The sequence below is a fragment of the Eulemur rufifrons genome, chromosome 30, assembly GCF_041146395.1.
Source record: "Eulemur rufifrons isolate Redbay chromosome 30, OSU_ERuf_1, whole genome shotgun sequence".
NCBI classification, from domain to species: domain Eukaryota; kingdom Metazoa; phylum Chordata; class Mammalia; order Primates; family Lemuridae; genus Eulemur; species Eulemur rufifrons.
Genome location: NC_091012.1, coordinates 28,187,120 through 28,331,298, shown reverse-complemented (window position 1 = coordinate 28,331,298; position 144,179 = coordinate 28,187,120). Strand labels below are relative to the sequence as shown.

The following is a 144,179-nucleotide window of genomic DNA, read 5'->3' as shown; positions in this document are numbered from 1 at the left end:
AAAGTTTCCTGACATTTAAAGTATAAGATTATGTTGCTAAAGTAAATTTGAGAACTACTGAAGTGAAGGAACTGTAATCATTGCAAAAATATAACAAAAAAAATTTCCAAAATTTTGCATAAAACCAGTGAGACCAAGATTTCCAAATATCTGTTATTAAAGGATTTTGACCTCAAATTAATTCTAGCTTTCTTCTAATCTTAGGTATAACCATCATGTCCTACAAATATTATCTTACTTGCATTTATCCACAAGCTGCTAATCTGAGAGGTGTATAAACTAAAGCAGGATGGACATTTGGGTGATAAAGTGTCGATTTTTATTGATAGATGGCAAGGAGATCGATATAGATGATTTTCTTTTTTGACAGCCATTTTAAAAGGACTACTTACAAATGACTCATTCCTTGTCAAACTTGAGGAAATTTGCTTAAACTATAATTTGGAAGTAAATACAGCTTTTTATACTAAAATAATTTCAGAAAAAAAAACATTTAATGTTTTGCCTGTCATGGATGAATGGGGAATCAGTCACAACAGGAATTCATTTGAGCAATTTTTTATTCTGTAAAAGTTTCCTCTAAATATTTATTTTCTCTTTTACTAAAGTCTTAAATAATGCAAAACTTCTAAGTTTATTTGCCATTATAAGTACATATCCTTTCTCTTTTTGGAAAATAGTCCTGATCACCTTGAATGATAATATTTGACTATAGTTAATCATTTATCCTTTTGTAGATAAAACATTTAAAATTATTTTCAGTTCATTAAAAAGTTTGTACACTTTTCAATTTACCTTTCATATCTAAATGTCTGTACACCCCATTAAAAATACATGGGATACTGATCATCACCTAAATACAAATCTGGGAACGACACCAATTGGACATCAGACTGAGGTGGGGGGTGGGGGAGGGGATGGGGGTATGCCTACACAATGAGTGCATTGCGCACCGTTTGGGGAGTGGTAACACTTGAAGGTGCTGACTCGGGAAAGGGGGGGTGGGGAAAAAATATGAAACTATTGTTTTTAACTTGCACTGTTCACTTAATAATTTATCATGAATATTTCCCATATTATTTCATATCATTGTACAAGAAATAATGTATACATTATGAGGACATACTGTATCTAACAAGATATACTGTTAGACTCTTTGATTCTGTAAAATTAAATTGAAAAAAAAAGAAAAAAAAAGATTTATAATTAAAAAAAAATACATGGGATAGTCCAAGTTAGTTTTTTTTTTTTTTTTTTCATCTTATTGTTATGGGGGATACAGACAGAATTGCAGGTTACATACGTTGCCCATGTACCACCTTTCCCCCAAGTCAGAGCTCCAGGCGTGTCTGATCCCCAGATAGTGCACGTTGCACCCATCATGTAGGTATATATCCCTCCCTTCCCCACCCCCCCTTCCTGAGTCAGCACCTTCAAGCGTGACCATTCCCCAAACAGTGCGCAATGCACTCATTGTGTAGGCATACACCCATCCCCTCCCCCACCCCCCACCTCAGTCTGATATCCGATTGGTGTCGTTCCCAGATGTACTGGTATATTTAAATTTTTATTATGAACTACTATAACCATATAAAAATTTATTTAAATATATAAGAAACTCCTGTGTACCCACCACCTAGCTGAAGAAATAAAACATCACAAATGTAGTGGAAGGACTTCATGTAGTTCTGTCCAGTCACATTCCTCTACATATGCAATTTGTCACTCATGTATTTTAATAAATAATTTATACTATTTTTTCCTGCATCTGTATAGTAGTTCCTTTTGCTCTGCCACCTTTTCAACATTTGGTATTGTAAGACTTTAAATTTGGCCAATACAATATGTATGAAATGATATATTGTTTTATTTTTTATTTCAGCATATTATGGGGGTACAAACGCTTTTGTTACATAAATTGCCTTTGCACCACCCGAGGAGTCAAAGCTTCAAGCATGCCCATACTCCAGACAGCACGCACTCTACCCATTCCATGTGAATTGACCTACCCCCTCCTCTCCCTTCTCACCTGCCTGACACCTGATGAATGTTACTTTTGTATGTGCATGTATGTTGATTGATTATTGTTGTTTGATTTATAATTTATTGTTTACTAGTGTGATTGAGCAGGTTTTCATGTTTATTGGCTCCTCAAGCTTATACTTGAGTGAATTGTCAATTTTGCAGTTGGGTTGTATGCCTTTCATTATTGATTTGGAAATGGTTTTTATATATTGTGGATGTTACCTCTCAATGAGTCCAGTAGATTGAAAATATTTTCTCCCCATTGGTAGATAATCCTTTCACATGCTTTGTAGTGTCTTCAGACACATATTTTTTATTTTAATCTAGTCAATTTTTTCTGTATTGTTTATGATTTTGCAGTTTATATTAAAATTATTTATTAAACTGTAATCATAATGATATTTTCTATTTTCTATTGAAAATGTTTTTTTTTTGGTTTGTTTTTTATTTTTATTTTATTTTTTTTTGTTTGTTTTTTTATTTTATTTTTTTTTTATTCATGATAAATTATTAAGTGAACAGTGCAAGTTAAAAACAATAGTTTCATATTTTTTCCCCACCCCCCCTTTCCCGAGTCAGCACCTTCAAGTGTTACCACTCCCCAAACGGTGCGCAATGCACTCATTGTGTAGGCATACCCCCATCCTCTCCCCCACCCCCCACCTCAGTCTGATGTCCAATTGGTGTCGTTCCCAGATTTGTATTTAGGTGATGATCAGGGAAACCAATTTTCTGGTGAGTACATGTGATGCATGTTTTTCCATTCTTGGGATACTTCACTTAATAGAATGGGTTCCAACTCTCTCCAGGAGAACCATAGAGATGTCGTATCTTCATCATTCCTTATAGCTGAGTAATATTCCATGGTATACATATACCACAGTTTACTAATCCAATCATGTATTGATGGGCATTTGGGTTGTTTCCACATCTTTGCTATTGTGAATTGTGCTGCTATAAACATTTGGGTACATGTGCCTTTGTTACAGAATGACCTATTTTCCTTTGGGTATATGCCCAGTAATGGGATTGCTGGGTCAAATGGCAGGTCTACTTGAATCTGTTTAAGATACCTCCATAATGCTTTCCACAGGGGTTGCACTAGTTTGCAGTCCCACCAGCAGTGTATTAGTGTTCCTGTCTCTCCACACCCACGCCAACATGTGTTGTTTTGGGTTTTTTTGATAAAGGCCATTCTCACTGGGGTTAAGTGATATCTCATTGTGGTTTTGATTTGCATTTCCCTGATGATTAGAGATGTTGAACACTTTTTCATATGTTTGTTAGCCATTTTTATATCTTCTTTTGGAAAATTTCTATTCATGTCCTTTGCCCACTTTTTGATAGGGTTGCTTGATTTTTTCTTGCTGATTTTCCTGAGTTCTAAATAGATTCTTGTTATCAGTCCTTTATCTGATGTGTAGTATGCAAAAATTTTTTCCCATTCTGTAGGTGGTCTGTTTATTCTCTGGACTGTTTCTTTGGCTGTGCAGAAGCTTTTTAATTTAATCATGTCCCATTCATTTATTTTTGTTGCTGCTGTGATTGCCTTGGGGGTCTTCTTCATAAATTCTTTGCCTAGGCCAATGTCTGTAAGAGTCTTTCCTACATTTTCTTCTAGAATTCTGATTGTATCACGCCTAAGGTTTAAGTCTGTTATCCACCGTGATTTGATTTTTGTGAGAGGTGAAAGCTGTGGGTCCTGTTTCAGTCTTCTACAAGTGGCTAACCAATTCTCCCAGCACCATTTGTTGAATAGGGATTCTTGTCCCCAGGGTATATTCTTTCCCGCTTTGTCAAAAATTAGGTGACTATATGAGGATGGTTCTATGTTTGGATTTTCTGTTGTGTTCCACTGGTCTGTGTCCCTGCACTTGTGCCAATACCAGGCTGTTTTAAGAACCACGGCCTTGTAGTATTGTTTGAAGTCTGGCAAATTAATACCTCCCATTTTGTTTTTGTTGCTTAAAATTGCTTTTGCTATATGGGGTCTTCTTTGATTCCATACAAAGTGTATAATTATTTTCTCTATGTCTGTAAATAATAATGTTGGTAATTTAATAGGGATTGCATTGAATCTGTAGATCACTTTGGGTAGTATAGACATTTTAACAATGTTGATTCTTCCGATCCACGAGCATGGTATATTTTTCCATCTATTTGCAAGTTCTGCTATTTCTTTTCTCAGTGTTTCATAGTTTTCCTTATAGAGGTCCTTTACCTCTTTAGTTAGATATATACCTAGATATTTTATTTTCTTTGTTGCTATTTTGAAGGGTATTGAGTCTTTAATTTGGTTTTCCGATTGACTGTTATTGGCATATATAAATGCCTCTGATTTGTGTATATTAATTTTGTAGCCTGAGACTTTGCTGTATTCGTTAATCAATTCCAGGAGTCTCTTGGTTGAATCCTGGGGGTTTTCCAGATATAACATCATATCATCAGCAAAAAGTGAGAGTTTGATCTCTTCCTTCCCTATTTGGACTCCCTTGATTCTGCTCTCTTGCCTGATAGCTCTCGCAAGGACTTCCAATACTATGTTGAAAAGTAATGGGGACAGTGGGCAGCCCTGTCTGGTTCCAGTTCTAAGTGGGAGTGCTTTCAATTTTTCCCCATTTAGAATGATGTTGGCTGTGGGTTTTTCATATATGGCTCGTATCATTTTTAGGTATGTTCCATCTATGCCTATTTTGTTAAGTGTTTTTATCATAAAAGGGTGTTGAATTTTGTCAAGTTCTTTTTCTGCATCTAATGAGAGTATCATATGGTTTTTGGTTTTGCTTCTATTTATGTGGTGAATTACATTTATAGATTTACGTATGTTGAACCACCCCTGCATCTCTGGGATGAAGCCCACTTGGTCGTGGTGGATTATTTTTTTCATAAATACTTGGATTCGATTTGCTAGTATTTTATTTAAAATTTTTGCATCTATATTCATGAGAGAAATTGGTCTATCGTTCTCTATTTTTGTTGGGTCCTTTCCTGGTTTTGGTATCAATGTTATATTGGCTTGGTAGAACGTGTTGGGGAGAATTCCATCTTTCTCAATATTGGAGAATAGTTTATGTAGGATGGGCACCAGTTCTTCTTTGTATGTATGGTAAAACTCAGGTGTGAACCCATCTGGACCAGGGTTTTTCTTTTTGGGAAGGTTTTTTATTGCTGTTTCTATTTCAGTTCTTGATATTGGTCTGTTCAGGTACTCTATTTCTTCCTGGTTGAGCCCGGGAAGACTATGTGTTTCTAAAAATTTGTCCATTTCCTCTGCATTCTCCAGTTTGTGTGCATAAAGATTTTTATAGAATTCATAGATGATATCTTGTATCTCTGTAGCATCGGTTGTGATTTCTCCTTTCATGTTCCTAATGGAGGTTATTAGAGATTTTACTTTTGTGCTCTTGATTAGTCTAGCCAGAGGTGTGTCTGTTTTGTTTATCTTTTCAAAGAACCAACTTTTTGTTTTATTAATTTCCCTTATAGATTCTTTGTTGTCCTTTTCATTTAATTGTGATTTGATCTTTGTAATTTCTCGCCTTCTGCTGGGTTTGGGGTCGTTCTGTTCTTCTTTCTCCAGCTCTTTGAGTCTATTCATTAGGTTGTCTATTTGCAAGTTTTCTGTCTTTTTCATATAGTCATTTATGGATATGAATTTTCCTCTCAGGACTGCTTTAGCTGCGTCCCATAGATTTTGATAAGTTGTATCTCCATTGTCATTTAATTCAAAGAAACTTTTGATTTCCATCTTGATTTCTTCATTTATAGAATAATTATTCAGGAGAAAGTTATTTAGCTTCCATGACTTTGAGTAAGAGTGAGGGTTTCTGTTTGTGTTCATTGTTACTTTTATTCCGCTGTGATCTGAGAAGATGCATGGTATAATTTCTATTTTTTTGAAATATTTAAGACATGCTTTATGTCCTAGGACATGGTCAATCTTAGAGAATGTCCTGTGAGCTGATGAGAAGAATGTATATTCTGTGGACTTTGGGTAGAATGTCCTATAGATGTCAGCCATGCCCATTTGTTCTAGCATTGTATTTAGGTCCATTATGTCTTTGTTTGTTTTCTGGTTAGAGGATCTGTCCTGTACTGTCAGTGGGATGTTAAAGTCTCCAGCTATTACAGTATTGTTATCTATCATTTGGTTCAGATCTAGTAGGGTTTGCTTTATGAATCTAGGTGCACCTAGGTTGGGTGCATATATATTGAGTATAGTCATGGTTTCTTGTTGAATTGTGCCTTTAACCAGTATGTAGTAGCCATCTTTGTCTTTTATTATTTTTGTTGGTTTGAAAGCTAAGTTATTGGAAATTAAGTTTGCCACACCAGCTTTCTTTTGGTTACCATTTGCTTGAAATATCGATTTCCATCCTTTTATTTTCAGTCTAAATGCATCTTTGCAGGTTAGGTGAGTTTCTTGAAGACAGCAGACACTTGGATTGTGTTTTTTTATCCATTGGGCCAGTCTATGTCTCTTGAGTGGGGAATTCAAGCCATTCACATTTATTGAGAAAACTGATATGTGAGACAGGTTATTGTTCAGCTTTTGGGTAGAACTTCATTGCGATGTTTTCTCTCTTGAGCCATTGTGGTATCTGGAATTTGATCTTTAGCTCTTGAGTAGTTTTACATTCATGGATCTTTCTTGTGCTGATCCTTGTGTAATTCTCTTTTGAGTACTTCTTGGAGGGCTGGTCTTGTCTTGGTGAATTCCCTCAACCTTTGTTTATCAGAGAATGTCTTAATTTCTCCTTCGTATAGAAAACTTAGCTTAGCTGGGTACAAGATTCTAGGCTGGGCATTATTCTGTTTCAGAAGCGTGAAAATGGGGCCCCAACCTCTTCTTGCTTGTAAGGTTTCAGCTGAGAAATCTGGCGTAATTCTGATGGGTTTTCCTTTGTATGTCACTTGATTCTTTCTCCTTACAGCTGGGAGAAGGGACTCTTTAGTGGATATTTTGGTCAGCCTGATGACTACGTGGCGTGGTGTTTTCCTATTTGCTATGAATCTCCCAGGGGTCCTTTGAGCTTCTTGAATCTGTATGTCTAGAGTATTAGCAAGGCCTGGAAAATTTTCCTTGATTATGTCTTCAAATAGCTTGTCCAACCCTTGCTTATTATCTTCTTCACCCTCAGGAATGCCAATAACTCTCAAGTTAGGTTTCTTCACATAATCCCACATTTCTTGAAGACTCTGATCATTTCTCTTACTTCTTTGATCTATCTCTGTGACTGACTTATTTAGTTGGAAAGAGTTATCTTCAATTTCTGAGATTCTTTCCTCTGTTTGATCTACCCTGCTCTTGAGACTTTCCACAGTGTTTTGTAGCTCTCTGAGTGAATTCTTCATTTCTATGAGTTAAGTTTGGTTTTTCTTCAATATTTCAATTTCTTTAGTGAATTTTTCTTCCAAATCCTGTATTTTTTTTTTGTGGTTTCTTTGTGTTGGTTATCCATTGTTTCTTGTATATTTTTCAGCTTGTTTATAATCCATAATTGGAATTCTTCCTGTAACATGTTGGTGTTTTGAGTCTGGTTTGTGTCAAATGGTTGAGAGCCAGTATTTCTCTTTGGGGGTGAGCTTTCCGTTTTATTCTTTGTGCTCCCCATGTTTTCTCGCTGGGCCCTTCCTGTCTAGATTTATCATTGGATCTTTTCTTATAGATTTAGTCTGGTTAACAGCACTCTTTGTACTCTGTTCTTAGGCTGTGAAGCAGTCTAGGTATGTTGCTTCCTTTGGCAAGAGGGGGAGACTGTTGTGTATTATTTAGAGTTTTTTCTATTTTGTTTGGGGGACTGCTTCTGGTGGGTCCAACCCTAGAGGATTGGAGTGATCCAAGACCGCTTTGTCGAATTAGGACACTGTGTTGTGGTCTTTCAGTAGGCAGGCAGGTTCCACACTAGTAGTAGACCGAAATTCTCTTTGTTTGTTTGTTTCCCTTTTGTTCTTCCTCTATAGGGGTGGGTTCTGTCTCTATCCGCAGGAAAGATACTAGCTATGAGGAGTGGACGGTGCCCTCGCTCGCTCAGCGCCCCAGTTGCTGCAGCTCCCACGGGCAAAAGTCTGCCTTGGCTCAATGTCCCCAGAGACCAGGCTCCACACTCTCACTTCTGGAGAAGTATTCAGTGTTTACACATGGGTGGGGCCCCTATATAAGGTCCATGGACCAGGGGAGGGAGCCGTCCAGGGAGCCTCTTGGTACCCTATTGCTCCGCAGTGACTTGGCTGTGGGCTCCCAGCTGGCGATTGCGTGCCCGCAGATCACCAGCGCTGGGGGTGACTACTCAGCTTCCGGTATGTACCAAAGCCAGGGGCTGGCCCGTTCCGAAGCTCACCGTGGCTCCCCAGCTCACTCGCTCTGTTTGTCTCACGTTGATTTTCCGTGGATTCACACTGCTGTTCTTGTGTGGGAGTGGTCCCCTAGCATTGTGGTAGGTCCGGATCCATGTCTTCCTCACCGGGAGCACGAATCCCGGCAGTCACCACCACTCCGCCATCATGTCTCTCTCCCTCCCCCATCACTTTAAACTGCACTTTGTCTCCATCTCAATTATTTCTCCATCTATATTATTTTTCTATTCCTATTATTTCCAAATCTCTTGTGACAATCCTGCCTTTGGACCTGTTTTGCTGGGAGAGCAGCTAACTCTTGGCATTAATGGGTGTGAAAATAGAGGGTTAAATAGAATGAGCAGCATTTCCTAGCACACCAAAATGATCATAATCAAGAATAAGTTAGGATGTACTTTAAAATAACTAGAAGAGTGGAATTGGAATGTTCCTAAGACAAAGAAATGATCAATGTCTGAGGTGATGGATACCCCAAATACCCTGATTTGAGTAACTCACATTGTATGCCTGTATCAAAATATCACATGTACCCTATGAATATAAACAACTATTATTACCTATAATAATTATAAATAAAAAATAGAAAAAAAAACATAAAAGAATAAAAAAAGAACAAAGTTGAATGACTAACATTTCTTGGTTTCTAAAACTTATGGCAAATCTCTAGCAATTGGGACTGTATAGTACTGGGATAAGGATAGACATGTAGGTTAATAGAATATAATTGAGTCAAAAAATAAACACTTAATTTTATAGTAAGTTAATTTTTGTCAATGGTGCCAAGAATATTCAATGGGGGAAATATGGTATTTTCATAAAATGGTGCTGAGATTACTGAACATGGGAGAGAATGAGAATGGAACCCTACCTCACACCATATACAAAAATGAACACAAAAATGAACGAGATTCCTAAGTAGGATATGTAAAACTGTAAAAATCTTAGGAAAAAACATAGAAGTAAGCCTTTGTGACCTTGAGTTAGGCAATGATTTTATAGATATAACATCAAAAACAGTAATGACAAAAATAAAAAAACTAGACAAGTTGGATTTCATAAAAATATAAAAAACTTATCATTCACATTGTATCATCAAGATAACCCACAAAATGGTAGAAAACATTTTCAAATCATATATGTGATAAAGAATTTGCATCTGGAATATATAAAGAGCTACAACTCCATAACCAAAAGACAACATAATTTTAAAATGAGTAAAGGATTTGAATAGATATTTCTTCAAAGAAGATTAAACAAATGAACAAGATGTGCATGAAAAGATGATCAAAATGATTAGTTATCAAGGAAATACAAATAAAAATCACAATAAGATACATCACACCCACTAGGCTGGCTATAATAAAAAGATGTAAAATAACAAGTATTATCTATGCTGTAGACAAATTGGAATTCTCATACATTGCTGGTGGGAATGTAAAATGGTGTAGCCACTGTGGAAAACAACCTGGAAGTTTCTCAAAATATTAATGTGAAGTTTTCACATGACTAGCAATTCTATTCCTAGATATGCAACCAAAAGAAATGAAAACTTACATGAGCACAAAGACATACATATGAATGTTCATAGCAGTAATATTAACAATATCCAGAAATTGGAAACAACCAAATGTCCATCAACTGGTAAATGGATAAATCAAATGCGTGTATCAATACAATGGAATGCTATTTAGCAATAAAAAGAACAAAGTACTGATACATGCTATAACATGGATGAACTTTGAAATCATTATGCTAAGTGAAAGAATGCAGACATGAATACCACATATTGTATGATTCCATGTATATGAAGTGTCCAGAATGGGCAAATTTACAGAGAATAAATGTAAGATTATTGATTTTCCAGGGTTGGGGTGGTGGCAGCATGGGGAATGAATGCTAATATTGTGGGATTTCTTTTCGAAGTGATGAAAATTTTCAAAAATTGCTTGTAGTGATGATTTTGCAACTCTGCAAATATATAAAAAATATTTAAATCATTCAATTTAAATGTGTGAATTGTATACTATGTAATTAATATCTCAATAAATACAAAATGTATTGAGACTTAAGTTTTTATATCTCTATTTTTTTTATTTCAGCATATTATGGGGGTACAAATGTTTAGGTTACGTATATTGCCCCTGTCCCCCTCCCCCCCAAGTCAGAGCTTCAAGGGTGCCCATCCCCCAGAAGGTGCGCATCACACTCATTATTTATGTATATACCCATCCCCTCATCCCCCCTCCCATCTGCCTGACTCCAGATAAATGTTATTTCTATATGTGCACTTAGGTGTTGATCAATGAAACCAATTTGATGGTGAGTATATGTGGTGCTTATTTTTCCATTCTTGGGATACTTCCCTTAGTAGATTGGGTTCAAGCTCTATCTAGGAAAATACAAGAGGTGCTAGATCACCATTGTTTCTTATAGCTGAGTAGAACTCTATGGTATACACATACCACATTTTCTTAATCCACTCATTTATTGATGGGCACTTGGGTTGTTTCCACATCTTTGCAATTGTGAATTGTGCTGCTATAAACGGTATAGTTCGGATGTCTTTTTTTTTTTCCTTTGTGTAGATGCCCAGTAATGGGATTGCTGGATCAAATGGTAGTTCAGCTTGTAGCTCTTTGAGGTATCTCCATATGCTTTCCACAGAGGTTGCACTAGTTTGCAGTCCCACTAGCAGTGTATGAGTGTTCCTATCTCTCCATATCCACACCAACATTTATTGTTTTGGGACTTTTTGATAAAGGACATTCTCACTGGAGATAAGTGATATCTCATTGTAGTTTTCATGTGCATTTCCATGATGATTAGAGATATTGAACATTTTTTCATATGGTTGTTGGCCATTCTTCTGTCTTCTTTTGAAAAGTTTCTGTTCATGTCCTTTGCCCACTTTTTTATAGGGTTGTTTGATTTTTTCTTGCTGATTTTCCTGAGTTCTAAATAGATTCTAGTTATCAGCCTTTTATCGAATATGTAGCATGGGGAAATTTTCTCCCATTCTGTAGGTTGTCTGTTTTCTCTCATGACAGTTTCTTTGGCTGTGCAGAAGCTTTTTAATTTGATCATGTCCCAATTATTTATTTGTATTGTTGCTATGATTGCCTTTGGGGTCTTCTTCATGAATTCTTTGCCTAGGGCAATGTCTATAAGTGTTTTTCCCACATTTTCTAGAATTCTAATAGTTTCACACCTTAGGTTTAAGTCTGTTACCCACCATGAGTTGAATTTTGTGAGAGGTGAAAGGTGAAGATCCTGTTTCAGTCTTCTACATGTGGCTATCCAGTTTTCCCAGCACCATTTATTGAATGAGGAATCTTTTCCTGGGTGTATGTTTTTGTCTGCTTTGTCAAAGACTAGATGGCTATATGAGCATAATTTTATATCTGGTTTCTCAGTTCTGTTCCACTGGTCAATGTCTGTTCTTGTGCCAATACCAAGCTGTTTTAAAAACATTAAATAGTGATTAAGAAAAGACATAGAATATACCTTGCTATGAGAAAGCCAGAGGCATACTACATAATACCCGATGTCCTGTAACTACTCATATTAAATATGCTTTATTTAGAAATTATATGCATCATAATTTCATGAAATAAATCCACATGACAATTAGGGACACTAACCTGATTTTGAAGTACACATTTCATATTTCATTGGGCATGCTGATTTTGATATAAAAATGAAATTATGAAATGTCTGAAATAAGTCCTGTTAATGTTTTGAATTTTGAATTTTCTCTCTATTAAAAAAGGAGGGAGAAATACATAATAACCTTATGGTGAGGCTGAATCAAGATGACTGGATCAAGATAGAGTTGAATTAGTAAGGGAAAACTGAAAAAATTTATCCATTATCAAGGGATTTCTAGATGTATGAGTAAATTTTAAAATCTAATGTCTAGATAATTAATGAAACTTTCCAGTTTTCCTGAGTCTCCTCAATATATTGTAGACTAGGCTCTGTCTCGCAGTCCAGCATACATAAGAGGTGATCATCACATATTGGGGACTGGGGGAGGAGTTTGTAGAAATGGTATACCTAGCCAAGATATCTATTAATTTGCTGTGTCTAATAGAATTTCTTTAGCCACAAACTTTAACGAGGTGAAAAAAAAAATCCCAGCTCAAAACAGAACAAATTGATTAAGATAATTTTATCTGTCTGTTAATAAGGGTAGAGGTCCCTAGCAATTCTAATCACCATTATGTCTTTAGTTCCTGAAGACAACTGGATGAATGGGAGGTCAAACTGAAAAAAAAAAATATTTATCATTTTTGTTGATGTTGGACCTATGCAGAGCTCAGAGAGTATCACAAAGCTATTTAGATGCATTTTCCTAAGAAGAAACTACATCACTAAGGATTCTAGGCTAAGAACAGAGTAAAAGTGGAAATCATGTTGTTTCAGCTGGAGAATTTCAAAGGTAATTTAATCTCCAAAGGAAATCTCAGTCTGAATTCACAGCATCACTTAGCAAATGCAGTCATGTTGTGCTGCTACTGTATCAATAGGATTTCTTGTGCTAATTGAAAAGGAGGAAAAATATAGCACTGAATAAAAGGATGGAATATCTCCCCTGTGTTTCTACCATTTGCCTAAGTAACCTGTCTTCTTATGTGTTGACAATCACTAATGATGCCAAATGGAGCTAATAAAAGTTACTTATATGTTGAAATATGAGAATATATAATAGGAAATTTTATTTAACTTTCAAACAATTTTATTTAACTTCAAATGAAGAATACTTTAGGACTTACTGAAATAAGCCAATTATATTTTAAACAACAATTTAGTTTGGAAAATAATGTTAAAAGAAACAGCATGTAATTAAAGAACATTTCAACACTCTTATCTGACATGCTTTAAACTAGTTTAGAACAGCAATATATGATAGGAATATAATGTGAGCCTCATATGTAATTCTAAATTTTCTGGAAGGCCCATTAAAAGGTAACAGCCTAGGGAAAGAATTTATGAAGAAGATCCCAAAGATAATCACAGCAACAACAAAAATAAATAAATGAGTGTGGTGCTCACCGTCTGGGGCATGGACCTGCTTGTAGCTCTGATTCGGGTGGGGCAAAGGCAATATATGTAACCTAAACATTCGTACCACCATAATATTATAAAATAGAATTAAGAAAAATGATTTTTAAAAAGATAAAAGGAAATGAGTAGAATTATTTAATATTTATCTAACCCAATATATCTGAAATATTAACATTTAAAATTTGTACCCAACATAAAAATATTAGTTAAATATCTATCTGCATAATATATCTTCAAAATGTGCTGTTAATTTTACATTTACCACACATTTCAATATGGACTGGCCACATTTTAAGTGTTTAATAGCCACATGTCACCACCAGTGGCTCATGTAGTGCAAAGCACAGTCTAGATTGTGTTAGAAGCTATACAATAGGGCATCTTCCCATTTTGCATCAATAATTCTATATAGATCTTTGGTAAGCATTTTATTTGGCTATGGTATGGTATTGTATGGTATGGTAAAGCACAAATAGAGGGCAAGCGAGAAATAATGTGGTTTACTATATAGTCCTCTTTTACCATGAACTGCTGGGTAGAAGATTTGCACATAAACATTACATTAGTTTTTTTGGCCGGGCGCGGTGGCTCACACCTGTAATCCTAGCACTCTGGGAGGCCGAGGAGGGAGGATTACTCGAGGTCAGGAGTCCAAGACTAGCCTGAGCAAGAGCGAGACCCTATCTCTACTAAAAATAGAAAGAAATTAGCTGGACAACTAAAAATATATAGAAAATATTAGCCAGACATGGTGGCGCATGCCTATAGTCCCAGCTACTCGGGAGGCTGAGGCAGGAGGATTGCTTGAGCCCAGGAGTTTGAGGTTGCTGTGAGCTAGGCTTATGCCATGGCACTCACTCTAGCCTGGGCAACAAAGTGAGAATCTGTCTCAAAAAAAAAAAAAGTTTTTTTGAGGCTCAACACAAGTAATGTTCCTCTGTCCTGTTTACTGATAGTTGGAATGACAAAAGACATAACTTACATTTTTTGTTATGTTTATTTTTTTTAATTTGATGATTACACTGAGACCTATTGGTAGTCAAGGTATCATGAAGTCAGAGGTTCTGGATATGTCATTGCTTTCTGTTTGCTTGTTTATTATTGTTTTTCCTCTTTCTTGTTTTCTGAGATTGGTCATTGACATCAAAGTACTGACTACTTCATTTCAAGGCGCCTTATGGTTGACCAGAGAATAATTAAGCCTTAAATGAGGGACATCTTCAGAAACATAGGGCTAGAGACCAGGAAAATTATTGGCATGGTTAAATTTAAGCACTTGCATATGGGGGATTGCACTTTGTTATCAAGCAGATTGAGACATGAACTGCAGCAGGGATCTCACTAGATTACTTAGCCAACACAGACAGACACTAGACTGTGGAAAATCAGAATTTTGGGTTTGACAGGCATGCTGGGCATAACTGGATTTGGAAATTATTTGGAAATTGAGAGATAACAGTCCCTAGTACACCTCATGACACAAGACAGAAATCTAGATATTACCTTTAATTCTTCCTTCTTTTTTACTCCTCACATGGAAATCACCTCCACTCTCAAGCCTGTCAGTTCTTCTACTGAAAGAGTGGAACGATCCTTCTAGAATTTCTCATGCCTCCCACTTTCATTTTGTTGCTCATAAACTATCTAGGATATATATTATTATTCTTTGCTCAAAGACCAGGCTGGGTGTGGTGGCTCAAGCTTGAAATCCTAGCACTTTGGGAGACTGAGGAAGGAGGATTACTTGAGGCCAGGAGTTTGAAACCAGCCTGGGCAACATAGCAGGGCCTGCATCTTTACAAAAAATTAATTTAGCTGGGTATGGTGGCATCCACCTGTAGTCTTAGCTACTTGGGAAGCTGAGTCAGGAGGATCACTTGAGCCCAGGAGTTTGAGGTTACAGTGAACTATGATCACACCCCTGCACTCTAGCCCCAGTGAAAGAACAAGACCCCATTTCAAAAGAAAAAAAGACCAGTGAATAAGTCTATGTCTTTTCTCATAACTCTTATTAGAAATATACTGTATCTGAATTTTAGGAAGGAGTTTACTCAAGTTTTTTGTGTTGTTATGAAAATGATGACTAAAATTAGGCTGTATTATAGAATACAGTTATGTGGATTGGTTAATAAATACACTGAATGACTAATTAATGTTATTGATGTATAGTATAGTCTATACTGCCTAATCCTAGTCCCTATCTATAGTATTGAGCAGAAGGGAAAATTATTTTACTGAAAATGGAAAATATATTGGTTCAGTAATTATATTTAATATATGCAGTTAAAAGATTTTGTTGGCATATGCTTGAATATGGTTTGTGTGTTACTAGAAAAATATACCAGATCAGTGAAATTAGACAGCTAGGACTTTATGAATAAATCACATCTTGGTAAGTAGGGCATGAAGATACAGGCAAGACAAAGAAGAAGATATTCTATACTTCCACATTTATGTGATCACAAAAGTAAAGTCAGCAAGGAATACAGAAACTAAGTAAAAAAGAGGTTTTGATCATGGGTGACTTTTAATGTGCCCCCTACCCCCACAGGTTGCCCTGGTTACTGCTTTCCTTCATGCTCATGACATGATAATGGACAAAGCTGTGGGCCAGTGACATAAGTAGTAATGTGGTATGAAACCACACATATTTCTTACAAGCTTGAATCAAGAAAAGCACTAGGGTGAAGTTCAAGTGAAGTTTGGTTTTTGTTTCCCTTACTGCCATAATCTGTATCATCTAACTTCTAGCCACAACAAATTCTATTCATGGCAGATCGTTTAGATTATGAAAAAATAGAACAACTGTTTGTCATCATTATGATCAGTTGGACTATCTTGCTGCTGTTTTTGATAGTCTACTGCCTAAAAATCTGTTGGTCTCTCTTTCTAGCTTTCACAAATAGAATGTGACCACATTGGTAAATGCCAAATATAAACAATGTTGGATGGAATCTTTCCAAGAGGCAAGACTAATAGGTCAGTATTTATTTGTCTTATTAAGGAGCCAAGGAAGTATTATATTTAGCAGTGGTTACAGGGAAGCAGTATCTAGACAGATAGAGGTGGGATTACCTTTATGAAAGAAATAAGGAAATAGATTTTCATACCTAGCTCTAGTTGAATTATGGGGCAAGTCAGAATATGAGAAAGAAATTTGACTGAGTACAGAGTTGGAGGAAGTGCCAGGTAATTAAAGATTTGTATTTAAAGTCACATGGAAAATTTAGGATATCTAGAAATGCATCCTGGCCCTATTACAAGCAATTCCACCCTCAACGGGATGTGGGAAAAATTGGGAGGATTTTTATTGTTCCAGGAACTGTCAAGTTTAAAAGGCAAATTCTGACAATATTTTTAAGTTGTACTATTAGTCACCCATTAGAAAAAATGTTGACACCAAATGTTTTGAATGTGGAAGAGGGCAGCAATGGGTAGGGGAATTTTTCATTGACTATGCCCTGAAAAGTGGTTAAAGATAAGAATAAGATTAAGGTTAAATATTAGAAAACATTTAATAAAGTTAGGCCCTATATTGGTAACATTGTTTTTAGTTTGAGTAACTGTTTTGAAAAATGTTATATTTAATCTTTCTTTGCAGGCAAACAACTATGGAATCAAAATAAAATGATCTGACCATCAAACTGTAACTTGGACTAATTTACTGAATGCTAATTTGTTTTAAAATGTGTTTAGAACTTTCAGATTTTCAAAAATAATTACCAGCTTGGGAAGTGTCATTTCAACAAACAATTAAAGCTATTTAATTGGGAGCATAAAATAAAGTTTTAAGAAATTGCTTTTGAAACATAGTTTTTGGCACATATATGAATGTCCTGCCCAAGTTAAATGCATGGATTCTGTGTGAGAAGAGTTAGATGGCTACATATTCCACCAGTTTGAGGACACACTGTGATCCACAAGTATTCTAAAAGAGACTAGGACTAGGGTACTCAACCTGTCATTTAAGTCACTAATCTTTGCACTCAAGTTATGTAAAGCCTTGGCCATATGAAAAAGAGTACAATAATATTTCTGAAATCCTGGCCTGCATTTCCATTAACCTGCTTAATATCTTCATTTTAGTATCTGTATAAAAACCAAGCTCCTCTTATTGCTCTGTAAGTCACCTCATCCTAAAGTCATCCCCATCTTAATTAATGGAAACTCTGCCCTTTCAGTCCTCAGGCCAAAATACCTTGCTATCATCTTGACCTCTTTCTCACATCCCATATATTGTCTGTCCTTAAATGTTATCAACTCTACACTTGATATATATTCCAAATTTGACCACTCTATTTCCAATACCATTACTTGGGTCCAAACCACCACCATCTCTTCCTAGATTACTGTGGTAATCTCTTAACTGGTCCCTTCAACTCTGCCCTTGCCCCCTTTAGTCTAATCACAACACAAAGCCAGATGATCCTCTCAAAATATAAATCAGATTATGTCACTGTGTGTAAAACCCTCCATAAACTTCCCAGCTCATTTAGAGTAAAAGTCAAAAGTCCTCACTATGACTTAAAAGGCCCTGAGTCATCTGGTTCCCTTCTTTCTTTCCCCCACCTCTCTGACTTCACTGGCTTTGACACTCTCCTTTTGTTGTGACCCGATTACAGAATGGGGGATGAACACAGAAAGAAACACACAGACACACAAAGACGGTACAAGACTGCAGTGTCAACCGCACCAGTCGTTTTATTTTTATACTTTCTGCCCCGCAGCTACTTCCTGGTACGTGACTTTCTTTGATGCCTTGAGGTAACCTGTTCCATTCGTTCTGGGCGATTGCTCAAGGGAGGTAGATGTTTGCATCTTAACCTCTTGATCTCATCACCGGGTGCAGACAATGAGACACCTTGGCTTGCATGCAAGACCCCAGGCCCTTGGCTATCACCATAGGGAAAGGTTTTTTTGTTCAACAGGCCGTGTTTGGACCTATTGATCTCTGGCCTCAAGAAGTACGTCCAGCTTTGCTGACTCTGGGCAAAAACCAATTTCCTGCCCAGGGGCGGCCCCTACACCTTTCTCTTCCCTTCAGCCATACTGACCTCCTGGTTACTTTCTATTTCAGGTGTTTGTCTTTGTGTTTTTTAAATTTCTCTTATTTTTCTTTATTTAAATGTATTATATTTTTATTTTTATGACTTCTTAAGCTTATTAATTCTCACTATTATCTTTAATAAAAGAGCCACTTTAGCTGAATCTAACAGGTTTTGTTATTTTATATTTGGTGTCGTCATTATTATCTACTTTTACATATTTTTGAATTTCCATCATTTGTTTTCTGACATGAATATGTTTTAAAATCCCAAAATGTATATTTTAACATCATCTGTTTATAACTTATGTCTAATTGAGTGCATCTGGCCAGAAAATATAATCTGGGTAACACTCAATTCTTTAAAATTTGTTGAAGAGGTTGATAGCCTAATATGATGTTAACTTTTATAAATTTTTCACATATGTTTAAAAAGAATGTTATTTTTTTAAGGTATAGGAGTAAGCTTGTTAATTTTCTTGCTTGAATCATTACCAATCCATTTGTACTTATGATTACTAATATATTTGGATTTTCTTTCTATTTTATTTTCTATTCTATTTTAATTTCTATTGCATCATCTTGCAATTTTTCCTTGATTGCTTTCCTGTCTTTCTGGCTGTTATTTGATTTGGTGTTTCATTTCTCTTGTTTCACTTTTTCTCCCTGTCTACTGCTTCAGAAAATATACAATATATTTCTACAAATGGTTATACTTGTAATTTTTAACATACCCTACTCAATTTAAGGTCCAAAGTTAGCCATTACCTTTACTATCCTTCTGGACAATACAATATAAGGAATTTAAATACTTTAACTTTGTTCATTACTCATCATGACTTGCTGCACTAAAAGAATAATAAAGACTCTGAGACATAGTGAATTTTAAGCTGAGTTGACTGCTGAGCAAGGCATAGAAAATCTGATTCAATACAGAGGGGTTGGCTCTGGGATGGGGTCTTCTGATTAATTTTCCAAGAACATCTCCAAGACAGTTCAAGCACTAGGGATTTACATCTAACCATAAAGAGGGAAGAGAAGCCTTTATAAATACTATCTATCAGAACAAAGTCAAGGGCATAGCCTAGAAAGACAAAGGCAAAATCTAATAGTCCTAGAGGCTCCTGGGGAAATAGTTCAGCTGGATTCAGCCAGTTTCCAGAAAGGGAGAATGGTACTTGGCTGATGTCAGCATTCTCAGCTGCAAAGCTGTTTCCAGGGCCCCATGGTAAATATGCAGAATTTGGTTTTGGATATGCATATTACCTTGCCTTGTTCCTGGGCTTGGACACACCTTGGTGTATTTCTTGTTGATTAGAGAAAGTAAGTGTTTCCTAGCCTCTCTTTGGCCAACCTACAATTATGTAACACAGTGGGGGTGAGGTTTCTCTTTGTCTTGCAGTACACTTGGTTGCTATCCAGCCTGCTGGCCAAGGTAAGCAACTCTCTGTGGGAACTTTGGACATGGTGTAAACAGAACATCTATGCTCCATTTAGCTGTGAAATAATGAGCATTTGGGGGAACTGCATGCTGTCTTCTAATTGTCTACTTATATATTTTTCCCTGTAAACTCTTATTTCTGTACCAAGTGATGATAACGTTGTACATATGTGAATGTCTTGCATGACAAAAGGGAAAAAACATAATTTCACAAAGCAAAATGTTTAGATGGAATAAATGTTTATCTTGTTAAGAACTGGCTGGTTGTAGAGGATCTCAGACACAAACCCATTGGTGAGCCCTAAATCCTTTTGTTGGGTCTAGTTACTTGTTTGCTCTTTGACTGTTTTTCAGCTGACTCTGACTAGTTTTCTGTAAGCACTTGCTTTGATTTTTTTTTCTAAGACCTAACTGTTGGCTATTTTACAGCCCAGGCTCAAGGTCATACAGAAATCAAGTCCATATGTACATGCTCAAGGTTCAGAGAAAATTTCCTTTTTTAACAATTTTTTTAAATTTTAAAAATATTTTAGCTCCACCATTTTTATGTTCCCTCAAATAGGACATTTTTGTTTTATACCAACAATTTTTGTTTAGTTTCATCCACATGGTTAACATTTTCTGTGATCACTATTCCTCTTGCCTCTTAGACTTAAATTCTGAAATCATATTTTTTATTCTAGAAGTACATCTTTTAGACATTTCTTCAATGAATCTTTTGATGATAAACTCAGTTGATTGAAAATCCTTGCAGGATTTTTAGCTGGGATAGTGTTATGTCCACTGATCAAGTGGGTAAGAAACAAATCTTTCCAATATTGAGTATTCTAAACCATAATATCCTATCTTCATTTCTGACGTTTATTTGTACCTTTTCTCTTTTTCTCAATAGATCTTTCCAGAGGTTGTTCATTTTAGTAATTTAAAAAAAGTAATCTTTTGGTTTGATCCTCTCTATTTTAAGTTTGCTCTCTCTGTCATTAATATCTGCTCCTTTATTATATCTCTTCTGTTCTCATTGGATTTATTTGGCTGTTGTTTTTCTAATTTCCTGAGATGAATATTTAGATCGTATCACTGATTTTAAGCCTTTTGTTTCTAATATAAGCATGTAAAGCTCTAAGTTTCCCTCTGATTACTGCTCTAGCTGTATTCCACGTGTTCTGATGTGTCAGACTTGCATTGTTATTTAAGGTAAAATATGATTTAAATGAATGCAATTATTATTCCTTTTTTGTCAATGAGTTATTTGGATATATACTACTTAAATTTTAGGAAATATGGGAATTTTATACTTATCTTTTTGTTATTAATTTCAAGCCTGATTGCATTTTCATTATAGAATATGGATCTACATGATTTCATTCTCTATAAATTTGTTGAGCTTTACTTTAAGGCTCAATATATATTTAATTTATATTTACAATTTTGTTTTGGTCTTAGTCTCTTTTATTTAATATTAATATCATCAAGTTTGTTTTCGTTGGAATTTATTCTATATCATACCCGAATATCATATTCTATCCATTTTTATTCAACATTTCTTTTTTCTCATATATGTATATTTAAAATGCATACAGTAATATGATTTTTGGTGTATAGTTTTATGAATTTCAACAAATGTATACACTCCTGTAACCACTACCACATTCATGATAGAGAACAGTTCCATCACCCCCTAATATTTCCCCGTGCTGCTTTTTGGTAGGTAACCCATCCCTACATTCCAAAGACCACTAATCTTTTTTACATATCTATAATTTTGTCTTTTCTAGAATGTCATATATTAATAAATGGAATCATACATTATATATCATTTTGAATGTGGCATCTTTCACTTATAATCTATTTGATATGTATCCATATGGTTGCATGTATTAATAGATTATTCTTGTTTATTTCTGAGTAATATTCATCATAAGGATGTACCACAGTTCTCTTATCTAGTCACCTATTATGAGATATTTGGGTTTTTTACAGTTTTTGATAATTATGCATAAATCTACCATAAACTTTTACTTATGGTTTTAAGTGACCCTAAATTTTCATTATCTTGTGCAATGTCTAGTATTGAGATTGCTGTTTTATCTGGTAAGTGTATGTTTAACTTCATAAGAAACTGCCAAACTATTTCCAAAGTCGTCGTGCAATTTTGCATTTTCACCCACAATGTAGGAGTTTACAAGATTCTATACATCCTTCTCATCATTTGGCATTTTCAATATTTTTAGAAAAGTGAATTTTTAAAATTTTAGAATGATTTTATATTTACAGAAAAGTTGCATATATGGTACAAAGAGTTCCTATAAACCTCATATCTAGATTCCTCTTTTGTTAAAATCTTACATTATCATGGTACATTTGTCAAAAAAGACACTGACATTTGTACATTTCTATTAACCAACTTTATTTGGATTTCACCAGTTTGTCCATTTCTGTCTTCTTTCTGTTCCAGGATCCAATGCAAGGAATTGATATAAAAAATAAAAAAATGTACACCTGTAAAGTACACTTACCATGAATGGAGCTTGCAGGACTGGAAGTTGCACTGGGTGAGTCAGTGAGTAAGTGGTAAGAGAATGTGAAATCTTAGGACATTATTTCACTCTACTGTAGATTTACAAACACTATAGCCATTCAAATTATCAAATGGTTATAATTTCTGCAGTTGCAGCTTTCTGAATTTTTTTTGTTTTGGTTTTAAAAAGTCCTGGGCTGTACTGAAAATATCTGTGAATTACATATTATAATATTTGGGAGAGCTATATCTAAATATAATGTGAATATGAGGTTTAACTACAATGCACTGAATTTCAACTGAGTATGTGTGTTTTATGAATTGGTTCTTAGTAGCCATGATTGGATCATAGAAATAATTTTACATGTGGCTTCTGGTCTGGAGTTATAAAATGGTATGCTTTTGCTAGTGATTCTTGTTATATATTTAATTAAATTTTCTGACAACATAAGCTAGTTTTGTGGATTTAGGGGGGTTTAAAATTTAGGTAATGGATATATGCATATATAAAATTACCTGTAAAATTGATTGTTTGGGCATTATCCTGAAACAAAGGAATCTCTTAGTGGAACCACTGAAGGCAATATTTTAATTAGAAACCCCATTGAAATAGTATATGGACTTTTGTATGCTAGGTACCTTAAAACTTTTAATTTTCTGGGATTCTGCTCTAAGTTTAAATGGGAGAGATCAGTGGTTGTTGGAATATATTTATCTTTTTCAACAGTGGATGCTGTGTTATGATTGTATTGCCAGGGAAGATTATCCAGATCAGCACGTTTTGAAACAATTCCGATTTCAGAGTACTAAATGTCAATTTTGAATATGGCATATTAAAATTAGTGAAATAATGTAGTAAATCAAATAACATAAAAGGGGATATATGCATATCTCAGAAAGATACTTAAATTTTTATTTAAAGTGCTCACATTAGAATAAAAATAACTTAGTAAAGTTAAATTAGAACTCAGTACATAAACATGTGGCTTTCTTGTCAGTAAAATGATATAAGCTGTCTCCATTCTGTTTTGTAGTCTTTAAAACAAAACTAATATACACTTTAACCAGGTAATATCATGCAACTTGAAGAAAAAAGTGTCCAGGTGAAAAAGTGAAAAACGTGAGAAAATACAGAAACAAGCCCTTTTTTATAGGGAAATAAAAAATTGTGAAAGACAAATGTAATTGATGGGAAAATGTTGAATCATATTTACCTGAAGGAAAACATTATGATGATATAGGAAATTCCATTGGGTTAAGTAAAAGTTTATGCACTATATTTGTTTGTTATGTAAAATAAACAGAAATGTAAAAGGTATCCTCATATGTTTATACATTTGGAAATCTTTTTTGAATTAATATATAGAAATAAATTAAAAGGATAAGCAAAGACTCAATGTGGTTTATGAAGATAAAGAAATAAAACTCATGAAAAATGAAAAAAAGATAGGTACTGAATTAGTGAGATTAGGTAAACATGACTTGGTAAAAAGAAGACTCAATCTTGGTTACCAAGATTTATGAAGATACAGGCAACATAAACAGGAAGAGACTGCATAGATTTTGCATTTTGGGGACCCAAAAAGTGAGATAAAAACCTTTGTGGAAAAATCAGTAGGAATCTGATTAAGTTGAGCAGAGATCTTAGTTTAAAAGAGACTGCAAATACTACTCTTGTTTACTCTGTTTCCTGGGATTCTTCCTCATGCTATGACATTATAATCTTATTATAAGCTCACTTATGTAATTCAATTTAAAATTTGTCCAGCATTTCTATGTGTTCATTTTGGGAGTGAGAGGGAGACTTTTTACATAAGCCTTTTCTACCATATTATTGAGAATTTTTGAATTTAAATAGTTTATGAAAGTTTTTTTAAATTAAATGGGGAAAATACAATGATATATGTTGTAACAGAAGTGGAGAATCTAATGTCCTATGATTTTTTGATATATCTCATGCTCATAATTTGAAGTTGGTAATTTGTCTCCTGTTAAATTAGGTTATTTTGTATGTTTTTCTTCCTTAAGAGTAATTGTGTTATATCATCATGGTGACTGTGCAGTTTCCACAGAGGATATGGTACCTACATGGCATATTTTACTCTGTGTAAAATTTTATTAGCATTATAATGGAAAAATCACATGTTAATAAAGTAAATAGCATTTAATGATAGGGTCACAAAATGCAGTAGCTTGGTCTGCCCAAGAGGAAGAAGCATGGTAGAGTTCTGGAAGACATTCTACTAATTATATGGGTGGAAAGGATTCAGTTCTGTAAGCTCAAGAATATTTTTTTCCTACCTTCTATTTTGTTACTTTTCTCTCTTATGTGAATGTGAGCTGTGTTAACCTATTCCCTTTATTTGTTGGCATCATTATAGGGAGGCAACTATGAAATGAGAGGCTGAAGAGTTCACTCTTTAGAGGGGCTTTTACAAAAAGGCTTGAGTTTCTAAGCCTGCTGCTGCAGTAGCCCTCTCTGAGATTTTTGCTGTTATTAAAGGTAGCTGAGTTTACCCAAAACTTGGTACAATATGGAATTTAACAAATGCCTTGACTGATTTCATAGGACAGGTAAAACTGAGAAGAGAGGTTATATTATTCAGGTTAGACTGTGACCAAGTACTCATAATTATAGCTTGCTTAACCATTGACTTGACCGAACTTTGGTCAGGCTTCTCTCCTCCACACAGGCCCCTGAACTTTCACTTTTCCCTGCTTAAGCAAGCATTAAGATACAGAAATCCTCCTTTATGGCTCATTCCAATAATTGGCTGATTGGAGAAAATTTTGTTGGCCAAGTATCCAGATTTTGCCACTTTCTCACCCCTGCAACTTGCTTCCCTTCCCCACAAAGTTCCTGCTAGCCCTTTACCCCTCCCTATAGGAAAAAAGCATTTTGCTGTTTGATTGAGATGCTTGAATATACTGAGGTCAGAGTGCTCTCTCTATTGCAATAGTCTTTTTGAATAAAGTTTCTCCTTTACTTAAATCCAGATTTGTTATTTGACAGCTGTTACATACAACCCCTAAATCTCAATGGCTTAATACAGAAAAGGTTATTTTTCTCACACATCATAGACTAATGATCTATTTCATGTAGTCTTTTGAGGACATAAGTGATGTCAATCTATTTGTTTCAATGTTTTTTGGGCTTTGAAGTCCTTCAATAGATTATTTTTATCTGACTAGGAGATAAGGAAAGAGAGTATGGAGGATTACAAAAGTTTTATTGGTCAGGCCTACAAGTGACACATTACATGTTCACACACATTCAATTGGCCACAACTTAACCTCCTAACTGAAAGATCCCCAAGAAAAGTTGTCCAGAAGCAGTTTTAGATAGATGAGGAGACCATAGTTATTACTGAGGACTAGCATTCTCTGTCATATTTTATGTCTCTATCAAAACTAAAGATGACTTTAATAGTCTAGAATGATGAATTAAATCCAAAAATAAATAATAACAGAAGATAAAATATAAAATATTAGGGTTCTAAAATTTAGCTACACAGTGTCAGATCAAAAGGCAGTTACAATAAAGAGGACTTTATTTAGTACAATAACGGGATGAAATGACTAGGCCAATAGCTGGTACCATGTGGTATGATGTCGATATATGCTTAAGAGAAAGAATAATGATTCAAATACTATTTCACTTCCCTTTACCCGAACAAAGTAAAAATATTCTAGCAGTGACAAGGGAATAACAAGGTTCTTTTAGTGGCAACCAGAGGAAACTAATTTTGGTGTTTTAGCAAAATGTCAAGTACACTGAAAGGTACTGTTGTGTCTCACAGTTTTGAAGAAAGATTTTAATAGCCAAGACTCAGGAAAGGCTAGGATTGTGGTGAATGTAGGACTTTAGCAGCAGAAAATTGTTGATTTTATCCCTAACATTCTGACATTGACATGATTTGGCTCTGGAGACTCCCAGTCTCTGTTCCAGTGTTTTTAAATACCCTGAAGATAGAATTTCATTTGGTCTATGGATCAGTCAGCTATGGTTACAGAGTTAAAATGCATTTAATTATTAGTACTGGTTTTCTTTCTGTATTGAGGTTGTTCCCAAGGAAGGCAGAATTATTATGAATCCAATAGTTACCCCAAGAAGAATTTACTGTAGGTTGAAAGTAAAAGAAAAAGATTTAAGTGAAGTCCAAGAAAAATGGGAGATGATAAGAAGTAATTTCAACCACACTCATTGGGTCTCGATTTTTTAAAATGCCCTATGCTAAGAGTAAGTGATACAAAGAAAAGTTAAACACACAAAGCCCAATCTGCCCTTCTGCTGTTCCTTGCCACCAAGGCTCAGGTTATATTTCTATATTTCTGTGCAACATCCAGAAGGCAGAGTTCCACAGTGCCTGCTTTTAATAATCATCAAATTTAGGCACACCAGTATCTGCAGTTCAGGTAGAGAAAGGTGTGTTTTATGAAAGGTGTGGTGATTCATACAAAAGAGAAAGGGAATTAAGAGCTCATGAATGAAGTAATACTGTAGCATCTTGACAGGTTGTGTACAGAAACTACTAGCTGTTTATTGTAATTCATTTTTGTCTTCCTCCTAGACACATAGCTAAACCACATTTCTCAGCCTCCCTGCTAGTTTCATATGGCCATTTAATAGGGTTAGAGCAAATGGAACATGAGACAAAATGTCGTCCTGGGCCATTAACATTTTTTATGTGAGCTCCTTTCTTATCATTTTTCTCATCTAACAAACTCTTATGGCAATCACCCAGATTCAACTGGAAGCCATATTTTGAATTACAGTAGAGCTGCTGTCACCCTGGGTCCTTGAATGACTATGGAGCAGAGTTCTCCAACAATCCAGAACCAACCTGAATTGTTAAATGCATGGGAAATAAGCTTTTAATATGTTGTGGGTTTTTATATGCTTTGGTCTATTTGTTAACACATACTACCTTACCCTAATATAGAAATTAATACCAGAAAAAAAGAATTATTTTAGCAAAAATCTAAAGTATGAGTCATTGGCTTATGGGTGGGAAAAGATATCAGAGACTGGGAAAATAGACTGCCAGATTATATATGGTCAAAATATTTGGAAAAACTATCTTTCAGTATTTTTTAAGCTAAAACAAAGGTATATGAGCCTATAGCTCTAAGGGAAGTGATTATTAAGAGACAAAACATCAGTGCCAGTGTGTCAACTGTGAGTTGACAATTACTTACTACCTTTATCAAGAAGGATTCCAGGTACTGAATGATTTTGCAGAACAGAGCTGTGAGCCAATCTGGTTCACTCAGGCCAGCACTGATATGCAACATGGAAAAACTTTTCCTCTCATGTAAACTGCTATAGTTTGGAGTCTGTTAGATACATTAGCATAGCCTTTACTCTAATCAAGGGTTGTGGTGGAGAGCATGAACAAAAGCACAGAAATAACTTAGGTATACTGCCAAAATGTCAAGGTATTTTGTTTATCTAGACTATAGGTTGGCGAACTGTGGCTCCCAGGCCAAATCAAGCAGGTTTTTTTTTTTTTTTTTTTTTTGAGACAGAGTCTCGCTGTGTTGCCTGGGCTAGAGTGAGTGCCATGGTGTCAGCCTAGCTCACAGCAACCCCAAACTCCTGGGCTCAAGCGATCCTCCTGCCTCAGCCTCCCGAGTAGCTGGGACTACAGGCATGCACCACCATGCCCAGCTAATTTTTTCTATATATATTTTTAGTTGGCCAGATAATTTCTTTCTATTTTTAGTAGAGATGGGTCTTGCTCTTGCTCAGGCTGTTCTCGAACTCCTGACCTTGAGCGATCCACCCTCCTTGGCCTCCCAGAGTATTACAGGTGGGAGCCACTGCGACCGGCCTGGGCTTTTTTTAAAAATACTGTTTTATTGGGATCAGCCACAGGTATTCATTACTTTATTTCCTTTTTAAATAGATATTGTCTATTTTATTATTTATAACATATTGAGTAGTTACAACAGAGTCTACATAGCCTGCAAAGCCAAACATATTTACTATCTGGTCCTTTACCAAAAATATTTGCTGACCCCCATTCTAGACTGTGTATTATCAATATGGGAGGGAAAGGGAGATAATGCCTAAGAATATTTGCTAAACTGAGAGTTGAAGGCTCTAAAAGTTAGATTGAATAGGGCAATAGGGAATTATTACAAATATTTGGAAAGGTGAGTAGTATTCTTAAATATTTCCAGAAATCACATTATAAGATGACATTGACAAACTAGAGTGGTCAAGGTCAATAAGGATGCTAGTTAAGGGTCTAAAAGTAGGTCATAAGTGAAAATTGCTGGAGAATCTATAAATATTTAGTCTATAGAAGAGAAGATTTAAGGAGTACAATATGAAGATATTCAAATATTTAAAAACTTGACTGGTGTGAAAAATATCCAATTTATTTTCAAATATTCAATTCATCACAAGGCAATTATCCTCTAAAACAGGAACTTGGTGGTGCTAAATTGAGATTCTTTAAATGGTCAAATCAGATAAGTAGAAATATACTCTAAAAATGTCCAACACAAAACCATGCCATATATTTTTATGTTGAAACTCCATGATATATTTTTTTCTTTAATCCACTGGGGTATTACTTTCATCATCACTGCCACTCCACTGAATTTGCTTCAGCCAAGGTCACCAATAGCATCTATGTTAAAAATATTCAATGAATACTTTTCAGGCATTTATACTATTCATGACCTACTTTTAAAAATCTTCCTGTTACTTTGATTTTGTAACACTAACCTTGCTCGGTTTTTTTTTTTCACTGGATATTTCATGTTAATCTCCTTGAAAGCATCCTATTTTGTGGGCCTTCCATTACGTTAGTGTTGTTCAAACTTCTGCCTTGGATCCTCTCTTCATTCTATCTCATCTTATTGGTTACTACAGCATATTCTAGCAAGTATAAGCTAAAGCCATATTGCATCATGTTTTAAAAGTCTTTTTAATAATTCATGAGTTTAAAAGGTTTAAGATTAAGTTTTAAGAAAAATTTGTCTCTCTCAATGATTTTAAATTTATTCCTTTACAACTGAGTGCCCAATTGGCTCTGTTCTTTTTGCTGAAAACCTAGTAGTGGGGAAAAAAAAGATATATGAGTTTCTGGCTTTTATAGAATTTTCATTCCATTTGGAGGGAAAGAACAGAAGTAAACAAAAATAAGGCTAAATAGAAAAATTTCACAAAGGGATAAGTGAAGAAAGTAGGCCATGGTAATTAAAAAGGGGCAGCTAGGAAAACAACAAATTTAGATAGGGTGATCAGGTGTGATTTCTCTGAGACCTACATAATGAGAACCTGAGACTTTGACGTGAGATCTGAGTATTGAAAAAAAGCTAGTCATGTTAAGAACTGGGTGAATAGAATTGTAAGGGGATTGGATAGTGAGTCCAAAGACCTGAAGGTAGGAGTGAGATTGGAATGTTGGTGGAACAGACAGAAAGATCAGAGTGTAGTTCAGAGTGGGGAAACATAATAGTTGATGAGGATAGAAAAATTATGTGAACTAAAAGATTATGTTGGGTCTTGTAGGCCAGAATGTGAAGTTTGAAGTATCTGTAAATGCAATGGAAAGGGCCATTGGGAAAGCTTTTAGCATGGTCGTGATATGATATCACATTATCTTATTTTTTTTCTATTTGTCAGAAGATACAAATGATTCAACTCTTTTTGACTTTGTTGCAGTGAAACTTAGATCTATAAGAAATTCTTGAGCACAGGATATATAGATTAGTTTGTGACTTCATACATATTTATTATCTTATTCTTATTTATTTCTATAATAATGATTTTTGTTTATATGTAGCTTCTGTTGTAAAGTGCCTCAAAGTATTTTTAATAACCAATAATGTGACTCATATAATATATTATTATTGGACATAAGAGCACTGAATTTGGATTAGGTAATCTGCATGCTATGCTTAAGTTTCCAACATTGAATTGTTCATATAAATTTAAGATAATCATTCAAACTCTTTGGGCTTTAAACCCCTCATCTAAAAATGAGGAAATTAACAATTGTTATTTCTTCATCTCTCAGGAATATTGTGTGGAGAAAACAAATATATATGTATGTGGGCAAATATTTATAATTCATAAAATTATAAATATTCTAGTACATATTTCTTGAGATTCTTTTATGGGGCAAAACTTAGATATCAAGGTTTTGAGATTCAAGATGTACTTTTATAATAATGATCTGGATATGTTTTTTTTAAAAATATGCTACCAAACAATTTCAATCCATGCATATTTCATACAGAGAAGAAAATACTGGATATCTTCTCAAATATATGAATCTTCCTAAGATTTTTTTTAATGAGGTGGCTGAATTGCCTGACAAACATGAAATTTGAATAGTGAAGAGTTCAAGTTCAATGCTAAAATTAGCAGCAAAGTTTGAACCAAGTTCTCTGTATGCATCCTCATCAGAATTACTGCTAATGGCTATGTGCAATTTTAATGAATTATTCAGTTTGATATCAATCTTGTCTGTTGCCATAGACTTTTGAAACAAAGAATGCTTTGCAACTCTTAAGAATATACCTTTAGGCAACAATGGAAAAATTGCTAGACATCTACAGTCTTCATGCTTTTAAAAATCATTTAAAGTTTAGGTATATTGCATAAGAAGCTTTCAATTCCTATAACTTTTCCATGATTTATCTTACTTTCTATCAAGCTCTTGTGCGTGTTTTTCTAAGAAACACTGTGTCAGCTCCATGAGTACATTATTTTAACTCTAGATGGGATGATTTTTGTAAATATTAACATTGCAGGAGTGGCCAAGTGAGAGGCCTTTAGAACCCAAGTGCTCTCTAAAACACATTTTGGAAACCACTGAATTATAGAAAATGACTATACACTGATCCCAGTCTTCAGAACTGAAATGTGTGCATTGATTAATGTATTTCCGTTTAGTGTATTTCAAAATTTAAGTGGGTTTTCATGCCATTCAAGAATTTAAGAAATCTTATCATAACTCTTTATGCTTTATGCATTCCTTTGGTCTTTCTACATATAATTCCCTTCCCACCAATAACCATTTCTTGCCAATTTTAATACTACTTGTCTTTGAAGGCTTGGCCTTTTCTACATAGTGCAGCCACAGTATTGTCCTGTTCAAGAATTGTTCTATTTCTATTACTGTAAACTCTTGAAGATATAAACTACATCATTTTATTCACATTTCATGTTTGCTGCATATGAGATAGAAATGAGGCCTTACTACATATATGTTGAAATGAATTGTAATGGAATTCCAAGACATTGTATACTATGTGTTTTCATGGTTTTCATAACATCACTGCTTATCTTTTTTTCATAGAAAGAGAACAAAAAAGCTTTCTAGGTAGGTTGTAAGCTTCTTAAGTGCATGAATCAAAGATTGGTCTCCCTAGAAATCAGACTCTAAGATGGATACTTGTATGCAATAAGTTTATTAGAGGATGTTCTCACACCTGTGAAAAAGTGTAAGAAGTAGGTTTGGTTGGAGGAAGAAGTTTAGTTGCCATGAAGTTGCAATGAAAGCTTCAGCGCATCATAAAAGGAACTCTAGAACTGGGATGACCACTTATTTGCCCAAAGTTAGGACAAGATAGTCACATATTTATACTCCATCAACAATTAGGTTTTGGGTGCAAGCTACCTCTGGGAAGGGGGTATGACCTATGACCTTGGGCAAAGTAGTTCTCTTCAGCTGAGAAAAGTTTCCAGAGAGCATCTCAGCAGAGGGATAATGGCTGCCAATTCTTCTAGCAGCTAGATCAATGAGGTTTTCAGTTCTGAAGTTGGGCTTGAACTCTGGGATATATACCACAAAATTCATTACAACAGGGTTAAATGACTGATTCATCTCTGTAACTCCATATAACTTGGTAAATTGCTGGCACATTATGGGAACTCAAATCATCATAGAATGAGTAAATTAATATAATAGTGTGATGACAAAAATGAAATAAAATATATGAGCACATACTAAGTAGATGATAAATGATCATTATTACATAACTAGTAGTTTTATAAAAATTTGTATGAGAAAACAAACAAAAAAGAAAATTATTTTTTTTTCTTTATTTCTAAGTATATTTATATTCAGGTCCAAATCTAATAAACCATTTATTATTATTTAATATCTTATTTTTATGTTAGGGTCTGGACAGGAAACAGGTAACACACTGAAACAGGGAAATGAAGAAATTTAAAGGCAACCAATTTAATATAATGAAACACCATGGGGATTGAAACAGCAGAGAGCCATTACTACCCCTAGGCCTGAAGGGCAATGAGAAAGACTAATTATCAGAAAGCAGAGAAAGCAGCAACTGGATTTCTAAGAGAGGCCTGTGGCCCTTTGTAGAGGAGCAGTCATTATCAATACAAAGCCCATCAGGGAGGGAACCTAGAAAATAAATCCCCCAAAGCTCATTCTATATCTACTCTTGATCTTTTTCTGGTGATTCTTATTGGCTAAACTCAAATGAGAGACTACATGGGAGTCCAATTGATGCCATCCATGATGGTCACCTTCTGGAGCAAAGAACAGGGTAGAGAAAGGTAGAGAGTAATCTTGAGGGGTCAAACATGAATATTCTACACACTATTTATACATTCTATTTGGGAAAAAATAACTTTTATCATTCCTATCAAGGTCCTAATAGAGACCATAGTATACCATAGTATCACCAAAATAGTCCAGATCCACAGTGGAAGTAAAACAGTATTTCTCAAATTGTGGTCTTGGGAACCTGGGAGGGTCCTAAAACCCTTTAACATATCCACAAAGTAAAAAAAAAAATTGCAGAATTCTAAAGCAGTTAACCTTTTAATTCTATTTCTCTTGTAGCTATACAAAAGATTTTAACAATATCCTAAGTCACAAAAGGATGAACATAGAAATATGAATATTCAGCTCTCTTCTATAAACCTAGACATTAAAAATATTTGCAAACAGGTGAAACAAGTACATTCTTCTCAATTTTTTTCTTATAGAATTTGTTTATTTTTATAAAATGTATTCTTTGTTAATATATGAGTTTATTTTAAAAATGGATTGGTAAACATTTTAGAGATTCTAATATTAGTTTCTAATGTAATATATATTAATAAGGAGCTCTTTGCAGTCCACAATATGAATGGTTTAAAAAGGTTCTAAGAATAAATATTTTGAGAATTGCTGATGTACAATCTTTGAGAATTCTGGTTTCTGACTTACAAAGTACACTAAATAATCTAGTAAAATGCTTTACTTCTTTAAAAGCTTCTGAAAAAGCACAGAAAAGCATTTAAGTATTACAGTAGAGATGCATTGTCAAAACTAGGCAACAAATTGAGTTATTCCTATTCTTTGGATGGTTTCCATCTATATGTTTGGCTTCTTCTGGCTAGCTTTTTATTTTAGTCCATTTGTGCTGCTATAACAAAATACCTGAGACTGGGTAGCTTGTAAACAGAAATTTATTTCTTTTAGTTCTGTAGGTTGGGAAGTACAAGACTGAGGCACTGGCACTGGTGTCTGAGGGCTGCTCTCTGCTTCCAATTTGGTGCCTTGTTGCTGCATCCTCCAGAGGGAAGATCCGTACATGGCAGTGCACCCTCACATTGCAGAAGGGATGGAAGGATAAGAGAGCACTCCCTTCAACCTCAAAGCCCTTTTATAAGGGTGCTTATCTCCTTAATGATATCATAGCCTTCATGATTTAATCACCTTCCAAAGGCCACAACTCTTAATACTGTTGCATTGGGGATTGAATTTCAACATGAACTTTGGATAGGGCAATATCATTCAAACAGTAGCATTTCCTTAGGCATCCATTAAATTTAACAATTCACAGTACCTGTTGTTTACAGGGGAAGTCATTAAATATATCAACTTTGCAATGCCTTACCACTCCTTAAGGGCCTTGTTTTTCACCTGGCAGTTAAGGAAGGGGTAAATCTTGGGAGACCCAGAAAGTAAATGTGTTAGAGAATGATCAACCACTAGGACTGAAGAGAGGAGTGATTATAGTTAAGGTTGTCAAGGTCCAGCTTCAGAAGCTCCAAAGACTCAACATGAAGGGAGATTGAAGAAACTTCGTCTCAACTTTCTGGTAACAAATAAGGCTTTGCTTGTGTTGTCTAAATGCTCTAAAAGAAGCCTTTAGATGCCACTTCTGATGTCTTATAAAGCAGGGTATGACTGAGAAAGACCTGGGGAAGGGAACGTCTTGGGGAAGTGATGCATCACTATTCTGGAGGCAACTCACTTGCCATTGTGACTACTTTGAATTAATTACTGCAGTAATATTAATAATAATAATGAAGAAAAGAAGAAGAAAGAGAAGGAGAAGGAGGAGGAGGATAAAGGGAGAGAAGAGAAAGGAGAGGAGGAAAAATTTAAATGGATATTGAGCTTAAATTCATCAAGTGAGATTATGTCAGTGGGAAACTGTGCTGTCTCACTCTGTGGTTAATGAAGGCTTGGAAAAACATTCCCTTGTTAAGAATGCTGAGGGGTTTGAATTCTGTTCTTTAGTTCCCACCATAGAATGATCAAGTCTAATTTGGCTTACTATTGTATGGGAGCCAGAATTAAATTTTTTCCATGTTCGTGGAAAGTCATCTCAAAGACTAGAGGGGATGTATACTATTGTAGGAATATAATACAGAAATTAGGCCACCTGAAATTTGGCATGTAAATACCCCAAGCTGAAAAGGAAACCCTAATGGAATTAAACATAATTAGAATAAGATAAGAAACAATTTTATTTTTCATGACTCAATTGCAGGTTTAAAATATTGATAGAAATTTGTCTTTGCTCTCGAACTCCTGACCTCAAGCAATCCACCTGCCTCGGCCTCCCAGAGTGCTAGGATTACAGGCATGAGCCAGCACGCCCAGCCTAAATTGTGGTATATGGATACCATGGAGTATTACTCAGCTATAAGAAATAATGGTGATATGGAGTCCCTTTTGTTCTCCTGGATAGAGTTGGAACCCCTTCTATGAAGTGAAGTATCCCAAGAATGGAAAAACAAGCACCACATGTACTCACCAGCAAATTGGTTTCCCTGATCATCACCTAAGTGCACATTTGGGAGTAACAGCAATTGGGTATCGGACTGAGGTTGGGGGTGGGGAGAGGGTATGGGTGTATAACTACATGATGAGTGCGTTGCACACCGTCTGGGGAATGGTCACGCTTGAATGCTCTGACTTGGGGCGGGGGGAGAGGATGGGGTTATAACTACATGATGAGTGCAATGCACACTGTCTGGGGAGTGGACACGCTTGAAGTTCTGACTCGGAGGGATGGGCGGGACATGGGCAGTATATGTGGCCTGAACTTTTGTACCCCCATGATGATAAGCTGAAAAAAAAATAACTAACATTCAGTTAAAAGCTGGAATTACTTCATTAGCTTAGCCAAATTATCTTTTTATGCTGGTGATAAATAAGCAGCTATTAGCAGTGATTCACATTAGTTCCATGGTTTAAAACAGCTAATTTCCTCCTGGATGCTTTGCAGCATGCACACCGATACTTTTGCTGAACGTGTTCTTATTATGGTACTTGTGCTAACAGGTCACTCTCTTCTCTGGAACGGGGCTATAAATTTGTCTTCTCTATAGGGCTAGACTTGGTAGAACCCACTTTATTAGAGGCAAGTATTTCCATTTAGATCTCTAGGTTGGTTCCAAGGGCTAGGGTGAGATATGGAAGACAGACTAGCTGTTTCAAATGCTGGATGACTTTTCTCAAGGACAAATTGTGCCTGCAGGAGAAGGTCCTCACAATGGGGAGAAAGCAGCTGAAGGCCCAAAGTCTTGTTCACTCTCCCTGTCACCTTTTCTCTTGTCCTTTGCCTTATCCTTCCACTTTGTTTCAGAAATACCTCGAGTAGCCTCAAAATGACTTCAGACAGTTTCTTTTTAAGGTTTAATGTGTCATCTTTGTAATGTAATCATCTTGCTTTTGGTGCTTAACAATAAAATGACTGGGTCCTGAGAATTTTGGCTCATTGAGTATCAGAACTTAAGTTGATGTTCAATTAATTACCAAACTCAACATATAACTTATTTATTTATAAAACATTGAAAATAGTCTTTACACAATACCCAAGTGCTACAAACTTATCAGGAGGAAATCAGCAAATAAAAGTAAATTGGAAGAGTAGAAAAAAACAAAAACAAAAAAAAAAAAAAAGAAATTTGTCTTTGCTTCTGGTTTTAGTCAAAATGGAATAACCCCACTCCTCTCAGCTCCCCTGCTTACAACTAAAAAACCCTGTAACAATAACAAAAAAAATGTAGGAAGTCTTTGAAAGGTGGACAAAGAAGGCAGACTGCGTAAGGACCTTGGGACTTGAATTATAACATGACAGTGTGTTCCTGAGCTTGCTTATCGCCTTCCATATATCCCAAATGGGGCACTTAAGAAACCTTAAACCTAGACTTCAATAGCAAAGATAAAATCTCCTGGAGAAGCCTATTCCCCTAGATAAAGAACTTGAAAAAGAGTGCCCTAAAAACTGAAAACCTTTTAACATTAGCCATCTGAATCCAGCCAAACACCAACAAACATAGCAGATGGGCATATAACCCTCTTCAGCAATTTCAGCTGTTGTGAACAGGGAACTGATATTCCATCCAACCACCCCAATCTCTAACATCCAACCCCATAGAAACAGGAAGTAAGGCTCGATTCCCCTGGTGCAGTAGTGTTGGTGAAACCAAGTGGAGAGCTGATCTTTCATCCCATACTTAGCAGAAGCTGATGGTCTGATGTCTCAGCCAACTTAGTGTAGGAGAGACTGAGCAGGGAGCTGATCTTCCATTCTTCACCAAGGAACACAAGGTGATACTCTGTCAGCGACATCCTGCAAGCTGAGCTTCAACTCCCACACAGCAGCATTGAGATTTAATGAGACTGTGTAAGTCAGAGAAAATAGCAGTCCACTACTGCCTGCCTCAAGAGTCAGTAGGATCCAGCAGGTAGCTGACTCTCCCTCTTTAAATAGAAGCAACATAACTGAACAAGTTGGAGTGAGTATAGTTGAGTTGACATGATACTCTCCTTCACTGCTAGTGTCAGTGAGGCCCAGTGGGAAACAACATTTAAACACAACTGGTAGCAAAAGACCAAGCAATATGGTATGAGGTGGGGCTAGTTTCCACTTCTATGCTCCTTTTCCCTACCTTTGTGCCAGAGGGTATGGAATTAAGTTCCCATGTCCAACCAGTGTCAGTGAGGCAGAAGGAGGTGTTGTAAGGTGGGGCTAACAACTTAATTACCCCCTCTCTGCATGTCAGTGTGCCCAGTGTGAAACTAAGCTTATGTCCACAAGGAAGGAATGAGGCATTGTGAGTTGGTGTCCACTGTCTCTGTTAAGGGATCATAAAGGCCAAGATGTGAGCTATATCTCCACTCCAGACATTTTTAATGAGGCTGTATGAGTCAGCACTTCACTTTTGCTGAAGAGATATTAGTGGGGCCCAGTTGGAAGCTGAACCCATATACACACCAGACATTTACACTACACCTGAACAGAGGGATTGCTTGCAAAGAGGGAATGTTAAATATGAAGAAGAAACTTTGTTGCATCTATTTTGAATCCCCCATTACAAGAAAGGAAGAGGCCTAGATTTCCACACCTGGAAATATTTCTTTAATCTTTATACCTGCTGTCATGGAAGTCTACTAGCTTTGAGTGGCACTCGTGCAGGAAAAGGCACTGAAGCAGCTCCAGGCCACAATGCAATCACCCTTGTCACTTGGACCATATAATTCAGTAAACCCTACAGTATTGAAGATATCAATATTGGGAAAGAATGCAGTTTGGAGTATTTTCTCCAGTGAGATGTTCACAATATAAGCCCTTGAAATTCTAGAACAAGTCTAGACTACTCACAGCAAAGAATTACATTCCTTTAAAAAAAAAAAAAAAGGCAACTCCTGCAGTGATACTGGGCCCTGGTAAGAGGAAGACTACTTTACCATGAGTTGCCAAGTAAACATGTATCCAGAACTGTTCCTTATGAGCTGAGTTCTGCTGGACCCAACAATTTATACAGTCAGACATGCCTAGCATCAGTCCGTTATGAAATGGACTACATTGAAGCCAGGCAGGACCAGAGGGCGCAAATAAGCTGCGTGAGCAGCTACACTAGAATTCTTGTTACCTAAAAGAGTTGTACGAGTGCCCCTTCCTTGGTTTGTACTCATGAACATATTAGGGCTCCTATATGACTGAATGAATGAAGAATAAAAACCCTGACCTTGATTTATTGATGGGTCAGCACGCTACATGAATGAAAGGGGAACATGGACAGTGGCTGCATTATAGCCACATTCAGGAGTGGCCTTGTAACATAGTGGAGAGAGAAATCTCAATAGTAAGTGCTGCAAGTAGTACACTTGGTTATCTACTTTGTGCAGAGGGAGAAAGGGTCCTGATGTAAGAAAATATAGATTTCTGGGAAGTGGTCAGTGATCTGGACTTCTAACCTGGGGCCCATGAAGACAAGGACTATAATATCAAAGACAAAGAGTTATAAGGAAGAGGTATATGGAAAGACATATGGGAGGGGGTTTAAAGTATGAAAATATTTATGTCACACATTATTGTTCATCAGAAAGCATTCACCACATAGAGGTACTGCAAACCAAGTTGATGAAATGACTTGTTCAATTGACATTACTCAGGTTTGCTCATTAGCTGTCCCAGAGTGGCATAATGGGCAAATGAATGGAGTGGTGACAGAGATGGAGGCTATATATGCACTCAACAGCATGTACTTCCACTAACCTAGCTTTTATTGTCTCTGAATGTCCAACTTGTCAGCAATGTAGACCAATGGTGAGCCCTCACTATCACAATTTTTTCAAGCAGACCAACTGGTCACGTGGTGGAAAGGTTGACTGCATTGGGCTCCTCTATTTTGGAAGTGGTAGCAGTTGATCCTCACAAGGATAGATACTTATTGAGGCATGAGTTTGCCTTTCCTGCTTGTAGAGCCTTGCCCAGCACCACTGTCTGTGAGCTTACGGAATTCCTGATCTATAGGCCTGGTATCTTACTCAGCATAACATCTGACTAGACTATTCCCTTCACAGAAAAGGAGATATAGGAGTGGGCTCATGGCCATAGGTTCCATTGGCCATATCACATAACATGCCATCCAAAAGCAACCGACCTCATAGTGCACTGGAACTACCTTCCAAAGATACAACTGAAGTGCCAGGTCTGGCGATACACTCTGAAAGGATGCCATCCTTTGAAATTCAGTGTATTTAAGTGTACTTATTAAACAAGAGGTCTCTATATGGTACTGATTCTCCCTTATGAAGGCACATGTGTCTAGAAACTAAGGTTTGGTGGCAGGATTGGCCCCACACCACCACTCCCAATGATTCACTGGGAAATTTTGTGCTTTCTATCCTCATAATTCTGGGCTACAGAGTTGGGAAGGCCTGGTCCACAATGATAAGAGATACAAGTAACAGCAAGTCATGGTTGCCACTAGGGTATTTTGTATTCCTATGCCCAAGGATCAGCAGGAGAGAGAAGGAGTCACCATATTGGCATGCATAACTGATCCTGATCTTCAGATGAGGCAAGGCTGCTTTTCTCCATTGGGTCCAGGAGGCATTGTGTGTGGAACTCAAGTGATTCACCTGGGTACCTCATTACCTTGCCCCATTGTAACTATGAATGGACCAGTGGAGCAACCCTGAATGTCTCAGAGCCCTCAAGAATGAATGTTTGTGTCATACCACCAAGTAAGCTGCCAAGACCTGCTAAGGAGAGGCAGTTTGTCATTCCCTTCTTCCATTCTCAATCTGGCTCCAAATACTTCCAATTCATTAACAAGGTGCTTTTGGATCTCACTCCAAAATATATTTTGAATTCATCTATTTCTCTCACCTCCACTCCTATACTTTAGTCCAAGCAATGATTATCCCACACTTGGATTACTGCAAGAGCCTCCTAAATGATGTCTTTTTTTTTTTTTTGGTTTAAAATATATATTATTTTTTTCTTTTTTTAATTCTTATTTCAGCATATTGTGGGGGTACAAAAGTTTAGGTTATGTATATTGCCCTTCCCCCCCCCGAGTCAGAGCTTCAAACGTGTCCATCCCCTAGACAGTGTGCATCAAACGCATTATGTATGTATACACCCATCACCTCCCCCACTCACATCTGCCAACACGCGATCAATGTTATTCCTAAATGTGCTCTTAGGTGATGATCAGTGAAACCAATTTGATGGTGAGTACATGTGGTGCTTATTTTTCCATTCTTGGGATACTTCACTTGGTAAAATGGGTTCCAACTCTTTCCAGGAAAATACAAGAGGTGCTATATCACCATTGTTTCTTAAATTGTGCTGCTATGAACATTCGAGTGCAGATATCTTTGTTACAGAATGTCTTTTGTTCTTTTGGGTAGATGCCCAATAATGGGATTGCTGGATCAAATGGTAGGTATACTTGAAACTGTTTAAGGTATTTCCATATTGCTTTCCACAGAAGGTGCACTAGTTTGCAGTCCCACCAGCAGTGTATGAGTGTTCCTGTCTCTCCACATCCATGCCAACATTTGTTGTTATGGGACTTTTTGATAAGGGCCATTCTCACTGGAGTTAAGTGATATCCCATTGTGGTTTTGATTTGCATTTCCCTGATGATTAGAGATGTTGAGCATTTTTTCATATGTTTGTTGGCCATTCTTCTGTCTTGTTTTGAAAAATTTCTGTTCATGTCCTTTGCCCACTTTTTGATAGGGTTGTTTGATTTTTTCTTGCTGATTTTCCTGAGTTCTAAATAGATTCTACTTATCAGTCCTTTATTGGATGTGTAGCATGCAATTTTTTTTTCCCATTCTGTAGGTTGTCTGTTTATTCTTGTGACAGTTTCTTTGGCTGTGCAGAAGCTTTTTAATTTGATCAGGTCCCATTTATTTATTTTTGTTGTTGCTGTGATTGCCTTTGGGGTCTTATTCATAAATTCTTTGCCTAGGCCAATGTCTGTAAGAGTCTTTCCCACATTTTCTTCTAGAATTCTAATAGTTTCACTCCCAAGGTTTAAGTCTGTTATCCACCATGATTTGATTTTTGTGAGAGGTGAAAAGTGTGGATCCTGTTTCAGTCTTCTACATGTGGCTATCCAGTTTTCCCAGTACCATTTATTGAATAAGGATTCTTTTCCCCAGAGTATGTTTTTATCTGCTTTGTCAAAGATTACAAGGCTGTATGAGGATGGTTTTATATCTGGATTCTCAATTCTGTTCCACTGGTCTGTGTCCCTGTTCTTGTGCCAATACCAAGCTGTTTTAATAACCACAGCTTTATAGTATAGTTTGAACTCTGGTAAATTAATACCTCCCATTTTGTTCTTATTTCTTAGAATTGCTTTTGTAAATGAGGTGTTCTCTGGTTCCATACAAAGTGTAAAATTATTTTTTCTATATCTGTGAAAAATGATGTTGGTAATTTAATAGGGATTGCATTGAATCTGTGGTTGGTTCAACATACACAAATCTATAAATGTAATACACCACATAAATAGAAGCAAAAACAAAGACCATATGATCCTCTCAATAGATGCAGAAAAAGCATTTGACAAAATTCAACACCCTTCTATGATAAGAACTCTTAACAAAATAGGCATAGACGGGGCCTACCTAAAAATGATACAAGCCATATATGACAACCCACAGCCAACATCATACTCAATGGGGAAAAATTGAAAGCATTCCCACTTAGAACTGGAACCAGACAAGGTTGCCCACTGTCCCCACTGCTATTCAACATAGTGCTGGAAGTCCTTGCGAGAGTAATCCGGCAGGAGAGCAGAATCAAGAGTGTCCAAATGGGGACAGAAGAGATCAAACTCTCACTCTTTGCACATGATATGATATTATATCTAGAAAACCCCAAGGATTCAATCAAGAGACTCTTGGAACTGATAAATGAATTCAGTACAGTCTAAGGATACAAAATCAATACACACAAATCAGAGGCATTCATATATGCCAATAACAGTCAAACTGAGAACCAAATCAAAGACTCAATATCCTTCACCATAGCAACAAAGAAAATAAAGTACCTAGGAATACATTTAACTAAGGAGGTAAAAGACCTCTACAGGGAGAACTATGAAACACTGAGGAAGGAAATCGCAGAGCACATAAACAGGTGAAAAACCATACCATGCTCATGAATCGGAAGAATCAACATTGTTAAAATGTCTAAATGATCTCTTATCTCTCTATTCTGCTAAAATCAACCCTCCATAAAGTAGACAAAGTGATTTAAAAAATAAATATGTTAAAATTTTTCTACATATTTAAATGAATTATCACCAATTTTAACATGAAACTCCAATTTCTAACATGAACTAAATGGTCTTGCATTATCTAGATGTTACCTCATTCTGACCACATCTTGTACTCTCTCCCCATAGCTATGGCTCACTATTCATTCTGGCCTTACTGACTTCCTTGACGGTGTGAGACTATGCAAACACTTACTTGTCTCAGGGTCTTTCCACCAGCAGTTACTTTTGCCTGAAACTTTCTTTTTTGAATCTTCGTTGAATCTTCTTACAGCAGACTTTCATTTGTCATTCAGTTCTCAGTAAAACAGTCATCCATTTACTGATGCTTTTCATGGTTACCCAGGGTAGAGTACTAAAGGAGGTCTTTCCTACCCCCACAACTCACAGTTATTCTTTCTCCACAACCTGATTTTCATTATTAATTTATCCTTTTGGGTTTTTTAATTATCACCTTAAATAGACTTTAAGATTGATAATTTTGAGAATTAAGTGTGCCTCGTTCACCATTTAATGCCCAGTGCCAAACATAGCGCAAGGCATAAGGTAGATGCTCAAAGATACTTGATTATTGAATGAATTTGGTCACTACCTAACAAAAGAAACTTTGCGCAATCCCTAAATAAGCTACTGTCATATAAATGTAATTTCAATAAAGGAAATTGAAAAATATTATAGAGAATAGTTCAACTATGGTTTTATAAGAGAGATGCTATTTTATCCTCCATAGAGGCAGTAAATCACAATTCACAAAGATATTTTCATTAGTAAAAGGACAGCAGGGCATATGGAGTGAGTGAAGACAGAGGTATAATGATCCAGGTATACATTCCTTTATGGGGCTCCAGGGAAAATATATATTATTTACATTTTTGACTATGAAAATTTTATAAGCTCATTGGTGACACTTTGGAATATATATTTATACAACTTAGAGATAATAACTTTTATATCTTGATTTATTAGTTTCCAGTCTTTTAGAGTAAATTGGATACATAATTCTATATTCTGCTTTATTCATATTTATATTATATAATCACTTCCCAATATTTTCCTAATAAAATTTAAAGTCCTGAATTTTATGTGTTCATATGAATGTGCCATAATTAATTTTATCCCATTTCCTTATAGTCTAAAGTTTAAATTCTTCTCAGTTTTTCAATACAATGTTGAATTTCAATATTTTGATCATAATTTTGAATTTATGCAATAATGCTGGAAGAAACATTTTGATTAATTAATGTATATCCATACTTTTGATTATTTCCTTATGATATGGTCCCCAAAGTATAATTTCTATGTCATAATGCTTGAAAATTTTTGAAGGCTGCTATAGACTGATATTTATTTCCATAAATTGATAAATTTTGTACTAATTTACTGTCCCATAAGCAATATTTGGTATTCATTTCATAATGTCTTGCCATAATTGAGCATCATTATGGTTTTCTATCCTTTATAATTTAATAGGTGACACATGGAATGTCATTACTATTTAATTTTTTATTTGATCACAATTTCAAATATTTATTTTATACTTTTAAACTCTATTTTGTGATGTATATGGCCATGATTTCTGTTTAGTTATTACTTTTTAAATCAACATCTCAGTTTTTTTATTAATATTTAAATAGTTTTGATTCTAAATAATAAATCCTTCTAAAATTTCCAACCAAGAGGTACATAAACAAAAATTCTCGGCCGGGCGCGGTGGCTCACGCCTGTAATCCTAGCACTCTGGGAGGCCGAGGTGGGCGGATCGTTTGAGCTCAGGAGTTCGAGACCAGCCTGAGCAAGAGCAAGACCCCATCTCTACTAAAAATAGAAAGAAATTATATGGACAGCTAAAAATATATATAGAAAAAAATTAGCCAGGCATGGTGGCGCATGCCTGTAGTCCCAGCTACTCGGGAGGCTGAGACAGGAGGATCCCTTGAGCTCAGGAGTTTGAGGTTGCTGTGAGCTAGGCTGACACCACGGCACTCACTCTAGCCTGGGCAACAGAGTGAGACTCTGTCTCAAAAAAAAAAAAAAAAATTCTCATTCCCCATGTGTATCTTCTGTTAACATTTTCTTGATGCTACTGTTTTATTTTATTTCATATGACATTTTTTGAGCATTAATCAACATTGAATTGACAGGCCAGGGTTCTTATTGTAGGCTCCACCATATCATTTTGTGTGACCTTGAAAATATTGAGAGGAGATTTATTCTAATGCAGAAACAGCATGTGCCCACCCATTCATCCATTCATTTATCTTTTCATTCATAAGTCTATTATTTTAATGAGTACCCTGTAGAGAGAATTTGGAAAGTTTCTATCCCTACCTCTCTCCTAAAGCTGTTGGATGCCTGGAATTAAAACACTGGAGAATTATTTTTTGGTCTAGAGATAAGACTATCAATAGGCTCAACTATAAATAGTTAAGCAATAGACAAATAGTTGCCTCCCTCTATCTTTTCCATTCTATTCTTCCACTCTCCTCCCCTACTCCAAGTAAGGCTTTGGAGGAATTTTTGTCCTAGGGCTCCTCATTCTTTCCTCTCATTTCACAGCCTTTTGATTTATATTGGGAGAGCCATGGTGAGGTTTATTTTGAGGTGATTTCTTCACCAGCTTTAGGTATTAAGCTTAGAGTATAATTTATTCCATGCCTAATCATCTCATGATGAATTGGGGAAGAAGAAGTCCTACCACCTTTCTTCTGAATGGGAACTCTTTCTTCTTCTGGGGTTCAGGTGGGTCTGGGACATGGATGAGTTTGTTCCAGGGCTGAGATTGTATTAGGGTGATAGGATCTCACAGAACCCAGGTTAAGATGAGGCATTTGAGTGAATTGTGCCAGTGCAGGATTTATTGAAAAATTATTAATCATGAATATTTTATTGATTTAGAATTTTTAAAATATTGGGTTAAAATATTATTCATGTTGATTACTGAGGTTTTTTTTTTTTTTTGATGGTACCTAAAATTTTGTGCCCACAGTGAGTTATTTAGGTTGCCTCATCCTAATCCTGGCCCTGGCTTTGTTCCCTAGAGATGGAGGGGGCTTATCTTCATCTGTGGGCTCCTCTAGTTCCTCGAGTGTTAACCAAAGCTGGATGATCAACAATTCCACCCTCAGCTGTCACTTTTGGAGAAAGTTTTGGCTTCCTTCCATATCCATCTGCTCTAGCACTGGGCATATGCCACATGTTTGAATGTATGTCCTTGTCTGTCTATATCCAGTGACAACTCATTTGGTATTAATGGTGGCAGAATAGTATAGCAAAAATTACCATGCAAAGACTTCTTTAGTTTGGAAATTGGGGGCAGATGGGATTGCAGGTGGTGGGGAGCAGGACATAGTCCTCCAGGCCTCTGAAGCTGCAGAGACCTGAAAATGGTACACTATCACAGAGATTCTCAACATTGGCTACATATTACAATCACCTGGAGAGCTGTGCACTGTCTAGGGAATGGACATGCTTGAAGCTCAGACTCAGGGGGATGGGGGGGCATGGGCAATATATATAACCTGAACTTTTATGCCCCCATAATAAGCTGAAATAAAAAAAATACCCCATGTCTGGGTGCTACCTTTGGTTTTTCATTTAATTGGTTGGGGTGGGACCCAGTAATTGGAATTTTTAAAGTATCTCAGATGATATTAATGTGTAACCCAACTTAAAAAACACTGTGTATTTCCTTATTCAGAGGACAGCTGAGGCTTATTCTTAAAGGTAAGGAAAGTAGATTATTATGCGTCTGAAATACCAAGTTACTGAGTACAGTGGCTCATGCCTGTAATCCCAGAAATTTGGGAGGCACTGGTGGGAGGATCACTTGAGGCCAGAAGTTGAAGACCAGCCTGGCCAATATAGTGAGACCCCATCTCTAAAATAATAATAATAATAATAATAATTAGATGGGTGTAGTGATTTGTGCCTGTAGTCCCAGCTAGTCAGCAGGCTGAGGTGGGAGGATCACTTGAGTCCAGGAATTTGAGGCTGCAATAAGTTATGATTATGCCACCACATTCCATCCTGGGCTACAAAGTGAGATCCTTTCACAAAACAAAACAAACAAACAAGTTAATAGTAACTAAAGGTTTCAGTAAAGAAATACCTTTTACAAACAAAATTGGTAGCAGCAGGAGTAAGGGTGGGGAGCAGGGCTCAGTGTTTCTACAAGATTTGGGCAGTGATAGATCTCAATAATATTCATGATTTATACTGTGAGCTGATTAATCTTTCTCCTAGTTTGTATTTACTTTTGTTTTGGAGCTAAGTTATTTGTATATACTTGATACGTGTTTGTAAAAGTAACTTGGCAGCTTTCTGGGAAATGTTTTTAGTATTCTGAGTCTCTGTCAAATGGATGGTCAAGGCAGGCTTCTGAGACTGAAGAATAAGAACCCTTCCACATGCCATGTAGTGTTCATAAGATTATCCATGTCAATGCATTTAGCAAATTTATTATTTTCCTTCATGTCAAGTGTGGCATATAGCTTCATAACTAGGAAATGAATAAACTGTTTATTTTATGATATGCTAATATGATTTATCAAGGTAATGCAATTTAAATCTAAAGAATCTCATCAATGGGGTTTTATATATATTTTATACATTTACAAAGGAGTTTATTCCAAAATATGTGTTCTCTTTGGGAAATACCTGTTAGAGATTTTTGGTTTGTGTTTTGAATATTTTTAGAGACATGTTTTTGCTGCAACTATCAAGCTAGAGTGTCAAATCTCTAGTGAGCATCAGTATCAATTTCAAGCCATCAGCCCCTGTCTTCAGAAAATTCCCTCTATTTTATAGTTAGAAATAAAAGACCATCAGTGTAGAGAGGAGCTGCTATTGCTTTTCAGGTGGGGAATGAGCATGACCACCACGTGAAGAAGCTGGAATAGTTTCTTTCTTTATTATCCTAATAGAATTCTGAAGACTATTAGGGTAATGAATATTAATAGTGGCATTATTCTTTCACTTTTATACTAAACCAAAGCCACAGATCATTGCAGAAATGATTTTCTAATATTATGCAATTGTCATGACTGAGAACAAGGAGGCATTATATTTTGGTTCCTCGCAATAAGTTTAGTTTCAGTCTTTACTAGGTAACTGCAACTTTTCTGTAGTCCAGATTATACTATTGAAAGTGATCACCATTTTGTCTCCTACTCTGAGGTATATTAAATGCAACTCTTGTTCTGCTGAGATGTCTTGGAGGTGGTGGGGTATGGGACACCAGGGCTGTTTCTTTTTCTTACATTTTGAAATTCTTGATAGATTAATATATCTGAAACACTGCACTAAGATCAAAGGACTTCCACTGGGAGACCTTGAGTGCTGATAATTACCTAGAGAAACATTGATGAAGTATATTTTTGTCTTGTTTCACAATGGCACGATGCAAGTTTATCTGGCACTTCCACTAAATTGCTGCATAAACTTAGGGAGATTGCTTCCCTTCTTGGGGTCTCAGTTTTCATGTCAACATACTGGAGTTGAATCAGATGATCTAAAAACTTCCATCCAACTCAAATAATCTATGATTTGTTGATTTCTGACTAAAATTAGATAAATTAATGCATGAAATTAGCACGGAATAGCTTATCTTTATGTTTTTGAAACTTTATTTCTTCTAAAGAACTTACTGCACTTTGATGTTTCTTAGATTTTATAATCTCATAAGCTGGGTCTAAATTTATTTTATTAATTTTCACCATGTTCATTTGAACAATGGTAATAGGAAAATTCTTATTCTCATTTCACAGATGAAAAAACAAGGCCAGATAAATTACACTCTAGAAAGTATTGAGGGGGAAAATGTATAATTAAGTACTAGGGTTTGGTCAACCTAGTGGAGGGGAAGAATAAAACATATAGAGACAGTGTGCAGCTGGAGTTGGATATGGAATATTGGGATATCACATATGTAGAACACTTGCCAAAGAGCTACTTGAAAAGAAAAGTAAGAAGTAGAGAGGTAGTAGGCAACAGTGATCATATCGGTCATGATTCTGTATGCCTAGTCCAGACTGTAAGAACTTTTCTGGGGTTCCTGTGATGGCGGAGTAGAGGTGACCTCCTGGATTTGTGCTCCCGGAGAGGAAGGCATGGATCTAGGCCTGCCACAACTCTAGAGGATCGCTCCCCTGCAAGAACACCGGTGTGAATCCATGGAGAATCAGTGTGGGACACAGAGAGCAAGAAAAGACTGAGGTGAACGGAAAATAAGATCATGAAAATCTGGAGAGTGAGGGACAGACAATAGAGAGTGTAGTGTGGGATGGCTGTACCCGCCTCACCAGCGAGTGAGGTGGGCTCAGCCCCACAGGAAAGTGGCTTGTTTTCCCCACTGACCTCCACACCCACTCAATTAGGGATCTGCCTGAAGTCAGTGCAGAATCACCGTGGGAGATGTGGGGCTCTGTGGAGAGGAGACATCAACAGGAAACAGCTTAGACTCTAGGGATTCTGCACTGGGACAGCGCTTAGACGGGGAGGGATGGAGCTGCGCTAATGTGAAAGACAGCAAAGGGACACCGAATTACAGTTTTTATTCGGTGGCCCTCTAGCCGGGGAGCTACTGCGGGCTCCTGAGCTCGCCAGGCCCCCGGCTCTGGTGCCTGCCAGACCTTGAACATTCACCCCCAGCGCCGGTGATCTGCGGACGGGCAGTCGCCATCTTGGGGTCCACAGCCTAGCCGCTGTGGAGCCATAGGGTGCTGGGTGGCTCCCTGGGTGGCTCCCTCCCCTAGTCTGTGAACCCATGCCAAGAGCTCTGGCTTTGTTTCAACTCTGTGGACAGTAGACATCAATGGGAAACAGCTTGGACTCTAGGGGTTTTACGCTGGGATGGTGCTTAGAAGGGGAGGGGTGGATCTGTGCTAAGGCAAAAGACAGCAAAGGGACGCTGAATTACAGTTTTTATTCGGTGGCCATCTAGCTGGGGAGCTACTGTGGGCTCCTGAGCTTGCCAGGCCCCTGGCTCTGGTGCCTGCCGGACCCTGAACATTCACCCCCAGCGCCGGAGATCTGCGGGAAGGCAGTTGCCATTTTCGGGTCCACAGCCTAGCCGCTGCAGAGCCATAGGGTACTGGGCAGCTCCCTCCCCTAGTCTGTGGGACCTCTCTAGGAGCCCCGCCCTTGTGTGAACACTGAGTGCTTCCCCAGTCACGAGAGTGTGGAGCCTGGACCTTGGGGACATTGGGGTGGGACAGAACTTTGCCCATGGGAACTGCAGCAGCTGGGGTGCTGGGTGAGCAAGGATACTGCCCCCTCCCCCTACCCAGTGTCCTTCCTGGGAAAAGAGGCAGAAACCACCCCTGGAGTGAGAGGAAGAGCCAAAAAAAAAAAAAAAGAGACTTTTTGCCTGCAACTAGTGTGAATCCTGGCTGCTAACTGAAAGTCCACAACACAGTGACTTAACTCATCAAACTGGTCTTAGGACAAACCAATCCTCTGGGGCTGGACCCATCAGGAGCAGTCCCCCAACTGAGGTAGAAAAAACTGCAAACAATGCACAACAGGCTCCCCCTAGTGACAAAAGAAGCAACATATCTAGATTGCTTCACAGCCTAAGAACAGAGTACAAGGCATGCTGCTATCTAGTCTAAAGCAGTAAGAAGAGAGCTAACGATTGCTCCAGATGGGAACAGCTCAGCTAAAGAACACAGGGAGTATAAAGAATCAAATGGAAATCTCCCCCACAAAGAGGAATACCAGCTCTCTACCAATTGACACAAACCAGATTCAGAATACCAACATGTCACAGGAAGAATTTCAATTATGGATTATAAACAAGTTGAATAATATACAAGAAAAAATGGATAACCAACACAAAGAAACCACAAAGAAAATCCATGATTTAGAAGAAAAATTCACTAAAGAAATCGAAATATTGAAGAAAAACCAAACTGAACTCCTAGAAATGAAGAATTTATTCAGAGAGCTGCAAAACACAGTGGAAAGTCTCAAGAGCAGGGTAGATCAAACAGAGGAAAGAATCTCAGAGATCGAAGATAACACTCTCCAATTAAATAAGTCAGTCACAGAGATAGAACAAAGAAATGAGAGAAAAGATCAGAGTCTACAAGAAATCTGGGATTATGTGAAGAAGCCTAACATGAGAGTTATCGACATTCCTGAGGGTAAAGAAGATAATAAGCAAGGTTTGGATAAGCTATTTGTAGACATAATTCAGGAAAATTTCCCAGGCCTTGCTAAGATTCTAGATATACAGGTTCAAGAAGCTCAAAGAACCCCTGGGAGATTCATAGCAAATAGGAAAACACCACGCCACATAGTCATCAGACTGACCAAAATATCCACTAAAGAGTCCCCTCTTTGAGCTGTAAGGAGAAAGAAACAAGTAACATACAAAGGAAAGCCCATTAGAATTATGCCAGATTTCTCAACTGAAACATTACAAGCAAGAAGAGGTTGAGGCCCCATTCTCACTCTACTGAAACAGAATAATGCCCAGCCTAGAATCTTGTACCCAGCTAAGTTAAGTTTTCTATACGAAGGAGAAATTAAGACATTCTCAGATAAACAAGGACCGAGGGAATTCACCAACACAAGACCAGCCCTCCAAGAAGTACTCAAAAGAGAGTTACACATGGACCAACACAAGAAAGACCCATGAATGTAAAACTACTCAAGAACTAAAGATCAAATTCCAGCTACCACAAAGGCTAAAGAAAGAAAACATAGCAATGAAGTTCTACCCAATAGGATGAACAGAATTCTGTCCCACTTATCAGTTCTCTCAATAAATGTGAATGGCTTGAATTCCCCACTCAAGAGACATAGACTGGCCCAATGGATAAAAAAACACAAACCAAGTACCTACTGTCTTCAGAAAACTCACCTAACCTGCAAAGATGCATTTAGACTGAAAATAGAAGGATGGAAATTGATATTTCAAGCAAATGGTAGCCAAAAGAAAGCTGGCGTGGCAGTTTTAATTTCCAATAACTTACTTATTAAACCTATAAAAGTAATAAAAGAAAAATATGGTTACTATATACTGGTGAAAGGCACAATTCAACAAGAAGACATGACTATACTTAATATATATGCACCCAACTTAGGTGCACCCAGATTCATAAAGCAAAACTTTAACACCCCGCTGACAGCACAGGACAGATCCTCCAAACAGAAAATAAACAAAGAAATAACGGGCTTAAAATGAATGCTAGAACAAATGGGCCTGACTGACATCCATAGGACATTCTACCCAAAATCCACTGAATATACTTCCTTTTTATCAGCTCACGGACATTCTCTAAGATTGACCATATCCTAGGTCATAAAGCATGTCTTAAAAAATTTAAAAAAATAGAAATTATACCATGCATCTTCTCAGATCACAGCGGAATAAAGGTAGAAATTAACCCTAACAGAAATTCTCATTCCTACTCAAAGTCATGGAAGTTAAACAACATTCTCCTGAACGATTATTTTACAAATGAAGAAATCAAGATGGAAATCAAAAGATTCTTTGAATTAAATGACAAAGGAGACACAACTTATCAAAATCTGTGGGACACAGCTAAAGCAGTCCTGAGAGGAAAATTCATTTCCATAAATGCCTATATCAAAAAGACAGAAAACTTACAAATAGACAACCTAATGGATAGACTCTAAGAGCTGGAGAAAGAAGAACAGACTGACCCCAAACCCAGCAGAAGGTGAGAAATTATTAAGATCAAATCAGAACTAAATGAAAAGGACAACAAAAAAACCATAAGGGAAATTAATAAAACAAAAAGTTGGTCCTTTGAAAAGATAAACAAAATAGACACACCTCTGGCTAGACTAACCAAGAGCAGAAAAGAAAAATCTCTAATAACCTCCATCAGGAACATGAAAGGAGAAATCACAACCAATGCCACAGAGATACATGATATCATCTATGAATACTACAAAAATATTTATGCACACAAACTGGAAAATGTGGAGGAAATGGACAAATTTTTAGAAACACACAGCCTTCCCAGGCTCAACCAGGAAGAAATAGAATGCCTGAATAGGCCAATATCAAGAACTGAAATCGAAACAGCAATAAAAAACCTTCCCAAAAAGAAAAGCCCTGGTTCAGATGGTTTCACACCCGAATTTTACCACACCTACAAAGACGAACTGGTGCCCATCCTATACAAACTATTCTCCAATATCGAGAAGGATAGAATTCTCCCCAACACGTTTTACCAAGCTAACATAACATTGATACCAAAACCAGGAAAGGATGCAAGAACAAAAGAGAACTACAGACCAATTTCTCTTATGAATATAGATGCAAAAATTCTCAATAAAATCCTAGCAAATTGTATCCAAGTGCTTATCAAAAAAATAATCCATCACGACCAAGTGGGCTTCATCCCAGAGATGCAGGGATGGTTCAACATATGCAAATCTATAAATGTAATTCACCACATAAATAGAAGCAAAAGTAAAGATCATATTATCCTCTCAGTAGATGCAGAAAAAGCATTTGACAAAATTCAACACCCTTTTATGATAAGAACACTTAACAAAATAGGCATAGACGGGGCCTATCTAAAAATGATACAAGCCATATATGACAAACCCACAGCCAACATCATACTGCATGGGGAAAAACTGAAAGCATTCCTAGTTTGAACTGGAACCAGGCAAGGCTCCCCACTGTCACCATTACTTTTCAATATAGTATTGGAAGTTCTTGCAAGAGCTATCAGGCAAGAGAGCAGAATCAAAGGAGTCAAAATAGGGAAAGAAGAGATCAAACTCTCACTCTTTCCTGATGATATGATGTTATACCTGGAAAACCCCAAGGATTCAACCAAGAGACTCCTGGAATTGATCAATGAATTCAGTAAAGTCTCAGGTTACAAAATGAATACGCACAAATCAGAGGTATTCATATATGCAAATAACAAACAGAGAACCAAATTAAGGACTCAATAACTTTCAAAATAGCTACAAAGACAATAAAATACCTAGGAATTTATTTAACTAAAGAGGTAAAGGACCTCTAGAGGGAGAACTATGAAACACTGAGGAAGGAAATTGCAGAGCATGTAAATAGGTGGAAAACCCTACCATGCTCGTGGATCAGAAGAATCAATATTGTTAAAATGTCTATACTATCCAAAGTGATCTACAGATTCAATGCAATCCCTATTAAATTATGAACATCATTTTTCACAGGTATAGAAAAAATAATTATACACTTTGTATGGAATCAGAGAAGACCCCGTATAGCAAAAGCAATTTTAAGCGATAAAAACAAAATGGGAGGTATTAATTTTCCAGACTTCAAACTATACTATAAGGCTGTGGTTCTTAAAACTGCTTGACATTGGCACAAGTGCAGGGACACAGACCAGTGGAACAGAACAGAAAATCCAAATATAAAACCATCCTCATATAGCCATCTAATCTTTGACAAAGCAGACAAAAACATACTCTCGGGACAAGAATCCTTATTCAATAAATGGTGCTGGGAAAACTGGATAGCAACATGTAGAAGACTGAAACAGGACCCACAGCTTTCACCTCTCACAAAAATCAAATCACGGTGGATAACAGACTTAAACCTTAGGTGTGAAACGATTAGAATTCTAGAAGAGAATGTAGGAAAGACTCTTTCAGACATTGGCCTAGGCAAAGAATTTATGAAGAAGACCCCTAAGGCCATCACAGCAGCAACAAAAATAAATGAATGGGACCTGATTAAATTAAAAAGCTTCTGCACAGCCAAAGAAACAGTCACGAGAATAAACAGACAACCTACAGAATGGGAAAAAATCTTCGAATACTACACATCAGATAAAGGACTGATAACAAGAATCTATTTAGAACTCAGGAAAATCAGTAAGAAAAAATCAAACAACCCTATCAAAAAGTGGGCAAACCACATGAGTAGAAATTTTTCAAAAGAAGATATAAGAATGGCTAACAAACATATGAAAAAATGCTCAACATCCCTAATCATCAGGGAAATGCAAATCAAAACCACCATGAGATATCACTTAACTCCAGTGAGAATGGCTTTTATCAAAAAGTCCCAAAACAACACATGTTGGTGTGGATGCAGAGAGACAGGAACACTCATACACTGCTGGTGGGACTGTAAACTAGTGCAACCCCTACGGAAAGAATTATGGAGATACCTTAAACAGATTCAATTAGACCTACCATTCGATCCAGCAATCCCATTATTGGGCATCTACCCAGAGCAACAAAAGTCATTCTATAAAAAAAGACACCTGCACCCGAATGTTTATAGCAGCACAATTCGCAATTGCAAAGATGTGGAAACAACCCAAATGCCCATCAATTCATGAGTGGATTAGTAAATTGTGGTATATGTATACCATGGAGTATTACTCAGCTATAAGAAATAACAGTGATATGGAGTCCCTTTTGTTCTCCTGGATAGAGTTGGAACCCATTCTATTAAGTGAAGTATCCCAAGAATGGAAAAACAAGCACCACATGTTCTCACCAGTAAATTGGTTTCCCTGATCATCACCTAAGTACACATTTGGGTATAATGGCAATTGGGTATCGGACTGAGGTTGGGGGTGGGGAGAGGGGATGGTGTATAACTACATGATGAGTGAGTTGCGCACCGTCGGGGGAATGGTGACGCTTGAATGTTCTGACTCGGGGGGATGGGGGAGTGGGGGGATGGAATGGGGGTATAACTACCTGATGAGTGCAATGCACACTGTCTGGGGAATGGACACGCTTGAAGTTCTGACTCAGGGGGATGGGCGAAACATGGGCAGTATATGTGGCCTGAACTTTTGTACCTCCATGATGATAAGCTGAAATAAAAAAAAAAAGAAAAGTGCTCAAAGATCATTTAAAATATGTTATTATTTTTTTTTTTTTTTTGAGACAGAGTCTCACTTTGTTGCCCAGGCTAGAGTGAGTGCCGTGGCGTCAGCTTGGCTCACAGCAACCTCAGACTCCTGAGCTCAAGCGATCCTCCTGCCTCAGCCTCCCGAGTAGCTGGGACTACAGGCATGTGCCACCATGCCCGGCTAATTTTTTCTATATATATTTTTAGCTGTCCATATAATTTCTTTCTATTTTTTAGTAGAGATGGGGTCTCGCTCTTGCTCAGGCTGGTCTCGAACTCCTGAGCTCAAACGATCCGCCCACCTCGGCCTCCCAGAGTGCTAGGATTACAGGCGTGAGCCACCGCGCCCGGCCTAAAATATGTTATAAAAAAAACTTTTCTAAAAATTAGCTGCTAAGTGTGCAGGTGGACCTAATAAGTCTTTTAACTTAACTTTTTATCCAATGCCTAATTTTCCTCTAAAAGCTCTATAGCGATTATTGCTCAGACTTATGTCAGAAACTGTACTTTGCATTTTATGTTTTATCTTGGTTAAATATTCACAAGTAGGTACTATTATTATGTCTATTCTATAGGTAAGGAAGCTGAAGTTCAGAGAGGTTAAATGTTTTGGCCCCGGTCATACTCACAGCCTGTAAGTGTCAAAACTGACAACTGAATCTAGATATGTCTCAACTCAAATTTGACCTTTAAAAAAAAAACTTCTCCAGTAACTGATATTCAAACAATTTATAGTACTATCATTTTTGCCTGCACACTATATTGCTTTTTAAAAAAATTTCAATTGCTTTATGAGAATATTGAGACCTCTGTCCCTTGACATGCTATCAGTTTTGATGACTGATACTTTCTCTAGAGCCAGAATTCTTCAACAGGTAAAGGGATTTACTTAACCTGTTGTTTTGTTGTTCTATTTGTACAAGGAGCTTATTTTCTCAACCCAAAATTGTTACACGAGGTCTGTCAGAGCAGACAGTTCTCATTGCCTAAACTCTATCCTCCAAAGGGCTCTATACATGTCATTTTCTGCCCTCACCTCCCACTCTGGCTCAAATCCTGAAATTATTACCTTATCTTCTGTAACTCATGGTCAGTTATCCACAGAATATCCTATACCCTTTGACCTGTTCTCTGAATGCTTCCACCTCCTTTTTGTTCTAACTGAAACCTGGCTGTTCTCTGAGGACACAGCTTTCCCTGTAGTCATCTCATGTTGTTACTATTTTCCTTTCCCCACATCTCTCATACCACTAAGCCTGTAGGTGAAAAAGACTATTGTCCTCTTCTGCTTTCTAATAAATCTCAGCTTTGAATCCCATCTCTTCAGTCTCTTCCACCCATTACCCTTTCCTGTTGTGTCATCTCCTCCTGGATTATTCCTCTTCATTACTCAAAGTTTTTATCTTGTGGTTCCTTGTCACTCATTCCAGCACTACTCCTGTCATAATTCTCAATTTTAATTTCCCCATGGATGATTCTTTCAACACCCAAGATTCACAGTTTCTTAACCTCTTCTTCTCCAGAGGCTCTTGTCTTCCACCCCATCTCAGCCACTCAGTCCCATAATCCTTTTGTAGACAATGTCGTTACCCCTCCATAATCTCCATTTCAAAAATCTCAGTCTTTGACCAATAACCCTTTTCTTTCCATCTCACCCCCTCTACTACCCATTTACAACCATCGTTAGTCTTCATGGGGACCTCTAATTTGTTGATCTACTACCTTTTTCTTGTCTTTCATCCCCCCCATGTTCTTTTTTTTTTAATTTCATATATTTCTAGATTTTTAATGTAATACTGAGAGTGGGTTCTATGTAAGTATTTAATAGTAATTACTTTTTTTATTGCATAATTCCATTAATATAAAGTATCTGAAATAATCAAATTCTTTTTTTTTGATACAGTATGTCCTCATGATGTATACATTATTTCTTGTACAATGATATGAAATAATATGGGAAATATTCATGATAAATTATTAAGTGAACAGTGCAAGTTAAAAACAATAGTTTCATATTTTTTCCCCACCCCCCCTTTCCCGAGTCAGCACCTTCAAGTGTTACCACTCCCCAAACGGTGCGCAATGCACTCATTGTGTAGGCATACCCCCATCCCCTCCCCCACCCCCCACCTCAGTCTGATGTCCAATTGGTGTCGTTCCCAGATTTGTATTTAGGTGATGATCAGGGAAACCAATTTTCTGGTGAGTACATGTGATGCTTGTTTTTCCATTCTTGGGATACTTCACTTAATATAATGGGTTTCCCCCCATGTTCTTATGTCCCTCATTACTCAGCATAATTTCCATGGTCCATCATTATAAGCACTCACTTGTATATAGTCTCTATTTCCATGTTTTCTTTCCTTCTATCCATCCCGAGGGGGAAAAAAACTGTTTAAGTCATACTACTCCCCACCTACACCCATGCAGCTGAATGTGGCTGGTGAAAAACACCTAACTGTGACAACCGATGTAACCTTAATTTCATAACACCAATTCTCAAGTGAAAGTTTAATGTTGCCTGAAAGAAATATCACCTTTCCCTATTCTAATTTACATCTTCCTGCATTTCTAACAAAAGAAAAGCATTCAGAAGATAACTTTCACAAGCCCCCCAAATCATTATTTTTTGAGCTACCTGAACTTGGAACCATGTATTCTGTCTTCTTTCCCATTACTATAGTAGAACCTCTCTGCGGTAGTAAATTCCATCACCCTTACCTACTTTGAGGATATCCAGCAATTCTTCCCTCTCTCTCTTAAAGAATCTATTTTGCTCATTACTAAATCCTTTTTTTTTCATTAGCATAAAACATGCTTTAATACTTGTGTTGTTGACAAACATTCCCTGTTATCCTACATCCTCCTCCAGCTATTTCTACATTGGTGGGCCCCCACCCTCTTACAGTAAAACTACTTGGAAACATTATTTATATTTACTGCCTCCAATTTCTCTTCCTCTAACCCCTCCTGAACCCACCTCCGTCAGGTAATCACTTGAAGTCACTTCTGTCATGAAGACCAATAATACATATCTCTCTCTGCTCATAATTCTCATTATAAATTTTTTCAAATTCGTAGAAAGATCAAACAATAATATAATAAACATACTTGTAACCAATCTTACATTGAACAAATCTAAACATTTGTAATTATTGTTTTGAATTTTTATTTATTAAAAATAGATATACAGTTAAAATCTACTTTATTCTCCTCTATCTCTATCTAAGCTTAAACATTCTCAAAATTAGGATGTGCATTCTTATCCATATTTTTATGCATGTATTGTATAAGTATTTATACATAAAATATAGGAATAATATATATTTAATATTTATGTAAATGATATTTTATTGTACATTATTATCCATATTAGATTTTTGCAAATATGTTCTCTTAGTGATATTTGCTTATACTTTTTCTTTCTTATATTTTTCTCATATCATTTTATATGGAGGTTGAATTAGCTTTATAAAATGAGTAAGAAATTTCTTCTCCACTTTTTCTAATTTTGAATAATTTGTGTAAGGTAGAGTTTGTCCTTAAAATGCTCACTAAAATAACCTGTTATATTATGGTGGGTAAATTTTTGCATACGCATTAATTTTAAAAGTAATTATAGGTCTAATATGATATTCTATTTCCCCTTGAATCAGCATTGGTAATTCATCTTTTTCTAGAAAATGGCCCACTCCCTTGATGCTCTTTTCAAGATGTCCTTGGTTGTAAGGACAAAACATCAGAGCTACTCCTAATGGAAATTTTGCCCAAGCTACTGTGTCTCTTCTTTCTACTTGGCCTCCTATGTTCCCATCATTGAGAGATATTTTTATGTTTGTTTTTATATGTCAATTTGCCTTTGTATGTTTATTTGAAATATTTATTTTTCATTATTAGTATCTTTTAGAAAGTTATTTAAGTTGAAATTAAAACTAATTTTAAATAGACTTATCACTGGCTAATGGAAAAAAAAAATTTCTTGAGACAGAGTCTCACTCTGTCACTCATGCTAGAGTGCCGTGGCATCAGCCTAGCTCACAGCAACCTCAAACTCCTGGCTGGGCTCAAGCGATCCTCCTGCCTCAGCCTCCCTAGTAGCTGGGACTACAGGCATGCACCATGCCTGGCTAATTTTTTCTATATATATTTTTAGTTGTTCAGATAATTTCTATTTTTTTTTTTTGGTAGAGACAGGGTCTCGCTCTTGCTCAGAATGGTCTTGAACTCCTGAGCTCAAACAATCCTCCTGCCTCGTCCTCTCAGAGTGCTGGAAAAATTTCTTTTCATATATAGCATGGCTAGAGTTTTTGGTTTAATAATTAATGATATTTGTACTTAAGTTAATTTCTGATATATGAAGAAACAAATGTATATATGGGCAAGGGAATAATATTTAGATAATTAAAACTATAAACAAAAAAAATCTCAGTAGCACTATCAATTTTTGCAACACATTAAACTAATCGAGTTATCTTTTCACATGAAACTGGGAAAAATAAGTACATTATGCAAAACTAGTTAAAGAATCAGAGTTATTTATCACAATGTACACTAATGTAATCCTTCCAGAAAGCAATTTATATTACAGTATATTACAAGAGAATAACTGAAAAGGAGAAGAAAACAACTCTATGTTGCTTATAAAATGAAAACCTGAATGAAACTTATACAACACTAAGTTTTAAAATAAATCATGGCATCATGTTCACTCTAGAATGATACAGAACTGTTTAAAATTGTTCATTATTAAGATTATGTAAACAACTAGGAATGTGTTCATGAAATAATGGTCTGAACATATTTATTCATCTATATGCACTGTCAAAAAGACTTTCTAAAAATATATAACATAAGGGTGAAAAATAAATGTAAGCCCAAGGAAATAAAAATACTGTGTTGGAGAGGAAGGATTATGAGTAATTTAGGGGTAATTGCCAATTTATTTAATATTATGTTGCCTTAATTAAGTTTTGGGCCCACTAGCCAGCCAAGAAGTTAGATTTTAATTCAGTCCTTCTTGAGCCTCTAAGAGTTTCAGATAAAACCTCAACTTCTATTTTTAAATAATTCTATACTTATAGGAAATACTATTTCTGTACTTTTCAGTGACAAAAAACTATCAATCTGTTCTTGAGCCAGTAGCATACTGCCTTAATTACTGCAACTTTGTAATAAATTTTAACATATGATAGGGCTGATATGCCTAATCACTCTCCTTTTTTAGAATTTTTCTGGATAATCTCTATTGTTTATTTTTGCACATAAATTTTACTCCCATTTGGTCAAGTTTCCAAATTGTTTAGATTTCAAGTGCTAGCACATGAAATTTATAGTTTAATTTGGAAGAGTTGGCACTATTACTATGTTGTAGCTTTCTATGCAAAAGCAAAATATACTTCTCAATGTATTCATGTCTTCCATTACTTGAGTTTTATAGCTTTCTTCATATCGTACCTATTTAAGTTTATTTCTATGTGGATGTTTTTGTGGATGTTGAAAATTCAAAGCTTTCTTTAATTATATTTTTAAGCTGGTTATCTCTTATTTATGGGAAAACTTTTGATTTTTGCATATTAGTTATATAGCCAGTCCCCTCACTGAACACATTTGTTATTTCCAGTAGTTTTTCAGTTTATTCTTTTGGTTTGAGGGAGACAAATCCTATCATCTGCAAGTAATATTACTTCTTAATTCTTTCTAATATTCATATTTCATGGTTTCAATTTTAATGAGTTCTTGATCCTTTGATCTCAGACAAATCTTGTTGATCACTAAAGTCACTTAATTGGAGAACACATGTTGTTATTGGTATAATCACATAGTAGCCATTAATTAATCAGGCCATATGCTGTGCTCAAGTAGGTCAGACAGGCCTGGGTTTATGGCTAGGGAATTCTGAAATGCTATACTGCCCACAAATACTAAAATAAACCTCGTTGTTATTGTTCAACAGATATGAAAAGTACACTAACCATGTAAATTTACCACTTAAGTGTCTTCATTTTCAATGTGGTAAAAACAAAAATCTAGAGAAGTATTACTATAGACAAATGGGACTACATGAAGTTTAAATACTGCTCAGCATAAGAAACAACAGAGTGAAAAGGAAACCTACAGAATTGTGGGAAATATTTCCAAATCATATATCAGATAAGATGTTACTATCCAGAATAATGAAGAGCTCCTATGACTCAATAATAACAAAAAATAACCTGAATAAAAAATGTTCAAAGGACTTGAATAGAGGTTTATCCAAAGAATACATACAAATGGCTAATAAGCATATTAAAATATTCAACATCACTAATCATCAGAGAAATGTGAATCAAAAACCACAAAGTGATATCACCTCATACCTGTTAGATGGCCACTATTTAAAAACAAAAACAAATAAACAACAACAGCAAAAAACAAAACAAAACAAAAAAAACACCAGAAAATAACAAGTATTGGCGAGGATGTGGAGAAATTGGAACCCTTGTGTTTCCTTTATGGTAATGTAAGATGGTGCAGCTGCTATGGACACCTTTCAGAAATTTTTAAAAAAACTACTATATTACCAAGCAATCCTACTTTGGGGTATACATAAAAAAATTGAAAACAAGATCTCAAAGAGATGTTCATTGAAGTATTATTCACAATGGCCAAGATATTAAATCAACTTAAATGTACATCCATGGATAAGTGAATAAATAAAATGTGGTATATACATACAATGGAATATTATTTAGTCTTAAAACATTGTTTCTGCTTGGTTCCTTTGTTTAGAAGGAAATTCTTTCATATGCTATAGTATGGATGAAACTTGAGGACATTATGCTAAGTTAAATAAGCTAATCACAGAAGAGTAAATACTTTATAGCTACACTTATATAAGGTACCTAAAGTAATCAAACTCATAGAAACAAAGTAGTAGTTGCCAGGGCTTGCAGGGATGGGGAAAATGGGAAGTTATTGTTCAATAGATATAGAACTTCAGTCACACAAAATGAAGTTTCTTGAGATCTGCTATACAATAATGTGCATATAATTAGCAATACTATAACATACAACATACAGTTAAAAATTGTAATGAGGGTAAGTTTATATGAGATTCTTTTTATCACAATAAAAATGTGCAGTAAAATAAGCCATTTTTTATGGAAGAATGGAAGCTTTTCTGATATTACTTAATTATTCTGAAATCTTTCATTGGCTCTATTTTTTCTTATTTAACCAATGGCCAAGTGGGACTTGGCAAGAAGAAAACAAAAATAAGTTTAAACCATTATTTTCACTATTTATAATAGTGACCATATCATTCTTTGAGCATCACTAAACGTAATGAACCACCTCATCTAGAAATGATCTTCTTTTGGCTAAAATGATGCCACATCTCTAATTTTTCTCTTATTTCATCAATCCTTCATCTGTATCCTTTGCTGAATCCTTTCTTCCTTTCTTTCTTTCCTTTTTTTTTTTTTTTTTTTTTTTGTTTTTGGTCTCTAACTGTTGAAGTGCTCCAGGGATATGTCTTGGGCCCTCTTCATGCTCTATCATCTATCTATCTCTAAGTGACCTTATCTTTTTCCCTTGCTTCAGATACCATCTATATGCTAATAATGCTCAAAGTTATCTCTATTCTTATTTCTTCACTCAGTTCTCAATTTAAATCCAAATGACTTCTTGAAGTTCTCCACTTGGATATTTCATAGAGATCTCAGAAATTTTTGAGTCATCCATTATTGTTATATCCCCTAAGATAACAATGGAAAAAAATATCTAAAATTTGAAACTGGTTACCTGTGGGGGGTGAGTGAGGTTGTTGAAGCCTATAACAGGCCAAATAATTTTTATTAAGCCTAAATACAGTATTTGATTTTTTTTTATTTCAGCATATTACAGAGGCACAAATGGTTTAGGTTACGTATATTGCCTTTGCCCTGCCCAAGTCAGAGCTTTAAGTGTGTCCATACCCGAGACAGTGCGCACTGCATCCATTAGGTGTCAGTATACCCATCCTCTCCTCTTTTCTCCCAACTCCCTGACACCCAATGAATGTTACTACCATATGTGCACATAAGTTTTGACAATTAATACCAATTTGATGGTGAGTACTTGTGGTGCTTGTTTTTCCATTCCTGTGATACTTCACTTAGTAGAACAGGCTCCAGCTCTATGCAGATGTTTTATTACAGCTTCAATCTCATTACTTGTTATTGGTATTGGTACTTGTTATTGTTAGTTTGTTGAGATTTTATATTTCTTCATGGTTCAATCTAGATAGGTTTTATGTGTCCAGGAACTTATCCATTTCTTCTATGTTTTTAAATGTGTTAGTGTACAGTTGTTCTTAATAGTCTGCAGTGATTCTTCGTATTTCTAAGGTCTCAGTTGTTATAGCTCCTTTTTTATTTCTGATCTTTTTGGGGGTATTCTCCCTTTTTTTCTCAGTCTAGCTGAAGATTTGCCGATTTTGTTTGTCTTTTCAGTATATCAACTTTTTGTTTCATTGATCTTCTATATTTTTGTCTCTATTTCATTTATTTCAGCTCTGATATTTATTATTTATTTCTTTCTACTGATTTTGGCTTTGGTTTATTCTTGCTTCCTAGTCCTTGAGAAACAGTATTAGGATGTTAATTTAAAGTCTGTCTACTTTTTGATATACACTTTTATTGCGATAAATTTGTCTCTTAGCACTCCTTGTGCCATGTCCCATAAATTTTGGTATTTTCAAGACATTTATTAATTTTTCTTTATTTATTGACCCATTGCTCATTGAAGAGCATGCTGTTTAATTTCCATGTGTTTGTGTATTTTCCAAGATTCCTTTTGTTCTTGATTACTAGTTTTATTCCATTGTTGTTGGAACAGATACTTGATGTGATTTCTATTTTTTGAATTTGTGCAGACTTGTTCTGTGGCCTAAGGTATGGTCTCTTCTGGATAATGATGATGAAAAGAATGTGTATTGTGCAACAGTTGAGTGAAATGTTCCGTAAATGTCAGTTAGGCCTATTAAATCTAGTGTGTAGTTTAACTCCACTATTTCTTTGCTGATTTTTTTCTGTCTAGATCATTTGTTGATTACTGAGAGTGATGTGTTAACATCTTGTACTATTATTGTATTGTGGCCTTTCTCTCCCTTTAGGTCTATTAATGTTTGCTTTATATATTTGCGAGCTCCTGTGTTGGGTGCACAGGTATTTGTTATAATTGTTATATCCTCTTGATAAATTGATCTATCATTATGTAGTGACCTTTCTTATCTTTTTTATAGTCTTTGATTTGTAGTCAATTTTATTTGATATGAATATAGCTACTCCTGCTCTTTTTTGGTTTCCAGTTGCATGGGATTTATTTTTCTACCTCTTCACTTTCAGTCTATGTATGTCTTTACAGGTGAAGTGGATTTTTGAAGATGACATATAATTGGGTCTTGTTTTCTTAATCCATTCAGCCACTCTATGCCTTTTAATAGGCAAATCGAGCCTATTTACATTAAATGTTATTATTGGTAAGTACGGACTTATTACTACTAATTTGTTGCTTGTTTTCTGGTTGTTTTGAGATGCCTCTCTTCCTTTCTTTTTTCTTACTGTCTTCTTTTGTAGTTAAGTGAATATTTCTAGTAGTATGTTTTAATTTGTTGCTTTTAATTTTTAGTGAATCTATTACAGGTTTTTTTCACTGTGGTTACCATGAGGCTTATAAAAACATTTTATAAATATAAGAAGTTATTTTATAAAGATGATGTCTTAGAACACAAATAATAGAAAAATCAAAAGCAAAAACACACAAATAATTCTAAAGTTTGACTCTATACCCTCCATTTTGACACTTAGTTGTCCAGTTTACATATTTTAAATTACCTATCGCTTAATAGATTGCAGTACCTATTATTGTTTTTGATAGATTAGTCTTTTGGGCTTTGTACTAGAGTTATGGGTAGATTGCACAACACTAGTACAGTAATACAGTATTTGGATTTGCCCAAGTACTTTATTTTACCAGTATATTTTATGCCTTGAGAAGTCTTCTTTTGATGTTAATATTTTTTTTCTTTCAGATTGAAGAGCTGCCTTTATTATTTCTTATAAAATGGGTCTGGTGGTGATGAATTCCTTGAGCTTTCATTTGTCTGTGAAAGACTTTCTCTCTCCTTCAAATATGAATGACTGTTTTGTTGGAACAATATTCTTGAGTTGCAGGATTTTTTTTTTTTTTATTTTGAAAAATTTGTTTCACTCCTTCCTGGTCTGTAAGGTTTTTGTTGAGAAGACTTGCAAGACACATTGGAGCTCCTTTCTTTATATATCATTTGCATTTTATCTCTCACTCCTTTTAGGATCTTTTCTTTGTCCTTAATCTTTGAGAGTTTGATTATTAAATATCTTGGGGTGATCTTACTTGCATTGAATCTGTTTGGCGTTGAAAGACATTCCTATACCTGGATATTTATGTCTTTCTGAAGTTTTAGAAAGCTTTCTGTTATTATATCTTTGAACAAGGTTTCTACCCCTCTTGCTCAATTCCCTCTTGAACACCAATAATTCTTAGATTTGGTCTTCTGAAGTGATTTTCTATATCTTGTAGGCAATGTTTATTTATTTTTATTTTTTTATTTTTTTCTCCTTTGTGTATCTTTTTTATTTCAACTTATTATGGGGGTACAAAAGTTCAGGTTATATATATTGCCTAAGCCCCCCCATCCCCCCGAGTCTGAGCTTCAAGCATGTCCATTCCCTAGGCAGTGCACATAGCACTCGTCACATAGGTATATACCCATCCCCTCCCCCCACCCCCATCCCCCACAGTCAGAACTTCAAGCGTGTCCAGTCCCCAGACAGTGCGCATCACACTCATCAAGTAGGTATACACCCATCACCTGCCCCCAGCCCCCATCTCTGTCCGATTCCCAATTGGTGTTATTCCCAAATGTGCACTTAGGTGATGATCAGGGAAACCAATTTGCTGGTGAGTACATGTGGTGCTTGTTTTTCTATTCTTGGAATACTTCACTTGATAGGATGGGTTCCAACTCTCTCCAGGAGAACTAAAGAGATGCCATATCACCATTATTTCTTATAGTTGAGTAATACTCCATGGTATACATATACCACATTTTACTAATCCATTCATGAATTGATGGGCATTTGGGTTGTTTCCACATCTTTGCAATTGTGAATTGTGCTGCTCTAAACATTCGGGTGCAGGTGTCCTTTTTATAGAATGACTTTTGTTCCTCTGAGTAGATGCCCAATAATGGGATTGCTGGATCGAATGGTAGGTCTACTGGAATCTGTTTAAGGTATCTCCATAATGCTTTCCACAGGGATTGCACTAGTTTGCAGTCCCACCAGCAGTGTATGAGTGTTCCTGTCTCTCCGCATCCATACCAACATGTGTTGTTTTGGGACTTTTTGATAAAGGCCATTCTCACTGGAGTTAAGTGATATATCATTGTGGTTTTGATTTGCATTTCCCTGATGATTAGGGATGTTGAGCATTTTTTTCATATGTTTGTTAGCCATTCTTTTATCTTCTTTTGAAAAATTTCTATTCATGTGGTTTGCCCACTTTTTGATAGGGTTGTTTGATTTTTTCTTACTGATTTTCCTGAGTTCTAAATAGATTCTTGTTATCAGTCCTTTATCTGATGTGTAGTATGCGAAAATTTTTTCCCATTCTGTAGGTTGTCTGTTTATTCTCGTGACTGTTTCTTTGGCTATGCAGAAGCTTTTTAATTTCATTAGGTCCCACTTATTTATTTTTGTTGTTGCTGTGATTGCCTTAGGGGTCTTCTTCATAAATTCTTTGCCTAGGCCAATGTCTGAAAGAGTCTTTCCTACATTCCCTTCTAGAATTCTAATCGTTTCACACCTAAGGTTTAAGTCTGTTATCCACCGTGATTTGATTTTTGTGAGAGGTGAAAGGTGTGGGTCCTGTTTCAGTCTTCTACATGTGGCTATTCAATTATGCCAGCACCATTTATTGAATAGGGATTCTTGTCCCCAGAGTATGTTTTTGTCTGCTTTGTTGAAGATTAGATGGCTGTATGAGGATGGTTTTATATTTGGATTTTCTGTTCTGTTCCACTGGTCTGTGTCCTTGCACTTGTGCCAATACCAAGCAGTTTTAATAATCACAGCCTTGTAGTATATTTTTAACGTGCCAGTCTTTGAGCTCACTGAATCTTTCCTCTGCATGGTTAATTCTTCTTGTGAAAGCCTGAGTCTAAAGAGTTACTCAGTTCAGCAAAATATTTCTCAATTCTAAGATTTCTGTTTGAGTTGTTTATTACATCAATGTCTGTTAAATTTATCTTATAGACTTCTGAATTGCTTTTCTTTGTTATCTTAGACATCACTGAGTTTCCTTAAAAGTGCTGTTTTGAATTCTCTGTCAGAGAGCTTACAAATCACCATTTTGTTAGAGTCAGTCATTGTATTTTTGCTTTGTCCTTTTGGGAATGTCATGTTTCCTTGTTTGTTGTTTCCGGTGAGTATACATCTGTGCCTTTGCATTGAAGGATTATTTATTCAAATTTTCTCTGTCCAGCTTGTTTTGGCTTTAATTGAAAGTATTTGCTTAGCAAACCTTCACTGTTCAGTCACTGCCATTTTTTTTTTTTTTGGCTCTAGGTGGTACATTAGGCCCAGGTTCACCTTGGCTATAGTAAATGGTCAGTGGACTACCTGTCCCAAATGGGTGAGGTCCCAAAGGTATTATCCCAGCAGTGTGGAATAACCCAGCAGTGGCTAAGGATTCATACCCAGAGGACCTGGGGCATGTATCTCCTACAACCACTCTTATTTGGCATCTCCTTTGGCCAAGATACAGAGCAGAGGTTGGTAATGATACCATCTCCCCTGTTTGGCTCTGCCTGTCCTCTGGGATATTTCTCCCTTCATGTAGTCATGATACTACTGCTGGATTAAGGCAAGGCTAGGTCTTCTTCCAGGGAGCCCAAGAAGGTGGGGAATCTGGTTGACCACCTCAATTTAACTTTTTCCAGTATAGGAAATATGAATTGAGGGGAGATTTTTCATGCAGTTGGAAAATCTCGCAGTTGGAAGAATGGGGGGGCATCATAGATGTGAAATTATGGTTCTCCTAGCATCTTTTCAGAATTTTTATACTTCTCTGTGGCCTCAGAAACTGTCTCATCCTCATATTTCAGCTCTGGGTTGTTGCTGGTGAAAATATCATCACTGTATATTTGTTGTTGGTGGTGGTTGTTGGGGAAAAGCCATCTTGCCTTTACGCCACTATTTTGAAAATGGAAGTCTCCTAATTTTTATTTTTCTACCATTTTGAAGTAAATGTTTTTACTATTTGTGAAGTAGAGTGGTAGATGTATAGTTGATAAACTTGCATTATTTATTATATCATTCATATCCTTTTTGCCTGCTTTTTGTTGACAGACATGGAACTATACATGTTTATGAAAGTCTCACAACAGTATATGTGCAATGTTATGATCAATTTATTCTCTTAGTATGCAGTTTTGCTGCATATTTTTTGATATTGTATTTTGTTTAGTACAAATATAAAATGACTATAAAATTTCTTTTGTGGATTTGTTTTGTTATTAAAATAACAGTTATATTCTTATTATTTTTAAATCTCAAATTCAATCTAGTCTTAAGGTGTTATTTCCAAGTTGTTGTTATTATTTTCAGATCACTGACAATTTTGAGGAGGGCCTCTCATGACCTGAACAAATTTATTTAGATGTATGTTTTATAGACAACAAATATATGATGGGATTTTTTATTTGACCCAAGCTGATAGTCTTTCCTTTTAACTTTAATAGATATCTTTTCTCTCTCTGCATTTATTGTTATACTAGATATGCTTACTATATTTTCCATCTTTTACTATAGATTATAATATATATGTTATATACTGTATGATACCTTTCTATAATCATTGTAGCTATTCTAATGGTTGCCATTATTACATTTAGTAAGTTAAAAATACTTTATGTACAAGTTCATGAATGAAAAAATATCCATTTGCCTCCAATCCCATCCCATAAAAGACACCCTTGTCCCACTCCTTCTTCTCACCTACCCTGCTACATTTGAGGTTGCTCTGGGAGTTTACTTTTATGCATTAAGTTATTGTTATTTTCCATTCAATCATCTCAGAAATATTTGAATGTCTATTGTATGCCACGAGCTGTTATAAGCACTTGGGATAAATCTACACCAAATTGGGCAAAACTCCCTGTCTTTATGGGGCTTACATTCTAGTGAAGATAGAGAATAGTAGCTTATAATAACTAATTTATATGGCACGTTAGAATGTTAGAAGTGATATGGAAAAAAGAAAAAAAGGAGAGCAGAGTAAGAGGGTTTGGGAATCGAAATGGCCTTTTTGAGGGCATTAATGCATTGTTAAATAGGATTGTCATAGTCACAGAGAAAGTGACATTTGAACAAATATTTGAAGGATATAATAAAGTTAGTCATGTAGAAATTTGTGGCAGAAGCAAACCAGGTGGAGGAGCAGCATGTTCAAACGACTTAAAGGCAAGGGAGTTCATGGCAGGATCTAGGAATAGTAGCAAGGCCAGTGGGGCTAGTGCAGAGTCAACAAGAGAAAGGTAGCAAGAGATGAATTTAATAAGGTCATGGGGAAGTTTTTGTAAGCTATTGTATAAAACTTTTTTTATTCAAAGTGAGATGAGAATGCATTGGAGGGTTTCAGCAGAGGAGAAAGATAATTTGACTCAAATTTTAAAAGAGTCGCCATAACTGCTCTGTTGAGAATAGACTGTAAAGGGAAGAGAATGGAATTAATGAAACCAGTGTTTATTGCATTATGTAGTTGTTCTTAGAAGTTGATAACACTTATAATTAAATAAAAATAGGTCATTTTTTTAGAATTTGTTGTATGTTTAAATAGATTGAGTGTTCCTTACCAGTCTCTTCATATCATTGCATTTTTATTCAAGCATTATTTATTAATTTACCAGGTAGCTGCATTATAACTCTAGTTAACATTTTTCAGTAAAGGCACAATGAAAACATATTTCTTCAGTCCTTGCATATCTTTACACACAAGCCTTTCCACATGAGCGCAATTAGCAGTTGGTTATAGCATTCATAGTTACTAACTTTGCAGGTTCAAAACAACTTAGAGTATATTCTAATGCCTTTTAGCATATAATATTGCCCAGGGAAATCTAATGTCAGCCTATTTCTTCCTTAGGTAAATTTAATTCCTCTGTCTCAATATTTGCATGATTATTTCTTTTAACTTGAATTTTAGTCACATCACACATATGATAATTATTGGTCACGTATAATTCCATGTATTATTTTTACATGGAATATTATGTGTATATGTATGTGGGGGGGTGTGTGAACACATAAAAAGTGTTGAGGGCATATTACTAAGTGAAAGAAGCTAGTCTGAAAAGGCTATGGATTGTATGGCACCATTTGTAAGATATTCAATAAGAGGTAAAGCTATAAAGACAGTAAAAAGGTCAGTGGTTGCCAGTAGTTTCAGGAGGGGAAAGGGTTGAATAGCCAAAGATCAAGGGGGATTTTTAGGATAGAGAGACTACTATGTATGATACTGCAATGATGGATATATAACACTATGCATTTGTCAAAGCCCATAGTATCACAAAGAATAAATCTTCATGTATGCAAATGAGAAAAAAATTAGGTGTCTAAGGGAGACTAAGATGGAATGCAAAGTGTGACAAAATAATTTAACGGTATTACAAATATATGAAATAACCTCACTGAAGAGGGTGGGAGAAAAAATGTATTTATCTAAGTAACTTTGAAAAGGTGTGGAGTATGTAAGATTAAAGGCAAAAGAAGCTATACATTAACAATGTATTCTAGTTGATAAAGTAGTATCCCATGGGAGTGCAGGTTAACAATTCTGAAACCAATACACATATATATTGGAATTTAATAAGTAAATGGTTGGCCAGTGTTGGGAGCCAGATTTCTCAGTGTTGAAGTGGGAGGTTACAGACAAGAAAGACAAGAATGCTAAAATGATCTGCATGATACTGGATCAGAGTTGGAGACATCATTACTAACTAAGGTTTGGCTTAATCTAGAATCAGATGGATACAGGTAGATATATTTATGGATATGTGTATATACAGGGTTATTATATATGCATATATTTTTTGCTCTGTCAGCTGAAAGGTCCTAGAAGCAATGATGCAGTTGTAGCAATGAAGAAATCCATTGCCTATATTTCTAATGATTTCTGATAGGACTCACCAATAAAAGAAACCAAGGCTCCTGGGAGAAGTGGCTGAATCTAGGGCTGGGAAATACACAGGTTGATTCTGGAGCATCATATAGTGTTACAAAGTAATAAAGTGCTTAATAAATCAAATAAACAAAAAATGTTGAGAGTATGTTGCAGTGACACAGGAGTCAGCTGAAAGAGCTCTCAATGGTCAAAGCTGGAATAATATTCTGAGCAACAAAATACATAAAGTAACATTGGATTATAACTCAAAGTATCAAATAAGTACCTGGAGTTTGTGCTGGTACAAATGAATGAATAAATGGGGGGAGAATAAACAATTCCCACATGCAGAAAAATCCCAAATAACTTATGTCAATACTCCCCTCTCAAGGAGGTAGAGCATAACTCCCCACCCCTAAGTATAGACTGCACATAATGACTTCCTTTTCAAGGGTTAACATGGAAAGTAAGGGTGAAAGAGTAACTTTACAGTGGAGAAACTAGACAAACATTACCTCAGCCAGGTCATTAAGGTCAATATCAACAGTGACACATTATGTTGTTCATGTGTAACTTTGATATGATGTGATGAGAACAGCATTGTATCTCTGTGGTCTTCTTCATCAGACAAACCTCAGTTGAAGGACATTCTGAAAATGCCTCAATAGAATTAGTCATCAAGGGAAGTCTGAGAAGCTGTCATAGCCAAGAGGAGCCAAAGGAAATATGGTGAATAATATAATGTGGTATCCTGAATGGAATCCTGGAACAGGAAAAAGGCAGTAGGCAAAAACTAAGCAAATCTGAATAAAATATGTACTTAGTTAATGATAATGTATTTATATTGGTTCATTAATTGTAACAAATGTACCATGGTAATGTCAGATGTTAACAATAGGGGAAATTCTGTTCAGTATTTGAGAAATTGCTATGCTATATTTGCAACTTTTCTATAAATATAAAATTATACTAAAATAAAAAGTTTATTAAAATAAAACCATGCACCAGGATCCAGCTCTATCATATTGAGGTCCTGTCTTGGTCTCTTTTTATTAAATGTTTCTTTCTCATGTGAGAGAGGTAATTACATCAATATGAAATCAGGATAAAACGTTGCTCCTCACCTTGGTGGCATTTGGTGTTTTTAATTATGTCTATGAAATTTACTTTTAGTTCACATCTGCAAAACTGACTCCCAATTGTCATTTTCCATTTTTCTTCCATCTACCCTCTCTCTTAAAACTCAGAGTTAAGAACTTAATATTAAAAATTAAAATGACTCTGTGAGACCATGTAGTCACTTTTTAAGCTATGCTATTACTGCAAATCTCTAATGGGTAAATAGTCTCCAAAATATTGTGGTTTTCACCCACCTATGTCACCAACCATCAATTCTTCAAAATTTCTTTCCCTTGTAGTCTCAAGCAATATACTAGACTTTTGAGCAGGAATGTTTCGTTTCTTTCAATATGAACAAATATGCATTTATCCAACAGATGCTCTTTGAGGTAACTTCCCAGATACGCCATAGATATTTTCTTCATACAAGTATACCTTGTTTTCCTGCACATTACATTATTGTGCTTCACACATACTACATTTTTTAAAGATTGAAAGTCTGTGGCAGCCCTGTGTCAAGCAAGTCTATCAGTGCTATATTTCCAACAGCATATACACACTTCCTATCTGTGTCACATTTTGGAAATTCTGACAATATTTCAAACTTTTGCATTATTATATTTGTTATGGTGATCCATTATCAGTGATTTTTGCTCTTACTATTATAATTGTTTTGGGACACCCTGAACCACAGCCATATAAGATGGCAAACTTAATAAATTAATGTTATGTATGTCCTGACTGCTTTACCAACCACCTGTTCCTTCATCACTCTCCGCCTCTTCAGGACTCCCTATTCCCTGAGACACAACAATATTGATATCAGGCCAATTAACAAGCCTAAAATGGCTTCTAAGTATTCAAGTGAATGGAAGAGTTACACATCTCTCACTTTAAACCACATGCCAGAAATTATTAAGCTTAGTGAGGAAGGAATTTTGAAAGCCAAGATAGGCCAAAAGCTAGGCCTCTTGCACAAAACAGTTAGCCAGGTTGTGAATGCAAAAAAAGTTTTTGAAGGAGATTAAAAATGCTACTCCAGTGAATGCATGAATGATAAGAAAGTGAAACAGCCTATTGCTGATATGGAGAACGTTTTAGTGGTCTGGATAGAAGATCAAACCAGCCACAGTATTCCCCGAAGCCAAAGCCTAATCCAGAACAAGGCCCTAACTCTATTCAATCCTGTGAAGGCTGTGAAAGGTGAGGAAGCTGCAGAAGAAAAGTTGTAAGCTAGCTGAGGTTAGTTCATGAGGTTGAAGGAAAGACACCATAACAAAAAGTGTAAGGTGAAGCTACAAGTGCTGATGGAGAAGTTTCAGCAAATTATCCAGAAGATCCAGCTAAGATAATTGATAAAGGTAGTAGATACATTAAACAGATTTTCATTGTATATGAAGACTTTCTGTTGGAAGAAGATGCCATCTAGGACTTTCACAGCTAGAGATAAGTCAATGCCTGGCTTCAAAGCTTCAAAGGACATTATGACTCTCTTGTTAGGGGCTAATGCAGCTGGTAATATTAAGTTAAAGTTGATATGTATTTACCATTACAAAAATCCTAGGACCCTTAAGAATTATGCTAAATCTACTCTGTCTGTGCTCTATAAATGAAACAACAAAGCCTGAATGACAGCACATCTGTTTACAGCATGGTTGACTGACTATTTTAAGCCCACTGTTGAGACCTACTGCTCAGAAAAAAAGATTCCTTCTAAAATATTACTGCTCATTCACAATGTATCCAAGAGCTCTGATGGAGATGTACAAAGAGATGAATGCTGTTTTCATGCCTGCTAACACAACATCCATTCTGCAGCCTAATATATAGATCAAGGAGTAATTTAGACTTAAGTCTTATTGTTTAAGAAATACATTTCATAAGACTATAGGTGCTACAGATTGTGACTCCTATGATGGATCTGGGCAAAATAAATTAAAAATCTACTGGAAAGGACTCACCATTCCAGATGCCATTAAGAACATTGATGATTCATGTGGGAGGAGGTCAAAATAAAAACATTAATAGGAGTTTGGAAAAAATTGATTCCAACCCTCATGTATGACTTTGAGATGTTCAAGAATTCGGTAGAGGAAGTAACTGCGGATGTGGTAGAAATAGCAAGGAAATTAGAGTTGCAAGTGTTGTTTGAAGATGTGATTGAAGTACTCAATCTCATGATAAAACTTTAATGAAGGAGAAGTTGCTGCTTATAGATGAGCAAAAAAAAGTGGTTTATTAAGATGAAATCTACTGGTGAAAATGCTGTTAGAATTGCTTAAATGAGAACAAAAGAGTTATAATATTACATAAACTTAGTTGATAAAGCAGCAGCAGGGTTTGAGAGTATTGACTCCAATTTTGAAAGAAGTTCTATTATGGGTAAAATGATATCAAACAGCATCATGTACTACAGAGAAATCTTTTCTAAAAAGGAAGTCAGTTAATCTAGTGAACTTCATTGTTGTCTTATTTTAATAAATTGCCACATCCACATCCAACCTTCAGTAACCACCACCCTAATAAGTCAGCAGCCATCAACATCCAGGTAAAATTATGACTTACTGAAGGCTCAGATGTTCATTAGCATTTTTCAGTGATAAAGTATTTTTCAATTAAGTCATATACATTGTTTTTAGACATAACGCTACTGTACACTTAAAAACTACAGTATAGTATAAACATAACTTTTATATGAACTAAGCACCAAAAAATTCCTGTGACTCACTTTATTGCAATATACATGTTATTGTGGTGGTCTGAAACTGAACTCACAATATCTTCATGGCATGCCTGTATATTTTTTTGTTTCTTTGAATTTGTTTTGTTGTAGTTCAGGAGGATTTGGGGAAGAACTAACTGAAAATGTAATTAACCCACAGTCTTCTCTTGTTCATTGACTGCACGGCATTTCATCATATGGTTCTATCACAGTATATTTAAACATTTATTTAATTTTAGACATTGAAACTATAAATAACTTTATAAAGATGATTTTACAACATTGTGATAATGTATAAATAATATAATATGTCCATGTAAACAAATAATTGATGATAATTTTTATTATTTTCTTAGGGTAACAATGGAAACTATTCTTTGTAACTCAACAATTATGCACATTTCAAAACATTTATTTTCTTTCCCTTTATTACCATATTTCCTTAAAAAATACTGTATGTTTTAAACTCTTATCATTGGTATCTTGAAATTATTTTATTTATTATTAATGTTATGATAGAGAGTTTGTTAGGTTTGAAAATTACCTCACCAATTTGATGACATGCAGAATCTGTTTTTTTTTTGCTCTTTCTGGCTTCAGGTGCAAATTTTTACACAGCCATTTCTATTTGGCTTACTTATACACTTCTGATATCTTACATACTTTTCTTTTGTGCTTTGAACATTGAAGTAAGTTACTCTTATACCTTAATGCCTTATGGTTTTATTGCATGTATCTCTTCCTCTTTCAATTTTTTTCTTAATTATTAATCCTTTAGTATTAATTATTTAATTAACAATTAATCCTTAAGTAATTGTACATTGCAGGTGATTTCTAAAATTGTTTATTAATTAGAATAAGGAAAATTTTCAAGTGTATATTTCAAGATCTCTTGACCATGAAATCTTTTCAAAGGCCCTAAATTGATATTTCTGTTTCATTAATTTGAAATTGCAAGAGTTCACTCACATCTATGGTTTTTCATCAAACAATGTAAATTGTTTCTCTTTGATTATCCCTCAGGTTCTACCTGGATACTCTTAGCATTCTTTCTATTTGATATTACATTGCATTTTCGCTTGATGTGCTTTACCACCTATCATTATTTCTGATGTCTTCTATATTTTACATAGAAAATATTGGTACAGTACTGCTAGGCTGCAGAAGAGGTATCCTATTTCCCTCTAGTGCCTGTTTATCTGATTCTAAAAAGGGATATTAACTTCTAGGGTCCAGATATCTGATTCTACAAAGGGATATTAATATTTGGATACTTTTAAATAAACTATATTGTTTTCCTTGAGGAAATCCATGCAAGAGAAACTACAACACACAGTGCCTCTCTGAGTTTGTCCAGTGTGAACACATTTGCAGGATGAACTTTTAACTTTTATATATGTTCTACTCTCTACTTCATTGCATTATAAAACATAAAAGATAGGGAAATATGAATGATCATAATGGAGGCTAGGAGAAGTAGCCTTACACCTCCTCAGAAAGCAGTTTCGATATTGTGGGCCAACTTTGGATGGGTTGCCTTTTATACTGTATGTAAAAATCCCTAGGCAATAGAATGTATATTCGATGGGATATAATTGGGAATGTGTTTCTACCTTCTTTTGTGTTGTCTTGTAATTGTATGTCAGTCCCCCAAGCCTATTTTATTTGTGGAATTTTTTTCTAGGTTCTGTCAGGACCTGAATTAATATTCCTGATTTGCATTTATAATGAAATTTTAGATATTTTACATACTTTTATAAATATTGCATATAGAATTGGGGACCTACTTGTCACTTTTATTTGAAAGTCAAAGAAACTTATTTTAAAATTAACACACAATGCCTGAGATGAGGTTATTGCAAATGGCACCACTGTTATAAAATGTTCTCTGGACCAGAAGCAGGGGAGCAAGTTTATGGAAAAATAAGTTTATGGCTATAGCCTTGTTTATAATATTAGAATATGTAAGGAAATTTTTGTAGAACTTGGAAAATGAGAGATATGTTTTCCTAGACCCCATCCAAGACATATAAGAACCCATTCTGGATCATCCAGTCACCTTTTAATCAATATAGATGCATTAGAATTTTACAGCTTGTAGCTGTACTTTTATTTCTCTTATTCAGATAAAGAATCTACTCACAGGAAAACTATATATATAATATATGCTAGAAAAATATTTTTCAGTCCATCTCAAAGTTCTAGTAAGTGTAAAAAATATATATTTTGATGTAAACTGAAATATTTAACTTGTAAAATTTTGTTTGTAAAATTTAATTTCTTATGATTGAGGAAATTCTTTTAAATAGAGTAGCAGATAACCTGAACACACAAAAGGAAATGGCTTCCTTAGTGTCATTGTGTTTTCATCACAGGAGCAACTTTTTTCCTACTTTAGGCAGACCTTACATTCTCCCATTTGTCTTGAAGAGAACATTTACTTTCTATTGGAAAGGGCTGAGATATTTCCTTAGTTTCTGATTTTAAAGTTCTATTTAGAGAATAGTACTACTTAAAATTAATTATCATAGTATATGTGAATTATCAAAGCAACTTTGGAAACTAAGGAAATATGAGTTTAATTGTTCTGCCTACTACTGAATTTTGGAGACATCCATAGCATTTTATTTTAAATCATAGTGTAAACCAAGACCTAGATTTCATTAATGGCATTACAATAAAAAAGCACATGTTGGGCTTATAGGTGTGGTATAATTATACATTAGGGTTTCATAGATACTGTCAACTAAAGGGTGAACACCATCTGTGAACATTTTCAAAATCTACAGAGGGACAACTAATTCACTTTCTCAAACATGACCAAATACTTTAGGATAGGAGCAGATGGCCACTGATTAAATGGCATATATTGACACCAGAAAATACCTTGTACAAATATATACAAAGTGTAATTGGTGGTATATATTTCACAAGTGAGCTTTATTGTACTCCATCTAATTACTAGACTTAAGACATGCTGCCTACTTCTCTAAGTATGTACTTTGAGCTATAGAAATAATGGCTTTTATAGCTAGCTGGTATCAGTGGTTCTCTGCAAATGTCAATGAACACAGTAACTCCAAAGTGATTGTTACTCTAGGCAGGTAGAATATTAATATTTTCCCGTGGCTTATATTAAATAAGAATCTATCCAGCTAGTTATCTAGCTCATTATCAATAATAATGGATGTAGATCAAATATGTGGTTTCAAAAAATAATAAAATTATCATAGCAAATAGTTCTAAAGTATTCAGGTCCTAGTCTAAGAAGTTTGAAAACATCATTAGTGTTTATAATAACCCTATATGATAGAGGCTGTTTTTATTTGTGTTACATATAGATGAAAAACTGAGGTAGAGAGATATTTATTAACTAATTAAGTGGTGGAGGTGAGATTTGAACCCAAGCACTTGGGCTTGAGTTTGTACTTAACCATTGCATCTTGTTGCCTCTCAAACTCTCAGTTGGAAACCATTGAAAGAAGTCATTGTTGAATTCTGTCACTCTGTCATTATTATCAATTACAATCAAACAAATAAGATTTCTATTTAATTTCATGCCACATTTTTCATATTATTTGTGCATATCATCATTTATTTGGCACTAAAACACAAGTTAGGCAAGATAAGTGCTATAGTTTGAACTTGTCCCCTCTAAAATTCAAGTTTTGCCAGTGTGATGGTATTAAGAGGTGAGGCATTTAAGAGGTAATTAAGCCATGAGGGCTCCTTCTTTGTGAATTGGATTAAGGCTCTTATAAAAGAGGCTTCATGCAGCATTGGAATCTCTTGCTCCTCCACCTTCCACCATGTGAAGGTACAGCAATAAGGTGCCACCTTGGAAGCAGAGAGCAATCCTCACCAGACAGCTAAACGTGCTGGCACCTTGATCTTGAACTTTCCAGCATCTAGAATGATGTGGAAATAAATTTCTTTTATATATAAACTAGCCAATCTATGGTATTTTGTTATAGCAACACAAAGTAGCCAGTCTGTGCCATTTTGTTATAGCAAAATAGCCAGTCTGTGCTATTTCATTATAGCAGCACAAATGAATGAAGACAATAGATACCATTACCTCCATTTTATAGATAAGCATATACAGAGTATGGACTTTAGAAATCCATGAACCATAACGTTGGTTCCATGGCACCAGGATATTAGATACTGGATGTAGAAATGACCCATAAAAGAAGAGTGAAGAAAGAAGATATATTTCATTATTTTAAATCTTTTTTCCTGACAAATATATTTATATACACATATATTTACAGTATACAATATAATGTGTTTTTAATTGGTATATAATATTTTACATATTTATGGGGTACAGGTGAATTTTTTTTTCCATGAATAGAATATTTTATGATCAAGTCAGGATATTTGGGGTGTTCATTACCTTGAGTATTTATAATTTTTATGTTTTGGAGACGTTTCAAGTCCTCTATTCTAACTACTTTAAAATATATAATACATTGTTACTAACTATAGTCACCCTACTCTGCTATCAAACATTATAACTTATTCCTTCTATCTAACTGTATGCTTGTACCCATTAAACAATCTCTCATCAACTTCCCTCGCACCCACAAACCCTTCCCAGTCTCTAGTATCTATTAATATCATTCTACTCTCTACCTCCATAAAATCAACTTTTTCACTCCCACATGGGAATAAGAATGTATGATATTTGTCTTTCAGTGCAAAAGTATTTTGCCACTTTCAGTGGGAAAAAGTACTTTTTCCACTTTTTAATGGGGTTATTTCTTCTTATGTTTTTTTTGTTGTTGTTGTTGTTTGAGTTCTTTGTATATTCTGGATATTAGTGTCTTGTCAGACAAACAGTTTGCAAATATTTTCTCCCATGCAACATGTTGTCTCTTCACTCTGCTGATTGTTTCTTTTGCGTCAAGCCAAAGCCCGTACAACATGATATTTTGATATATGTATACATAATGAAATGATTGCATCATTCTGATTAACATAACCATCACCTCATATACTAATCATTTTTTTTTTGTTTTTTTGTTCACAAAACAGTTGTTAGAAGTGATTGTATTGAGGTTCTTACATCAGAGCAACCTAAATTATAAACTAATTTATTGTGGACACATTTATTTTATTTTTTTTAATTTCAGATTATTATGGGGGTACAAAAGTTCAGGTTATGTATATTGCCCATGTCCCCCCATCCCCCCAAGTCAGAGTTTCAAGTGTGTCTATTCCCCAGACAGTGTGCATCACACTCATTATGTAGGTATGCACCCATCCCCTCCCCCCATGCCCCACATCTGTCCGACACCCAATTGGTGTTATTCCCAAATGTGCACTTATGTGATGATCAGGAAACCAAATTTATTATCATGTATAATATGGGTGTTAGGTACCATTCTAGCCTATATCCAGCCCAGTAGTCCCAGCATCTCATTTAATGATTCTCCTACTCTATCTGAGATTTATTATTTATGAATTTAAAATAAATTTTTGATTTTAATGTTACTCTATAACATTTATAACAACTTTTAACTATAATAATTTTCAAACTTACATACAAGTAGAGAGGGAAGAACCATGAATATACATAAACACATCACCTAACCATCATCAACTATTACCTGCCTTAATGTATTTTTTCTTTATTATTTTTATTGTGAGCGTTCACATACCAAAAAATTCATAATTTTCAAGTGCATAATTCAGTGAGTTTGAATATATTTACAAATTTGTGCAACTATTACTACTATCTAATTGCAGAATATTTTATCACTCAAAAAAAAATTCATGCCATTAGCAGTCACTCCAATTCTCCACTCTCCCAGCCCCTAGCAACAATTAATCTACATTTTGTCTCCATGGATTTGTCAATCTGGATATTATATATAAGTAGAATCATAAAATGCGGGGCCTTTTTTGTCTTACTTCTTTTATTTATCACAATGTTTCCAAGGATCATCCATGTTTGGCATTTATTGGCACTTCATTTTTATGTCCAAATAATATTAATTGCTTATATAAACATTTTGTTTATCCATTCGTCACTTAATAGACAATTCAAATGTTCCCACTTTTTGGCTATTACAAACACAGTTTCTAGAAACATTCAAATACAAATTTTTACATGGCTGCATGTTTTCATTGTTCTTACATATATATTTAGAGTTGCTACGTCATGTAGTAACTCTGTGTTTAAGCTTTTTAGGAATTGCCACACTGTGTTACAAAGTGACTGAACACTTTTACATTCCCACCAGAAATATATGAGATTTCCAATTTCTCGACATCTTTACTAACGCATATTATTATCCATTATTTTGATTATAGTCAACCTAGTGGGTATGAAGTGGTATCTCATTGTGGATTTAATTTCCATTTCTCTAATGATGAATGGTATTCAGCATATTTTCATGTGCTTATTAGCCATTTTGTTTGGTATTAGTGTAGCCACTCTAGGTATCTTTTTGGTTCTGTTGGCATGGTATATCTTTTTCCATTGTTTTACTTTCAAACATGTTGTGTCTTTGAATCACAAGTATGTTTCTTACAGACATCATATATTTGGATTATGTGTTTTTATCCATTCTGACAATATCTTCCTTTTGAATGGAATGTTTATTTAGATTTATTGTAAATACTGATAAGTTAGGATTTATGTTTGTTGTTTGGTAGTTGTTTTTATATGTCTTATGTCTTTTTTCTTCCTCTCTTTTGCTTTACTGCCATCATTTGTGTTAAATAGACATTTTCTAGTGTACCATTTTAATTACATTTTCCTTTATTTTACTATATTTCTTGAGTGGTGTCTTTAGGGTTGCTCTGGGGATTACAATTAACATATTGTAAAACTTATAATAACAAATAACTCTCCTGATTGGATTAATAGCAGTTGCATATAAAAACTTAGCCCTTCCTTCTCCTTGTCCTTTTACTGTCATACAAATTACATTTTTATATATTATAAGCCCATCAACCCAGTTTTAGAATTATTACTTTGTGCAATTGTACTTTAAATTACATAGGAGAAAAAAAGATTATAAATAAAAATGTATTTATATTATCTTTTGTATTTACTCATGTATTTACATTTATCAATGTGCTTTATTTCTTAGTGTGGATTCAAGTTATTATCTACTGTTGATTTTTTTCAGCCTGAATTATTCCCATTAGCATTTATTGAAGGGCAGGTATGCTAGTGATGAAAGTTCTCAGTTTTTTTGATCTTGGAATGTCTTATTTTCTCCTTCATTTTTGAGGGACCATTTTGGCAGATATAACATTCTTCACTGAGAATTTTTCTTTCTTACAAAACTTTGAAAATGTCATCTCACTGCCTTCTACCCTACTTGGTTTTTGATGAGAAATAATTTGTTAATCTTATTCGGGGTTCCATGGTGAGATATATTCTGATATTTTTCTTTAGTTATTTAGATGTGGTTCCCTTTATTTCTTTGAACACATGTAAAATATCTGATTTAAAGGTTTTTTTTTTTTTAAGAATCTAACTGGATAGCTTTATTTATTTTTTTAGAGGAATTGTTACTGTTTTTATTATTATTTCAGCATATTGTGGGGGTGCAAAAGTTTAGGTTACCTATATTGCCTGTGCCCCCGAGTCAGAGCTTCAAACGTGTCCATCCCCTAGACAGTGCACATTGCACTCATTATGTATGTATACACCCATCCCCTCCTCTCCACACATCTGCCCGACACCCAATTAGTGTTATTCCTGCATGTGCTCTTAGGTGATGATCAGTAAAACCAATTTGATGGTCAGTACATGTGGTGCTTATTTTTCCATTCTTAGGATACTTCACTTAGTAGAATGGGTTCCAGCTCTATCCAGGATAATACAAGAGGTCCTATAACGCCATTGTTTCTTATATCTGAATAGTACTCCATGGTATACATATACCACATTTTATTAATTCACTCATGTATTGATGGGCACTTGGGTTGTTTCCACATCTTTGCCATTGTGAATTGTGCTGCTATAAACATTCGGGTGCAGATGTCATTTTTATAGAATGTCTTTTGTTCTTTTGGATAGATTCCCAATAATAGGATTGCTGTATCAAATGGTAGGTCTACTTGTGTCTGTTTAAGGTATCTCCATATTGTTTTCCACAGAGGTTGCACTAGTTTGCAGTCTCACCAGCAGTGCATGAATGTTCCTGTCTCTCCACATCCATGCCAACATTTATTATTATGGGACTTTTTGATAAGGGCCATTCTCACTGGAGTTCAGTGATATCTCATTGTGGTTTTGATTTGCATTTCCCTGATGATTAGAGATGTTGAGCATTTTTTCATATGTTTGTTGGCCATTCTTCTGTCTTCTTTTGAAAAAATTTCTGTTCATGTCCTTTGCCTACTTTTTGATAGGGTTGTTTGATTTTTTCTTGCTGATTTTCCTGAGTTCTAAATAGATTCTACTTATCAGTCCTTTATTGGATGTGTAGCATGCAAATTTTTTTTCCCATTCTGTAGGTTGTCTGTTTATTCTTGTGACAGTTTCTTTGGCTGTGCAGAAGCTTTTTAATTTGATCAGGTCCCATTTATTTATTTTTGTTGTTGCTGTGATTGCCTTTGGGGTCTTCTTCATAAATTCTTTGCCTAGGGCAATGTTAATAAGAGTTTTCCCACATTTTCTTCTAGAATTCTAATTGTATCACGCCTAAGGTTTAAGTCTGTTATCCACCGTGATTTGATTTTTGTGAGTGGTGAAAGGTGTGGGTCCTGTTTCAGTCTTCTACATGTGGCTATCCCGTTTTCCCAGCACTATTTATTGAATAAGGATTCTTTTCCCCATAGTATGTTTTTGTCTGCTTTGTCAAAGATTAGATGGCTAGATGAGGATGGTTTTATATCTGGATTCTCAATTCTGTTCCACTGGTTTGTGTCTCTGTTCTTGGGAACATTGTTAAAACGTCTATACTACCCAAAGTGATCTACAGATTCAATGCATTCGTTATTAAATTATCAACATCATTTTTCACAGATATAGAAAAAATAATTTGATGCTTTGTATGGAACCAGAGAAGACCCCATTTATCAAAAGCAATTTTAGCCAATAAGAACAAAAGGGGAGGTATTAATTTACCAGATTTCAAACTATACTACAAGGCTATGGTTATTAAAACAGCTTGATTTAAAGTTTTTGTCTTAAGAAAGTTCTTAATGTAAGCTTCCTCAGATATAGTTTCTATTGACAGTTTTCAACCCTTCCCCTATTTATTGACCACATTTTCTAGTTTCTTTGTTTGTCTAATGATATTTCATTATTAATTATGAAGGAAATAGGAAAAACAAGATTAATAACTTAATCACTTTCTTCAAGGAATTAGATATAGTTTATATAGCTTTTTAATTTGTATTTAATAGACATTAAAATGATTATTCAATAAATTAATTGATTCAACAAGTATTTGTTGTCTACTGTATTCCAGGGATTACAATACATACTGGAGATATAGAAAAAACAAGTCCCTGTCTTCAAGTAACTTACATTCTAGTGGTGGGACACAACCAGAAAAGCAAGTAATTATATAGTGAGAGAGATGGTGTAACTACTAGAGAGAAAAATTAAGCAGGGTAAGGTTAGGGGATACTTGGGATTTGAGGAGGTTAGAGAATGCTTGGCTGTTTATTATTTTTTAATGTATTTATTTATTTTTATTTCAGCATATTATGGGTGTACAAGTGTTTAGGTAACATATATTGCCTTTGTACCACCCAAGTCTAACCTTCAAGCGTGTCCATCCCCCAGATGGTGTGCACAGCACCCTTTACGTGTGAATATACCCATCCTCTCCTTCCCCCTCCCACCTTCCCAACACCCAATGAATGTTACCACCATATGTACACTTAAGTGTTGGTCATTTACTCACACTTATTGCATGCCTCACTAAGGCATGTGAGGAAAAACAATATTAATAAATTAATTACTTCCTTGAAGGAATAAAATATTGTTTATATAGTCCTTTAATTTATGTTTAATAAACATTGAAATTATTCAATAAATTAATTGATTCAACACAAAAAATTAAGCAACTAATTATATAGTGAGCCAGATAGTGTAACTACTAGAAAGAAAAATTAAGTAGGGCAAGGTTATGGAAATTTGAGCAGAGTCAAAAGGGAAGTGAAGAAGCATATATCTAGGAGAAAGCACTCCATTTAGCAGAAACAACAAGTTCAAAGGTTCTGTGTTGAGAGCATTCTTGGAATGTTATTGGATTAAGGTGATTGGTGGGCTTAGAGTAAACTGAGCAAAAGTTTGGGACATATTAGTAAGCAACATCAAAGAAATACCAAGTATAGACAACTCTTTCACAAGTTTTTTTCACAAAATGGGAGCAGATAAATGGTATAGTGTCTGGTGGGAGAAGTGAGGTCAATAGAGATTTTCCTTTTTAAATTACTATGGGAGAAAAAAATTGAAATTTTGTATGCCGATGAGAATGCTCTAGTGGAGAGGAAAAATGATGTGGAAGAGAGGAAAAATTGTAATAAGCAAAATTCTTGATTAAACCAGTAAAGTTGGGGTCTAGCGTACAAGGTGAGGAAGTATTAGGTAAGCAAAAATATTTGGAGGTATCAAATATTTCTAAGAGGGAATGGGAAAGAAGTGACATCATTTGTTAATTTTTAAATTTTGTTACTTACTGGAGAGGGAGAGCATGTTGACTGTGTCCTGAAAGAGGAGTTGGAATTTATCATGTGGAGAACCTTGGAAAGAATATCCCAGGCAAAGGGACACCATGTGGAAAGACATGGAGACATGAATGAGCCTTGAGTTTTATAGGAACTGCAATCTTTGAATGTTTAAAGCAAATGATATGAATGGAAAAGTGGTAGGAGATATGACTATAAGATTAGGCAAGGTCACTTGTATAGGGATCTGAACATTTTGGAAGTTTTAAAAAGTACACCCTACTTACCTGTCAGAAAAAAATCATCATTAACATAAAATGTTCCTATTTTTAATATAGTTTTGAACTCAGCACATTTTTATGGTTTTCATAGCAAAGAAATTAAAAATATGGATCTTGAGATGCTACAGATATAGGTTTGAGTCCAAGTTCTATTACTTGCTACCAGCAAGAGCTATAAGCCTCTATTTCCTTATCTGTTAAATAAGGAAACTTATAATTCCAGTAGAACCTACGTCATAGACTATGAGTAGTTGATGAGATTATTCAGATAAAGACTGTGAGGCAGTACCTGGAAGTACTAAATAAATGATTCTTACTATTTCTATATCTGTATTTCAGTACGAGTAAACACATCAGTTGCATATGTAGCTTCAGTGCAGATTCCTTAGGTGCATTCATTTCACTGGGGATCACCGTATTGTTGAATAAAAAAGAAGATATTAGAATCTAAAGACCAGTAAAGCCAAATTGCAGTTCTGAAATCACATAAAATGAATGGACTTAACGTCTCATGCTTTTCATTTAATTCTTAGTTTGTTCATGAGTCATGTACTCTCAGGGTATAATGTTTTTAACTGGATTTGTTACCAGATCAATAAAATTGAAGTTTCAGGGAACCTGTGGAAGGAAACAGTTTCACTGTTACCAAAAATTTTTTTGTGATGGTAATCATTAAAATAACTTTCTAGATGCACTATTTTTGGTGAGTTTTATATAGCCAATTATAGTTATCCCTAACGCAAACATCAGTGACATATGCCATGATTCTAAGAGCTGCCAATGTTACAAAACTAAATACAGATGCAAGGATATATATTTTGATAATTCGTGCATCAAAATAAAATGCAACCATGATTAACCTATTAATCTAGAATGTAATTTTTACTTTGGTAATCCAATTTAATAATAAATGACTGGAATATAGTCAATGTGAAGTTATCAATAAAGTAAGTGCTTTTATTTCACATATTCTTATTACTTTTATCATTTTAACTATATTTTATTTACACATGTGACTTTGAATCTTTGGATTATAATTGTCATATAATATTTATTTTCTCAGTTAGCATTGAGGAAAACAAAAGTGTTGTTTGACAATATAATATAGCTAAATAGCTTTTTATCAAAAAGGCTTTGAAGTTGTCAGTAATATACTACTAATAGCTTATTTTAAATCAATATCATAATTTTTTTTATTTCATCTTATTTTGGGGGATACAGAATTTCAGGTTACATACGTTGCCCATGTACGGCCTGTCCCCCCAAGTCAAAGCTCCACACGTGTCTGTTCCCCAGACAGTGCACATTGCACTCATCATGTAGGTATATACCCATCCCCTCCTCACACCCCCCCTCCCCGAGTCAGCATCTTCAAGCGTGACCATTCCCCAAATGGTGCGCAATGCACTCATCATGTAGGCATACACCCATCACCTCCCCCCACCCCCCACCTCAGTGTGATATCCGATTGGTATCATTCCCAGACGTGAATTTAGGTGATGATCAGGGAAATCAATTTTCTGGTGAGTACATGTGATGCTTGTTTTTCCATTCTTGGGATACTTCACTTAATATAATGGGTTCCAACTCTCTCCAGGAGAACCATAGAGATGTCGTATCTCCATTATTTCTTATAGCTGAGTAATATTCCATGGTATACATATATCATAGCTTACTAATCCAATCATGTATTGATGGGCATTTGGGTTGTTTCCACATCTTTGCAATTGTGAATTGTGCTGCTATAAACATTCGGATACATGTGTCTTTGTTATAGAATGACCTTTTTTCCTTTGGGTATATGCCCAATAATGGGATTGCTGTATCAAATGGTAGGTCTACTTGAATCTGTTTAAGATATCTCCATAATGCTTTCCACAGGGGTTGCACTAGCTTGCAGTCCCACCAGCAGTGTATGAGTGTTCCTGTCTCTCCGCATCCACACCAACATGTGTTGTTTTGGGACTTTTTGATAAAGGCCATTCTCACTGGGGTTAAGTGATATTTCATTGTGGTTTTGATTTGCATTTCCCTGATGATTAGGGATGTTGAGCATTTTTTCATATGTTTGTTAGCCATTCTTATATCTTCTTTTGAAAAATTTCTATTCATGTCCTTTGCCCACTTTTTGATAGGGTTGTTTGATTTTTTTCTTACTGATTTTCCTGAGTTCTAAATAGATTCTTGTTATCAGTCCTTTATCTGATGTGTAGTATGCAAAAATGTTTTCCCATTCTGTAGGTGGTCTGTTTATTCTCGTGACTGTTTCTTTGGCTGTGCAGAAGCTTTTTAATTTAATCAGGTCCCATTCATTTATTTTTGTTATTGCTGTGATTGCCTTAGGGGTCTTCTTCATAAATTCTTTGCCTAGGCCAATGTCTTTAAGAGTCTTTCCTACATTCTCTTCTAGAATTCTAATCGTTTCACACCTAAGATTTAAGTCTGTTATCCACCATGATTTGATTTTTGTAAGAGGTGAAAGCTGTGGGTCCTGTTTCAGTCTTCTACATGTGGCTATCCGATTTTCCCAGCACCATTTATTGAATAGGGATTCTTGTCCCCAGAGTATGTTCTTTCCTGCTTTGTCAAAGATTAGGTGTCTATATAAGGATGGTTTTATATTTGGATTTTATGTTGTGTTCTACTGGTCTGTGTCTCTGTACTTGTGCCAGTACCAGGCAGTTTTAAGAACCACAGACTTGTAGTATAGTTTGAAGTCTGGCAAATTAATACTTCCCATTTTGTTTTTATTGCTTAAAATTGCTTTTGCTATAGGGTGTCTTCTCTGATTCCATAAAAAGTGTATAATTATTTCTCTACGTCTGTGAAGAATGATGTTGGTAATTTAATAGGGATTGCATTGAATCTGTAGATCGCTTTTGGTAGTATAGACATTTTAACAATGTTGATTCTTCCGATCCATGAGCATGGTATTGTTTTCCAGCTATTTGCAAGTTCTGCTATTTCTTTCCTCAGTGTTTCATAGTTTTCCTTATGGAGGTCCTTTACCTCTTTAGTTAGATATATTCCTAGATATTTTATTTTCTTTGTTGCTCTTTTGAAGGGTATTGAGTCTTTAATTTGGTTCTCTGATTGACTGTTATTGGCATATATGAATGCCTCTGATTTTTGTGTATTGATTTTGTAACCTGAGACTTTGCTATATTCATTAATCAATTTCAGGAGTCTCATGGTTGAATCCTGGGGGTTTTCCAGATATAACATCATATCATCAGCAAAAAGTGAGACTTTGATCTCTTCTTTCCCGATTTGGACTCCCTTGATAATGCTCCCTTGCCTGATAGCTCTCGCAAGAACTTCCAATACTATGTTGAAAAGTAATGGGGACAGTGGGCAGCCCTGACTGGTTCCAGTTCTAAGTGGGAATGTTTCAATTTTTCCCCATTCAGTATGATGTTGGCTGTGGGTTTGTCATATATGGCTTGTATCATTTTTAGGTAGCTTCCATCTATGCGTATTTTGTTAAGCGTTCTTATCATAAAAGGGTGTTGAATTTTGTCAACTGCTTTTTTTGCATCTATTGAAAGGATCATATGGTTTTTATTTTTGCTTCTATTTATGTGTTGAATTACATTTATAGATTTACATATGTTGAACCACCCCTGCATCTCTGGGATGAAGCCCACTTGGTCATGGTGGATTATTTTTTTGGTAAGCACTTGGATTCGATTTGCTAGTATTTTATTGAGAATTTTTGCATCTATATTCATAAGAGAAATTGGTCTGTAGTTCTCTATTTTTGTTGCATCCTTTCCTGGTTTTGGTATCAATGTTATGTTGGGTTGGTAAAATGTGTTGGGGAGAATTCCATCCTTCTCCATATTGGAGAATAGTTTATGTAGGATGGGCACCAGTTCTTCTTTGTATGTCTGGTAAAATTCGGGTGTGAACCCATCTGGACCAGGGCTTTTCTTTTTGGGAAGGTTTTTTATTGCTGTTTCGATTTCAGTTCTTGATATTCTTCTATTCAGGAACTCTGTTTCTTCCTGGTTGAGCCTGGGAAGGCTGTGTGTTTCCAAAAATTTGTCCATTTCCTCCACATTCTCCAGTTTGTGTGCATAAAGATTCTTGTAGAATTCATAGATGATATCGTGTATCTCTTTGGCATGGGTTGTGATTTCTCCTTTCATGTTCCTAATGGAGGTTATTAGAGATTTTTCTTTTCTGCTCTTGGTTAGTATAGCCAGAGGTGTGTCTATTTTGCTTATCATTTCAAAGAACGAACTTTTTGTTTTATTAATTTCCCTTATAGTTTCTTTGTTGTCCTTTTCTTTTAATTCTGATTTGATCTTAGTAATTTCTAATCTTCTGCTGGGTTTGGGGTCGTTCTGTTCTTCTTTCTCCAGCTCTTTGAGTCTATTCATTAGGTTGTCTATTTGCAAGTTTTCTGTCTTTTTGATATAGGCATTTATGGATATGAATTTTCCTCTCAGGACTGCTTTAGCTGTATCCCACAGATTTTGATAAGCTGTATCTCCATTGTCGTTTAATTGAAAGAAACTTTTGATTTCCATCTTGATTTCTTCATTTATAGAATAATTGTTCAGGAGAAAGTTGTTTAGCTTCCATGACTTTGAGTAGGAATGAGGGTTTCTGTTTGGCTTCATTATTACTTTTATTCCACTGTGATCTGAGAAGATGCATGGTATAATTTCTATTTTTTTTTTTAATTTTTAAGACATGCTTTATGTCCTAGGATATGGTCAATCTTCAAGAATATCCCAGGAGCTGATGAGAAGAATGTATATTCTGTGGACTTTGGGTAGAATGTCCTGTAGATGTCAGTCAGACTCATTTGTTCTACCATTTTATTTAAGTCCATTATGTCTTTGTTTATTTTCTGTTTGGAGGATATGTCCTTTATTGTCAGTGGGGTGTTAAAATCTCCAGCTATTACAGTATTGTTATCTATCATTTGGTTCAGATCAAGTAGGGTTTGCTTTATGAATCTGGGTGCACCTAAGTTGGGTGCATATATATTAAGTATAGTCATGTGTTCTTGTTGAATTGTGCCTTTCACCAGTATATAGTAACCATCTTTGTCTTTTATTACTTTTGTTGGTTTGAAAACTAAGTTATTGGAAATTAAGACTGCCACACCAGCTTTCTTTTGGCTACCGTTTGCTTGAAATATCAATTTCCATCCTTTTATTTTCAGTCTAAATGCATCTTTGCAGGTTAGGTGAGTTTCCTGAAGACAGCACATACTTAGTTTGTGGGTTTTTTTTTTGTTTGTTTTTATCCATTGGGCCAGTCTATGTCTCTTGAGTGGGGAATTCAAGTCATTCCATTTATTGAAAAAACTGATAAGTGGGATAGATTTCTGTTCAGCTTGTTGGGTAGAACTTCATTGCTATGTTTTCTCTCTTGAGCCATTGTGGTAGCTGGAATTTGATCTTTAGTTCTTGAGTAGTTTTACATTCATGGGTCTTTCTTGTGTTGGTCCATGTGTAACTCTCTTTTGAGTACTTCTTGGAGGGCTGGTCTTGTGTTGGTGAATTCCCTCGGTCCTTGTTTATCTGAGAATGTCTTAATTTCTCCTTCATATAGAAAACTTAGCTTAGCTGGGTACAAGATTCTAGGCTGGGCATTATTCTGTTTCTGTAGAGTGAGAATGGGGCCTCAACCTCTTCTTGCTTGTAATGTTTCAGTTGAGAAATCTGGCATAATTCTAATGGGCTTTCCTTTGTATGTTATTTGTTTGTTTCTCCTTACAGCTGGGAGAAGGGACTCTTTAGTGGATATTTTGGACAGCCTGATGACTACGTGGCGTGGTGTTTTCCTATTTGCTATGAATCTTCCAGGGGTCCTTTGAGCTTCTTGAATCTGTATGTCTAGAGTATTAGCAAGGCCTGGAAAATTTTCCTCGATTATGTCTTCAAATAGCTTATCTAACCCTTGCTTATTATCTTCTTCACCCTCAGGAATGCCAATAATTCTCACATTAGATTTCTTCACATAATCCCACATTTCTTGAAGACTCTGATCATTTCTCTTATTTCTGTGTTCTATCTCTGTGACTGACTTATTTAGTTGGAAAGAGTTATCTTCAATCTCTGATATTCTTTCCTCTGTTTGATCTACCCTGCTCTTGAGACTTTCCACAGTGTTTTGTATCTCTCTGAATAAATTCTTCATTTCTAGGAGTTCAGTTTGGTTTTTCTTCAATATTTCAATTTCTTTAGTGAATTTTTCTTCCAAATCCTGTATTTTTTTTTTGTGGTTTCTTTGTGTTGGTTATCCATTGTTTCTTGTATATTATTCAACTTGTTTATAATCCATAATTGGAATTCTTCCTGTGACATGTTGGTATTTTGAGTCTGGATTGTGTCAATTGGTTGAGAGCTGGTATTTCTCTTTGGGGGTGGTATTTCCATTTGATTCTTTGTGCTCCCCATGTTTTTCTTTTTTTGGCTGGGCCCTTCCCATCTACATCTATCGTTAGATCTTTTCTTACAGTTTTAGTCTGGTTAACAGCACACTTTGTACTCTGTTCTTAGGCTGTGCAGCTATCTAGGTATGTTGCTTCCTTTGTCAAGAGGTGGAGACTGTTGTGTATTGTTTAGAGTTTTTTCTACCTCAGTTGCGGGGATGCTTCTGGTGGGTCTAGGCCTAGAGGATTGGAGTGACCCAGGACCGCTGTGGCAAGTTAAGTCATTGTGTTGTGGTCTTTCAATAAGCAGGCAGGATCCACACTAGTTCGAGGCAGAAATTCTCTCTGTTTTTTTCCCCCCCTTTGGTTCTTCCTCTATAGGGGCGGTTTCTGTCTCTTTCCGCAGGAATATACTAGCTACGGGGAGTGGATGGTGCCCTCGCTCGCTCAGCACCCCAGCTGCTGTAGCTCCCACGGGCAAATGTCTGCCCTGGCCCAATGTCCCCAGGGACTAGGCTCCACACTCTCCCGTCTGGAGAAGTACTCAGTGTTTACACAAGGGCGGGGCCCCTATAGAGGGTCCACGGACCAGGAGAGGGAGCCACCCAGGGAGCCTCTTGGCACCCTATGGCTCCGCAGCGCCTAGGCTGTGGGCCCCAATATGGCGACTGCACGCCCATAGATCGCCAACGCAGGGGGTGACTGCTCAGGGTCCAGCAGGCACGAGAGCCGGGGGCCTGGCGAGTTCTGAAGCCCACCATGGCTCCCCACCTAGAAGGCAGAAAAAAAAAAAGCAAGGGAAGGCAGGGCAGGGCAGGGCAGGGCAGGGCAGGGCAGGGCAAGGCAAGGCAAGGCAAGAAAGAAAAAAGAAAAAAGATAAGAAGAAGAAAAAAAATAAATAAAATAAAATCTGTAGTTCGGCGCTTCTATACTTCTTTATGCCTTAGCGCAGCTCCATCCCTCCTCACCAAGCGCGGCCCCAGCTGAGATCCCCCTGGGTCCAAGCTGTTTTCCCAGTAATGTCTCCTGTCCACCGTGTTTATGTAAAGCCCGCGCTCTTGGTGTGGGTTCAGGGACTAGTGAAGGGAGCCGCTCGGCACCCTATGGCTCTGCAGCGGCTACGCTGTGGATTTCAAGATGGCACCCTCGCGCCTGCAGAATGCCAGCACTGGTGGGGATTAACGTTCTGGTTCGGCAAACACCGGACCTGGGGGCCTGGTGAGCAAAGATGCTCACTGGGGGTCACCGGCTGGAGAACCACTGAAAAAAAATCAAGGAAATATAAAGAAATCTGTTGTTCAGGGACCCTTTGCAGCTTTCCAACTTGGCGCAGCTCCGTCCCTCCTCGCCAAGCGCGGTCTTATCTGAGATCCCCCAGGGTCTAAGCTGTTTTCCCGAAAATTCCTCCTGTCCGCAAAGCCCCACATCTCCCTCGGTGATTCTGCACTGGCTTCAGGCAGGTCTCTAATTAAGTGGGTGTGGAGGTCAGTGGGGAGAACAAGCCACTTTCCTAAGAGGCTGCCCCTGCCCCACTCGATGGTGAGGCGGGTGTAGCCATCCCGCACTCCGCTGTCTATTGTCCGTCCCACACTCTCCAGAATTTCGTGTACCTATTTCCTGTTCACCTCAGTCTTTTCTTGCTCTGTGTGTCCCACGTTGATTCTCTGTGGATTCACACCGCTGATCTTGTGGGGGAGCGGTCCTCTAGCATTGTGGTAGGTCCAGATCCATGCCTTCCTCTCCGGGAGCACGAATCCAGGAGGTCAGAACCACTCCGCCATCACTGCTCCTTCAATATCATAATATTATTCACATTTCAAAAGTCTTCTAGAAGGAAAATATGCTTTCAGGTACTTTTTTTTTTTAATATATATAACATATATATATATTTTTTTCTTTCTTTTTTTTTTTTTTGTTTGTTTTTCAGCTCATTAAGGGGGTACAAAAGATCAGGCTATATACATTGCCCATGCCTCCCCATCCCGTACTTTTGAATAAAATATTAATTCTGTATGGTTAACTTCAATTTTATTGGTGATATAAAACATTATGCAGTGTTAATTTAGAGATAATGCTTAATGTCAGAGTTACATATTTATTAAATTTAATGTTCAAAATGAGATGCTCTCTTAACTTATAACACTTTGTTGCTCATGTACCATCTTTTTATAAATCATTCTACAATCTTGATAATAACTGGTGTCAATATTAGTATGCTAAATTTGGGAGAAATCACATTCTTCCTTTGGGAAATTAGAATATTTTCCAAATCCAGATATGTCTGTCTCCAACCTTTCAAAATTTCTCCTGTTTTTCTTGATTATTCAAATATCACTGACAATAGTTAGGCAAACATTTTATCTATCTATCTATATATATATATATATACACACATACACATATATATCTCCTTTCAGTCCCTTAAGATATGATTTAATTAGGCTAAGAGATGAATTTAAAAGGGCTCTGTACTATCTTATAATCTTTTTTACCCATCATTTCCTCTAATTGCTTTTCTGTACAAGCAACACTTACCTTGATAGAGAATACAAAATTAAAATAGAAAGTGTTGAGTCTCTATTACTGCTTTGCCTTCCATCAGAACAATACCATCAGCCCAAAGCAAGGGCATCTTCAAAGGCATCTTCTTTATTCGATGAATAAGATTGTCTTGGTAGATTGTGGATAACAAGAATAAAACAAATGGCAATGCATTGGAATATCATTGTTTAAAGAATGAGTAGAGAAAGAGCCCACAAATAAAATGGAGAGATATCTGAGAGGTAACAGGGACTGAGAAATCTCTTGGTTTTGTCAACAGGTGTCAGCAAACTTTTTTCTATAAAGGGCCAAATAGTAAATACTTCATAGGCCTGATGGTCTCTGCTTCAACTATTCAACTCTGAAACTGTAGCCCAAATACAGTCTTATACAATACAAAAAGAATGTGCATAGCTGTGGGAATAAAACTTTACATACGAGAATAGGAGTAAGACTCAATTTGAACCCTGGTCTGTAGTTTGCTGACCCCCATGTTAAATCAAGAATTTGTAGTGACACTGTAGAGAAAATACTAGTTCCTAGATGTCTTTTCTCACTTCCTTCTTCAGTAGTAGTACTTCTCATTTTTAGCTGGGCATTTAGTTGCCCAGGATAATTATGACACTTCTCAGACTACTTTGCACTTAGGTGCCGACATGTTATTAAGTTCTTGCCAACAGGATGTAAATAGAAATGTCACGAGCAACTTTCTAGACATGTCTTTAAATGAAAAAGGCACACCTACCTGCTCCCTGCTGACTGAAATTTGGACATATTGGCTGGAGCTTAAGTAGCAATCTTGAGTCAGAAGACTGAATTCATGGTTTCAGATTGGTTTTGTGACTGCTTAGCTCTAGGCTTCACTTATATGAGACAAAGATAAACTTGTTTATGCCATTTTGTTGTTATTAATTAGGTCACTTGAAGCTGAACCTTGGCCAACATAAATTAGGAACCACTTGCTCTATTGCATCATATCTTTCTCATAATACTCAGTATCATGAATTATGAAAGAGAGGGTAGGTAGTTGGCTTGATTCAAGGTTTAGCACGTGTACAGTAGGTGCAGAGGAAGTATAACTGGACAAGGGACTTAAAAAGGATATTTTTATATATGTATAAGCTGATGCAAGTCAGAAAAGTTGTCTTACATTGTTTATGGATTTATATATATATATATATATATATATATATATTATTTCATCTTATTGTTATGGGGGATACAGAATTTACCCAGTTTGCTTTTTCCTTCTCACCTTATTCATTTCTATATTGTATTGATAGTATCTGACATTTTTCTTGTTTTTTTATCTTCCTCTTTCTCTTGTATATATAAGGATGTATAGGACCAGTTTTTATATTATAGGTATCCCCTACAGAATGTTTTCTTGTTATGGTTTTTCCACATAATACTCTCTGGCTTTTAATACCCAAACTTCATAGAACATATTTATTTCTCAATATAATGCTTTTTTGTTTGTTTTCTGGACACTGGTTTTATAAGAAATTTTTATATTTAGGTCACAAAAACTCAATACAATATTTTCAGCCAAACTTTTGAGTTACATTCCAGATACAATTTGTACAATATCATAATCACATATAGACATGTTAAAATATACCCTAAGTGTCAAAATAGTGGATATGAGTTATGAAAATTGTTTGTACAAAGAGAGACTATGTTATGGTACACAGAGAAACTGTTTAAAGCCATTATAATATTTCAGAATAAGAGAGTATATTTCAGATATATCACCACAAAAAATGTTAAGGAAGTAAGGTGATGGATAAGTTAATTATCTGGATTTAATCATTCCACAATGTATACATATATCAAGACATCATATTGTACTCCATAAATATAATACAATTATTGTTCAATTTAAAATAATAATAAAACATTTAATTTTTGGTAATCATAAAGAAATTTTTTAGCATTTTACTTGCCAAATAACTATTATTTATATATGTGTTTGACCATTTTTAAACACTTTAAATAAAGTTGAATATGAGTTTGGGTTTGATATAAAATGCATTATATTTTTCCCATTTGAAATGATGAAAAATTAACTCTTGGTTCGGGTTTTCAGGCAGAATGATTTTTAACATTGTATACAGTGAAAGATATCTGTACTTGATGGCTTTTAACAATCACAGTGTTCCCTTGAACTATGATTTAATTTAATTTCATCAATGTTTTATCTTCTTATCCTTCCACTTATAAATTCATCAGATATTTCTGAATTTTGTGATTTAAATTGTACTTAGCCTAGATTTTACTATTACTGATCTGGCATTACTTCAGTTGAAATTATCCTTTCTCTACATTATGTGTATACAACTTGTTGAAATGTGGCAAATTCATTTAACCTTTGGCATATTGGTGATTATCTGCCAAATAGCTGGTTGACTTTACTTGCTTGATGAAATGGATATGTGAAAGAAAAAATTCAAATAAAGTAGTGGCAGTCCGGGCAATGGAGACTATTTGATATAGTTTGGAGGTTTGTCCTCTCCAAATCTCATGTTGAAATGTTATCCCCAATGTTGGAGGTAAGGGCTGGTGTTTGGGTCATGGGGGAAGATCCCTCATGAATGGCTGGGTGCCCTCCCCACAGTAATGAGTGAGTTTTCCCTTGATTAATTCAAGCAAGAGCTGTTTTTTTTAAGAGGTTCACACCCCCTCCTGCTCCTTCTCTCCCTAGATGACCCACCTGTTCCCCTTTCACCTTCCACTTTGATTGGAAGCCCCATGAAGCCCTCATCAGAAGCAGATGATGGCAGCATGCTTCTCATACAGCCTGCAGAACCGTTAGCCAAATAAACCTCTTTTCTTTATAAATTACCCAGCCTCAGGTATCTCTTTATATCAGTACAAAACACACTAACTCACCATCTCTACTCCATTTTGAAGTTCTGTGTAGTGTAATCATGACATACTTCCTGTGGCCAAGACAGGAAGAGAAGAGCTGCTAAAATACCTACTGTCTGAGCATATGAAACATCACATTATTTCTAAATAGAATTATATGAAGGAACTGGTGTCCATTGATGGATGAATAAAGAAAATGTGATACACATGCATGCACGCACGCACACACACACACACACACACAATGATATACTACTCAGCCTCAAAAAAGAAAGAAATCTTGTCATTTGTAGCAATGTGGATGAAGCTGGAGGATATATGCTAAGTGAAAGAAACCAGGTACAGAAAGACAAATTCTCCATGATCTCACTTATATGTGGAATCGAAAAATTGAATTTAGGCATAGAATACTGTTTGCTGGGCCTGGGAGTGGGGAGGAATGGGGAGATGTTGGTTAAAAGGAATACAGTTTCAGTTAGCAGAATGAATAAGTTCTGGAGATCTATTTTATAGCATGATAATTATAGTTAATAATAATGTACTGTATACTAGAAAATTGCAAAAAAAAGTAGATCTTAAATGTTCTCACCACAAAAAATATTAAGTATGTGAAGTGATGTGTATCTTAATTAGCTTGATTTAATCATTCCACAATATATACATGCATCGAAACATCATATTGTATAGCATATTAATACATGTATATAATTTTTGTCAATTATACCTTGATAAAGCTGAGAAAAAAACAAAGGAAATACCCTAACTTATATTGTGGTAATTGTTGCACAACATCTTAAATATAGTAAAAGAATCCTGAATTGTGAGTTCTTTAAAACTCACATTTTATATATGAATATTATAGTATGTGTATTACAACTCAACAAATGTTTTTAAAAGATAATCCTTAATCTTTTGTTAGTCCATTTGTTATAAATAATTTTCAACTAGCAAAATTTCCTTAGTATATTGAATGGAGATTAGAATTATCTCTGGCCGGGCGCGGTGGCTCACGCCTGTAATCCTAGCACTCTGGGAGGCCGAGGCGGGTGGATTGCTCAAGGTCAGGAGTTCGAGACCAGCCTGAGCGAGACCCCGTCTCTACTAAAAATAGAAAGACGTTATATGGACAACTAAAAATCTATATAGAAAAAATTAGCCGGGCATAGTGGCGCATGCCTGTAGTCCCAGCTACTCGGGAGGCTGAGGCAGTAGGATCGCTTAAGCCGAGGAGTCTGAGGTTGCTGTGAGCTAAGCTGATGCCACGGCACTCACTCTAGCCTGGGCAACAAAGTGAGACTCTGTCTCAACAAAAAAAAAAAAAAAAAAAAAAAAAAAAAAGAATTATCTCTTATTTGGTGAAATTGTTTTGCATTTGTTTAGATCTTAAATTTCTCATTTATTTTATATGCAGTCCTCACAGCTTTGTGAACATAATCCATATATATATTTTTTCATTTATTTTAATAAGGGATATTAAAATGCTGATCAGTGATCATCTCCAAATTTGGAACCCTAGCCATAAGTAATTGAAAATTCAGTGGAAAAGAAAAGTTAACATACAAAGAGCTTTCCAACTTCTTGAAACTAAGAAAGGTAGAAATGTTTCTCATTCATATTTCTTTAACTCTCACTTTTCTTGGCTTTAAAAATGTGGACCAAATCTGTGTAGTTCAATCATTACAGCTAAAAACCTCTTTTACTATCAACCACCCCATGTCAGACAATGTCTCACGGAAAAAAAAAAAAAATATCTATATATATATATATATATATATATATATATATATATATGTAACCATAGTTTTGACCTCTCTCCCTAAATCTATGAGAGATTTTAAATAATTTACCATTTCTCACTGTTCATGTTTATAATTCAGTATATGGGTCTTGATGAGGCTTTTTATAAGACAAAACAATGTTCTTTACTTGGGATGAGATTTAAGTTCCAAAAGTCAGTGAACAATGAGTTTTGAGTCAGTTTTATAGAATTTTTCACATTAGTTTAATTGTGTTCTGATCAAGTAAAATATATTCTGAAATAAGTATTGCACCTTAATATTAAGTTGTATTTAAAATTTTTATTTTTAAAATGATCTTTGAAAAATAACTTTAAATAGAACTTAAAGCAATTAATGTTTACTAATTGTCAAATTTGCCTAAATGTCTGCAGTGTTAGAGCCACAGTAAAACCCCAAATCTGGAATTTACAGTTCTGCTTTTCTGTTGAGCTGAGTAGAAAATGCAGCTCATTTCTATTCTCTATTCAATAGGTTGAGGTTTTTTTTTTAAGTTTAACAGATTTCCTCACTAACAGATTTATTCTAAAATATCTACATTTCCTCCTCTTGCTTCATATAGACAGAACCTATGGTTTCTCATCGAAGAAAGGTTTGGCTATTTTAAATGACCTTTTTTCACAAACTTCAATTGTGTTCTATTTCTCTTTGTTTCTCTGTGAATGATACATAAGCTTGGGAAAATGTTGCTGGATTTCTTAGAGCACAAAATGCAGTGATTCCCAGAGCTTGGTTACAATGCCTACTTTGGCCTGGCAGCAGGCCTAAAGGGCTGAGGGCCCAAGGCTGCCTTTGAAAGGAGAGACCTAGAGAAGCCAAGGAAGAGGAGAATCAGTCTTTAATTTAAATGGGGCTCCAGTTTGATCCGTTACACTAGCCTACTGTGTCTATATGTGGTCACAGAATCCACCGAAAAGTTGATTAATCTGAAATAGCCATCAGTTTTTGCCTAACCAATCACATTAATGATGACATAGATCTCATTAAGTCACTATTTAAATACATCTAATTCAGACCCATTGCAGGATATCATGAGAAAAATGGCATTTGAAAAGAAGGTCTTTGAGTTGCTACGCAAAAGATAGATGGGAAGGGAGAATATGGGAGGCTTCTGTCTTTTCCATGACAGTTGTATCGGTTAATAGCCTTCTCAAGCTCCTTTTTGCAAATATACTGTGCCACATCATTTTTTCTACTACAACTAATAAATTTATAATGCTACTAATAACTTCACCTCTCAATTCAGCCCCTTAGATCACCCAGCCTAATGGCCCTGAATATGTAGTGCTACTTGGTAAAAAATCATATTAATGTTGATTTGCAGCTTGCAGCTTGGAGGAAAAATGAAATTCTCTTTAGATTGTTTTGTTCCACTTGAGTGGATAGCATGCCTTCTCTCTTGACTGGCAAAACTTCCCTGATTTGTATTTAAAACTCACTTTTCTACCTGACAAAAATATTTCTGAAAGTTAAAAAACAGGGGTTTTTGTAATGTCTCTCAAGCACCATTTCCTTTAGCAAATCACAGAATCACAGAATGTCAAAGCTGGGAAAAAAAAAACTTAGAAATCATCCACTCCTATCCTTGCAGTGCACAGAAAAAAATATAGAAATCTTCTGAGAGAAGGTTGGGTCAAAAAATGAAGGTCTTGTTTTGCTTGAACTAAGGAATTTGGACTTTGTCCTGGGGGTGAGTAAAGGTGGTTGAGTATTATCACAGTTTTTGTTTTGTTTACTTTTTGTGGGAGTAGGTCAGAGTTAAGAAGAATCACTCTGGTAGCACTTTAAATGACAATTTAGGGAGAGTAAAACTTGAGCCCAAGGAGAACAGTTAAGGGTCTCTTTACTATTCCTGGTGAGAGATAATAAAAGACTGAAGTAGAACATTGAGTGTCAGGATGAATAAAAAAATATAGATAAGTACTGTTAGAGAATCAGAATCCACAGGGCTTTGTGAATTATTGAATTTGGTGTGTGAAGGAAAAAGAGAAGCTGGATGTTCTCAATTGGTGGGCAAGCTGAGTAGGGATACCACTCAATGTGTTGATGACTATAGACTAAAGATTTATGAAAATGTTTGGCTATGTGAATAACAACATTAACAACACAACAGTAATGAAAATTATAATATTTAGTTTTAGAGGTATGGGAGACATCACAAGGGGATGTCCAATAGATGTGAAATTAATAGACTTAGCCACTAAACAGATATTTTTTGATATACCTCCTGATTTCATAAATTATCAAATATGTTTGTCTTCTTGTATGTCCTTTCATTATTTCAAGGGACAGAATAGTCTTAGAAAAATATTTTAATTCCATTTTTGTAATGGCCTTGAGCAATTCATTTCATCTCTCTGAATCTAAGTTTCTTATCTAAGTGCAGAGATGGTAAGATAGGCTCATTTTTCCTTAACTTAGTATATGGACCATATGCATTAATATGGAAAAGTATTTTGAAAATCTAAATAGTTAATACACATGTAATAAATTATGTTTTTTATTAGTAGGAGACTTGAGTAAGAGGCATATGTGTATTGCTATTATAGATATTTGACTTCAAGGAATATCTCTCCTGCATATTCCTCATGCATTATGGAAATACTCAAAAATTGAGAAAACATTGGCATTCTAAAGTTTTTTCTGTCAGCTGGCTGCTAATGTTTTAAGAAAGAGCATCCACATATTTTCATTGGAGTATTCAGTTATCATGTGGGAAACTACTGTAACAGAGTAGTTGCCCCTCCTCCTATAGATATAGAAGCCTAAAATTGAGAGTGGTGAATGTGTAACAGAGGTAAAGGGCCTGAAAACAAAATGGCAAAAATATTTTCTGTCTCCTTAAAACTTCCCCCACTCTTTTTGGGAACTGAGGCCTGTCCTGCCTCCCTGAGGCAGGTTAAGTCCTTTGCTACAAGAGATAACTCAACCATCCCAGGCAGCGCCAGCCCCCCAGGTGGGCCTAGGTGGGGCTTTGTCTTTGGCAGACAGAGATGGGATGATTAGAATAGTTAACCACAATAGCCTAGAACTGAGGGACACTCCTTTTAAAAGCTGTGTATTTCTGCTAATGTTTAGGCAATTTGGATTTGAGACGAGAAGGTCTACCATTTTTCCTCTTTTGCTGGCAAAGTAATAAACTTCTCTTTCCTTCTCCTCAAACCACTTTTACTGTTCTTCTTATGTTGCCTTGAGGACAAGTTCTGAGCTTTCAGTAACCACTGGAACTACTTTGACATCCAGGAGTTTCCTTGAGTGGTCTGTCGGCCTAAAGGAAAAAAAAAAAACTGAGGCAAAACTAATATAAGAAGAAAGTTTATTTGGGCCAAATTTGAGAAATACAACCTGGAAGCTTAGATTCAGGTTTCCTTGAATATGCACTGATATTAGCAGCAGTGACAAGTAGTTTTTTAAAGGTAAAAGAAGGGCAGTTCCTGAGTTGCTTACCAAGAATTTACATTAAAATAACATAAGATATTGATTGACTATACATTATTCTTTGCATCAAAAATTCCAGGAATATGAAGATAATGGGTGAGGCAGCTAGTCAGGGAACAAAATGCCTTCAAACAATTGCAGGGAAGGGGGTCATCTCTGAAGTCCCATACTCATGTCTCTCTGGACCTGATAAATTTTGCATATCTCACAGAGCTCATATTGCTCTGAAGTATTTTGCTTTTCTCAGATCTATATGTCTGGGAAAGTATTTTTGCTTGAATAGGAAAGAAGGCATAAAATCTGCAATTTTATGGGGAAATTGCTTGCAACTATAAAATTTTTGGTTAAAACTTATACTATCAGGAACATGAGTGGTTTTAAGGCCTTTTTACAAGATAATAGGCTTGACTAGCATAATTAAGAATGATTCTTATGAGTTTCTCAGATAAATCTCTCTTTCTAGTTATAGTAGCTTTTATTTTGACCTACAATAGGATTAGAGGATGATTTGTGTGAATTAAAATAACATCTTAAGACTCCCCCACCACCACCACTGGCTGACTGAATGAACTCCCTCCTGGCCAAGGGGATACCCTAAAACTGAGTTTTGTGCCAAGAGAGGGAGGTCAGAAATGCCTCACCATTCCCCTCTCCCTTCTTGTAGATATCTTTTGTAACTCATTGACAGGCCTAAGGCTATTCAAGACAAACCTGTAGGTCCTCAATTTACACAACAAATATATGGCTGGTAGCTTGTCTCTGATTTACAGACTTCCTCATTTTAAAACATTCTAAGCCTTTAGACAAAACTTCATTTTTTAACCAATTATGAGTCAAAGAGTCTTTAAACCCACATATAACCTGTAAGCCTCCTCCCCTCTTTGAGATATCCCGCCTTTTCGGGCCAAACCAATGTATGTCTTCCATGTATTGATTTATGACTTTACCTGCAATTCCTGTCTCTGTGAAATGTGTAAGACCACACTGTAACCCAACCACAGTGAGTCTACTTGCTCAAGGCTTCCTGGGCATGGCTCCAGGTCATGGTCCTCAAATTTCGCTCAGAATAAACCTCTTTCAATTATTCTACAGAATTTGGCTGTTTTTCTGTTGACATTTGGAAGATGCATTCAGATGCTACCAGGTATAGGTTTGCTATGTGCTGATTTCTATTCCTGTAGACTGTAAGATGATCACCTGCAAAAATGGCATGTTTTAGATTTATAACAGGGACATTAGAGGCCAACATAAAGAAATTGATAAATTTGTACAGAAAGATAAGTCACTTGGAAATACTTTTAAATTAGAAGTCCTTTATTTTTATTTGAGTTAAATAATGATCCCTAAAACCTAGGGTAGAAATTTCACTTTCTGTAAAATGCTTAATTGGAAATAGTGCCGGCTTCAGTGCCACAAATTTGGTCTCCTTTCCTGATTCAGACAATCTCATGCAAATAGGCAAATCTCTGAGCCTCTGCTTACTCATGTGAAATATGAGGAAAGAACTGATAAGATTATACTTGAGATTCCTTGTAGCTCTAAAATTCAGAGCCTTATATCTTCTCAGAAGTCCTGGAGTCCTTTCCAGTTTGATTTTATGAAGAGTATTACAACAAAGTAGGCAATTTTATATAACAAGGTAAGGTTTATCCCTGAATAAAACTCAGAATTCTCTCTGTTGCATAAACCAGTGGACATAAAACATTTAAATATAAATCTCTTTTCCAGCTATTGACAAGCATTTTCAATTATTATATATTTGGTCATTATTACTTCTCATCTCTTTTGACTAGAATTAGGCCAAAATAGTTTGTTATTTGTTTCCAGGTGGCCATCTAAGCATTGTAGATATTTAAAGTAACCATTTGGGGAGGAAAACTACCTCAGTGTAATGTTAAGCATGCCTGAGCATCATTATCATATTGTATGTTTAGAGAAAGGCACATAGAATAATACTTGACTAGGCTAGAATGACCCAGAATGTTTCTCTACACTATATTCCTATTTAATTAAAGTGCATCTTTCCCATTTATTTTTGGTTTTACTTTTGTTCACAAAGAAAGCATAAAAAGTTAATAAATACATAGAGTAGCCTCTCTATCTTTCTAGCCTCTGTGGGGGCACTGCTTTATTATGTGAAGTCAAAATAAAAAAAAATAAGTCATCAACACATTCCTGCTGTGTCTTTTTCCATTATATTGTTCTGGTCAGTAGTCAGTGCTCCTGCCTATGTTTCATTTTGAATACAGATGTCTCATTTTACCAGCTAATTGTGAAGAAATTTAGGTGGAAATTTCCCCATTCATTAGCCTTTGGCATGTACAACATTTACCTCAGTCCTTCTGTGACCATAATCTTATAGCCCAGGAATGCTAGTTAGAAATAGGAAAGGACAATTAGAAAACAATGTATATGGGGCCAGGTGTTGTGCCTCACACCTATAATACCAGTACTTTAAGAGGTCAAGGTGGGAGGATCCCTTAAGACCAGGATTTACAGAACAGCCTGAGCGACATGGTGAGACTCTGTCTCTACAAACAGAAAAAAATAGCCGGGCATGGTGGCACGTACCTGTAGTACCAGCTACGATGGAGGCTGAGGCAGGAGGATCGCTTGAATCCAGGAGTTTAAGGTTCAGTGAAGTCAGTACACTCCAGCCTGGGTGACAGAGCCAGACCTTATCTGGAAAAAAAGGAAAATAATGTATATGATGTCCAACAATCTGGAATAAACAGGATAGTGTTATCACTATTGACTCAGTTGTGAATGACTGGACACAAATTTACACTTAAATTGATTCAATGTAGCATATACAAAGAGAAAAGCATTGCTTTAGGCTCTTCAATGGATACCAAGAGTGTACAGCGTGGTCTGAGGTCTTCTGGAGCTTACAATCTAACAGAAATAAGACAGACACCTATAGTCCAAGGAAGGGATATAAGGGAAATTTGCTTTAATATGGATCACATCACTGTTCTTCTGTGCTGATGTGACTGATGTCCCATTTGTCCCACCTAAAGCTGTGCCAAGATAAATAAAATCTACTTACAGTCAAAAATGTGTACAGCTGCTACACTGTCCAAGTCCACTCTTCAGTTTCCTAAGTAATCCAAAATAGACTAAGACAACACAAAGGCTTCAATACAAAACAAATGTAAAGAATTTTGAGACTGGCTTTGAGTAATGGGCAGGATTTTGACAGGCAGAGATAATGATGAAGGGAGAAGATCAGTTGGTAAGAAGGAATAACATTAAGAAATGGCGAGTAGCCAGAAATCGAAGAGTGAGGGGAGGGTTCTGGGAAGTGCAAGTGATGTAATTTGGCTACAATAGTGGGAAATGAGCTTTTGTACTTAGGGAGTGACATCATCAGTGAGAGCTTAAACATGAATCTGGCAACAGTATAGATGGGAGATTAAAAGTGATGAGAGCCTAGAGGCATAGGAAATGGGTACAACAATCAGCTTGTTGTATCAGCTTGAGCTTAAACTGATGCAGGGGCTCTGGAAATGGAGAGTAATGGCAGATGGTAAAGGCATAGAGAAGGCTCTGTGGCAATTGATTAAATCCAGGATGTATTTGAAAGGGAGAGTAGAAGGCAAAGCTGAATTGTCAGGTGTTTTAATGGATTTTTTCCTGGCCACCATTGTTTTGTTTCTGTCAGGTCTCTTATCAGTGTATTTTTTATATTATTACTGAAATTCTCTTATATATTTGGAGTTTGTAAAATGAACTCACTCATATTTATTGTATCCATATCTTAGCATAATCATAATATCTTTAAGACATATAAATGTGAAATACTAATAAAAAATAGACATACACCTTCCAACTCTTGTCCAACTTTTGTTTTTACTTGACAGCTGGAATGATAGAAGGATTTTATGAGGGAAATTCTTACAAAGAGATAAAAACAGAAAGGATGCTTTGTTTTCATCTCAGTATATACTGAAATGATTCTCTATGCTTTATATTTACCAAAGTAATAGATGTCATCTTAATTAACCTGATCCTTTGCTTGCTCAAAAGCAATCATCTAATATGCAATACAGAGGAAAGAACACTGGCTTACAGCCATGTTATCCATTCATCAAGACCCAAGTAATGGCCGGGCGCGGTGGCTCACGCCTGTAATCCTAGCACTCTGGGAGGCCGAGGTGGGCAGATCATTTGAGCTCAGGAGTTCGAGACCAGCCTGAGCAAGAGCGAGACCCCATCTCTACCAAAAATAGAAAGAAATTATATGGACAGCTAAAAATATATATAGAAAAAATTAGCCGGGCATAGTGGCGCATGCCTGTAGTCCCAGCTACTCGGGAGGCTGAGACAGGAGGATCGCTTGAGCTCAGGAGTTTGAGGTTGCTGTGAGCTAGGCTGACGCCACGGCACTCACTCTAGCCTGGGCAACAGAGTGAGACTCTGTCAAAAAAAAAAAAAAAAAGACCCAAGTAATGGACTGTTATCAGAGAACACATGGAAAATATCTTACTGAAGGGTCTCTAGAACAAGCACTTAAAGAAATCCCTCAGTATTGTACTCACCAACTATTTCTGAGTCTCAGTGTTTCTCATTTAGAGCAAATGCTAGCACCATCTACTCAATACCCAAGCCAGAATCAATGAAGTAATTCTACTCCCCTCACAGCCAATGAATCTACAATTTCTGGTTTTCAAACTTTCTTAATATTTCTTGCATCTATCCATGCTTTTCCGTAACAAGTGCTTTTTTCTTACTTCTGATTATCATTTTCTGCACAACTTTTGTATCCACACTCATCTTGTCCTCTTCTTGGCCTTTCCCCATACTGTATTGATTGGACTTAAAAACATTTTATTTAAAATAAAATGTTAATTATAAAATAAATAGTTGATTGTTTCTGAGAATTAAAAAAAAGTATATCAACCTTTCTAAATATGTTCTGTGAAAGAATTAAGCACAATAGAAAAGGATGGGAGTAACTTTTTTTCAATTTTCCAAGGACAATAAACAATTACTACCATTCTAGATGCATAAGAGAATGATTTAGAACAAGATTGGGGAATCTGCAGCCTGCAGATTAAACCTGGCCTGCTGCCTGTTTTCATAAATAAAGTTTTATTGGAAAACAGCCACAACCATTCGTTTTATGAGTGTTTATGTCATTGTCTATGACTGCTTTCACACGAAAATAGCAATTTTGAGTAACTGTTGTGACAAAGACCATATGTCCTTCAAAATCTGAAGTAATTATTATCTTGACCTTTACAGAAAAATGTGACAAACTCTACTTTAGAACATTAAGGCTTAATGGTTTGTTGGAAGCTAGTTGGGAAGAGTCATCATACAAGGGACTTTAAGGAGAATATGAAAAACACATGTAATTATACAATCCAAATATAACCACTACTAACATGTTAATACATTTCTGGAAAGAGTTTTTTTTTAATATGTTTTCATATAGAATATTTATGTAGCATTAATTTTATTGGGATCATAGCATTTATCAAATTTATGTCATTTACCAAATTACCAACAGTGGGATCATGATATTTATCAAATTTTGCATTTTATAACTATATTATTAGATGTCCTTCAAATACAATTGATGGATACTATTTCATATAGAATTTAACAATTCTGCTAATGTTGAACATTGATATAATTTCTACATTTTTGTTGTTATAAATATACTATATTCAAAATTACATAGGAAACTTTTCCCAAATACTAAAAATTACTTAGTCATATGCAATGTGGTATCCTGAATTGAATCCTGGAATGGAGAAAAGGACATTAGTGGAAAAACTGGTGAAATTTGAATAAAGTCTATAGTTTAGTTAATAGTGTTATACCAATGTTAATTTCAGTTTTGACCAATGCAACATGCTTATATGTTAACTTTATTGAAGGCTGGGTGAAGAGTATACAGACTCTTTGTACTATTTATAAAACTCTTCCTTAAAACTGAAATTATTCAAAAATAAAAAATTTAAAATTAAAAAAAATTACTTATTCAAAGCCCTATCAACATTTTTAGAAATTTTAATGAAATATAATTTATATATAGGAAAGTGCACAAATCATAAATGTATAGCTTATTTTTAATAAAATGAATACACTCATGTAACCAGCATCCAAATCAAGACACAGAATATTGGCAGTATTACAAAAGGCCCCCAGTGTCCCTTTCTAGTCACTATCCCCTCCTAATGCTAAAATTGTCCTGATGTCTAACAGAAAAGATTGATTTTGACAACTTTTATAGTTTAAGAAATGGAATCATGTAATATGTACACTTTTATGTCTGGCTTCTTTTGTTCAACATTATGTTTGTGAGATTTATCTATATTGTTGCATATAGTTATATAATGGATTTTTCATTCTTATTGCTGTATAGTTATTCATTGTATACATATTGCACATTTTATTCATCTATTCAACTGTCAAAGGATATCTGAGTAATTTGCAGTTTTCGACTATTTGCAAATATGCTAATATGAACATTTATGTACAAATATCTTTTGGTTTACATATGTTCATATTTTGTCAGATGTATGTCTAGAAGTAATACTACTGGATCACAGAGTATACATTTGTTTGGCTTTAGTGGATATCTTTAGTAGATATTCAAAAAATCTTCTAAAGTACTTGTAACAATTTATATTCCTACCATCAGTCCACAAGAGTTTCAGTTATTGCACATCATCAACATTTAATAATACATCTTTCATTTGTATCCATTCTGATGAATGTGTAGTGGTAGTGCATTGAAGTTTTAATTTCCATGCACTTGATGACTAATACAATTCAACACCTTTTCATAACTTATTGGCCTTTGGAATATTCTCTTTTGTGAATTACCTGGCTAAGTCTTTTTCTGATTTATATAGTTGGTTGTTGTCTTCTTAGTATTGACCTGTAGGGGATCTATATTAGTTACTTTTTTATTAGTTTAGTAGTTGTAGATACTAGTCCTTTGTCATTTATATTGCGATTTTTTTCCATCTGTGGCTTGCCTTTTCACTCACTTACAGGTTATTTTTATGAGCTATTCCCATTATAGTTAGTTCTTCTTGTACTTAGTTTAACAAATACGTGACTCTTTGAAAGGGAAGCCAGCCATGTGTTTGAGGCCCACTGTGGTAGGTTAAATAATGAAACCCCAATGTTACCCACATCCTAATCCCTAAGAATGTCATTTTATATGATAAAAGGAGCTTTGTAGATGTGATTAATTCAAGAATCTTGACATGGGGAGATTATTCTGAATGACTCAGTAGACCTAATGTAATCACAAGGATTCTTATTAGAGGGAGGTGAGAGATTAGAATGAGTAAAAGGCAATATGACTACAGAAGCAGATATTGGAATGATGGGGCCATTAGCCAAGGAATGTGGACAGCCACTAGAGGCTAAAGGAGGCAAGAAACGGAGGTTCCCTTGGAGTCTGCAGAAGGAACACAGTTCTACTGACACTGATTTTAGCCTAGTGAGACCCATGTCAGATTTCTGACCTCCAAAACTGTACAATAATGAATGTGTATTATTTGAAGCCATTAAGTTTGTGGTGATTTGTTAAAGCAGCAATAAGAAAACTAATATATCCAAGTCTCAAATTATGTCATTTCAGTCCCACATAGCAAGTGAAAGTTTCACATGGTTTCTTTGCATCCTGCTAGCAGCTTGCTGCCTGGGCCAAATGTGATCCCAGGTTTGGTGAATACTCTAAGGTATAGCCACAGATCTCATCTTACTTTAGAAAGATTCTACCTCTTGGGAATGTATTCATTATAATCCTTCTTGATTTGACATCTCTCTACCACCTTTAAATATTTTGAGCGGGTTTTGCCTGACAAAGATGGCCACTGGCATTCTCCATTGTTTTTCCTAAAGTCTTCATTTTGGTCCAAACATAAAAATACTCATCATGAAGTCTTTCAGAATAAAATAAATCCCAAGCATTTCTCTGATGACTCTTTTGAACCAGTGTCTCCAGAATTCCATGAAAAAGAAGCCATAAGAATCAGAAATATTAAAAAAGAATATAATGGAAAGCCTGGAAAAGTGGAAGCATTTCAGGGCATATTTCTCGACATATATGAAGGACAGGTCACTGCAATACTTGGGCATGGTGGAGCTGGTAAATCAACACTGCTAAACATTCTTAGTGGATTGTCTATTTCAACAGAAGGATCAGCCACTATTTATAATACCCAACTCTCTGAACTAACTGACATAGAAGAAATCAGAAAGAACATTGGATTTTGTCCACAATTCAATTTTCAATTTGACTTTCTCACTGTGAGAGAAAACCTCAGGCTATTTGCTAAAATAAAAGGGATTCGGCCAAAGGAAGTAGAACAAGAGGTAAAAAGAATTATAATGGAATTAGATATGTAAAACATTCAAGATGTTATTGCTAAAAATCTAAGTGGTGGACAAAAGAGAAAACTAACATTTGGGATTGCCATTTTAGGAGATCCTCAGGTTTTATTACTGGATGAACCAACTGATGGATTGGATCCCTTTTCAAGGCACCGAGTTTGGAACCTCCTGAAAGAGCATAAAATAGACCGTGTTATCCTTGTCAGTACCCAGTTCATAGATGAAGCTGACATCTTGGCTCACGATTCTTGGTTTCTTTATTTTAACTAGTTAGTACAGAATTACTATAAGAAAAAAAATATATTATTTTTGAAATGTATATAGCTCTTATACTTTTTTAATAAGAAGCATTGACCTATCATTAATTATTTCACTGTAGTCAGTTGCAGAATTTCCCATCAACTTTCTAAAGGTTTTTGTCTTATATTATCAATTTCCTTTCCAAAAAAAAGAGAGTAAAAGAAATCTTAAAATAGTAAAATAAATTTTCCCAAAACAAGAGGACATGGATTTCTGAATTGAAAGTTTACAATAAATGCCCAGGAAAGTGAAATTTAAAAGATCCACATCAAGTAACATTACCATGAAATTACAGAACAATAGTAATAAATAAGTGGTCTTTTATGTTTTAGAGAGAAAAATCAGGTCATAAACAAGGTATCAAGAATTACAAAAACATCTGATCTGAATTTTTGATGACAAGACTGGGAATAGAAGACAACTGAAAAATGCCCTAAAATTAAAAGGAAAATGATTTCTAACCTAGGATTGTATACTTGATCAAACTCTTATACCAGTGTGAGAGTAAAATTAATCCATGTTCAAATGTGTACCTCTCAAAAAAGTGTCCTTCATGGACCTTTTTTCAGGAAACTTCTAGAAAATGTAAACCTCTGAAAGTAGAGATTAAACCAAGAATGAAAAATATATCAAAGCCAACATAAGAGAAAATAAATGACATTGAAGAAGAATCCTAGGTTGAGAGTTGTGCATCAGGACTAGAGAAAAAGTAGCCTGGGTTTGGAGATGGGAATCCAGTGGAAAGGGATACCAAGGAATTTTAGGAATAATGGAAATGTTATTAATATATATCTTTTCTTGGGCATTGTTTACATGGTTAGATATAATTGACAAAAGTCATTAAACTTTTTTTAGGTCTATGCATTTTTGTAAATAAATGGTACCTCAATTAAAAAATAGATCATTGGGCTGGGCATGGTGGCTCATGCCTGTAATCCTAGCACTCTGGGAGGCTGAGACGGGCAGATCATTTGGGCTCAGGAGTTCGAGACCAGCCTAAGCAAGAGCAAGACCCTGTCTCTACTAAAAAAATAGAAAGAAATTAGCTGGACCACTTAAAATATACAGAAAAAATCAGCCGGGCATGGTGGAACATGCCTGTAGTCCCAGCTACTTGGGAGGCTAAGGCAGGAGGATTGCGTGAGCCCAGGAGTTTGAGGATGCAGTGAGCTAGGCCGATGCCATGGCATTCTAGCCTGGGCAACAGAGTGAGACTCTGTCTCAAAAAAAAAAATCATTATATACCATTTCTGTTTTTAATGCGTTAACACAAATATCCTGAATTTTATTATTGTTGGATATTTAGTTTGTTATATTTCTTTTTTTTTTCTATTTGAAACAGTACTTGATGAGAATTTTTTAACTTCATTTAGCCATGAATGTTCTTCTGAGGGTAGAATTCTATCCAGGAGAGTAATTATCTGTGAAGTCATAATATATACCTTAAAGAATTTTTAAAATGTGTTAAAACTCATCCTGCAAAAAATGTGAACCAATTTTCTTTAGTAAGTATGAGCATAACTATTTAACCATATATTAACCAAGTATTTTGTGGCTATTGTTTATCCTTTATCTGCTAAGTTGAAAGGGTAAACTATTTTATTTTTTGACAAATAACTCAGATCTTTATGTCCATTGGATCCGAGTTTTAATCCCAGCTCTGGTACTTACTAACTATATATCTTTGGCAAGTTAGTTAAACACTCTATGTTAAAGTTTCTTTCTTTATAAAATGGGACAAATAGTAGTACCTAACTCTTAAGGCGGCTTATGAGAATTGAATGAGATCACAGAAGTAAGGAACTAAGTACATTGCTAAAGGCACAGTAAGTACCTAACGTAGTTGTGTAAATTCATGTAAAGTAAATTCCTGGATAATGAATTTGCTAAATGAGCACTTTCTTGCAAAATGGAAGACAACTAACTGAAACCTGGTTTAGGATAGTTCAGGTTTGCAATGACAGAGGCAAGGAGAAGGCATAAGTTCACAAAAAATTTGTCTCTATCTTTCAGGAAAGCAGGGGTAGAGGCAGAGACCACAGTGAGGTCACAGTCATGGGGAAGTGTGGGAGCAGAGTAAGGAAGATAAGGAACTGAATTTAATCTGTTACTGGCATATACAACAATGAAAAGAAGGGCAGGAAAAGTTAGAACTTAAAAAAAATAAGTTAGCAAATTTATCTTCTGGCAGGTTGGATTTCAATGAATTGATTTTTAGTATATTGGTCTGCTTCCAGTACTCAGTAACTGTAGACTACTATTTTTACTTTAATTTGTATTAAGTAAGATGGCAGGATAGGCAATTCCTTGCTCATATCCTCTCACAACAACAATAATGTTGCAGCCATCCTTGGACAAAATGCTTTTGGGACACATATAGGGATCATAAAACCTTGGTGTACCCCAAAGCCAAGGAGGATTGTTTTGAGAGGGCAGCATTACTAACTATGGTCCCAGCTACAGACCTGGAAATGGCCTTGTCTTCCTGTGACTATCAGTCAAAATATGTCTTATGAGATAAAAATGTTTACTATATAATTATAAAGGGGTCAATTAATCAAGAATATATAACAATTATAAATTTATATGCCCCAAACAGTGAAGTACCTAAATATATAAAGTAAATATTAATATAACTGAAGGGAGAAATAAAAGGCAATGCAATAATAGTAGGGGACTTTAATACCCCACATTCAATAATGTATAAATCATCCAGACAGAAAATCAGTAAGGAAACAGCAGACTCGTATAACAGTATAGACCAAATAGACATAACAGGCATGTATAGAATATTCCATCTAACAGCAGCAGAATACATGTTCTTCTCAAGTGAAAATGTAACATTCTTTAGGATAGATCTTACGTTGGGCCACAAAACAAGTTTTGTTTGTTTTTTTTAGATAGCAATTGTGTCTTTATTTTTTTAATTTTTTATTGATACTTAATAATTATACATATTCATAGATTACATGTTACATCTTGATACAAGCACACAACATACAATGATCAAATCAGGGTAACTGGGACAAGATCCACCTAAAACATTCATCATTGCTTTATGTTGGGAACATTTGAAAACTTCTAGCTATGCTGAAGTATAATAAACTATTGTCAGCTATAGTTGCCCCATTTTACCAGTGAACATCAGAACTTCTTCCTTCTAGTAAACAGAATTACCCCTTCACCAATACTTCTTCATTACCCCATCCTACCACCCTTACCAATCTCTAGTAGCCACCATTCTATTCACCACTTCCTTGAGATCATTTTTTTTTTTTAGGACCCATATATGATTGTGAAAATGAAATATTTGTCTTTCTGTGCCTGGTTTATTTCATTTAAAATAATGTCCTCCAGATCTATCCATGTTTCAGCAAATGACAAAATTTCCTTCTTTTTCATGGCTAACTAATATTCCAGGTCTTAATAGATTTAAGAAGTTTTGAAGTCACATCAAATATTTTTTCTGACCACAATTGTACAAACTAGAAATCAATAACAGGAGGAATTTTGGAAAATTCACAAATATGTGGCAATTAAAGGGCACACTTCTGAACAACCAATGGGTTGAAGAAGCAATTGAAAGGGAAATCACAATGTACCCTGAGACAAATGAAAATGGAAAGACAGCACACCAAAACTTATGGGATGCAACAAGAGCAGTTCTAAGAGGAAAGTTTATAGCCATAAATGCTTACATTAAGAAAAAGAGTTATCAAATAAACAACCTAACTTTATACCTCAAGGAACTAGAAAAAGAAGAACAAATTAAACCTACAGTTATCAGAAGGAAGTGTAATATATACAGGAATATTATTCATCCATGAATAAAAAGGAAATCCTGTCATTTGTTACAATATGAATGAACCTGGAGGACATTATGCTAAGAGAAATATGCCAGATACAGAAAGACAAATACTTCATGACCCCACTCTATGTGGAATCTAAAAAGTTGTTATCCTAGAATCAGAGTAGAAAGGTGGTTGCCAGGATGCCAAGAACTGGGAGGGGGAGGGAATTGGGGAGATATAGGTCAAAGGATACAAACTTTCAATGATAAGATGAATAGGTTCTAAGGATCTAATGTACAGCATGGTGACTATAGTTAACAATATTGTATTGTTTACTTGAAGTTTGCTACAAGAGTAAAATCTAAGTGTCTTCACATACACACACACAATAGTAACTATGTGAGATTTTTATGTGTTAATTAGCTTGATTGTGATAATGATTTCACAATGTATATGTATACAAAATCATCACATTGTATACCTTGAATATATACAGATTTTTATTTGTCAATTTACCTCAATAAAGCTGGAAAAATAATTTGCATTCAGTGATGTTAAAATTTAAACTTCATTTTAATTAAATATTACAAATTGCAAATGAAATATGTGCTTGATGTAACAAATGAGACAACATACTGTATCTTGATAGCTCCATCCCATAGCCCATGTTAACCACACTATTTGTTTCCACACTACTATAAATATGCATACACATGTACACACACTTAACATTCATAGTCATATACACAGTCTGTTTTTTGTTGTTCTATGCTTTAAAAATTGGATAATATATTTCATGGGTTTTATGCATCTTTATTTTTTCTCTCAGTAAAACCTCATAAAAATCTCAAGTTAGCTTATATAGCTCCAATTCATTATTTATAAAATTCTGCATAATTTTATATGGTGTTGGTGTATGCTAAATCATTTATTTCCCCATTTGATGGCAAGAATGGTCATTCCCAACTTTGTGACACCATGTGCAAAGCTGCAGTGAATTGTTTAGTGTATTTATTTAGGTATTGGGACTTTTATTTCTGTGGAATAGGGTGAGCAGTATCTTTGTTTCTTTTTTTTCCCAGTAGATGCAAGTATGTATTATTACTTTTGTAATTTGCAACCATCCAAAAAGGAATGTTTTTATTTTAAAATGTTATTCAGCATCACTAGAATCTTAGATTGGGTTCCTGAGAAACAGACTCTAGAGGGAAATTTGCATTCAGTAGGTGTATCGGGGAGTACACTAAGAAACAACACCTCTGAGGGAGGGGGCAGGATTCAACAGAGGGAGATGGTGAGCTTTGATGCAGCTGCAACAGATTTCTCATCTGATCCCACAAGAAGCTCTGGAGTTGGCATGGCTCTTCAAAGTTGCCCAGAATTGCAGCAAGGGAGCTGGGTCTTTGTAGCCTTTCACTGACTAGTCATTGAATGTAGGCTTCCCTGAGGGAAGAGTCATAAACTTGAGCAAGGCAATGCCTTTAGACCAAGGGCAATGCCCAAAGATTACAGCTGTGAGCTATCAGCAGCCAACATTCCTAGCAGCTGGGGTATTAAGTGCCTTATTCCTGAAGGGGTATCTAGGAAGTGAACCACAGCATCCACTACAACTGGTAATTAAAAATTCAAATGAAAACAAAAATAATGCCTAACATTTACTGAATGCTGGATGCGTACCAAGTAGTCAAAAATCAGTTTGCTGGAAGCCAATTTTTAAAATGACCAATTCACCAAATTATTGATTATAAAAATAGTGAGTGTCTCTTTTTATTTTAAAGATTATGCCAGATTGGCTTCCCAAACAGCTGCATGACTTTCATTTCCATATGCAATGTGAGAGAACCAGTATATTTTACTTTGCTGCCAGCATTTCTGATAACTATTTTGTAAAGTAATTGTGTCAAGGAGTCAGGTATAAGGCAGTAGGGAATGGCCCAGTGTGTATGCCCAATTTAAAGACCTTGAAATTAAATTTTTTAAAAGACTACTATATTGGCCAAGAAAAATAGAACTTCAGTGTTTGGTGCAACATCTGCTAGGTTGGGACCCCCTGGTTTAAAAAGAGTATATATTGTGGAATAGAAAATTAAATTGCTAAGTAAATGGAGACTTTCCTTGTTTCATAGCAAAGGGATAGCAAGATTAAGGCAGTCACCTGTAATGTTGGTTTTAATTTGGGGCAGGATTAGAGATCAGAGAGTTTTGAGATCTTATGAACAACCACCATTTTAATTTATGGTAGAAAAGGCACTTTCTGTTTAAATAAAATTTTTTGAAATTGTGTCTTTAGCACTCTTGAATTATAAAAATTTCGGCAAGAACTTCAACTTCTCTGCTCTTCAATTGCTTTCTTTTTCAAATCAAAATTCACTTACCATATTTATTGAATACCCACTATATATTAAGCACTACACCAGGACTTAGGATTCAATAATGAGCTGGAGAGGAATGTACCTTACATACTAGTGAAAGAGATGTAAAAATAACCAAACAAGAGAACAAAAAAAATCCAAGTAGGAATAAATATTATGAAGAAAATAGGCAAGAGATTGATTGATAGACAGCATGTGAAAAGTTAGCATGTCACATTCTGCTAGGGGAAACATGTGAGGGAATAGGGATAACTAGGGAGAGGGATCAGGAGTAGGAGGGCCAAGGAGAGAGAATGACATGTTGGTAAGAACGTATCTCCACTCTGTCACTGATTGGCTTCATGACCTTGAACAAGGCATTTAACAGCTTCCTAGCTTAATTTTCTTATTCATAAAGTGATGGTCCCAAATATACCTGAGAGAGTTGTGAGAATTAACTGAGATATAAATTTTAAAGACCTTAGAATATGTCCTGGTACATAGTAAGAACTCAATAAAAATTAGTTTTCATTATTATAACTTACAGAGTTGATATGTAAATTAACAAACTCACCAACTGAGAATAAAAATGTAAAATGAAAGCAAAGCAATGCAACATTTTAAAGAGATTGCATGCATTTATTATACAAAAATAGTACTTTCTGTAGTCCCAAATACCACTGTCCTCCTTATACTTTGTGCTGCAGAAATAGCAAAGTAAAATTTCTAAGTCACACAATGCCGTGTCATGCCTGGGCCTGGAATTCCCTCCTTGTCTCACTTTCCTTACTTCCAACCTTGCGAATCATCTTTCCAATGTGAGCTCAGATATCACCACCTCTTAGAAGCCATGTCTGCCTCTCTTTTCTCCCAGATGACTTATCACATTTCCTCTGTATAAGATCTACACATTGTATATTATAAAATTTTGTGTTCTGACACAGTATTCTGATTTGTTCCCATGGCTCTCTCCCATAAGAAGAAACCTGTGAGTATCTCAAGTACAAAGACTCTATGTCACACCCATCTCTCCATTGCTACAAGTGAACATGGTTACTAATGCATAGTCAGTTTACAATAATTATTTGTTGAATGAGTGAGTGGATAGATGAATGATTTTATTGGAATCTTTCATACTTTTAGGACTTTCAGTAATTACACATATGAGCAGATGAATTAGGGCTGCAGTAAAGAAAACAACAGGCAATAAAATTGGCTATGGGAAATAGTAGTAGTAGCATTGATTGCTAGTTTTTTGTACACACCATATTTAGTACACTTAACAAGCCTATTAGATAATCCCAATAATTATATTTTCAGAAATAGAAAATGAAGCTAGAAGAGATTAAGCTACTTGTCCCAGATCAGATAGCTAATGAAATCATTTCTTGCTTTGCTATACTACTTCAGCTCTCACTAGAATAGCATTGTTTTAAAATCATGATATTTGAAATAGTTTATGATTAATGGTAGAATTATTTTAAAGTGTTATGATCAAATAAATTTGGTAAATATTACACCCTCCTCTTGAGGATGCACAATGTACCTTAGCACATTAAAGACTTTCAAAAGTCCTGGAATACAGGACTTTACTGATTTTCTTAACACAATTTAGCTTAATTGATGACAGAGCTTTATTTTTTCAGGGAACACCAATTGGAATTAAAAACAAGCTATGATGCTGAGGAATAGACTTTGAGAATTATCCAGTAGTCTATGGAAGCAAAGAAAAAAATTTAGTCTTTCATGATCATGTATAAAATATGCTGAGTCCATTTAGTTCTAAACTCTTCTTTCTAGAAGAATCTAGAAGAATGTTCCTGCCAACTGGAATTCTTTAGATATGAATATGGCAGCATAAGGTCAGGCTTTAGGCAGGGAAGTGATGATGCTTTACATAAAAGTTTTACATAAATATTTTTTGTGCACTGCTGTTTGCAAAACTTTAAGCACATATGCAAAGATACAAAGAATGCACACCACATTACCTATGTGTTTGGTGACAATGACAATGGGATATTTGTGGTCGAATATGCCCCTATTAGAAAATAACTCATTTAAGTTTTTAGCATTTATTATTCTTAAAATTGAAAAGCTGGTAAACATCCTTACAAACAACTAATTTGTATTTTAGGCTCCATATACATAGGACAAATGACATAAATAATTAATAATCACTTAGAAAAATTCCATTAATGAAGAGAATAAATCTGTAAAAATTTTTTTTGGTTTGAGACCTTTGGATTCCTGGCTAACCATCTTTTGATTAGATATTGTCACATGATGTCAGTGCCTGGGTTTAGTGTTACAATTGTGTTGGCACCAAATGCTACTACTTGGCCTTGAACTAGTGAGGAAAGATTAGGTAGGAGCTTAATAACTAAGTGATATATCTGCACCAAGTTAAGGGCAAATTATGTCATGGCAAACTATGCAATTTAAGAGTCGAAAATGTCTTGCCAATAGAAAAGTGGTGGGAAGAATTGAGTCATCATGTGGTCCTTGGCATCATAGTAATACAAAGCCCAAAGATGGGGCCCAAGGTAGTCAATGCTATATTGTTTTGTGCAGTACTCTTGTTTCCATAGATATTATGATTTTGTTGTCATTTAGTTTTAAATTTTATTTTGTTTTGTAGTACTGTGAGAGCTATCGAATAAGTCTGTACCAGTTTTATGTTTGTATACATTTAAATAATATTATAATTGGAAAAATTGTCAGTACTGAGAATCTGATCTACTCTAAAGTAACTAGTTTCTGTTTTCTAAATAGAAGATGGTGAGCAATGTAAATCTTGTAATTTAGTCGTCCTCAAGTGGGGGAATCCAGAAATGTGTGAAGGCTTTGTGCCTGAACACTGCCACAATCAACACAATTTAGAGAAGTGTGGCCAGGGATACCAGTGTCCTCTAGTATGTCCTGCAAGTGCTCAAAATAGACTTGAACAAGGAAGAATTATCTTCCCAAAATGTCAATAGTATTTTTCTTAGATTAACCCCTACCCCATTTTCATCACTATAATATTAGAAGCAAATTTGAGCCCAGCTCTAGAAATTGCACTGTGCCATATGATTCATATATATGTATGCCAATCTTATTGTATATGTATGTATGCCTCATATATATGTATGCCTCTTATTTTAATATTCTCCCATTCCCTTTTCCTATACATTTAGAATTATTTACAACCAACCCATTCCGCAAAGAATCTGAGTGTGTTCATGTATATATGTATACACACATGATTGGGTGACTGTCTAAAGTGGACTGAAACTGTTTGGTTTATGTCTGTATAACCGTTGTTTCATTCTCTTATACTATAGGTATTTGTATCTATATTTGTTTCTCCAATAGATATCACATCTTTCAATCCTTCACAGCACATAACCCAGGGTTCATTTTTTTTATATTTTATTTCCATGTAGTACAAATTTCTTAATATTTTTGGGCCCCATTTTATCATCTGTAAAATAGGGAAAAGATACCTTGTGAGTTTGTTGTGAGGATTAAATGAGAAATACATGAGTTCATAGTTTAAGTCAGTGACTACTACATAGTAAGTGGTTAATAAAATTTAGCTATATAAAGTTATTTGCATTTTTTCTAATGAATACATTTGGAGTTTTGATAGCCCTATTTAGGAAAATAACTGACATTTTAAAGCTGAACAGGAAAATAGAGCTATTGTTACAGTGGAACAATGTGAAGCCCAGAGAGGGAAGTCACCCTTGTCCAATATTAGACAGTTCTAGTGAGTATTCTCATTTTTGCTTGAATGTTTTCCCACTCCATCATCCTTCCACCCAAAAGGGAGATAAAATGGTTAAGGAAAGGGGTGACAGCAGAGCTAATAGTCTTTGAAACTATTATTTAAATCTATTTAAAATTTAAATGAGTTGAGAAAGCAGGATGACAAAAGATCACTTCTTTCTTTTTTTTTTTTAATTTCAGAATATTACAGGAATACAAATGTTTTGGTTACCTGGATGGCTTTTGTACTGCTTGAGCCAAAGTATAAGTATGCCCATCACTCAAGTAGCGTACAACATATTCCTAAATGCCAAACACATTTGTTTGTTTTTTCAAAATCAAGATAAAAACTTATCCTCTGTAAGATTTAAATATGAAATATAATGTGAAGAGTAATAAGTCAATTGCCAGAATAAATTTTGATCACCTATCCTACTGAGTGGCAGTTTTGGCCAAGAAAATAGTTTTTTTAAGTTGTACAAATTTATGAGGTACAAGTGTAATTTTGTTATCTGGATATATTACAGAATTCTGAAGTCAGAGTTTTTAGGATATCCATCACTTGAATAACAGACATTGTACCCATTAAGTAATTTCTCATCATCCACCCTACTCCCACCCTCTACCCTTCTGGGCTTCCATTGTCTATATTTCTACATTCTACATCCATGTGTACACATTATTTACCTCCCATTTATAAATGAGAACATGTGGTATTTGTCTTTCTGTATCTGGGTGCGCACTGTCTGGGGAAGGGACACGCTTGAAGCTCTGACTCGGGGGAATGCGTGGTACATGGGCAATATATATAACCTGAACTTTTGTACCCCCATAATAAGGTGAAATAAAAAAAAGAAGGCAAAAAAAAAAAAAAGATAATGGCCTCCAGTTCCATCCATGTTGATGCAAAAGTCATAATTTCATTATTTTTTATGAATGAGTAGTATTTCATTATATATGTGTATATATATATATATCACATTTTCCTTCTAAACATCCATTTATGGACACTTAGGTTGATTCTATATCTTCACTATTATGACTAGTGCTATGATAAACATATGAGTGCAGGTATCTTTTTGACATAATGATGTTTTTCCTTTGGGTAAGTACCCAGTAGTGGGATCGCTCGATCAAATACTATTTCTGTTTTTAGTTCTTTGAGAAATCTCCATAACGTTTTCCATGGAGGTTGTATAATTTTTATTCCAACCAACAGTGTATAAACATTTTCTTTTCTTGGCATCCTTGCCAACATCTGTAATCTTGTTCTTTTTAATAATAGCCATTCTCACTGGTGTAAGATGATGTCTCATTGTGGTTTTAATTTGCATTTCTCTGATGGTTAGTGATGTTGAGTATTTTTTCATATGCTTGTTGGTCATTTGTATGTCATGTTTTGAAAAATGTCTATTCTACTGTTTGCTAACTTTTTAATGGGATTATTTGTTGTTGTGGTTGAGTTCCTGACAAATTCTGCGTATTAGTCCCCTGTCAAATACATAGTTTGCAAACATTTTCTCCCATTCTGCAGGTTGTCTGTTCATTCTCTTGATCATTTCTCTTGCTGTGCAGACACTTTTTAGCTTTGTTAAGTCTCATTTCCCTGTGCTTTGGAGGTCTTAGTCGTGATTTCTTTGCCTACACCAATGTTCAGAAGAGTTATTTCCTATTTTCTCCTAGCATTTTTATAGTTTCAGGTCTTACATTTAAGTCTGTGTTTTTTCTGCCTTTGGCAGGAAGTGTGCCTATTGTTTTATTTTTTTATTTTTTTAACTGTTGAAACAATAATAAACTCACAGAAACATCAGAATCACAGGACATATAACTTTTTCCCCCTGAATTATTTGAGATTAGGTTGTAGACATGATGCATTATATCACCCCCAAATATTTACTGTGTGTTTCTAAGGCCATTTTCCTACATAGTCACAACATAATAACCCAAATCAGGGATTTAACATTGATGAATTACTACCATCTATTTCTCAAAACATAACAACTCTAAATATTTATGTATCTAATTCAGGTGTACCCATATTCATAAAGCAAATACTACTTGATCTAAACAGAATGCTGAACAGCAGCACTGTAATAGCCAGGGACTTCAACACTCCTCTGTCAGAACAGGCCAGATCCTTCAAGCAGAAAATTAACAAAGAAACAATGGACTGAAACAGAACTCTAGAACAAATGGGCCTGATTGACATTTACAGGACATTCTACCCCAAAACCAATGAATATACATTTTTCTCATCAGCTCATGGGACATTCTCTAAGATTGACCATACTCTAGGCCACAAAACATGTCTCAACAAATTTTTTAAAAATAGAAATTATACAATGCATCTTCTCAGACCATAGTAGAATAAAATTAGAAATCAACTCCAATAGAAACTCTCATCTCTACACAAAGTCATACATTTAATTCTTTAATCCATCTTCAGTTTCTTTTTGTATATGTTGAGAAATAGGGGTCCAGTTTCATTGTTCAGAATATGGAAATTTAATTTTCCCACCACCATTTATTGAAAAGGGTGTCCTTTCCATGCTCATGGATTGGAAGAATTAATGTTTTCAAAATGACCATACTTCCCAAAGCAATCCATAGATTCTATGCAATATCTATCAAGATACCAATATCATTTTTCACACAATTAGAAAAAACAATCCTGAAATTCATATGAAAACCAAAAAGAGCCCGAATAGCCAAAGCAATCCTAAGCAAAAAGAACAAAGCTGCAGGCATCATATTACCTGACTTCAAAGTATACTACAAGTGTATAGTAACCAAAACAGCATGATGCTGGTATAAAACTAGACACATAAATCAATGAAACAGAATAGAGAGCCCACAAATAAATCTACATATTTACAGCCAACTGATCTTTGGTAAACTCAAAAACAACATACCCTAGACAAAATAGATTTTATTTAGATCTTTTGAAGAAATGCCCTGCCCCAACTCAGAAATATATTGAAATCACTTACTATCAATCTCTGAAGAAGAAGGTATATCATGTTACTGATCTAGTTTTAATACGTTTAGTTCATTAGGGCATGCTTTAACTTACCTTTCCATTTTAAAAAGGCTGGTAATTCTTATACATAAAAGTAGACAGAATTCTTACTTTTATGTTTTAGAAATTGCCTATGAAAAACTGTTTTTTTTAAAAAAACAGTTTTATTGAAGTATAATTAATATATAAAAACTATACATATTTAACTTATATAATTTAATGAATTTTGACATATGCATACATCCATGAAACCATCACTACTGTCAAGCTAATAAACATTTAAAAAATAAAAACTCTATCCAGGAAAATATAAGAGCTCACCATCAAACTGGCACTAACTGATCAACACTAAAGTGCTCACACAGTATTCTTTGGGAGTTGGGAGTTGGGAGTGGGTAAACTCATAACTAATGGATGCGGTGAGCATTGTAGGGGGAAAAGGGCATGCCTCAAATCATGGTTTAGGTGAGGCAAAGTCATAACATGTAACCAAAATATTTGTACCCCCATAATTTCCTGAAATAAAAAAAAGAAAAAAAAAGAAAAAGAAAAACTATTACCCTTTGAAATTACCTTTTTTGATATGCCAACTACAGTGGCCTAAAAGTCAGGATATTTTGAGCTCTGTGTCACTGAATTTATTTTGGTTTTGGAAAGTTTGACCTAACCCTGAGCTTACCCATGTCATACTACCAAGGTTATTGTGGTTGTTTCAACACTGTCATTGATGGATAACAGACTTAAACCTAAGGCATGAAACCTTAAGAATTCTAGAAGAAGATGTTGTAAAGACCCTTTTAGACATTCACCTAGTCAAAGAATTTTTGAAAAAGACCCCCAAAGGAATCACCACAGCAACAAAAATAAATAAATGGGATCTGATCAAATTAAAAAGCTTTTGCATAGCCAAGGAAACTATCATTAGAGTGAATAGACAGCCTACAGAATGGGAGAAAATATTTGCTCTCTACACAACCGATAAAGGGCTGATAACAAAAATCTATCTAGAACTTAAGAAAATCAACAAGAAAAAATCAAAGAACCCCATCAATAAATGGGCAAAGGAAATGAACAGAAACTTTTCAAAAGAATAATGGCCAGAAAACATATAAAAAATGCTAAACATCTCTAATCATTAGAGAAATGCAAATGAAAACCTCAATGAGATATCACCTAACCCCAGTGAGATTGGCCTCTATCAAAAAATGCCGAAACAGAGATAAAAGATGGCGGAGTGGAGGTAACCTCCTGGATTCTTGCTCCCAGAGAGGGAGGCATAGATCTCAGTCTGCTACATATGAGTGGATCGCTCTCCTGCAAGAACAGCATTGTGAATTGATGGAAAATCAGCATGGGACACAAAAAGCAAGAAAAAGTAAAGGTGAACAGGAGATAAGATCGTGAAAATCTGGAGAGTGCGAGACAAATAATAAAGAGTAGAGCATGGGATGGCTGCACCTGCCTCGCCAGAGACTAAGATGGGATCAGTCCCACAGGAGAACATCTTGCTTCCTCTCTGGCCTCCACACCCACTCAGACAGGGATCTGCCTGAAGTTGGTGCAAATCACTGCAGGAGACATGGAGTTCTGTGGAGAGGAGACATTAGCTGGAAGCATCTTGAACTCCCCAAGCTCTGTGCCAGGACTGCACTGTGCGGGTGAGGGACTGGTCTTGGCTACTGCTAGAGGCAGTTAGAAGACAGGTAAATTTCCTCTAGCACTCAGTGGGTCCAGATCAACAGAGGTGAACACTAAATAGTGGACTCTAACCTGGAATCCACTGCGGATTAATAGGCCCTCTCATTATGGATCAGAAAGAGCCAGAGCTCCTGCGGGACAGGCGTGACATTGTGGGAGGGAGACATAAAAGAGACAAGGGGGCATCCTGATGACTCATCCCCCCCACCCAGCACCTGCCAACCCCTGAACAGTCACCCCCAGTACTAGTGTTCTGCAGGTGGGCAGTCGCCATTTTCAGGGTCCACAACCCAGCCATAGCAGTGTGATACGGTGTTAGGTGAGTCCCTTCCCCCAGCTGAGGGATGCTTGCGATGAGCTCCACCCTTACATGACCTACGGTCAACTAGCCAGACCCATTTGGATATGTGCACTCTGAGTGTTTCCCCAGTCATGAGAGACTAGCACACGGCTCTTGCAGGTGCTGGGGCAGGTGAGGCTATTGCCTGCGGGACATTCAGGCGCTGGGATGCTGGGTGGACTGTGGCAACACCCCACACCCCTAGCCAACATCTTTCATGCCAAAAATGGTAGGCACCATATTTAGAGGAAGGGAGAGAAAAGGAAAACCACTCTCTCTCTGCAACTAGTGTGAATCCCCAGGGTACTGGCACAGATTAAAACCTGACAGCCCAGTGACTTTACTCGTCAGACTGGATTTGATCAGCTGGTCAGATCAAAACCCTGGGGCTAGACTACTGCCTCTGGTTGGCTGCCAACAGTAGGATCCGTGGCCAGGGAACAAAAACCCTGGAAAGAGGCCAAAACAGGATCCCCAAGTAACCCCTCCCACCAGGAGCAGCCCCCCAACTGTGGTAGAAGAACCCTAAACAACACATAACAGACTCCCCCTACTGACAGAGGAAGCAAGCATAGAAGCACACATATCCAGGCTGTTAGGCAGCAGCAGTGAACTGCCATGCCCCTACAGCATCTATTGGAACAGAGCCTGTACACAACGTGTTACTTTCCAAACAAAAACTGAAAGGTGGGAAGCAAGCATTGATCAGATGGGAAGGGATCAGTGAAAGAACTCTGGAAGTATGAAGAAGCAAATGGAAAACACAACCCCAGAGGGGAACACCATCACTCTAGCAATGGACATTAACCAAATTCAGAACACATAGACAGAAGAAGAATTTCAAGCATTGATCGTAAGAAAACTCAACGATATGCAAAAAAAAAAAATTGGATAACCAATACAAAGAAACCATAAAAAAATACAGGACTTGGAAGAAAAATTCACTAAAGAAATTGAAATATTAAAGAAAAAGCAAACCGAACACCTGTAAATGAAGATTTTTTCAGAGGACTACAAAACACAGTGGAAATCCTCAAGAGCAGGGTAGATCAAAGAGAAGAAAGAATCTCAGAGATTGAAGACAAAACCTTCCGATTAAGTAAGTCAGTCACAGAGATAGAGCAAAGAAATAAAAGAAAAGACCAAAGTCTGCAAGAAATGTGGGATTATGTGAAGAAGCCTAACATGAGAGTTATGGGCATTCCTGAGGGTGAAGAAGATAATTCACAAGGGTTGTATAAGCTATTTGAAGATACAAATCAGGAAAATTTCTCAGGCCTTGCTAAAAATCTAGATATACAGGTACAAGAAGCCCAAAGGACCCCTGGGAGATTCATTGCAAATAGGAAGACACCACGTCATGCAGTTATCAGATAGACCAAAATATCCACTAAAGAGGCCCTTCTTCAAGCTATAAGGTGAAAGAAATATGTAACATACAAAGGAAAGCCCATCCGAATAATGCCAGATCTCTCAACTGAAACCTTGCAAGGAAGAAGAGAACCATTATCATGCTTCTGAAACAGAATAATGTCCAGCCTAGAATCTTGTACCCAGCAAAGCTAAGTTTTGTACATGTAGGAGAAATGAAGACATTCTCAGATAAACAAAGACTGAGGGAATTCACCAAGACAAGACCAGCGCTCCAAGAAGTACTCAAAAGAGAGTTGCAAATGGACCAGCACAACAAACACTCACGAATGTAAAACCACTCAAAAGCTAAAGATCAAAGGCCAGATACCACAATGGCTCAAGAGAGAAAACACAGCAATGAAGTTCTACCCAACAGGATAAACAGAAATCTGGCCCACCTATCAGTTCTCTCAATAAATGTGAATTGCTTGAACTCCCCACTTGAGACACATACGCTGGCATAATGGATCAAAAAAATACAAGCCAAGTATCTGCTGTCTCCAGGAAACACATTTAACCTGCAAGGATGCATTTAGACTGAAAATAAAGGGGTAGAAATTGATATTTCAAGCAAATGGAAGCCAAAAGAAGGCTGGTGTGGCAGTTTTGATTTCAGATAACTTAGTTTTTAAATCAACAAAAGTAATGAAAGACAAAGATGGTCACTATATAATGGTGAAGGTTACAGTTCAACAAGAAAACATAACTATACTTAATATGTATGCCCCCAACTTAGGTGCACCCAGATTCATAAAGCAAACCCTACTTGATCGAAACCAAATGATAAACAGCAACACCATAGTAGCCGGAGACTTCAACACCGAGATGACAGCAAAGCATATATCCTCCAAACAGAAAATAAACAAAGAAATAATGGATTTAAACAGAACACTAGAACAAATGGGCCTGACTGACATTTACAGGACATTCTATCCAAAATCCACTGAATATGTGTTCTTCTCATCAGGTCATGGGACATTCTCTAAGATTGACCATATCCTAGGACACCAAGGATGTGTTAAAAATAGAAATTATACCATGCATCTTCTCAGATCACAGTGTAATAAAAGTAGAAATCAACTCTAACAGAAATTCTCATTTCTACTCAAAGTTGTGGAAGCTAAACAACATTCTCCTGAATGATTATTTTATAAATGAGGAAATCAAGACAGAAATCTAAAAATTCCTTGGACTAAATGACCAAGGAGGCACAAGTTATCAATATCTGTGGGACAAAGCTAAAGCAGTCCTGAGAGGAAAGTTTATTTCCATGAATGCCTAATCCAAAAGACAGAAAATTCACAAATAGACAACGTAATGAATGGACACAAAGAGCTGGAGAAAGAAGAACAGACTACCCCAAAGCCAGCAGAGGGAGTGAAATTAATAAGATCAAATCAGAACTAAATGAAATGGACAACAGGAAACCTATATGGGAGATTAATAAAACAAAAAGTTTGTTCTGTGGAAAGATAAACAAAATTGACATGCATTTGGCTAGACAAACTAAGATCAGAAAAGAAAAATCTCTAATAAGCTTCATCATGAACAGAAAAGGAGAAATTATAACTGATGTCACGGAGATACAGGATATCATCTATGAATTCTACAAAACCTTTATGCACACAAACTGGAAAATGTGGAGGAAATGGACAATTTTTTAGAAACACACAGCCCTCTAGGCTCAAGCAGGAAGAAATAGAATTCCTGAACAGACCAATATCAAGAACTGAAATTGAAACATCAATAAAAAACCTTCCCAAAAGGAAAAGCCCAGGACTAGATAGTTTCATACCCAAATTTTACCACACCTACAAAGAAGAACTGGTGCCCATCCTACAAAAGTTATTTCCACAACATCGAGAAAGACAGAATCCTCCCTAACACACTTTATGATGCCAACATAACTCTAATACCAAAACCAGGAAAGGACACAACAAAAATAGAAAACTACAGACCAATATCCTTTATGAATATAGATGCAAAAATTCTCAATAAAATCCTAGCAAATCGAATCCAGGTGCTTATGAAGAAAATAATCCATCACGACCAATAGGGCTTCGTCGCAGAAGTACAGGGATGGTTCAACATGCACAAATCTATAAATGTAATTCATCACATAAATAGAAGCAAAAACAAAGACCATATGATCCTCTCAATAGACACAGAAAAAGCATTTGACAAAATTCAACACCCTTTTATGGTAAGAACGCTTAACAAAATCGGTATAGACGGGGTCTGTCTAAAAATGATACAAGCCATATATGACAAACCCACAGCCAACATCATACTGAATGGGGAAAAATTGAAAGCCTTCACCCTTAGAACTGGAACCAGACAAGATTGCCCACTGTCCCCACTGCCCCCACTGCTATTCAACATAGTACTGGAAGTCCTTGCAAGAGCAATCAGGCAAGAGAGCAGAATCAAGGGTGTCCAAATGGGGACAGAAGAGATCAAACTCTCACTCTTTGATGATGATATGCTATTATATCTAGAAAACCCCAAGGATCCAACCAAGAGATTCCTGGAATTGATAAATGAATTCAGTAGAGTCTCAAGATACAAAATCATTACACAGAAATCAGAAGCATAGATATATGCCAATAACAGTCAAACTGAGAACCAAATCAAAGACTCAATACCCTTCACAATAGCAACAACAACAAAAAAATAAAGTACCTAGGAATATATTTAATTAATGAGGTAAAAGACCTCTACAGAGAGAACTATGAAATACTGAGGAAAGAGATAGCAGGGCATGTAAACAGGTGAAAAACCATACATGCTCGTGGATCGGAAGAATCAACCTTGTTAAAATATCTATCAATACATCAGTGGATTAATAAAATGTGGTATATGTATTCCATGGAGCATTACTCAGCTATAAGAAATAATGGGGATATAGAATGTCTTATGTTCTCCTGGATAGAGCTGGAACCCATTCTACTAAGTGAAGTATCCCAAGAATGGAAAAATAAGGACCACATATACTCACCATCAAATTGGTTTCACTGATCATCACCTAACAGCACATTTAGTAATGACATTATTCAGGTGTCAGGTAGATGCCAGGAGGGAGGGGATGGGTGTATACATAAATAATGAGTGCGATGCACACTGTCTAGGGGATGAACATGCTTGAACCTCTGATTTGGGACGGGGGAAGGGTAATATATGTAACCAAACTTTTGTACTCCCATAATATGCTGAAAAAAAAATCCAAAAACAACAAATGCTGACAAGGATGTGGAGAGACAAGAATACTCTTACACTTCTGGTGGAACTTCAAATTGGCACACCATTTGTGTAAAAGAATTTGGATATACCTCAAAGGGCTAACTATAGAAATACCATTCGATCCAACAATAGCACTATTAGACATCTACCCAAAAGAACAAAAGACATTCTATAATAAAGACATCTGCACCCGAATGTTTATGGCAGCACAATTCACTATTGCAAGGATGTGGAAACAACCCAAGTGCCCATCAATCCATGAATGAATTACTAAAATTTGGTATATGTATACAATAGAATATTATTCAATTATAAGAAATGACAGTGATCTAGCTTCTCTTATATTTTCCTGGATTGAGCTTGAGCCCATTATCCACAGTGAGGTATCACAAGATTGGAGGAATAGCCTCCACATGTACTCGCCATCAAATTGGCACTTGCTGATCAACACTATGGTGCTCACAGGATAGTAACATTCTCCAGGGATTAGGGGATTGGTTGGAGGTAAACTCACAACTAATGGACACGGTGAGCATTGTAGCAGGGAAGGGTATGCCTCTAATCCTCGCTTGGGTGAGGCAAAGCCATAAAATGTAACCAAAACGTTTGTACCCTCATAATATCTTGAAATAAAAAAAACTTATTTTTTAGATTAATGAGAAACCTTGAAAAATATTAATATTTACTGTTGCTCCTTCTATGTTTTTTCTCCTTTGATAGAAGGGAAGATAAGAGAAGGTCAAGAAAATGGTGAGATCCCTGTGTAAAACAATACTTTAGCTTTCTTTTCATTTCCATTTTTCTTTCAAATATATTTACAGTTTGTATTTCTGAAAAGCCTTTTTCATTACATGATGCATAAACATGAAGAATACATAGTTTTATCCATGCTGTTTGTGGCTAGGTTCCTCTATATGCTTATATTTTCTTGCCTATGGCAAGAAATAAAAAAGTGATTTTGCAGTTTTCTTCACTGCCTTTTTATGAGTATAAAAAAAGTACTTGTTCTTAATATTTTTCATAGATCTTTTAGTAATGCAGTTGTCAAATAAAACCTTTCTTCTATGGGTTGTTGATTTTATGGTAACAACTTGAAGGTGGGTAATTTCAATCACTTGACAACATATTAGGATTAAATAAGAAGGGATAGGATCTTTGCATGCCTTCCAGTGTGTCTTGTATACCAAATAAAGGAGGATGGATGCAATCCTTGATAAATACCTGCTGCAATTTTGTCCACTAAACTTCTGTTGGAGCTCCTTAAGATATCCAAACAAATCTAGGCACAGAGGCTGCCATCTGCTATTGTTCACAGTACAGGCAGCCCAAAGAAAATACCAAGAGTTTTATTGAACCTGGTCTCATTCATTGCATCTCATTCATTGAAGAAGGTGATTAAAACATGTATTCCAAATGACAAAGTGGGAGGCTATCCAAAAGCATTTCATGTTTTTGTATTTGTCTCCTGAAGTAGAATGAACACAAAAGACAATAAGATTTTATATAAAACATGCTCCAGTGTGGGCTTCCAGGGTGTGTGCTTACTGCTTTGACTGTTTCATTAGTACCAAGTGTTAGGACCACCAGGGAGACAGTGCCTATCTTCCTAACAAGTTGAAATTTAATTATCAGAGCGCCTTCTGTTCCTATGTATTTCCTTTGCACCCTTTTGTATTCTGCCTGTATCCACATCTCTGGGTGACTGGAATTCACTCATCAGTTACATTTTTTATCATCCTCTCTTTGGATGTATGGTCATTTACTGTTCTTCAGACTCTTCATTTCAATGGTTACCATTCACATCAGACTAGGGAATGCCCAATAGAGAAAGATGATGAATAGTTTCTACAGCATAAAGAGCCAATAATGTAACAGAGTGATGCTATAGATGACGTAATTATTCATGTATACTGAAGGAATTAGAAATGATGCTAAAAAATTGAAGTACTAGGGAAGAAGAAAAAGGTAACCATTTAGATGCACAGATGAGATGAGCATCCTATGGTTACATTCTTGGTGACGCAAAGTGTTGTGTTCTGAATTTCATGTGAAAATACTTTGGGGACATTTGGCATCTGTTTCCAACATTTAATTTAAAATTTACTCAGATGCCATTGTGCAAAGGGGTGAACAGCTGTCTTGGGTATATTTTATATAATCTTGGAAAACTTGGGGAGCTAGAGAGAGGAATATGCTAACCATAGTTTCTTGAGGGTTTATATAAAATGCACTGTTAAATGAGTGACCCAAACAAACCTATAGTATAAATACAGATGGCAGAACAATAACCATCATATTTTCTCCTCACCACAAAGAGAGGAAGAATCAAATCTCTATCATGCTGTGTATTAATATTAAGTATAGACCTACAGGTTCAACTTTTACATTGTACTAGCTATTTCAGTTCACAGAAGTAAGAAAATAGAAAGATCTGTCTCTATCAAGGAGTAAATCTCTGCTAATCTCAGAAATGTGTCATAAGAGGGTGGATGGTACTATTGATAGCACAATGCAAATTCATCTCCATTGTTGAAAAATAACTGAAATGCATTGGAAAATAGCTTTGATTAGCAAATGGGAAGTTCGGCCATTCCGTTTCATTGTTATCATAGGAACTACCATAGGATGAGAGTGGTAAATATTCAGAAAGTGCAAAGTTCCAGGGCAGTTTCTCCCAGAACATGAAATCTATCAATATGAAAGTCCAACATATATGAAAGAAGAGAGATATTGGTGTCTGGGAGACAAAGGAACTAAGTAAAACTTGGTCATTGTTCCCTCATCGTATGAAATCATAGTTTACTTTCTTTATATATGTCTAGTAATTTAAAACTATTTATCTCCTTGTCTACGGTTTGCCCACTGTTGACAAGAAGATAAATACTTTGAAGGGGGCAACATAATCTATTTTTTCACAGCTTGTTTTTAGCCGATTGTAAGTTTTCCATTCCTTCTGAGGTAAATAGGGATAGCCATTATTGTCTGATTTTATAAACATGTAAAACAAGAATCAAATATATTAAGTGATTTGCCAAGCTAATTTATTAATTTATATCCTAATTTTATATAGACATACTTAACAAGAATATAATAAAATGCAAAAAAGATATCATAAAAGTGAGATTTAAAAATAGAGAAAATCAAAGGCAGTGATAAGAAAATGAAGCCAGAAATGAGGTTAAAATTGCTAAGGACACAACTGCTATGGGTGGGATACGGCTTTGGCTCTAAGCTTTTAAGAATTTACTGCACAAAAAACAACTTGATAGGATAAAAACACACCGTCCATGATAAACAACAGAGCTGGGACTAGCCATCTACTGCAATTTACCTGCTTTGGAAAATTTATCACTTAATGTACCCCTTTAACATTTTATAGAAAGGTAGATAATTATATATAAATTTCATCCTGTCTCTCTGCCTTGTAGCAGGTACATATAGGTCATAATGCTTTCAGGGACATCTCAAGGAGCAATAACAGGTCAGGCCTTAGTCGTTGTCTCCTGGTTTACTTTCTGGGGCAGTGTGTCTAGGAAATGTGATAATCATGTGTAGCTACTTTTGGGCAAACCTTCAATACCACAAATAAGTGTGTCCATCAAAAGGTAGGAAGATTCATTTATAAATCTTAAGTAAGGGAGATTGTCTTATCATGTAGAGTCTTATGCATGCCATCTTCTAAGTAATTGCTCAAATTTCACATAATATTGTGGACCTCTGGAATTATGTAAGTCTAACTTTCAATCACTGAGGAAATGAATTAAGAAAATTGTCCCCCAGATTAATCCTTCATTTTTATTTTATTTAAGGAAAATACATTGCTATAGCACCACATATTCTGTTGATTTTAGAATTAATTAAAGGTTGATCTGCAAGGGTGTACTATTCATAGGACATCTGAACAACATTTTAATTTCTCATGTAGGTCTTAACTAAGAGTACTGATGTTTCAGAAATACTATTTAGCAAAGAGTATGGAAATATTTTCTGATTATATTTTTTGTTTCATTCAAATTTAAACAACTCTATAGTGTGGAAAAACACACTCAAAAATATTTCATCTCATATTTAGTAATTTTAACTTTATAAAAATTATTTATGAATTAAGATATTAGCACTAATAATGTCTATAATTTAATGATTTCAGCTGCATTACAAAATATAAATTGCAGAAATTTATTTTTCTTCCAAAAGTTATAAGGTATCCATGTTTCAGTATACATAGAACTTCATTTAATCCTAGAGGCAGTCACTATTACTTAACCTGCTTTAGAGATTCAGAGAGGTAAAATAACTTGTTTAAATATTTTTTGGGTTTCCCCCTTTCTTATATATTAGTCTCTGTGTGAACATATGAATTCCTGTTTTCTGTGTTAAGCTGTAATGGATCATCTTTCTTTCTCAGGACTACCAAATACACCAAGAAAAAGGAGCCACAATAAGAGGGATTGTCAAACCAGGGAGAGTTAGGATGAAAGAATCTGTCAGAACCAGGGCTCAGGATTCCTTATCCCTGCTTCAAATGGGGCAATTTTGCTTTTACCTGTTTTAAATATTGGGACTTTACATATGAAATTTAAAAAAATCTTGATCCAGTAATAATTGGTCAAATAAATAATGCTTTTTATCTCCAGAAAAATAGCAAGGGAGGGATAGAATTTGAGCTTGAGAGTTTTTGCATTAACGCTGACTAGAGTTTCAGGATATGGTTTTAGAGACCAAGCCTAATGTAGAGTCTAAGTCATTTCGGGTGTAAAAATCAAAGGCCCAAAAGAGCAAAGACCTGAGCAGTCATTACAGGTTCATTTGGAAGAAAGTGATTTACATATCATTTTATTTTCACCATTTGAATACTTGTATTTTCATTACATAGAACTGTGTAGGTTGGATAAACTTGTTCAAAACTCAATCTTTAAGAATGAGCTCATGAACCTGTATTATTTTCCATCATGAGATTGACTATGAAGAGCTTAGTACTTTTGTCACTCACTTCTTTGTGGGACCAGTGTTAATTTGGCCTATGGGGCAAGTGGGATCTGTAGCTCATGACTCGGTGAATTGATGAGAGGTTGTGCATATTTAAACGAGGGGGTCAGTATGATAACAACTTTCTACTAGATGGCAATTAAGAGATTTCTGTCAATAGATGAATGGATAAAGAAACTATGATGTGTATGTGTGTATATAAGAAAATATTATCTTAAAAAAAAGAGATCCTGACATTTGTCACAGCATGGATGAACCTTGTGGACATTATGTTAAGTAAAATAAGCCAGACACAGAAATAAAAAAATATATATTGTGTGATATTACTAATATGTGGAATCTTTAAAAAATATCAAGTATACAGAGATAGAGAAGAAAACAGTGGTTACTAGGGTTCGGGGAGATGAGGAGATGTAGGTCAGAGGATACAAAGTAGCAAATATGTAAAATGAGCAAATCTAGAGATCTAATATACACCATCAAGACTATAGTTAATAAAATTTTATTGTATTAGGGATTTCTGATAAATGAGTACATTTTCAATGCTCTTGCCACCAAAAAAGTTACCTGTGAGATAATGGATATGTTAATTTGCTTCACTATAGTAAACATTTTACTAGCTATATGTATCCCCTAACATCATGTTGTATACCTTAAATATAAACAATAAAATTTATTTTTGCAAAAGAGATCTCGATTACTTATAAATGATGCCTTTCCTAATTCTAAAGGGATTTAAGGCAAGATACAATATGAAAATATTTACAAATAAGTTAAAATGAAAAACAGAGTAAATATATATGCAAATATATATGTGTATGTATATATTAATATGCATGCACCCCCACACATACACATACCTATTTAAAAAGAGGAGAACAGAGTGAGAGAAATTTGGGATGAATGAGGTATAGAAATCAAGAAATAAATTTAGCAGCCCAAGCAAGAAAGAGATCCAATGGATAATACTATGTCATTTTCTGAAGAAAGGAAACAATTTAAGCTACCAAAACAACTGTTTTCTTGACACTTAATTAATCCTGAGGACATATGGGGAGATCGTTATCTTCAACTTATTTTTTAATCAATACAGCAAAGCAAATGGATACTTTTTAAAACAGATTGTCCAGAAAAGCTGAGTGTCACATCAAATCAGATTTCAGCAAAGGTATTTCTGTGGGAAGCAAGGCAAACTAGTCCAGGAACACCAACTAATTGAACAATATGAGACCAGAGCTTAGAGTACCTAGAGGAGGGATTCCATGAGACCCTTTAGTACTTTTTTCTCAAATGTGAGTCCTTGGCTTATAGTATGAGCCTATTTTGGGTAATTAAGAAGGAAGGGTTAGGGAGGCAACAAAATTCACTGAGCAATAAAAATAAGAGAAGTAGAAGCCTTGTATTTCTGTCCCAAGTGTTTATATTTTCCTATGAAACTACAGGTCCTTTACCTTGAAGGGTCCCAGCAATTGGTTTGGGTATTGTTTGGGAACAGGACCAGCCTCTACTCTGAAAAGAATGGGAATGAGGGTGATTTGAAAAGCAGCATTAAAAATTGAAGCTGAAATTAAGAGACAGAAAGTTGACCAGAAACATTAAACTGAAAGTACAGAAAAGAGAGTTAATAGCCAGTGTGAGCTGAGTAAATAAACACATGGCAGGTCTGAGAAGAAGTATCAGGTGCATAACAGGGTGTTCTAGGCATCCACTGGTGATGTTGCTAGGGAAGCTTGCAATTTTATATGGAGCTCACTGATATTTTCTATATATGGACCACCAACTCCTAAAGGGAATGAAGTTGCTTCACACATAAGACATTAAAGAAACTCATAAATATTTACTATTAATAGTTTAAATGTATGTTTCCCCTTCTAGACTATGAGCCCTATGAGGAAAGACTGCCTGTCTTGTTTACCACCAAATACCCATTAAGAAGCACATGGCTTGAAGGCCATTCTCACTGGAGTTAAGTGATATCTCATTGTGGTTTTGATTTGCATTTCCCTGATGATTAGGGATGCTGAGCATTTTTTCATGTGTTTGTTAGCCATTCTTATATCTTCTTTTGAAAAATTTCTATTCATGTCGTTTGCCCACCTTTTGATAGGGTTGTTTGATTTTTTCTTGCTGATTTTCCTGAGTTCTAAATAGATTCTTGTTATCAGTCCTTTATCTGATGTGTAGTATGCGAAATTTTTTTCCCATTCTGTAGGTTGTCTGTTTATTCTCGTGACTGTTTCTTTGGCTGTGCAGAAGCTTTTTAATTTAATCAGGTCCCATTCATTTATTTTTGTTGTTGCTGTGATGCCTTAGGGGTCTTCTTCATAAATTCTTTGCCTAGGCCAATGTCTGAAAGAGTCTTTCCTACATTTTCTTCTAGAATTCTAATCATTTCACACCTAAGGTTTAAGTCTGTTATCCACTGTGATTTGATTTTGTGAGAGGTGAAAGCTGTGTATTTTAAGTATATATTTTAAAAACACAATGTTGTTGTGAGGTTTTTGCTTGTTGTTTATTCAATATTGGGGACTTTGTCTTTTGATTGCCTCATATCAATACAGCAGGTACTGATCTATGTGCCCAGGCTTGAGTACCCTTGTAGTTGTACTTTTATTTATTTATTTGCTTTACTGCTTTCTCCACACTTGTTCTGTTTTGTAAAGGCTCTAGGTTCTCTGAAACTAATGCTTGGACAGCAAGCAAAAGTCTAGGTGTGTAAGTGCCATTGGGGAGATGCCTCCCAATGTGAAGCCTAATTTATCTTATTTTGATGACATCTCTCCCTTGGATCACTCTGGGGCAATATGGAGGACATAAATGGGTATAAATAGAATCACCTACCCCAGTCTATTCCCCTGTCTTGTGTCCTTTTCCTCTTCATGCTGAGACTCAAACACTTTCTATATGTCTCTGCGAGGATTTCTCACATATTTATTTCAGGTGTGAAGTGTGGATTGGAGTCTTTTCAATAACTTGACTTCTCCTTTATTGGTTCTTTGGTTGAGTTTGGAGAGGAAGCCCACATTAGTTTGACATTTTTTCTCAAAATCCTTGGTTCCATAAAGAAAAATTCATCTGATGTTTTAAAAGCAGATATAAATGCAATAGTATATTATGCATGTGCTCCTTAGCTTAGAAAATGTAGTCATTATAAATGATGGCAAATCATTCATATCCATGCATAGTACTTTATGGGTTTTATAGCACTATAATATTAATTATCTCATTAATCCTCAGAACAACACTATGATATATTTATAAATGAGTAAACTGAGAAGTTAAGTGATTTGTCTATAAATGTGTCTAATAAAAAACCAAGATGGAACTCAAATACAAATGTTTTGACTCTACAAATTTCATTCTACTATACTGTCTGTGCTTAAATTTAAGAGTATTCTGCCGAATCACGAAAATAAAGCCACAAAGTGCATGTCTACCACCTTTTGAGAAAAGTCGGTTCATGTCTTTTTCCCACTTTTTGATGAGGTTATTTTTTTTTGTCTTCTTGAATTGTTTGAGTTATTTGTAGATTCTGGATATTAGCCCTTTATTGCATGTATAGTTTGTACAAATTTTCCCCCATTCGGTAGGTTGTCTGTTTACTATGTTGATTATTTCCTTTGCTGCACAGAAACATTTTAGACACAATTGCCATTATTAAAAGTCAAAAAACAATAGATGTTAGCATGGTTGCAGTGAAAACAGAATTCTTAACACTGTTGGTGGGAATGTAAACGTGTAAAACTGCTATGAAAAGCAGTATGCGGATTTCTCAAAGAACTAAAAGTAGACCAAGTATTTTAGCAAGCAACCTTACTACTGGGTATCTACCTAAAGGAAAGAAATCATTTTATAAAAACTGTACTTGAACTCAAACGTTTATCATAGCACAATTCATAATAGCAAAGATATGGAATCAACCTAAGTGTCTAAATGGCCATCAACTGATAGGTGGATAAAGAAAATGTGGACACACACACACACACACACACCCCATACACACACACACACACACACACACATCATGGAGTACTACTCAGCCATAAAAAGGAATGAAATAATGTCTTTTGCAGTAACTTGGATGGAGCTGGAGATCATTATTTTAAGTGAAGTACCTCAGGAATGGAAAAACAGACACCACATGTTCTCACTTATAAGTGGAAGCTAAACAAAGGATATATATGGTTGTAAAAAGCAATAATGGATTTTAGAAACTAAGAAGGGGGAAGGGTGGGAGGTGGGTGAGGGATAAAATTCTACCTATCAAGTACAACATATGCTATTCTGGTGATGGGTAGACTGAAATCTCTGACTTCAGCATGATACAGTTTATCCACATACTATTAATGAAAAAAACATTTGTAACCTCCTAATTTTTTTGAAATAAAAAATAAAAGCTATAAAACATGAGAATTTTAAAATATTAACTGGAGGTATAGTTATTATGACTTAGAGAAAAGAGCATCTTAAAATGATGAATTAACTATGTGGGTTTAGAAAACCAATGACAAAATAAATATCTATCAGATGTGCATTTTTTTTTATTTCAGCATATTATGGCAGTACAAAAGTTTAGGTTATGTATATTGCCATTGCCCTCCCTGCCCACCCCCCGCGAGCCAGAGCTTCAAGCCTGTCCATCCCCCAGATGGTGCGTATTGCACTCATTATGTATTTATATACCCATACCCTCCTCCCCTCTCCCATCTGCCCGGCCCGATAAATGTTATTCCTATATGTGCACTTATGTGTTGATCAGTGAAGCCAATTTGATGGTGAGTACATGTGGTGCTTATTTTTCCATTCTTGGGATACTTCACTTAGTAAAATTGGTTCCAACTCTATCTAGGAAAATACAAGTGGTCTGATATCGCCATTGTTTCTTATATCTGAATAGTACTCCATGGTATACATATACCACATTTTATTAATACACTCATGTATTGATGGGCACTTGGGTTGTTTCCACATCTTTGCAATTGTGAATTGTGCTGCCATAAACGTTTGAGTGCAGGTGTCTTTTTTATAGAATGTCTTTTGTTCTTTTGGGTAGATGCCCAGTAGTGGGATTGCTGGATCAAATGGTAGATCTACTTGTATCTCTTTAAGGTATCTCCATATTGCTTTCCACAGAGGTTGCACTAGTTTGCAGTCCCACCAGCAGTGTATGAGTGTTCCTATCTCTCTGCATCCATGCCAACATTTATTGTTTTGGGACTTTTTGATAAAGGCTATTCTCATTGGATGTAAGTGATATTTCATTGTGGTTTTGATTTCCATTTCCCTGATGATTAGAGATGTTGAGCATTTTTTCATATGTTTGTTGGCCATTATTCTGTCTTCTTTTGAAATCTTGAACTGTTTCTTATCCTTTCTTTGTATTTCATTATGTTGACATTTTTTAAGAGTAAAGGTCACTTATTTTGCAGAATATCTCTCAATTTGAATTTATCTGATATTTCCTCATGATAGATTCAGATTATGCATTTTGGGCAGAAATAACATTGAGAGATATTCAGTGCATCGTATCAGTAGGTGCCTGTTATCAGGTTCTTCCTTTGTTAGTGGTATTCATTTTCATTATTTTGTTAAGTTGTTGTTTGCTACATTCTCCAATGTGAAGTTACTTTTTGCCTTTTTATTAATATATAATTTGTGGGAAGATAATCTAAAACTATACAAATATCTTGTTCTGAATAAATTATCAGTATGATGGTTAAAAATTGCCATTTTCTAAAGTCTATTCTGCATATTTTAACATGTTGGTATCTTTAATATCAGGCCTATGTATACAGAATGTAAAGTTCAAGGTTAGTACTCACTAGAAGGCTGGATTAACATAGAATATTGAGCCTTATCCCCTGTGCCTTTTTGAATATAAATAAAGAATGTGATATTGAAAACAGGGAACATTTTTTGGCAGATGGAATATTTATGGAGCAAAGTAGTATAGGAATGCTCAGAATAAGTTTTGAATATTATTATTTAAAAACATTAGAAATTCAAATGTAATACTATAAGATAAACAGAAACCTTCTATCAATTCAAAATGTTTCAATACAAGGCATGACTCCATGCATGATAGGAAAAAACAGACCACAGTGTATGGCTTTTGGTAACAGTGATTTGCAACAACTGTCTACAACTAAGTATGTGACTAATGTGGGGCTGTGAAAACCAACCCACTGGGCAGAGCCAAGGCAGGTTCCATGACCTTGCTTAGGGGAAGTCACTTAGACTGCCACTTTCAAAATTACTTTTTCAAGTATGGGGAGCTGACATACCAAATGCATGAAGTTTTTTATTTGATTCAAAATAAAGTCAAAGTTAAGGTCACATCATGATTCTCACAGTCAGACTTTGTTCAGGAAGCAATTAGAAGAAGCTTGATTAGGGAAACAAAAAACATTTTCTTCCAAGTGTTATTGACTTAGTATTGATTGATGTTTTAGTTCTGTCCACTCTCTGATATTAAAAAAGGACTAATTTTGAATACACTCATTTTCAGTTTCTGTTCAATATTGGCTTGGAATAAAGCAAATAGTGAAATTATAATGGCAAAAACAATAATGGAAGAAGATATATTTCCAGTTGGTATCAGAGGGATTTCCAAAAACAGCACAAAGGAAATAGTAGGAAAAATCTCAAAAAACATTTTTTGTGGCTGAAGTGTCAGTCTCCAGGTCTCCCTCTTAGATATTTAAACGTTGAAAATAGTCTTATAAATACTGATTTTAAGGAAAAATTATGCATAGTTTTAAGATCAACATTTATTTTTATAATGTCTAGAAATATATAATTTTGGATATCAGTAATAGTAGAACAAGTTGATCTCAGTCATAGTATCTAATAAAAGCATTGAATATTTACATTCTTCTTATACTGTACAAATACAAGCTCCCCAAAAAAACAAGGATTAAGAGAAAGAAATAAACTCTACCAGTTTTGAACCTCAACATATCTTGGCATACACATATTAAGATGTGCTAATGTTTGTTGCGTTATGAGTATTCAACTGAATCTCATATGAACTCGTTTATAAACCTATATATTCAACTGTAGATTCCTTTCCACTTTCAGAAGGAAAATATTTTAGATACTATTTGTCACAAAAATCTTCACTTAGCTTCTTTGGATAGTTGTTGATTTTTAAAGGATATATGATTAATATAAATCTGTATCATTAGTTTCATAATTTTCCAATATGGAGATTTGATAGAAAGTTAATTTCAAGGGGGAAAATGTCTCAATTATTTTAAGAGTAGTAATATC

General features: G+C 35.5%; 1 pseudogene; it reads left to right on the top strand.

The window, feature by feature from the left end:
• Window positions 1-111,467: 111,467 nt before the first annotated feature.
• On the top strand, window positions 111,468-112,289 carry LOC138378844 (ATP-binding cassette sub-family A member 10 pseudogene; annotated as a pseudogene).
• Window positions 112,290-144,179: the final 31,890 nt, after the last annotated feature.